Source organism: Lactuca sativa, chromosome 8 (genome assembly GCF_002870075.4).
Source record: "Lactuca sativa cultivar Salinas chromosome 8, Lsat_Salinas_v11, whole genome shotgun sequence".
In the NCBI taxonomy this organism is placed as follows: domain Eukaryota; kingdom Viridiplantae; phylum Streptophyta; class Magnoliopsida; order Asterales; family Asteraceae; genus Lactuca; species Lactuca sativa.
The window spans coordinates 213681419-213825597 of record NC_056630.2 but is presented as its reverse complement, the minus strand read 5'-3'; the positions used below and the strand labels follow the sequence as shown (position 1 = coordinate 213825597).

The window sequence follows — 144179 nt, the reverse complement described above, 5'->3', positions numbered from 1 at the left end:
GCGATCATTGGAGATGTGGAACCAGTTGGATTCATGGAGCCTGAAGCCTTGGATTGCTTCTTTGATGCACCTGATTTCGCCATTGAGAGATGAGAAATTGGAGCTCTTGAGAGCTTAAGGGAGTTTGGGAGATTTGAGAGTATAATCAACTAAACAGAGAGCGTAAACGATTTTAGAGAAGAAGATGGGTTTATAAAGGAGGTAAAAGGATTTTAACCCTAGGTAAAAGATAGAAGGGGTAAGAAGTTAAATGGGGTTTTTTTTTTGAGGGAATCAATGATTCTGGGATTGAGTCTCAGCCACACGAAGATGAAATGGGTTTTGTAGAGATTTTGAAAGATCTTAAAAGGGGTTTGCATTTAGTGGCGGATTAGACGCATGGTAAAACATCAGATAAACGTGGGGTGATGAGAGAGAAAGTTGTAACTGATGGTACGTGGTTGGGAGAGGAAAGGACAAGTTGAGGATGGATTTATTTGGGAATCGTTCTTTTTGTCATCATCCCTAAAATAGGTCTGATACGAGGTTTACTCAGAATGGGAATGTGACAGTTTCTAAAGGGAATGTTTGTATTTTATTTAATGAAGGATCATTAAATAGCACACAAAGATTCGAGAGTTAATGAATATGTTGGAATTTATTTAAGATGATTGCGGATGAAATCATCATTGCGGTTGAGAAACTTCATCGCGGATGAACAAAGAAGGATTTCAGAGAGAATCTTGTGAGAAAACACTTGTACAAAGGTTAGAAATAAAATATCATTAAAACGCATGAGATATACGTATGACATATGGTTGCGGTACCTAGATTGCGGTACCCAAACCATCTATCATATGTAATTCTCAGTTAGACCGCAATGGAGACCGATGATGGTCTGCGGTAGCTAACACTTCATAAAGAATTGCGGGTCCGGATTCATCATTCCCAACATTTGTAAGAATGCATTGAGTTTTGTAGAGTCAAGAGCTTTTGTGAAAACATCAGCAATCTCTTCATGAGTAGGAACAAAGATGAGTTCAATATTACCTTTCAGAATATGATCTTTGATGAAATGATACCGTAACTCAATATGTTTTGTCTTGGAGTGCTGAATAGGATTTTGAGAGATCGCTATAGCACTTTTAGAGTCACAGTAAATTGGTATCCGCAGCATTCTATACCCGTAGTCTAGCAATTATGTCTTCATCCAAAGAAATTGGGAACAGCAGCTGGCTGCGGCCACATATTCTGCTTCTGCAGTAGATAGGGATACACACGTTTTTTTTTCTTGAAGACCAGCTTACAAGTCTTCCTCCTAGGAATTGGTATCCACCTAATGTACTTTTTCTATCGAGTTTGCAACCTGCATGATCCGCATCGGTGAAGGCTTGAAGACTGAAGTCGTTGCCTGCGGGATACCATAAACCCATTGATTTTATTCCTTTAAGATACCGAAGAATTTGTTTGGCTGCGGTCATGTGGGACACTTTTGGATCAGCCTGGTATCTTGCACATACACCAGTTGTGAAGACAATGTCCGGTCTGCTTGCGGTGAGGTACATTAGTGAACCAATGATACCTTTATAAGTCTTGTGATCCATAGATTCTTTGGAGGGATCAGCAAAGATCTTATAACCGAAGGCCATAGGGACCTTAGCAGAAGAGCAGTTGTCCATTGAATATTTCTTCAGAAGTTCGGTGGTGTATTTTTCTTGATGAATGAAAATTCCTTGCTGAATTTGTTTGATTTGAAGACCAAGAAAGAAATTAATCTCTCTATTCATGCTCATTTTGAATTTGTTGGTCATGAGCTTAGCAACTTCATCTACCATGCCTTGATCAGTAGACCTGAAAATGATATCATCTACATATGTTTGTACCAACATAAGGTGGTCACCATTTGCTTTTCTGAATAATGTGGGATCAATCACTCCTCTTTTGTACCCGGATGAGACAAAAAATTCAGAGAGTGTCTCATACCAAGCTCTTGGGGCTTGTTTCAGGCCATAGACTGCTTTTTCAAGCTTGTAGCAGTGGTCTAGAAATTCACTATTTTCAAATCCTGGAGGTTGCTAAATATAAACCTCTTCTTTTAGTTCACCATTTAGAAAAAGCACTATTAACATCCATTTGGTGTACCTTGACATTTTTGTGGGCTGCATATGCTAGAAAGATCCGGATGGCTTCCATGCGTGCTACCGGAGCATACGTTTCATCGTAGTCAATGTCTTCTAGTTGACTGTAGCCCTTGGCAACAAGTCTTGCCTTGTTTCTGATGAATGAACCAGATTCGTCTTGCTTATTCTTGAAAAACCATCTTGTACCAACAATAGTATGACCTTGTGGAAGAGGAACAAGTTGCCATACTTTGTTTCTTTCAAATTCTTCCAGTTCTTCTTGCATTGCGGCTATCCAATCTGGTTCAAGCAAAGCTTCTTTGATCGTTCTAGGTTCAACCGTAGACATAAATGCTGCATAATGGCAGTGATCAGATGTCACACCCCAAAACCGATAACGGCGGAATACGTTTCGGGGTGGAGGACGTCATGTACAGTATCATCACAATTGCATAATAGTAAAACACAAGAAACATACAACCATTGCATTACATAGTGAGTTTAATTCCAAGTGTGTTTTATAATGTTTAACAATCACCAAAAGTATTACAAAAATAAGAGATGGATCTTGTATGCTCCACCTTCTCCAAAATGCCGCGCCTGTACCTGTCTATCTTTGACCTGAGGATACAAGTTGTTTTGAAAACGAATATCAGCATAAAGCTGGTGAGTTTATAAGAGTTTAGTGTGAGTTTTTCTATAAAAAGCATTAGAACCGATAGTATGAAAAGCTGTAATTTACATTCATAAGTAGTAGAAAAACCTAGAAAATCCTATATTTTCCAGAAATACTTTGTAAGTGAAAACCTTTAAGAAACATGTAATTTTCATCATTGAAGAAAACATTCATTGTAACAGTATAATAGTGGGTTCCCAATAAGTAATGCAATATGGTAGGTTATGCCTGAAATCAATAATAGTGGTGCAAACTTTCTATAGTGTTAGACACTTGATTACTTCGGGATTTTTACTTAACTCTTAGTTAGTATTTTAGTGTGGTGATAGTGTATTTCTTGTATGTTACCGATAGTGTGAGTAATAGAGGACCCCATGACCTTCCCGGTCATGCACAGTGTAGTGAAGTAGTGGCATCCCTGGACCTGTACGGCTCGGACTGAGGTTAACAGTCGGGATGTAATAGCGTCTGCCCCGTATAGATCTATACATATAGCGTCGTCTTCTTGCCAAAAGACTCTGGGCGTAGTGCGTAGCGAATAGAGTATCTCGTAGTGGGTTAGTGTGTTATCTCTTGATTAGTGCTTTCTCTTGTATTATAGCGTAGTAGTCTTTTGTATACTCGTAGTATGTTCTCGTATTAGTATATAGTATCATTATAGAGTGTATTATAGTGTGTAGAGTAGTAGCTTTAGCGAGTAATAGTGGCCTTAACTATACCTATTATAGTTAACTTAGTGCATATGATTCTTGTCAATTTAGTGGTTTAAACATCGAATGAATTGAAAATACTCGTATCCAACACTAATATATATGATATATAACTAAGAAATCAACGACAGTCGGACGGATAACAACTACCCTAAGCCCACAATCAAACAAGAACAGGAAATAAGGCGAGCTATCGGTCCTAAGTCCTTCAAGCCTTATTTATATAAATATATTGGTGTGGTTACATTTTATAAGGAATTTATTTAATAAAAATCTTGTCAAAAGGGAATATTTAGAAAATTGATCTTTTATCCGAAATGGTTTTGAAAACGAAAATCCTTTTTATAAAGCATAGTGGTAAATCACATGTGATTTGAACTACGGATAGTGAATCACATGTGATTAATTTCCGTAACATGAATAAACGAGTTGTATGAATTTCCATAAACATGTATAATTGACTTGTATCCCCCCTAAAACATATAAAACATTTGAAAGGTTAATTAAAGGGGTATGAACTCACCTGAAATCGCGTAAATCGGGTGAATCGGGTAAATCGGGTGAAAGTGTCGGTTGAGTGTTTTGTACCAATTAACAACTTGTGCACCTTTTAGGATCCTAATGTCATATGAAATATGTATTTTTCAAGAAATTAGTCATTTTATGCTTTTCATTAAAGTATTTAGGCATTCAAGCATTGATTCGGGGTTTTAGGGCCTAGAAAGGGGTTCCCGGGAGTGGTACAAGGCCAAGAGGGGTTTGCGGGGGAGTCCATGAGTTCACTCCCTTGGATTTTACGGCCCACAGGCCACTCCTTGGGAGTTTACGGCCGTAAGCCCCCTAGGCTTGGCCGTGAACTCATGTATTCCTCAAAAATTGCAAGTTAAGGCCTTATTTCACTTCCCTAATTTACTAGCAAGTGTCTTGGACTAATTTGGAGGGTTAAAACCCTCATTTTGTGACATTTTGGGGAGTTTACGGTCCAAAATTGTGCTTGGGCCGTAAACTCCATTTAGTCCCTCAAAGTGGATGTTTAAATGGTCCAAATCACTTCCTTAAGTCTTAGTTAAATTGTAGAAGGCCTTAGGTGGGTTTATGGGACATTTTGGCATAGAATTTGGGGATTTTATGGCCCAAGTATATCCTTGGCCGTAAACTCTTCTTTTGGCTTCAACATGAGATGCTTAATGGCCTTAAACATTTCCTAGGGTCATAGCTAAATTCCTACATGCCCTAGATGAGTTTTTGGGACTTTTATCAAGGGTTTTTGGGTGTTTACGGCCTAAGCATAAGCTTGGGCCGTAAACTCCTTTTTAGGCTTCAAAATCTTAAGTTTTCATGTCCAAACTCACCTAAGTAAATCCCTTAATTAGTACACAAGCTTAAAGGAAGGAAAAATGGGGTTTTTGGCAAGGTTTTAGGTGTTTACGGCCTAAGGGGCTTCCTAGGCCGTAAACTCCCTTTAATCCTCTAAATCCTATGATTTTTGGCCTCTAAATGCTATGGACTATGATTAGAACAAGATAGGGAAGAAACCCTTACGTTTGGGAGCCGGAATTCGCGGTTTTGGAGTCGGGTTCGGGTCTAGAGAGAGAAAGTAGTGAGAGAGAGTGAATGAGTGGTAAAAGAGTGTTCAAATGGTGTTCACTCTCATTTTATATGCCTCGGGTATTGCACCCGATACACGGCTACCCGATGCTAAAGTTTAACGGGGTTAAAACTTTTTACCCGGGTGAAGTGGTTGAGAAGTAATATAACTCTATTTAGTTAAACGGGGTTAACAGTTACAAGTTATAATTACTTATGATAATGTCAGGACATATAAATAACTAGATATTTGTTGATTGATGACTCCAAACATCACGGGAAAACAATAAATATAACGACGAATTCCGTTAGTGCAGACGGGATTTGTAACAGCAATAAATTTGGGTTGTCACATCAGATAAGTCCTTGGAAGACCGAGTCTGGATACCTACGGATGGGTTGCCAATAATTTGTCCTGGTGGGTGGTCTTTTGTCCATACATGAAGACGTGGCATCAGAAGATCAGCAGCTGTGGTAGAAGGTATATCTTGGATGTCAGAGGAATCTTCGGTTGGAGATGGCAGTTCCCCCTGGACTTGAGAACATCCTGTTGAATCATCTTGATCTATTGGAGCAGAATTTACTTGAGGAATCAGCAGAGGTTGAGGTTCCCCCTGGAATGTGGATGGGAGTTCCTCTGGAACCTGAGAAGGTTCCCCCTGGAATGCAGATGGGAGAGTGACAATTCTAGGATCAGATCTAGTGTCAATATTCTCTATGAATTCGTCATCTGAGTCCTCTGAAGGTTCGTTTGATGGTGAAGCTTCACTTCGGGCAGGAATGTAACCAACATCAGGTACTGGAACCTCAACGGTTGCTACAAGATCCGGAGTAGAGCTTTCCCCCTCAACCGGAGATGTGGAAGTATTGAGCGATACTACTTCAGATAGAGATGGTCCATATATGTCGTCATGTTGTTGTTGAGCTGCAGGTGACACTAGAACTTCAGATAGTTTCGCCGTGTCAATGGGATCAAAAAGATCATGATAGTTGATTTCAACTAGATTCAGAGGTCCGGAAGCGGCTGGAATGTCACTTTCCATGATTGCAGTGGTTTCGGTGGACGGAGGTGCAATGCGGATGTGAGAGTCATCAAATTTCACATCAAAGCTTTCAATGATCAACCTTGTTCTTCTAATGAGCACTCGATATGCAACCTTGTTAGTAGAATAACCAAGGAAGATACCTTCGTCAGACTTTGGTGCAAACTTGTTGAGTTGGTCTTTATTGTTGCTCACGAAGCATCTACATCCAAAGATATGAAAGAAATGAACATTGGGTTTGCGATTGTTGAGACCTTCATATGGTGTTTTATTGAGACGCTTTCACACGATACTTCAGTTTTGAACAAAGCATGCGGTTGCTACTGCTTCGGCCTAGAAGTAGAGAGGAAGTTGGGCGAAGTTAAGCATGGATCTGGCTGCTTCAACGAGTGTGCGGTTCCTGCTTCCTACTATATCATTTTGTTGCGGTGTATAGGGTGCTGAAAAGTTGTGAGAGATGCCTTTGGAAACTAGGAAACTGTTCAGAAGATGATTAGTGAACTCAATTCCATTTTCACTACGGATGCGTCTGACTGGAATCTTGATCTGAAGTTCGATTTCTTTGATGAAGTTAATGAAGATTTGTGGTGTCTCTGATTCGAGTCTGAGAAAGAAGACCCATGTGAAGCGTGTGTAGTCATCAACAATAACCAGTATATACTTTTTGTGGTGAAGACTGGCTACGGTTGAGGGACCGCAGACATCAATGTGTAATAGCTCCAATGGTTCAGAGATAGAAGAATCCATTATCAGAGGATGACTTGCTTTTGATTGTTTACCGCATTCACATGCTGGACAAAGGGTATCGTTGCTGAATTTGAGAATAGGGAGACCACATAGTAGTTCTCCTGTGACGAGGTTGTGGATGTACCGAAAGTTGAGATGAGGTAGCTTGCGATGCCATAGCCAGTAAACTTCGGATACAGCTTTGGACAGAAAACACATCTGCGGTTTACCAATGATGAGAGAAACATCCAGAGGATACATCGTGCCTTCGGAGCGAGATTTGATTAAGCAAATGTTGCGATCACTCGTCATTATGTAACAAAATTGATCGTCGAATTCAATGCAATGTCCTGCTTTACATAGTTGGCCAACAGTGATAAGATTGTGTTTAAGGCTTTCTACATAAGCAACCTTCTGAATGGAAAAGTTCCACGTAGTGAGAACACCGTAACCTCAGATGACACCGTTTGCATTGTTGCCAAACGTGACATTTCCACCATTGAATATAGTCCAGAAATCCCGAAGGTACTCTAACCTTCTGGTCATGTGCAAGGAGCAGGCACTGTCAATTAACCATTCTTCTTCTTGTTCCTCCTTGCACAAAGCCTGAGAATTACACGGTTAGTTTAGGCATCCAAACAAGTTTGGAGCCAGGGACCATTGATATATTCCTAAATGATGCACGGTACGAGGTTGCATGGACAGGTCTTTTGTCAACTTTTAGACCTAATCCTGGGTGTTTGTTCATATTTGGATTAATACAAGGTTTCTGAAAAGTACGAGATTTCTGACTTTGATTTGACTTGACATGAGATAAAAACTTTTGACAGCTGCACTGATATTTACAAAAAGAGGGTTTGTCATTGAATCTGACATTGTGCTTGGTCAGCGGTTTATAGGATGAATTGGACTTAGTATTGGTCTGAGGTGGGTAACTTCTGAAAGATTTGACATTTGATTTCTGAAAAGTTTGTTTTGAATGAGGTTTAGCACGTGTAAATCTTTGAGTCCCTTTAGGTGGCTTTGGCAAAATTCCTTTCCACTTGTTTTGATGTGATTTTAAAATTGTTGGAGTGGGTAAAATTCCTTTCCGATTAGGATCATTTTGGGAATAGACCTGAAAAACGTAGTTTCTTACAAGTTTGATACCTTTTTGGGTTGTGTCAAAAGTAGCAGGAATAACTTTTGAAACTGAACTTCCCTTTTTGTTTGTTTTCATGAAAGAAGAGTTTTTTGAAATGTAATTTGTGAAAACAAATTTTTCTGGACTCCTGGATTTTGGAATTCTCACATGTTTCTTATTTTTTGAAAAACTTTGTCTGCTTTTGTTTCGAGATCTAATTTCTTCTTTGAAAGCTCTTTTTTCCAAAGATTTTGGTGAACCGCAGTCATTGTTATTCAACTGCGGTTTCCTGAGATTTTTTGAACGATTTTGAAAACGTGGACTAGAATCATCAGAACTTGAGGATTCTAGAATGTGAGAGCATTAGCCTACTTCAAAATTTTCTATAGATAACACATGAAAAATTGGCTGAAGTGTTGTAGTTCCATGAAATGACGGTTTTTGCAAAGATGATTTGACTACTGCAGAGTAGGTTTTAGATGAGACTGTGGTGGGACACTTCTTGGACAATTGACTATAGTGTGGAACATTGTTGTCACACCCCAAAACCAAGAACGACGGAAACGTTCTGTGGCGGAGGACGTCATGTAAAGTATCACAACACAGTATAACAGTAAATAAGCAAACAACATCATCCATTGAATTAAATATATAATTTTAATACAAGCGTTCTGTTCATTTATAGACACCAAAAGTAAATCAAAATAATAAGATGAGTCTTGGATGCGCTCCATCTTCTCAAAAGCTTGCCTCGGTACCTGTCTATGGTCGACCTGAGAATACAAGTTATTTTGAAAGAGTTTATCAGCATTAAGCTGGTCGAGGGTTGTTGTTCGGGGCTTGACCTACTGGCGGCAGGTTGTTGACTTCAGGCTCAGAGTCAGATCCATCAGAAAAGCCTTCTGCGAGGTGATCATCCAAAGGGATTGGATGCTCATCTTCGGGCTCTTCTTCGATCCACCCAACGTTGCCTTCATTTGGAACACTGTTGTCACACCCCAAAACCAAGAACGGCGGAAACGTTCTGGGGCGGAGGACGTCATGTAAAGTATCACAACACAGTATAACAGTAAATAAGCAAACAACATCATCCATTGCATTAAATATATAATTTTAATACAAGCGTTATGTACAGTTATAGACACCAAAAGTAAATCAAAATAATAAGATGAGTCTTGGATGCGCTCCATCTTCTCACAAGCTGGCCTTGGTACTTGTCTACGGTCGACCTGAGAATACAAGTTATTTTGAAAGAGTTTATCAGCATTTAGCTGGTGAGTTTATAAGTATTTTAGTGTCGTTGTTTGTATCAAAACGTTTGAACGTGGTTTAAAGTATGAATATGTAAACATTGGTGATAAAAATATGTGAATGTTTGTAAGTGTTCGTAAAAGTTTGAATCTCTCAGAAAAACCTATATTTTCTATTAAAAGTAGCCAAGGCGTAACTGTTTTGTACGATCGTTTATTGTAAAAGTGTGTAATTTTCCCAAGTGTAACTATCATTAACAAAATTTAGTTTGTACATTAATGTTTAAGTGAAATAATCACTAAATATATGTAAAGGGTAAAATTACTGTACTACTGTAGTGTTGTATTATAGGAACTACTACTGTACTAACTACCTTAAACCAGATTTATATTAAGGTATCATGTGATTAATTGTACCATACTATCGACTGGTAACAACGACAAAGGTATGGTCGTAAAAAGAAATGTCGTTTGGCACCCGCAGACCTGCAAGTCCGGCTGTAGCTAGCAGCAAGGTGTAGGATAGTCAATCCAGTATAGATCTATACGCAAACTCATTCTCTCCCTCCAAGAGACTCTGGCTACAACTCGGGCCATGACATTTAAGGCATGCTCCGATACAGTGGATCACAATTCTGTCAATGTATATATGTATATGTAATGTATTGTTACTCGTTCTAGTATCGTTGTATATGTTCTCTTTCTAGTATAGTTGTATATGTACTCATAGTAATGTAATGTATATGTTCTCATATTAATAAGTATTGACTCATGAATGAATTGACTCATTGATCTAGCAATAGTATAAGTATGATCATGTGCTACCCCGACGGTAGCTTACTAATGATGTAACTAGTACGCATGAATATGGAAGCACTTTTATGTCTATACATGTACACATGATATATAATCAATATTCAAACGACCTTCGGACGACTACCCGATATCCCACCAGACCACATCCAAATCGAGGAAAAGGAAACAGGGCGGACGGCCTTCCTAAGCCTTTTAAACATTGCTTATATAGCTATACATATACGAGCATGCAATTTATTATAAGTATAACAAAGTTTAAGTAAAATTATTTGATAAGTAAAAGATTTTGTAAAGCAGTTTGAAGTAAAACAGTTTGATAAACAATTTGAACGGAGATAAAGTCATTGGTTTTGTAGTTATTAATCACATGTGATTGATGTAATAACTATAATTATTCAAATTGTGTTCCACTCCCCCCATAAAAGCATTTAAGACATTTTAAAGTATTTCACAGGTTAATTAAAGGGGTATGAACTCACTTGTGGTGAGTGGATTGGATTGAAGTGTCGGATACCGTGCTGGGTGGCAAACGGAGACTTATACACACGCACGAGCCTAGTTATCATATAATGAACATATATATAACTAATTAGCCAAATAATAACTAATAAATTAAGTTGGGACACTCTAGAACATGAAAACACTTTGTATAAGTGTTATAAGTCCTTAGGGTTGCATCTAAGTTGTTGTGGGACAAGGCTAAAGGGGTTTAGGGTTCCAAAAGGCCTTATACATATGTTTACTCTTCATTAAACCCAACACAAGGAGTTTACAGTCGTAAACCCTTGAGTTTATGGTCGTAAGCTCCTAAACTTAATGATATTATGTGTTTTGAAGTGTTACTTGTTTCGTAGAAGCAATTCTACTTGGTGGTTTAATCCTTGGACTAGTTTAGGGCATTAAGACACTCCTTTTAGGATTTTTCAGCCCTAAGGCCATTTCATTTTGAGTTTACTGCCATAAAATCATATGGAAATGGGTATTTTCTTGTTTTCAAGTCCCATACTCATCTAGGATAGGTTCTAGACAATTATCTAAGGCTAATGAAGGCATTAGGCACACTTTGGTACCCTTCCTTGATGTTCACGGTCCAAGAACCATTTCCCTTAGAGTTTACGGCCGTAATATCTCATGGGGATGGGTTTTTGATGTTTTAAGGTCCACAAATTAACTAGGAATAATTAGAGGCTATTGTCCAAGGCTTTAGGAGTGATTAAGGCACTCTTTGGCCTTTGAATTTGGAGTTCACGGTCCAAGAACTTCTTGAGCCGTGAACACCTAAATCTTGGTGTTCTTGGATGAATTCTAGTCTTAAATACACCTATATACAAGCCTAAGGTAGTTACATAACACGGGGAAAGGACTAGGCACCATTTAAGCCTTATATAAGAGTTTACTCCCCAAGAATGTTCTTGGGCGGTAAACTCTCGAATCTTGCAGTTTTGCTATGAAATTGATGTTATTAAGCACATTACTAGCTATATAATACAACTAGAGAAAGGTACTCACGATTTGGGATGAAAACCCGAAGATCCGAGAGAGAGAAAATGGCTTTTCTCTAGTCGGAAATGTAACTAATGAAATAATTTGGTTAAGAATCATATATATAGTCCTGAGATTTTTGGCAGAAAATATTTTTATTCAAGAAATGAACTCTAATATCATAAGGTTTTGAAATACTCGAGTTGCACAAACCCATGTGCATCCACTCTCCTGATATCTCCTTAAATGTAAACTCTGAAATACTCAAACTTATTCGGAAAAGTCTGAAATTCACTGCAACTGATCTAACTTCTATTGACTTGATAATGTTTGTACAGAATGGAAATTTTGGGTTGTCACATCATCCCCTCCTTAGAAGGAATTTCGTCCGGAGATTAGAATTTAAGCAAATAATTAGTTACAAATAACTAAGTAAAAAGACGAGGATATTTCAGTTTCATCTGATCCTCGCGCTCCCAAGTGAATACCGGTCCTCGCTTGGCGTTCCAATGAACCTTCATTATCGGGATACGACTTTGTGTCATCTGCTTGACCTCACGGTCCATGATATCTACCGGTTCTTCCACGAAGTTGAGGCTCTCGTTGATCTTGATCTCGTCTAGTGGGATTACAAAAGTCTCGTCGGACAGACACTTTTTCAAGTTAGATACGTGGAATGTAGAATGTATGTTACGAAGTTCGTCGGGCAGATTGAGTTTGTAAGCTACAGTTCCGATTGTTGCAAGAATCTGGAAAGGCCCTATGTACCTCGGATTAAGCTTCCCACGCTTACCGAAGCATATCAAGCCCTTCCAGGGTGAGACTTTGAGAAGGACTCGGTCTCCCACTTGGAATTCCAAAGGTTTTCTTCGTTTATCAGCGTAGCTCTTATCTCGGTCTCTAGAGGCTTTCAATCATTCACGGATCTGAACGATCTTCTCTGTCGTTTCCTGAATGATTTCCGGGCCTGTGAGAGTACTGTCGCAAAATTGCCCCCTAGCTAATTGGGTATCACCCACTTCTGCCCAACACAGAGGGGATCTGCACTTTCGGCCATAGAGGGCTTCAAATGGAGCAACCTTGATGCTCGTGTGATAACTGTTATTGTAGGAAAATTCGACAAGGGGTAAATGAGTATCCCATGCCTTTCCAAAGTCAATCACACAGGCCCTCAACATATCTTCCAGTGTTTGGATGGTCCTCTCACTTTGTCCGTCGGTCTGTGGATGGTAGGTCGTGCTCATGTCCATCCTTGTTCCCAGGGAATGTTGTAGCGATTGCCAGAATCTTGAGGTCAACCTACTATCTCTATCGGAGATAATGGATATAGGTACACCATGTAGCCGTACAACTTCCCTAATGTATGTTCTCGTAAGTTTCACCATCTTGTCAGTTTCTTTGATAGGCAGGCAGTGTGTAGACTTGGTCAATCTATCGACGATGACCCATATGGTATCAAGTCCACCCGTTGTCTTGGGCAACTTGGTTATGAAATCCATAGTGATCCGCTCCCACTTCCATTCTGGAATTTCTGGTTGTTGTAGTAAACCAGAGGGCTTCTAGTACTCGACCTTAACCTTTGCGCAAGTAAGGCATTTACTTACGAAGGTAGCAATCTCTGCTTTCATATTAGACCACCAGTATAGCTTTTTAAGATCCAGATACATTTTATCTGAACCTGCATGGACGGAATACCGAGTGTTGTGCGCCTCGGTCATGACCAAGTCTCGGAAACCACCGTGCTTCGGTGTCCAAATCCGGTTCATGAAATATAACGCTCCGCCACCCTTGGCTTCTAAATTTTTATCCATTCTTCTAAGGGATTCACTCGTCACATTTTCAGGTTTCATGGCTTCATGCTGGGCCGCCTGAATTTGCTTAGACAAGTGTGAATGGATGGTCATTGTCAACGACTTGAACCTCCGACCATAATATTCCTTCCGACTTAGGGCGTCTGCTACTACGTTGGCTTTACTCGGATGATAACGAATTTCACATTCGTAGTCACTGAGTAGCTCGACCCACTGCCGTTGTCTCATGTTGAGCTCCTTCTGATCGAATATGTGTTGTAAACTCTTGTGGTCGGTAAAGATAGTGCTTTTCGTTCCGTACAAGTAATGTCTCCAGATCTTCAGAGCAAACACCACTGCTCCTAGCTCTAGATCGTGGGTCGTGTAGTTAACTTCGTGTGTCTTCAACTGTCTCGAGGCATAGGCGATGACCTTACCTCGCTGCATCAGAACACACCCGAGCCCCTGATTCGATGCATCGCAATAGACTACGAAGTCTTCTATTCCTTCGGGGAGGGATAGTATTGGTGCGGTGCATAAGGCTCTCTTGAGCGTTTGGAACCCTATCTCCTGTTTCTCTTCCCAGTTGAAGGCCACGCCTTTCTGGGTCAGTGGTTTAAGAGGTTTCGCTATTCGGGAGAAGTTCTGTATGAACCAGCGGTAGTAGCCAGCGAGACCTAGAAATTGATGAATTTCTGTAGGCGTCTTCGGTGCTGACCAGTTCTCAATGGCCTTAATTTTGGATGGGTCCACGTAGATTCCCTCTTCGCTTACCACGTGCCCTAAGAATTCGACTCTTCGGATCCAAAATTCACATTTAGAGAACTTCGCATAGAGCTTCTCCGTTCTTAAAAATCCTAGAAATTGTCGCAGGTGATCGCCATGCTCTTCCTTACTTCGGGAGTAGATCAGGATGTCATCAATGAATACAATGATGAACTGATCCAAGTAAGGTCGGCATACTCTATTCATCAGATCCATGAAGACTGAGGGCACATTGGTCAATCCGAATGGCATCACCACGAACTCGTAGTGTCCGTAACGAGTTCGGAACGCTGTATTCGGAACATCCTCCTCTAGCACTCTTAATTGGTGATATCCGGATCTTAGATCAATTTTGGAAAAGTAGTTCGCCCCTTGCAGTTGGTCAAATAAATGGTCTATGCGAGGCAGAGGGTAACGACTCTAGACCGTTAGTTTGTTGAGTTCTCTGTAGTCAATACACATACGGGATGATCCGTCTTTCTTCTTAACGAACAAGACTGGTGCTCCCCAAGGTGAGAAACTTGGTCTTATAAAGCCCTTGCTAAGCAGTTCGTTAAGTTGACCATATGGTTCCTGCATCTCTGCTGGTGCTAATCGGTAGGGCGACTTGGCTACTGGGGTAGCTCTTGGGACTAAGTCGATTCTGAACTCGACCTGTCGTTGCGGAGGTAATCCTGGTAGCTCTTCTGGGAAGATGTCGAGAAAGTCGCTCACTACTGGAATGTTCTTTAGTTCCTTCATTTCGAGGCTCGTATCGACGACGTGAGCAAGGAATGCATGGTATTCTTTATGTAGATACTTATGTGCTTGAATACTTGATATAATACGAAGACTCGCACTAGGTTTGTGGCCGTAGACGATAAGAGTTTCGTTAGACGGGAGGTTTAGATGGACTGGTTTCTCATAGCACATGATGTCGGCGCGATGAAGGCTTAACCAATCCATGCCGATGATAACTTCGAAGCTTTTAATCGAGACCGGCATAAGGTCGATTGGGAATGAATGGTCATCTAGAGTTAGGGTACAACCTAAGTATATGCTATTCGTGCTTTCTGTTTTTCCATTAGCCATTTCTACTGTGAATTGTTCTTTAAGTGTTTGAGGTTGTTGTTTAAGCATGCGAGCAAATTTATGATTTACGAAGCTTCGCTCTGCGCCACTATCGAACAGAATTCATGCATAGGAGTTATCGAGGAGGAACGTACCAGTCACCACCATCGGGCCAATAACTGCTTCCCCGTGGCCTATTGCTAGTACCCTCCCTGCTCCGCCAGAATTCTTCGCTTTGGCGCAGTCCCTCTTATAGTGGCCTACTTCACCACATCCATAGCAGGTCGGGCTCGCGCCAGAGCCGGGGATTTGAGTGATCGGCCTCGCCGGGGATTTATATAACCAGATGGTGTGTCCATTCCTGTTTCAGTTAGAGCACTACATTTCACGGTAGGGGCCGTTGTGGTGGAAGTTTCATTTGTTGCACTTAGGCAAACTTCCAGCATACTGCCTTACAGGAGCAGTAGTAGTAGCAGGAGTTGGCATGCACAACCACAACTTGTTGCTTTTTGGCAGCTCGTTGTTTCTTCTTCTCTTCCCCGAACTTCCGCTTAGTGTCAGCAGGTTTGGAGGGTTCTGAGATGGCTAGAGTTGTTGTTGCTGCTGGGGTTTTAACTTCATGGTCAATGAGTCGTTGTGTCAGTCGCTTGGCACTGTCGAAGGTAGAAGGGTTTGATGATAGGACATTCCCCTAATACGGAGGCACTAGCCCCCATATGTACCTCTCGATATTTTTCCCTTCAGTGGGAACCATATTGGGGTAGAGGGCCACCAGTTCGTTGAACCTCTGCTGGCATCAATAGAGTGATACTGAGCCATGGCAGTTGCCACTGCTGCAGCTACGGCAACATTCAGAGCTGCAGTATCGATGACCGAAGGAGGAAGAGGTGGTGGAGGTGCAGGGTTATTCCTGGGAGATTTGCGAGGAGGCATCTTTCAGCTATAAGTTTATAAAAATAAACAAAGTTGTAAGAATCAATTGTATGTGGGGTGAGAGTGACACATGTACTAACTAACCATAGCCCAACAGTTGAATGAGTGTTTAAGATCAAAACAAAGAATATTAGTAGGAAAACACAAGTGTACAGATTTTTCCCAAAAATTAGGTAGTTTTCATTAATACTGGTATTACTGATGCAATAAGTTCACGCAAAATAGACTTAACGGTAGGTCTTACATGATACCATACGAAAAAGTTTGACAGTTCCTAGATTCCTAGTTAGAGTACTGAAAGTTAGGAATATTTTACAGACAAGTGCTACTTAGAGCACAGATATTAAAGGCTATTCCTTAATCAAAAGACAAAGATGTACTAGGCATCTTCTAATGGTGATGGGAATTCCTCGGGCGAACCCTGAGGTCTGCCACTTGACGAAACATTTCCTGAAGGTGTCGCTCATGAGCTCTCTGACGGGCTCGAAATTCCATGACTTCAGCTCGGGAGGCAGCCAGTTGTTGCTGCAGGGTCTCATTGGTTCTCCTGGTCCATTCCATGCCTTCTTCAAGATGGCGGATGCGGACTGTGTTGACACCAGAGTTGGCATCAATCTCCATGACCCGGTCGATGGCTGCTCGACCTTGCTCAACATTACGAGATATTCTACGGATAATGACGGGTAGAGCTCGGTTAGCAGAACCACCTTCATTGACGTTGTAAAAGCTTCGGTCCCCAAAGTACGGTAAGGCTTGACCCTGTTCATCTCTCCAGCGATTCAAGTTGGTTGCCCACAAGGGAGTGGGACCTGGGAAAGCTGGTCGAGGGCTGTTGTTCGGGGCTTGACCTACTGGCGGCAGGTTGTTGACTTCAGGCTCAGAGTCAGATCCATCAGAAAAGCCTTCTGCGAGGTGATCATCCAAAGGGATTGGATGCTCATCTTCGGGCTCTTCTTCGATCCACCCAACGTTGCCTTCATTTGGAACACTGTTGTCACACCCCAAAACCAAGAACGGCGGAAACGTTCTGGGGCGGAGGACGTCATGTAAAGTATCACAACACAGTATAACAGTAAATAAGCAAACAACATCATCCATTGCATTAAATATATAATTTTAATACAAGCGTTATGTACAGTTATAGACACCAAAAGTAAATCAAAATAATAAGATGAGTCTTGGATGCGCTCCATCTTCTCACAAGCTGGCCTTGGTACTTGTCTACGGTCGACCTGAGAATACAAGTTATTTTGAAAGAGTTTATCAGCATTTAGCTGGTGAGTTTATAAGTATTTTAGTGTCGTTGTTTGTATCAAAACGTTTGAACATGGTTTAAAGTATGAATATGTAAACATTGGTGATAAAAATATGTGAATGTTTGTAAGTGTTCGTAAAAGTTTGAATCTCTCAGAAAAACCTATATTTTCTATTAAAAGTAGCCCTCTACCAAGGCGTAACTATTTTGTACGTTCGTTTATCGTGAAAGTGTGTAATTTTCCCAAGTGTAACTATCATTAACAAAATATAGTTTGTACATTAATGTTTAAGTGAAATAATCACTAAATATATGTAAAGGGTAAAATTACTGTACTACTGTAGTGTTGTATTATAGGAACTACTACTGTACTAACTACCTTAAACCAGATTAATATTAAGGTATCATGTGATTAATTGTACCATACTATCGACTGGTAACAACGACAAAGGTATGGTCGTAAAAAGAAATGACGTTTGGCACCCGCAGACCTGCAGGTCCGGCTGTAGCTAGAATCAAGGTGTAGGATAGTCAATCCAGTATAGATCTATACGCAAACTCATGCTCTCCCTCCAAGAGACTCTGGCTACAACTCGGGCCATGACATTTAAGGCATGCTCCGATACAATGCATCACAATTCTGTCAATGTATATATGTATATGTACTGTATTGTTACTCGTTCTAGTATCGTTGTATATGTTCTCTTTCTAGTATAGTTGTATATGTTCTCTTTCTAGGATAGTTGTATATGTACTCATAGTAATGTAATGTATATGTTCTCATAGTAATAAGTATTGACTCATGAATGAACTGACTCATTGATCTAGCAATAGTATAAGTATGATCCTGTGCTACCCCGATGGTAGCTTACTAATGATGTAACTAGTACGCATGAATATGGAAGCACTTTTATGTCTATATATGTACACATGATATATGATCAATATTCAAACGACCTTCGGACGACTACCCGATATCCCACCAGACCACATCCAAATCGAGGAAAAGGAAACAGGGCGGACGGCCTTCCTAAGCCTTTTAAACATTGCTTATATAACTATACATATACGGGCATGCAATTTATTATAAGTATAACAAAGTTTAAGTAAAAGTATTTGATAAGTAAAAGAGTTTGTAAAGCAGTTTGAAGTAAAACAGTTTGATAAACAATTTGAACGGAGATAAAATCATTGGTTTTGTAGTTATTAATCACATGTGATTGATGTAATAACTATAATTATTCAACTTGTATTCCCCCCATAAAAGCATTTAAAACATTTAAAAGTATTTCAAAGGTTAATTAAAGGGGTATGAACTCACTTGTAGTGTGTGGATTGTATTGAAGTGTCGGATACCGTGCCTGGTGGCAAACGGAGACTTGTACACACGCACGAGCCTAGTTATCATATAATGAACATATATATAACTAATTAGCCAAATAATAACTAATAAATTAAGTTGGGACACTCTAGAACATGAAAACACTTTGTATAAGTGTTATAAGTCCTAAGGGTTGCATCTAAGTTGTTGTGGGACAAGGCTAAAGGGGTTTAGGGTTCCAAAAGACCTTATACATGTGTTTACTCTTCATTAAACCCCACACAAGGAGTTTACGGCCATAAACCCTTGAGTTTACGGCCGTAAGCTCCTAAACTTAATGATATTATGTGTTTTGAAGTGTTAGTTGATTCCTAGAAGCAATTCTACTTGGTGGTTTAATCCTTGGACTAGTTTAGGGCATTAAGACACTCCTTTTACGAGTTTTTGGCCCTAAGGCCATTTTCTTTTGAGTTTACTGCAGTAAACTCATTTGGAAATGGGTATTTTCATGTTTTCAACTCCCATACTCATCTAGGATAGGTTCTAGACAATTATCTAAGGCTAATGAAGACATTAGGCACACTTTGGTACCCTTTCTTGATGTTCACGGTCCAAGAACCATTTCCCTTAGAGATTACGACGGTAATCTCTCATGGGGATGGGTTTTTGATGTTTTAAGGTCCACAAATTAACTAGGAATAATTAGAGGCTATTGTCCAAGGCTTTAGGAGTGATTAAGGCACTCTTTGGCCTTTGAATTTGGAGTTCACGGTCTAAGAACTTCTTGGGCCGTGAACACCTAAATATTGGTGTTCTTGGATGAATTCTAGTCTTAAATACACCTATATACAAGCCTAAGGTAGTTACATAACACGAGGAAAGGACTAGGCACCACTTAAGCCTTATATAAGAGTTTACTCCCCAAGAATGTTCTTGGGCGGTAAACTCTTGAATCTTGCAGTTTTGCTATGAAATTGATGTTATTAAGCACCTTACTAGCTATATAATACAACTAGAGAAAGGTACTCACGATTTGGGATGAAAACCCAAAGATCCGAAAGAGAGGAAATGACTTTTCTCTAGTTGGAAATGTAACTAATGAAATAATTTGGTTAAGAATCATATATATAGTCCTGAGATTTTTGGCAGAAAATATTTTTATTCAAGAAATGAACTCTAGTATCATAAGGTTTTGAAATACTCGAGTTACACAAACCCATGTGCATCCACTCTCCTGATATCTCCTTAAATGTAAACCCTGAAATACTCAAACTTGTTCGGAAAAGTCTGAAATTCACTGCAACTGATCTAACTTCTATTGACTTGATAATGTTCGTACAGAATGGAAATTTTGGGTAGTCACAACTGTGGTCTGAGGACAAAGATGGAAAGTCCTTTGAGACTTTTGGGTCTTCAACAACAATTTCTTCATCAACTACGGATGAAGTTTGAGAATTTGAAAGAGTGGTGCCACTGATGGGAGTTTGATCACATGTGTGACTCGAATCCTCGGGCACAATTTCCTCAATGACACAATTATTGCTCAAATTGTGTAATCTACCGAAGTTAGTTTTGATATCTTCGGGAAAAGTCTTGTCATTAACAGGGAAATGAAATTCTCTATTAGGAGGAACATACATTCTGTCTTTGTTGAACCGGGGTGAGGAATCCATTGCGGTAGGATACCCATTTGACCAACCCCAATTATATGTATTGTCCATGGTTCCATTGTTTATCAAATTTTCAATAGCCTCACTTTCATTAAACAATTTTTCAATTAAGAGATTTAAGCGTACAATTTCTCTCTGAGCTAAATCTCTTTGGTTCAAGGTTATCTCTAATTGGGTTTCACTTAACATTCTAGCATCTTTCTCTAACTCTAGATCCCTCTCTAACATTGCCATCTTAAGTCTCTTGTTATCCAGTCTTCCTCTTATATGGAAAATTTCATGGGATGCAATGTTCTTCTCATCTAGGGCTTTGTTGTAGTCTGTAAGGACGGCAACACAAGTGTCATTAAGATCATCTATGTAGGGTTGACAGTCATGCATGCTATAATTTAAAGTTTGGATCATGAGTTTTACCTGATCAAAGATGCTTAGAGTCCCATCCTTTGCCATGTAGCAGTAGTTTTTGTTCAACATTGCTGACCCATCATCATACGTAGTGGCCAGCATGCAGATTTTCCCTTTTCCCTTAACACTGCTGATGGTCTCTTCTTCATCTCCTGATGATCAAACTTGATGGTCTCTTTTAACTTGAGCCATATGCCCTTACCTTTTCTTTTTCTTCCAACTCTTGAGCCATTCTAAGATAGAATGCTCTGTCCTGGACTACACTGGCCTTATAGTCTTTTGCGAAGTGGTTTTCTTTATTGCATTTTTGACAAATCACAAGATCTTTCTTGTCTTCTGATTGAGTACCAGAGTCATTATTCTGAGGAGACTGCGGTACCTCCTTTGTTTGATTTTTTTGAGAGCCTTTAGAATATCGAGAATGGTTGTTCTGAGGACTAAAGTTACGGTTGAATGGAGGTTTGTTGAATTGTTGATTCTTGCGGAAAGAAGAAGGTGGTATGCGGTTGAATGGAGGTTTGTTGAACTGTTGGCTAACCAGAGCAATAGCCTTCTGAAATTCTTCTTCATCATCATACTCAGAATCCGCTTCGTATGACTATGGTGGGGTATCATACGATGAAGAGTAGGGTGACTGCGGTGGAGATTGTGCTATGAGAGCAGTGGTCCTCCGAAGTCAACACAGTCTTTGAGTACATTGGATTCTTGTGCTTGGAGTTCTCCATAGAGTTTGTAGAGTGATAAAGAGTGAATCTTCCTGTCACCTTGGACTATCATTTTGGCCATAGTTTAATGTCGTCCTAAGCCATTTAGGAACTGGAGATTGGTTTCATGGTTGCTGCGGATGGTACCAGCGTTTGATAACTTTGTGACTATCAGGTTGAATCTCTTGATGGAGTCTTCCAAACTTTCACCCGCACGAGCTTTGAAGTTGTTGAAGTCGTTGAGTGCGGTAGTGAGCTTCTTATCTTGTGCTTGTTCTGAGCCTTCGTATAGGTTTTTGAGTACATCCCAGATCTCTTTTGCTGACTTGCAGTTTATGATAATGTCATAGTTGTCAGGAGCAACACCACAAGAAATTTCATAAAAAGCAACAACATCATTTTCCATTTTATCGAGATCATCCTTGGTAGGACGGCTCATGGTTGGTTGACCTCCTCCTAGCCTGGTTGCCGCGCCGTCAGTTTGAACTGGTGTGAGGACTGAAACGTGTGGTCCTTCTTCCACGGATCGCCAACATCTCTACCCAGTCTTCTTAAGTACCTCTCCATTCTTTGTGACCATTGATGATATTCATTTGCTACCAGTATTGGAGATCGGTTAGAACCACCAACACTATTGGAGACATTTAAAGATAACGATTGTGCCATTTTGTTTTTTGTTTTGTTTTTTTTTTTTGAGAAATGAGCTTTAGTGTTATAGAAGGCTTAATGAGAAAACCAGAGTTCCGATATTCAAAAAGCAACCACTTTGGCTCTGATACCAATTGTTGAGAGAAAAACTTGGAGACACACTTGAACAAACGTTAGAACAAGTATATTGCAGAATAGTTAATCTCAAAGGATCTAAAAGCTCAACAATAATATAGTTAGATTGTTAGATAGTTAGTTGCGGAAAGTAAAGAAATATAAATGACAACAATTGTTATATCAAGAATACACTTAAACTGATTCTTAACAAGGAATGCATTCACTCCGAGTTAGTAAGGAAGATCAAGTTTAGTGATTAAGTCTAGAAGACTTGCTCCGAAGAGAGGTTATGTTTCAGTAGCAGTTTAGAGTGTGAAGAGTAGTAATATAGAGAGGTGAAGAAGATAACTTGGAGAAATATATTCAGAATAATTCACAAGTGATCGAGAGAAATAGTTGAGGAAGAAATTTTGTGTATTAAGAAGTTAAGAGTTGTAGTAGTGTTTTGAATACATTAGAAGGAGTCTCTATTTATAGTCTCAGAAATAAACTACTCTATAAGCAGTCATGCAAGGCATGCTGGATAATAGAGTAAACTTCATAAAGATAAGTAATGGAAATAACAAAGACTGCGGATGCTGAAGACTTGTAGACTCCGGATGCTGAGATGATTGCTGATGGTGAACGGTTGCGGTTGAAAGATGATTGCGGTACCTTAGCTCAAGAGGGTCACTTTTATGCTTCAACAGTTTTCCATCTACTGCATGGGTTAGCAAGGCATGGTACCCCTCGTGTGGGTACTTCTGGGTTTTGAAGCGAGAGATGATTTGGAGGTTTGTGTCGCATTTGTCGTTATAGATTGAAAGGGTTTTGTTAGTTCATCGGTTAAGAGAAGGTTTTTTCGTAGGACATGAAATTGGTATCGTGAGGACCAAGCCAATCCATGTTAATAAAGACATTAGAACTTCTTATTGTAATAGGTGTTAAGTCGATTTAGAAAGGGTGATTGTTTAGAATGATAATGTATTTTATGTATATGTCATTAATGCTTCCACTTTTATCCTTGTTATTACTACTGCGAATAATTTGTACCGTAATTAGTGGAGTACTAGCAGAACGAGTGCTTCGGTAAATACTGATGAAATTTCGTAGTATGATCCCTACTAGGTCCCTCTATAATCGTATGGTGTAAACTAGTCATATATAATTAAGATTGAAAAGACAGTCGAATGAGTGACTCTACCCTAAGCCCACAACCAAACAAGGAATAAGAAGTAAGGCATAGTCACACATTCTAAGTCTGTAGAATCTTAATTATATATAACCCTAATGTTTACACCAGCCACCATAGATCACCTGTAAGAATCCTTAGTTTTTATATGAATGATGTGATTTATTAGTGTGAGGGGCCAATTTATGACTATGAATTGTCACGTTTCGAGATCTATGGTTTATAAACTTTAATTGGCACTAGTTTTAGTAAAAATTTAAGGCCAAAACATTGTTGTTAGGAAATGTACTGATATTCACAGGTGGTTCCGGGAGAGTCTCTCCTGCAGTGATCTAAGTACCCTTCCATCACCACCAACATTCCTTGCTCTTGGAAAATCTCTCTTGAAGTGTCTAGTTTCTCCACACTCGTAACAAGCCCGAATTACTCCAATGTTGGGGACCTGGGTGATGGGTTGTGCTGGTGCGTTATAGAAACGGGCAGTGTGCCCCTTCCTGTTGCAATTTTTGTTGTGCATCTCCTGGAAAACTACAGTATAATGGAAGTTACACTTGTTACATTTTGGAAGGGTTTCAGCATATCGATTGGCAGGTGCTGGAGTGGTAGGGGTTGTGGCAACATGAACAACAACAATTTGTTGTTTCTTCGAGGTCTCATGCGTTAGCTGTCCCTTTTTCTTGCTCCACAACATTCACTTATAGTTGCCCCCTTTTGCTTATTCAGGAACGGGGGCCATCACGCCTTGGCGTACTCCATGATGGATGAGTCACTGGGCCAAGCGTTTAGCGATATCGAAAGTAATAGGGTTCGAAGCTAATACAATCTCTTGAATTGGAGGGGATAGTCCCAAGATGTATCTCTCTACTTTCTTACTCTAAGGGGTAACCATCCTGGGATACAGTGCTGCTAGATCACTGAATCTAGTAGTGAAGGTTGTTATGTTAGAGCCTGTCATGGTAAGGTTCCAAAGCTCTTGCTCTAGCTTTTATACTTCGCCCCTCGGGTAGTACTCTTCCATCATCATTGATTTTAAGTTCTCCCAGCCCATTGAGTTAGCCACTGTGAGGGTCACTGACTTGACATGGCCATTCCACCAAGTAAGGGCCCTATCAGTGAAGGTGCACACAACAAACTTTACTTTGGTCCCTTTTGGGCTTGCGTAAATCTCGAAAACTGATTCCGTTTTCTCGAACCATTGGATTAGAGCAATGACTCCCTGCTTCGTTTAAAGGATATGGGTTTGCAATTTGTGAAATCTTTGTAGGAACACACCCTTGGGTGTACGTGTCTTTCTTCGTGGTTAGAACGGTTGGCACCACTACCCGCCCCACTAGCACCACTTGCATTGATTTTTGTCAAGGCAGATGTGATGGAGGCTGTTACTGCTACATGGAAACCAGCAGGGCCACACTGTGGAGGTGGTGGCGATGGTGGAGTTGGTGATGTGTTGTTGAAACGCCTGTTTGATTTACGCTGTGGCATCTTTCTCTATAAGGTTTAGAGAGGAAGTGATGATAAGTCCTCTATAGTGGTCATGAGTCACGTGATATTGAATAAGATATATCTTAGTTCTAAACACATCATATCTTGACTTTTTTAGTGTTTTGTTAAGCGATCTACAATAGAAGTCTACTAGCATAAGTAAACAATCGCGATTTCAATTTATGAAATTTATAGCAACACTTGTAATGAATTTGTGTAGTGTGACCCATATCGGATCCTCCTATAATCACATAGTGTATACAAATTATATTTAACCAAGATCAAATAGACCTTCGAATAAGTCATCTTATTCTAAGTCCACAACCAAACAAGGAACAGGAAGTAAAGTGAAATCACAAATTCTAAGTCTATAAAATCTTAATTATATATAACTCTAACGTATACACTTAATTAGCAATTATAGATCTACCAACAAGGGTCCTTTGTTTTCACATGATTGATTATGTTAAGAAGGCCCTTCTCGACTATTTGTTTATATAACTATCGAGGCCTAAATATTGTTGTTATAGTGCTATAGTGTTATAAAATACTCCTATAGTATTTTAATTTCATGTTTGGTTCTAGAGTTTCCTTTTGTATATAGAGTTGGTAAGTTTTAGACTTGTTGCAACACCACGATCATTCCTAAACACGTGTTGGTTGTATCTTAAATAAATATAGTTAATCAGGCTATATTTATCCCTGATATGATTACATATCCAGGCTTAACCGCAACGTCCACCTCATCTAAATAGTTTTATGTAGTTCTTACAATGATACTATTTCGGCTATGTATGCATGTCCGTATACTTCTCATAAAATACTTATATATTAAAAGTATACTTTTAGTCAAAGCGTTTCAGCACCACTGTATTTATAGTTGGATATCTTGTGTGGTTTGATATACATAGTTCACTATAAACAATGCTCTGATACCAATCTATCACACCCCCAAATCGGAACGGCGAAAACGTTCGAGGGTGGATGACGTCATGTACAGTATCATGACACTTGAATAATAGTAATAAAAGCAACAACCCTCATATTGATAAAATATTGTTTACATTGTGTTCAAATCATTGTCTGTTTGACTCCAAAAGTATATAGCAACAACTAAGACGTGATGCTACTATGCTCCATCTTCTAGAAACCGGTGTCTGTACCTGTGTACTGGTTCCCTGAGAATACAAGTGTTTTTGAAAGTGTATCAGCATTTAAGTTTGTGAGTTCATAAGCATTTTATAAGAAAAGGTATGTTCTTTGTTCATTGAAAATGTTAGTGTGTTCCTCTAGAAAATCCATTATTTTCTTTTGTAAATGAAATGTAGTCTTAGACCTTAAGACCAAAAATGTACAAGTTTTCTTATGCTTAAATTTGTAATATGAAGTATGAATTTATGTAAGTAGTGTAACCCTTATTGGTTCCTTCTATGATCACTTAGTGTATACAAGTTATACATAATTAAGATCGAACGGATAGTAGAATGAGTGGTTCTGTCCTAAGCCCACAACCAAACAAGGAACAGGAAGTAAAGTTGAAATCACACATTTGACTGCCTATTGGATCTTCATTTTATATAACCCTAATGTATACACTAAGAAATCATAGATTGAATAACAATGGTCTTATCAAAAATGTTGGTTGCACTGTACTAGAAAATAGTATATTGTACTGTATTCGGATGTAATCCTTTTAATGTCTATCCCTAGATTCGCCAGTTGTACTGTAAAATATTGTATTGTAGTTTTATTTTTAAATAAAACTATTTGAAGTTATTTATGTATTCATACACTAATTGTATTGTTAATACCAAATTATGATTTTTTATAACCATGCTTCATGACCTAAGATGGTCTGATATGACGTTCTTCAAGTGTCGGAATTGCTACGACAATTGTCACCCCAAAACTTTCGTTCCAACTGTAGCTAACAGTCAGGACGCGGGATGGTCAGCCCTATATAGATCTATACAAAAGTGTCACGCTCTCCATCTAGGAGACTCTGGTTATAAATCCAGGACTTTCGTTGGCACTTAAATAAGTACTTAAAGTTTGTCTCACAAAGCTATATTGACGGTTACGTGTAAAATAATGAAAAGCCATTTTGTAATGAATAAACTATACATATAAACTATACCTATTATAGTTTATATGTTTGTTTTCGTATTGTACTCTAAACTTGGTAAAATAGTGCATATGTTCCATAAACTATACGTATTATAGTTTAACGTGTATGTTCCGTTGAAATGAAAACCTTTGTATTTTTAACAACTTTGAATGTGTATATTCGAAATTCTGAGATAAAGATATTTCATGAAATTTAACATTTTTGTATAAATTGTAATAAAATAAGTTGCGAAAATATTCTTTTTGTTTAACATGTTGAAATAATTTTTATACTTATATATATATATATATATATATATATATATATATATATATATATATATATATATATATATATACAAGGCGTATATAATTCGGTAAAAAACTATAGTTGAAATAATTTAAACTAATTTAGATATTAACACAAGATTTCTTTTGTTTTACTTGTATTCCCCCTCCCACCCCCCAAAAAAAACAATGAAAAATTGTGAAAACATAGGGGTATGAACTCACATCGAGTGCGTGTTCTTGGTTCGATAGTGAAATAATAGCGATGATCCTCGTGTTAGAACACATGTAAATATTTGTATCCTAATAATATTTATACATGATATCGTATGTAAATTAGTGAGATAATCAATTAAAGTGTTAGACAACAAGAGATTATGTATGAAATACTTACAATAATTCTTAAGAATGTTTGTAGGTGTTCTTGGTGTTATTATGAAGATTTGAAGATTGTTATGAATGTTCATGATAAATATATGAAGATTGATGATGATCTGGGAAAAAATTTGAAGATATGAAGGTTTGATTTCGGTTTTTGGAGAGCAAAATGGGAAGTTTTCTAAGTTAGAAATCAGAGATGAGGTTGAGATTTCGGTTGTATATATGGTATAAGTTGATGTGATATATGCATTGGTAAGTGTATTTTATCACCTAGGGAAAAGTATCAACCAATCGAAATCAACACAACTTGTCCAAATGGGTGATTTCGGCCAAGGTATGACCGAAATCACCTTGATTTCGGTTTTAGAATCACCCATGAAAGGGTGTTTTCGGTCCTATCTTCCATAAAGGAAGTGATTTTGGTCTTGGCATTTCTTCCATGAAGAGATTTTGGTCTTGGCCTTCACAAAAATGATTTCAGTTTTGGTATGAGATTTGATTCCCAAAACTGAAAACCATATATGTAATATGAAATATCATGATTTAATTTAATTATTTTCTTTTGTTTGAACATAATTGACTTCGAGTTTGACTTTTATTGACCCGAAATAACTGGTTGTTATAGTTGCCTCGGGGCAAGAGCTCATGCGATGGGCGTTCTCCATGTCTGCCACCCAGCATCGACTAACGATGAGGTCCCTAACCCCATAGAACTCAGGCACTCCACACGCCTTGAACTCCCAGAACAAGGGAGTTCTAGCCCCAACCTAGACCACAACAATCTCGGCTCAGAAAGACCTGAGCCACTCTTCCATGATCTCCATCATCCCCTCCTTGATGGTCCCGAAAATTATTGGGGTTGCGTCAAGAATGCCCCTCGTAACCTCGACTGCGATAAGCTCGCGCAACCTCTCGTCAATGGGCTCTGTAGTGTAGTCCGACCCAGATCCGGATCCTGATCCAGATCCGGATCCCTTTTCTCTATGACGTGTCACCACCATTTTGATCTTAAATACCATAAGACAGAATGATCAAGATATTCAAAAAGGGGGATCCTCCCACATTGTTCTCCTTAGAGCTTCCAGATCTAACACTAGTTCGAGTACAGGTCCTGTGCTTTCAGTAGTACAAGCCCAATACTACCTTCCACACCTACCTGTACCTTCCCCAAGGCTCTACCTGATAACTCTAATTCGTACCAGAACAAAACATATCTCACAAACTGACACATAACTCAAATCCTATGATACCCTAAGATTTTCTCCATTCCCATCAAACCCGAACTCAAATCAATCATAACAGGTTGCCTTATGCATGCAAATTATCCACACAACAGGATCAAATAGACTGTCGAATAACAGAGTCTACCTTAGGACCACAAACAAACAAGGAATAGGAAATAAGGCCTAATCAATTATTCTAAGGCTATAAGATCCTAATCGTATTCAATGTTTAAAGCATACACATAGCAAAAATCCATCCGGTTATCACATTCCAAATATCAATATAGCATGGCTAACATATTGAGGAAAATACTTACTTGATCTTGGCCGATTACGCGCATTGCACTATCCCTTTTCTTACAAGAAATCAGTTTTAAGAAGTTTTTAACTTTGATTTTGAAAAACAATTTTTACCATTTCCTCAGTTTGAGGTTTGACACACTCGAGAGTATGCCCGAATCCCTCAAACCAAGGCTATGATACCAACTTGTAACAGTCTAAATCTCCAATAAACTTTCTCATTTTTAAGAAATGAAATCATTTCCATATAATATAAAATTCCAATCATGTTTGTTTTCAAATCCATAGCATCAGACAATTTATTAATAATATCATAGTGTCCCCAATAAAATGTTAGAGAGTGCATGTTGCACCATCACGCTGGGCTCTTGCCTTTAGATCCTGAAGTACCTCAAACAACCAACAAATTGTAAGCTAACGCTTAGTGAGTTCCCCATAACATACCCCACACAATACACATAATCACATAAACTATATCAACCATATAAGCTACATAAGACACATCTCATAGGTTTTGAGCATTCTAACACTTCCTAAGTGTACACGCAACCCTATTAAACCTTGGATCTATGTTTGTGTAAGATTCATGCAAAATTGATTTCCAAGTTTCATGATCCTATCTAGCATACATGGGGAACATTTTAACTTAAATGAAAGATAGAATAACATACCTTGTTGTTGATTTTGATTCCTAGAAACCTTGTGAGCCTAGCACCCCAAATATGATGCCTCAAATGCTTCACACAACACCAAATGCTATGGAGTAAACTTGGAGAGAACGTATAACACTCTAAAATCGGCTCTAGCCCTCAAGTATGCATGTGTAGCCGATTTTGGGAGAAACATGAGCTTTATATAGTGTGTTGCATTAGGGTTACATCATCTATACCCTAATGTAACATGACTCTTCATTTCCATGATCCATGGATTAACTCCATGGAGCTTCCTATGGGTTCCACCCAACTTGATAATCCATGGAGCATCTTAGCCCACTATATAAGTTATGGATGATTTACATAATCAACCCATATATTTAATTAGTTATCTTTTGCTCACTTAATTAATTCTAGATTAATTCTTGATCAAACTAATTAAATAATATTATTAATATATTAGAACTTATAATATATTAATAAAGCATAAGTGTTATTTCTCTCATTTAGTTTATCCAATGCATGGTGCCATGCAACCCAAATGGACCATGTCGAGTCGGGTCAAGTACATACCATAAATAGTTATAGACTTAGACACCTTATCTAACAGTCTCCCACTTGGATAAGTCTAATAACTATATCTGCAAGTATGACTTCAGGAACCGATCGACAATCGTAGCTCTTTCAAGGTGTCTCGGAAATGAAAAGATGATGATACGTCATTTCAGATAGGTGACCATATAATCCTCTGCTCTAGATATCAACAGGACAAATACATGGAACAATGTCTTTCTTATTGTCCAGCAGTTTGTTTCACGATTTCCGATTTGTTTGACTAAGAACTTAATTGAACACATCAACTTAGTTCTGACCGGGCCCGGTACATAGGTCAGAACAAAATCATCGAGGGGCACAGATATCATCTTCTAATCCAAGAAGGAACAAATAAACTTCGACTCATATGTTTGCTTTACTACTTGTTCAATTATACACAAAAGCAAGTTTTATAACATCGAGTTACCAATGCGTTTTCGTACAATCAATGGATAACCAACTCATAGGCAACAATTCATATCTCTAGATTTGAAGACTTATCTGATGTTACCGTCTCACGATCACTCGAGATAAATTCCATGAAGTGATACCAGTGAGCGTGGGTTGATTCTAATACTCAGAACTTATGAGTACTCATGAAGTGTTGTCCTAAAACTTGACACCTACAACCAACTTCATGACAGTCTTAGTTTATATCTACTTCCAACATATGACCAACTGTGAAAATTTGAATAATATGTAAAACAAAACATAATATTCTGGAAGTCAAAACATGCAAAAGAAATTCTAGTAAATGATTGATAGAAGATAGCAACACTTTACTCATAAATAAACACAACTTTTATTCATCATCAAATGTCAATTACACTTTACAAATTTCCAAAATTATCTAACTACTAAAACTAATATCATCCTTTAGCCCTATGCTCCAAGCATGTTGAAGAAGCTTAACCCGTCTCAGTCCCTTCGTGAGGGGATCTGCTGGGTTCTCATATTATGATACCCTCTTTGCCACGAGGATTCCTCTTCTATGTGATGTCTGATACAGTGATATTTTATGTCGATGTGTCTGGATCTCCCATGATCCCTTGGTTCTTTAGCTAAGGCAACATCACTTTCACTATCATAAAAAATTTCCATAGGCTCCTTTATAGCTGGTACAACCCCAAGGTCTCCAATGAAATTCTTCAGCCATATTGCCTCTTTTGCTGCCTCACTAGCTGCTATATACTCTGATTCACAAGTGTAATTAGCCACTGTCTCCTGCTTGGAAATCTTCCAAGTGATTGATCCTCCGTTTAAGGTAAAGATCCAGCCTGACTGAGAGCGGAAATTATCCCTATCAGTCTAGAAGCCAGCATCACTATACCCAACAACTCTCAAGTCATCACTCCTACCGAGGGTAAGGACCCAGTCCTTAGTCCTCCATAGGTACTTGTGGATATTCTTTACCGCAGTCCAGTATGCCTTGCCAGGGTCCCCCTGATACCTGCTAACCATGCTCAAAGTAAAGGCTACATCAGGTCGAGTACAAGTCATAGAATACATGATCGATCCTACAGCTGAAGCATAAGGTACTCGACTCATTTCTGCTATCTCAGCCTCAGAACTCGGACTTTGAGTCTTACTCAATCTGGCATTACACTGAATATGTAACTGTCCTTTCTTGGAGTCCTGCATGCTGAATCTCTTTAGCACCTTATCCAAGTAGGTACTCTGACTAAGTCTAATTAGTCTTTTACTCCGGTCTCTCAAGATCCTTATCCCTAGAATATAGGCAGCTTCTCCTAGGTCCTTCATAGAGAAACACTTCCCAAGCCAGGACTTAACTTCCTGCAGAGTTGGGATGTCATTTCCTATGAGTAGTATGTCATCCACATACAATACCAAAAAGCTAACTATAGTCCCACTAGCCTTGACATATACACAAGATTCATCTTCACTCCTATAAAAGCCAAACTCTTTGACTTTCTCATCAAAGCAAAGATTCCATCTGCGAGGTGCTTTCTTTAATCCATAAATGGATTTCTCAAGCTTACACACTCTATTAGGGTACTCTGTATTGACAAAACCCTCTGGCTGACTCATGTAAACATCCTCAGCCAACTTTCCCTTAAGGAAAGCGGTTTTTACATCCCTTTTCCATATTTCATAGTCATGAAATGCAGCTATGGCTAACATAACCCTAATAGACTTAATCTTGGCTATTAGAGAAAAGGTCTCATCAAAATCAACTCCAGGAGTTTGAGAGAAGCCCTTTGCAACCAATCGTGCCTTATAAGTTTGTACATTACCATGCATGTCGGTCTTCTTCTTGAAAATCCATTTGCACCCTATAGTCTTACGACCTGGTACATTCTCAACCAAGTTCCAAACATGATTGTCATACATGGACTGTATCTTGTTGTCCATTGCCTCTTTCCACTTGGCTGACTCAGGGCCTGATATGGCTTCCGCGTAACTGTTAGGTTCATCCACCCCTACTAGTGTCTCATCACTAATAAGTGTATCACCTTCCGTAGTAATATGGAATCCATAGTAATGCTCAGGTGCCTTCCTAACTCTCGTGGAACACCTCGGAGGTACAGACTCATCAATTGGCCCAACAGGAGTTTCCTCCTCATGTTGAGTGCTAGGGTTTGAAGTTCCTTCACCACTTGACTCTTGAATTTCTTCAAGGTCAACTTGCCTCCTACTGTTTCCTTGGCTTAGGAACACTCTTTTTCGAAAGAAAGCCCTCTTAGCTACAAAGACCACATTCTCACTAGGTCAGTAGAAGAGGTAACCAAAGGATTTATGTGGGTAGCCGATGAAAATACACCTCTCACTTCGAGGTTCGAGCTTATCATGAGTCTCGCGTCTCACGAAAGCCTTGCCACCCCAAATCTTGACGTGGTCTAGTTTGGGTACTATACCAGTCCACATCTCATGAGGAGTTTTGGCAACTTTATTTGTAGGGAATAAACTAAGGATATGGGCGGCAGTCTCTAAGGCATACTCCCAAAATGAGATTGGTAGCGAAGCTTGACTCATCATGGAACGAACCATATCTGACAAGGTTCGATTACGCCTCTCAGCAACACCATTCAACTGCGGTGTCCTGGGAGGCGTCAATTGTGAGACAATCACACATTCCCTAAGATAGTCGAGGAACTCTGAACTAAGATACTCACTACCTTGATCGGATCGAAGCATCTTAATGTTCCTGCCCAATTGATTCTTGACTTCCTGATTAAATTCTTTAAACCTTTCAAAAGTCTCTGACTTATGCTTGATTAAGTAGACATATCCATATCTACTGTAATCATCAGTAAAAGTCAAATAATAATGATTAACATCCCTTGTGGCATTTTGAAGGGTTCACACACATCCGTGTGTACGAGATCCAACAAACCTTCACCCCTATCACAAGTACATGTGAAGGGAGACTTTCTCATTTTTCCAATTTAGCATGATTCGCAACTATCATCTGACTTTAGGTCAAATGATTTCAAGACTCCATCCTTTTGGAGTTGGCCTATGCATTTCTTGCTTATATGTCCAAGACGACAATTCCATAATGAAGCTTTATCCAAGTTATTATCATTAACAGAATCAATACACAATACACTATTTCCTAAGTTATCTACAACAGATACAGTTTCATACACACTATCACAAGGTAATGCTTTAAAATAAAGAATATTATTAAAGAAAGCATTAATCGAACCATCTTAAATATCAAATGAAAAGGTAAAACCTTGTTTATACAATGCATGAAAGGAAATAATATTTCTTGCCATTTCTGGCGAGTAACAACATTTATTCAAATCTGAACTAAACCCGTTACTTAGCGGTAAAGTATAAACTCCAATCTTGGTGACAGGTAAAGCTTTCCTATTCCCATGATCAAGTTTATTCTTCCATGTTCCACATTCTCAGTTCTTCTTAGTCCCTGCAAATCAGAACAAATATGAATAGCGCAACCGATATCAAGGACCCAAGAGTTAGAATAGGGTGAGTTATTAGATAAGATAGTGTAAATACCTGCATGGTTGGGTTTAACTTTCCCATCCTTTACATCTTGCTGGTACTTTGGGCAGTTCCGCTTCCAATGAGACTTTTCATGGCAATAGAAACATTCAGCCTCTTTCGGGTCAGCAGAAGGAGTGACGAAACCTTTCTTGGTTCCATTTGAAGAGGAGCCTTCAAGGGTCTTACCCTTGGTACCCTTCGAGGGGATCTTCCTCTTCTTACCCTTCCCTTTCCCGATTGCTAAGACAGGGGTGGAGTTGAAAGGAGTAGGAGTAACAACCGACTTACTCTTAAGACCACTTTCCGCGGTCTTTAGGAGTCCTTGAATTCTTCTGAGTGTCACCTCTTCCTTATTCATGTGATATGTCATGCGGAATTGATCATAGCACGAGGGGTAAGGAGTGAAAAATAATATCTATTGCAAGCTCCTCGGGGAAGTTCACATTAAGCTTCAGCAGATGGTCCACAAATCTTTGCATTTTCTGCGTGTGGTCGTGATGGGTTAACCATCCTTCATTCGGGTTGTTATCATGGAGGAGATGATTTCATACCTCTCTTTTCGGGAACTTTGATGGTATCTTTCCATCAAGTCTTGGTGCATTTCAAAAGGGTAGAAGTCCTCATAGGACTTTTGGAGTTTTGCTGTCATGGTGGCCATCATGATGCATGCCACTTTCGTGGCATCCCTTTCATGTGCCTGGAAGTTAGCGATCTCCTAGGGAGTTGCAGTGGTCTCATCAATCTCTTTAAGCTCCTTATCGAGGACATGTTCCTTGTCCTCGTAGTGGGTAATCATCCTGATGTTTCCGATCCATTCATTGAAGTTGGATCCATCAAAACTCACATTGTAGTTAGAAGCAACATTGTTTGAAGAGGTATTTAGTCCTTAATAAAACACCCAAATGTATTACTAAGGCTAGTACCCAATCACAATATATTATACTTAGAAGAGGTATGCCATAATCTAAGTAATAACATATTTGAAAGGTAGGTGAATGACGATTCACCAATTTCCACCAAAAACGAAATATTAATATATTAAGTTTTAATTTGTTTTTTTTATAAATTCCTATATTCTTTTGAGATTCAATGAACTTTTCAAAGGCATTTTTCTATCTCGAGTGTGCCCTCCAAGTTTTGCGACTGGGATACCGTGGATCATAAAACGAGGTGTGAAGTAACCATGCAAATCACTTGGTACCCTCAATGTTTATTACTCAATTGATGTGCCGGTTAACCACATGCGCTCCATCGACCTATAATAAACTTTAAGTCACCCTTTACCTACCTTGTTAAGTTCAAGTTAGTGTGCCGGTTAACCACACACGCTCCACTAACGACTTAAACAAAGTGTAATGTGTAATTTCATGGATTAGCACCTTATTCACATTTTCCTAGAGTAACTAAGATTGGGAATTTAATTAAAGCATTTAGTTACTTTATAATTATCATTATACTTTAATGAGAATTTATAATTCCTTGTCCTACCCGTTCGGCTAACGACCCTCCACCGATCAATGAAGCGGTGGGTGACAGTGGACACCCATTAAGTTGCCATTTTATAGGCAACATCCTTATACCCCCCTTATAGACCGACTTCGTGAATGAGGCGTACTAGCGCTACGACGACTTGATCTTATACATATATATATATATATATATATATATATATATATATATATTATTAACTTATAATATTATAAAGTATAAGGGTTGAATTTAAACTTTTAAAATTCTAAGGGTTGGAACTAAAGTTTTAATCATGACTTTACTTGTTCCAAAACTTGAGGGCAAGTTTTGTAAACTTCCAAAACTTTTTATTTCTTAGAACTTATGAATTAATTGAGTATTAAAAATGAAGAGTTTTCATTTTTATAACCCTTGTGTTCTTTTAATGGCTTTTCATAAAGTGTGACCTTTGGTTTTCCATAACTTGAGGACATGTTATGGACTCCATTAAAACACATAATGATCATGAATTAAACTACCAAGTAGGTTACAAACAATTCCTATGATCATCTAATCTTCATAAGTTCAAGACCATGAATATGAACATTTCAAGAATCGTAAATTACTCATCAAACTTGTAATTTTGATGATTGCCATTGTAAATGGAATAGCATAAACACGTTTTAAAACACCATCTAAAACACGTTTTAAAACACCAAAACAGTTTAGGGTAATGTTTCTAGTCCATTTCCAGCAACAAAAGTCGAAAATCTGTTGTTAGGGCTGCTACTCATCGAGTGCATGATCCTACTCGACAAGTAGGATGAATTTTCACTTGGACTCGTCGAGTCCCCCCATTGACTCGGCGAGTCCACTGTCCAGACAGCAAGCTGTTTCGATTTTTAACACATTTTGCACAAATAACAAACAAACAAGCCTAGGCTCTGATACCACTAATAGGTTTTGAGCATTCTAACACTTCCTAAGTGTACATGCAACCCTAATAAACCTTGGATCTATGTTTGTCTAGGATTTATGCAAAATTGATTTGCAAGGTTGATGATCCTATCTAGCATACATGGGGAATATTTTAACTTAAATGAAAGATAGAATAACATACCTTGTTGTTGATTTTGATTCCTCGAAACCTTGTGAGCCTAGCACCCCAAATGTGATGCCTCAAATGCTTCACACAACACCAAATGCATGTGTAGCCGATTTCGGGAGAAACATTAGCTTTATATATTGTGTTGCATTAGGGTTACATCATGTAAACCCTAATGTAACATGACACTTCATTTCCATGATCCATGGATTAACTCCATGGAGCATCCTATGGGTGGAACCCAACTTGATAATCCATGTAGCCTCTTAGCCCACTATATAAGTTATGGATGATTTACATAGTCAACCCATATATTTAATTAGTTATCTTTTGATCACTTAATTAACTCTAGATTAAATATTGATCAAACTAATTAAATAATATTATTAATATAGTAGAACTTACAATATATTAAAAAACCATAAGTGGACCATGTCGGGTCGGGTCAAGTACATACCAGAAATAGTTATGGAGTTAGACACCTTATCCAACAACATCAACCACATAAGCCATACATATAAAAATATAAGGATGTCATGGAAACCCTCCATGGTCTTACATCGGGTGCCACTTGAACCCCCACATGGTTTTAACCTACTTCCATGGGAACCCCCACATGGTCGTCCCTAACTTCCATGCGAACCCCACATGGTCATAGCTATCCACAGAAATATCATATAAGCTAAACATGCAAACATACTAGGATGCCATGGAAACCCTTCAAGGTGTTACACCAAATGCCGTGGGAACCCCCACATGGTCTTAGTCCACTTCCACGAGAACCCCTTGGGGTCTTCCATGCGAGTATCACAAGGACAACTAGCATATCACATATCACGTAATCAACTAGCATTCCACAGAACATATAATGGGCCGGCTTTGGTGCCTACGACCCATTGGTATGGTGAGGAGACTCACCTCAAATGCAAATTGTAGCTGAATGGATCCAAGTTCCGATTATCAGCTCTGCCACCTCCCTGATTATAAAAACTCGTTAGATACAACTCAACCCTTCAAACCCTCAATAGTCAACCCTGGTCAAGGGTAACCCTAGCCCAACTCGCCGAGTTCCCCTATGAACTCATCAATTTTTCCAGTCTGTCAACCCACTTAATGCATTAAGCCCTTTTTCTTGAATCAAAGGTTCCAAACCTCAAATCCCCATCCACAGAGATGCCTAGAAGGGTAAATTTTCCAAATTTACCCCCAATGATCATCTAATCAGCTCTAAACCCAAACCCTATTTCCCAAAACACAGATCTGATGTCCATAGGTGGACAAATTATGTAAAGTTTATATCATTACGTCCATGCATACTTGTAACACTCTCTAGGGTCCATATTAGGCTATATAATGAACATATTGCATGAATGGGACATGGAGGTCGTTAAAGTATGCTACTTTAAGACTTACGATACCATGGAGGGGTCACTTCTAGCTTGACAACCCCTTGAATCTATTTCTTTTGGGCAAATCAACCCAAGTTCCTAAAATCATGCTTAAACTTCAACATATGAGATCTAATAAGCTACATGTCAAGGTTATGACTTTATACCTCAAAGATGTAGTCATTGATGTAGAGTTTCTGGATCCAAGTTCACTCTTCCAAGCTTGATTCTTCTCTCTTCAAAACCTCCTTCAATTATCTTAAACAATCACTCAACTGTCACACCCCAAAACCGAAAACGGCGGAATACATTATGGGGTGGAGGACGTCATCTACAGTATCATAACAATTACATAATAGTAAAAACAAGCGACAACAACCATTGCATTTATATAGTAATTTTAATTACAACGTGTTCTGTAAAGTTTAATAGACACCAAAAGCATAACAAAAATAAAAGATGGGTCTTGTATTTGCTCCATCTTCTCCAAAAGTTGCACCTGTACCTTTCTGTCTTTGACCTGAGAATACAAGTTATTTTGAAAACGAGTATCAGCATAAAGCTGGTGAGTTCATACGAATTTAGTGTCGTTATTGTATAAAATTGTTTACAAACTTATAGTATAAAAACTAAAATTTATGTTTATGAGTAGTAGAAATCCCTAGAAAATCCTATATTTTCCAGAAAAGTACATTGTAAGTTAAATCCTTTGAGTTGTGTGTAAGTATTATCATTGAAAACCTTCAGTTGTAAAAGTACGATAATAAATCTCATGTGAGTAACATAGATGAAGAAAAATTATGCGTGTTGACAGTAGTAGTGGTGCAAACTTCCATTAGTAATAGATACTTACTTACTTCGGGATGTTAGCTTAGAGTTAAGTCTTAGTGTATTAATTTGGATAAAGGTGTAACCCCTCATGTAACCAGACTGAATGATAATAGAGAACCCGATGACCCTCCCGGTCATGCGTAGTGTAGTGATGTAGTGCCACCCCTGTTCCTAGTCGACTCGGACTGTAGTTAACAGTCGGGATGTAATAGTGTCTGCCACGTATAGATCTATACATGTAGTGTTGCCTTCCTTCCGGAAGGCCCTGGTCACATGGTGTAAGCGCGGTAGAGTGTCTTATAGAGGGATAGTGTGTTATACTCTGGATTAATGTATTCTCTTGTATTATAGTATAGTAGTCTTTTTGTACAATTCATAGATTGTTCTCTTATACGAGTATTAACTAGTAGTAATAACAGTTGTAGTGAGTATAGTAGTAGTAGAAGTAATGAACAGTAGTCTTAACTATACCTATTATAGTTAGCTAGAGTGTATGATTTCCTGCCCTTGAATAACAAAGGTATTGTATGAACTAAGACTTTCATATCTAATACAAATATATACGATATATAACTAATAAATCAACGACAGTCGGACGGATAACAGATACCCTAAGACCACATAAAAAAGAACAGGAAGTAAGACGAGCTATCGGTCCTAAGTCCTTCAAGTCTTACTTATATAAATATATTGGTGTAGATATATTTTTAGAAAGAAAAATGATTTAAATACAGTTTTGAAAATAGTTTAACAACAATAAAATCTTAAAAATGCATTTGATAAACAACTAAAACAGTTTTATTGGTAAACAACTAAAAGTGTAGAAAAATCCCTTTTTGATGATAATTTGTGAATCACATAAGATTTGATAATAAAACTTGTATATTTATACTTGTATCCCCCCCCCCCCCTAAAACATGTAAAATCATTTAAAAAGGTTCATTAATGGGTACGAACTCACCTGCAATGAGTAGATCGGGTAGAAGTGTCTGATGAGCGTTTGGTGTCAAGTAAAGACTTATACACCCTTTATGACCCTAGTAACATATGAAGACATATGTTTACAAGTAGTTAGTGATTTAAACTCTATTTAAACACATATCGACATCCTAATGTGAATAAAAGTTCTATGGTTGAGTGCTAGAAGGCTAATGGGTTGCAAGGAAAGAGTATAAGACCTCACCATGGAGTTTACTCTTCAAAAACTCACCTTAAGTGAGTTTAAGGTTGGGAGACCACATCCCCCATGAGTTTACGGCCGTAAACTCATGGGAGGAGTGTAATTGAGTGTTTTGAAGCCACTTGTGGCTCTAGCAATGATTCTAAGGCAATATACAAGGCTATAGGGGTATTTATGGTTAAAGGAGGGTACTCCCTTCGAGTTTACGGTCCAAGGACCACTCCTTGGGAATTTACGGCCATAAACCCCATGGTTTACGGTAGTAAACTCTTGTGCACTCTCCAATCTTCGATTTTGTGGTCCTTGGCTCATTCCTAACAAGTTCTAGTGAGGGTATAAGGCTTCTTAGGGGATTAAAACTTCATTTTGCATGTTTAAGGGGAGTTTACGGTCTAAGCATATGCTTGGGCCATAAATTCTAGTTTGCTCTTGAAATGACAAGATTTAGGTGCTCTAAGTCCGAAATAGCAAGTCCCTAAGACCTATCTTAAGCCTAATTGTGGTTTGGAAGTGTTTTGGGTTTGATTTGCAAGCTTAGAGGGTGTTTACGGTCTAAGCATGTGCTTGGACCGTAAACCCTCTTTCAAGCCCTAAAACTTGATGATTCAAGGTTCAAACACTTCTAGGTTAGGTCCAAAACTAGTTTCTAAGCTTAAAGGGGAGAAATTTGGCAGTTTTGACATCTTTTTAGGGGTTTACGGCCTAAGGAGGTTCTTAGGCCGTAAAATCCTCTTTTTTCAGCCTTTGTGAACGATTTTTGGGATAAAACACAAATCAATGATGTCTAGAACAAGTTAGGGTAAGAGAACTTACGTTTTGGAGGCGGAAACTTGCGGTTTTTGGATGAAATCGGACTTAAGGAGAGAAAGTAGAGAGAGAAAGTGGGTCTAGTGTCGTAAAAGGTTTCTACGGAGTGTCCACCCTCCTTTATATAAGGCTTGGGTGTTGTACCCGGTATACGATTACCCGATACTTATGTTTAACGAGGTTCAAACTTTTTACCCGGTTAAATGGTCGTAATTAAAAATAAACTTTTTCCAATAAAATGGAAAGACAATTTACGTGTTTTTATTTATTTTATTACGACGATATTAACATAAAATACAAATAAATAAAACATTTATTTATTTGTCGACCCCAATTTAACGGAACATTTATAAAATAGAATATTCTATTAACGGAAACGGGTTATAATGACGGAATAAATTTTGGGTTGTCACATCATCCCCCCGTTAAGGAAATTTCGTCCCGAAATTTAGAATTCAAATAGTTAAGTTATTACAGTACTACTAAGCAAAGAGATGGGGATATTTGAGTTTCATTTGATCCTCGCGCTCCCAAGTGAACTCCGGTCCTTGTTTTGCGTTCCATCGAACATTCACAATAGGGATGCGACTTTGTTTCGTTCGTTTTACTTCTCGGACCATAATCTTCGCAGGCTCTTCCACGAAGTTGAGGCTCTCGTTGACTTCAATCTCGTCGAGCGGGATTACGAGAGTCTCGTCGGACAGGCATTTCTTCAAGTTTGAGAAATGGAAGGTTGGATGTATGTTACTTAGCTCGTGGAGTAGGTTGAGTTTGTAAGCTATGGGGCCGATTCTAGCGAGAATCTCGAAAGGCCCTATATACCTTGGGTTCAACTTTCCATGCTTTCCTAAGTGTATCGTGCCCTTCCAGGGTGAGACCTTCAAAAGGACTCGGTCTCCCACCTGGAATTCCAAAGGTTTTTTTCGTTTGTCTGCGTAGCTTTTTTGTCGGTCCCTGGCGGCTTTTAATCGTTCGCGAATCTGTACAATCTTCTCGGTTGTTTCTCGAATGATTTTCGGACCCATGAGAGTGCTGTCAGGAACTCGTCCTTTAGCCAACTGAGTGTCACCCACCTCAGCCCAACACAGAGGGGATTTGCACTTCCGGCCGTAGAGGGCTTCAAATGGAGCTGCCTTGATGCTCGTATGATAACTATTGTTGTAGGAAAACTCTACAAGGGGTAAGTGTGTATCCCACGCTTTACCAAAGTCAATCACACAGGCTCGCAGCATATCCTCTAAGGTTTGGATCGTCCTCTCACATTATCCGTCAGTCTGCGGGTGGTAGGCTGTACTCATATCCAGCCTTGTCCCTAATGCTTTTTGCATTGATTGCCAAAATCTCGAAGTAAACCTACTATCTCTATCAGAGATAATAGATACAAGGATACCATGCAGTCGTACTATCTCCTTAATGTATGTTCTTGTGAGTTTCTCCATCTTGTCTGTTTCTTTGATGGGTAGGAAGTGCGCGGACTTGGTCAATCTGTCGACGATGACCCATATGGTATCCAACCCACCCGTTGTCTTGGGTAGCTTAGTTATGAAATCCATGGTGATCCGCTCCCACTTCCACTCTGGTATCTCCGGTTGTTGGAGAAGACCTGATGGCTTCTGGTATCCGACCTTGACCTTTGCGCAAGTAAGGCACTTACTCACGAAGGTAGCAATCTCTGATTTCATGTTATGCCACCAGTATAGCTTTTTGAGATCCAGATACATCTTATCTGAACCTGGGTGAACGGAGTATCAACTGTTGTATGCTTCCTTCACGACCAAATCTCTGAAATCACCGTGGCGTGGAGTCCAGATTCGGTCCATGAGATAATAGGCTCCGTCACCCTTGACCTCCAAGTTCTTATCCATTCCATGCAGGGATTCTCCCGTCACATTCTCAGGCTTTAAGGCTTCGATCTGAGCCTCCTTAATCTATGCGGATAGATGAGAATGGATAGTCATTGTTAATGACTTGACTCTTCCCCCAGAATACTCTTTTCTACTTAGGGCGTTTGCTACTACATTGGCTTTCCCCGGGTGATAATGAATCTCGCAGTCATAATCATTGAGTAGTTCGACCCACCGTCGCTGCCTCATATTGAGCTCCTTCTGGTTCAGTATGTGTTGAAGGCTTTTCTGATCAGTGTATATTACACTCTTCGTTCCATACAGGTAATGTCTCCAGATCTTTAAAGCGAATACAACCACCCCTAACTCGAGGTTGTGGGTGGTATAGTTGACCTCATGTGTCTTCAGCTGCCTTGAGGCATAGGCAATGACCTTACCTCGTTGCATCAAGACACAACCGAGCCCTTGATTCGATGCATCGCAGTATACCACAAAATCTTCGGTCCCTTCGGGAAGGGATAATACCGGTGCGGTGCATAGAGCTCGCTTCAGGGTCTGGAATTCCTTCTCCTGTTTCTCTTCCCAGTCAAATGTCACGCCCTTCTGTGTCAACATGGTAAGAGGTTTCGCAATCCGAGAGAAGTTCTGAATGAATATGCGGTAGTAGCCAGCGAGGCCTAGAAATTGATGAATTTCTGTAGGCATCTTCGGTGCTAACCAGTTCTCGATAGCTTTAATCTTGGATGGGTCCACGCGGATTCCTTCCTCACTAACTACGTGTCCTAAGAATTCAACTCTTCGGATCCAAAATTCTCACTTAGAGAACTTTGCGTATAACTTCTCTGATCGTAGGGTTTCTAAGACTCATCGTAGATGATTCCTGTGTTCTTCCTCACTCCGAGAGTAGACGAGTATATCATCAATAAAGATGATGACAAACTGATCTATGTATGGACGACACACCCTATTCATCAAGTCCATGAACACTGCAGGTGCGTTAGTCAGTCCAAAGGGCATCACTACGAACTCATAGTGCCTATAACGAGTTCAGAAGGTTGTCTTCAGAACATCCTCCTCAAGAACTCGTAACTGGTGATACCCGGACCTAAGATCAATCTTGGAAAAGTAACTCGCCCCTTGTAGCTAGTCGAATAAGTCGTCTAACGAGGAAGAGGGTAGCGATTTTTGACCGTGAGTCCCTATAATCGATGCACATACAGAACGATCTGTCTTTCTTCTTCACGGACAAGACCGAAGCTCCCCAGGGTGAGAAGCTTGGTCTTATAAAGCCCTTGCTGAGTAGCTCGTTAAGTTGACCGGATAGTTCTTGCATCTCGGCAGGCGCTAAACGATAGGGCAACTTAGCTACGAGGGTAGCTCCTGGGACTAGGTCGATTCTGAACTCAACCTGACGTTTGGGAGGTAAACCTGGGAGCTCCTCTGGAAAGACATTAGGGAAATCACATACAACAGGGATGTCTTTTGGATCTCTCGCTTTCTGGCTTGTGTCGACGACGTGTGCAAGGAAGGTGCGATATTCCTTACGCAAGTATTTCTGGGCTTGAATACTTGAGATGATACGAAGGCTTGTACCGGGTTTGTCTCCGTAGATTAACAGAGTTTCGTGATTCGGTGGATTTAGGCGGATGGCTTTGTCGAAGCATAGAATATCAGTGCCATGAAGATTCAACCAGGCCATGCCAACAATGACATCGAAACTCTTGATCGAGACTGGTATGAGATTGATTGGGAATGAATGATCATCTAACGTGAGGGTACAACCTATGTAAATTTTGTTAGAGCTTTCGGTCTTTCTGTTAGCCATTTCTACGACGAATGTTTCTTTTAGTGGTTGTGGGGATTGCTTAAGTAAGTGTTTAAAGTTTTGGTTTATGAAGCTTCTTTCCGCACCACTATCGAATAAGACACAGGCATAAGAGTTGTTGAGAAGGAACGTACTCGTGACTTCTTCGGGATCCGCTACTGCTTTGTTGTGGCCAATAGCAAGTAGTCTTCCTGTTCCTCCCGCATTCCCAGCCTTCAGACAGTTTTTCGTGAAATGGCCAGCTTCACTGCAGCCATAACAGGTCTGGGTCACTCCCAAACTGGGGACTTGCGAGATAGGTTTTGGTTGGGATCTGCAAAACCAGACGGTATGGCCCTTCCGGACGCAGTTGGTGCATTGCAATTCACGGCAAGGGCCGTTGTGATGGAAGGGGCACTTGGGCAGGTTCCCAACATAAGTTTTGGCTGGTGTAGGGGTAGTAGGAGTGGTGGCAGCATGGATAGCCACAATTTGTTGCTCTTTGGGGGAGGGTTGAGTTTTCTTGCCCTTCTTCTGACCCCAATGCTTCCTCTTTTTGTCGTTTGATTTGGGGGGTGCTGTAGCGGTTGTGGTTGTTGTTGCTGGAGTGGAAGGAGTTTCATGATCAATCAACCTGTGGGCCAACTCCATGGCGCTGTCAAAGGTTGCAGGATGGGAAGATAGAACATTTCCTTGATACGGGGGTACTAAACCCCACATGTATCGCTCGATTTTCTTGCTCTCAAAAAGGATCATGTTAGGTCACATAGCCACCAGGTCGCAAAACCTGGCCGTATAAGCCACTTTGTCTGTCCCCTTAATTTTGAGGTTCCAGAGTTCCTCTTCAAGCTTCTGAACCTCACCTCTAGGGCAGTACTCCTTTCTCAGTAGGTCCTTTAGTGTATCCCAGCCCATGGCATTGGCTGTTACTAGAGAGAGTGAACTGACGTGGCCATTCCACCAAGTCAGGGCCCTTTCAGTGAAGGTGGCAGCAACGAACTTGATTTTGCTTTCTTCGGGGCATGAGCACATTTTGAAAACAGCTTCAGCTCTTTCGATCCATTGGGACAGAGCAAGGATTCCTCCGGTCCCATTGAAAAATGTGGGCGTACAGTTCATGAAGTCTTTATAAGTACACCCATGTGCACGAGAGGGGATTTCACCATGTCTGGAGTTGGTGCCCATTCCGGCTCCACTAGCATCGCCAGAATTCATTTGGGCCATGACTTCCGTCACAGTTGCGGTCACAGCTATTTGAAACAACACTGGATCGAACTGCGGAGGAGGAGGTGGTGGAGGTGGAGTTTGAGTCGCTGGCCTGCCTTTGTTTGGGTGCTTGCGAGGAGGCATCTTTCACTGAAAGTTAATAGGGATGATGACAATAGTAAGAGTCTATTGCAAGTATGGTAAGGGTGTTTCATGGACTAAATCAATATAGTCCAAAAATCAGATAGAGAGTCACAGCAATAGAGTAGTTAACTGCCAATTACTGGTATAAATGATGTAATACAAATTCGGGAAAAGTGACCTAACAGTAGGTCTTACATCAAACCAAAAGGAAAATGTTGGCAGTCTAGAGCCCTAATTAGAGTACTTTCAAAGTTAGGAATGTTTACAGACAAGTGCTCTACTGAGCATAGAAAAGAAAAGGCTAGTCCTGAAACAAAAGAGTGAGATGTTTCGACATCTTCTACTGGCGACGGGTCCCCATTGGGAGAACCCTCAGATCAGCAAGTTGGCGCATAACTTCCTGAAGTTGTCGTTCATGAGTCCTCTGACGTGCTCGGAGTTCCCTAACTTCGGCTCGGGATGCAGCTAGCTGTTGCTGCAGAGCCTCGTTGGTCTTCCATGTCATATCCATAGCTTCTTCAAGTTGGCGGATGCGAGCAGTGTTGAGATTTGAGTTGGCATCCACTTCTACAACTCGGCCGATGGCTGCTTGACCTTGCTCGACGTTCCTGCCAATCCTTCGGACCATGATGGGCAGAACTTGGTCCGCTGATCCTCCCTCGCTTATGTTGTAGAAGCTTCGGTCTCCATTGTAATGAAAGGGCTGACCTTGCTCCTCACTCCATCGGTTCAAGGTTATTGCCCACATGGGAGTGGGACCTTGAAATGACGGACGGGGGTTGGGGTTTGCAGCTACAGGGGGTAGGTTGTTAACTTCTTGCTCGCAGCTGGAGCTATCCGAAAAGCCTTCTACATGATGATTATCCAATGGGATCGGGTGATCGTCTTCTAGCTCCTCATCGAGCCATCCTCCATTGCCCTGGTTTTGATAATACGTATCGCCGGTATGGTGGAAGCCAACCATGCTATCTACACGATAATGGGGAGAGAAAGGTTAATAGACGTACTTATCTAAGATACTTATGAGATGGATCATTATTGGTCGGCCCAATACTTGCGTAGTGCACACCAATTACATGTAATCGAAGCAAGATAGTCCTTCGAATAAGTAACCCTAACTTCAAATCCCCAATCAAACAAGAACATGAAATGAAGCAAAGGCCACAGATTCTGAGTCTATAGCGCCCTAGTCACATGTAATCGTCGTGTATCCACTTAGCAACTATTGTCCTACCATTAACGATCCTTTTAGTTATCACATACGTAGTTAGTAGAATGCAGAATACTCCTATAGTATTCTTGTTCTAACGTTCTTGTGGTAGTGTTGGTAAGTTTTTAGACTTGTTGCAACACCACAATCACTCTTAGGCACATGCTAGTCGCTCCTGGAAAAATGTAGTTGATCAAGCTACATCCACCCAGATGTGACTATATGTCTCTAAGCTTAATTGTGCTATTCAATAATCTTAATACTTTTGTTCTGTTCTAGTATGATACTGACCCTTTTGTAGTGGTTAGTGTATATATATATATATATATATATATATATATACTTAATTAAATATTTTAGCATTTAGAAGTATACATTCTTGATCAGAGTGTTTTAGTCCCGAAGTGTTTATAGTTCATATATCTTTTATAGGTTGATATACTTGATTCACTATGAACAATGCTCTGATACCAATCTGTCACACCCCAAAACCGATAACGGCGGAATACATTCTGGGGTGGAGGACGTCATGTACAGTATCATAACAATTGCATAATAGTAAAAACAAGCGACAACAACCATTGCATTTATATACCAATCTGTCACACCCCAAAACCGATAACGGCGGAATACATTCTGGGGTGGAGGACGTCATGTACAGTATCATAACAATTGCATAATAGTAAAAACAAGCGACAACAACCATTGCATTTATATAGTAATTTTAATTACAACGTGTTCTGTAAAGTTTAATAGACACCAAAAGCATAACAAAAATAAAAGATGGGTCTTGTATTTGCTCCATCTTCTCCAAAAGTTGCACCTGTACCTTTCTGTCTTTGACCTGAGAATACAAGTTATTTTGAAAACGAGTATCAGCATAAAGCTGGTGAGTTCATACGAATTTAGTGTCGTTATTGTATAAAATTGTTTACAAATTTATAGTATAAAAACTAAAATTTATGTTTATGAGTAGTAGAAATCCCTAGAAAATCCTAAATTTTCCAGAAAAGTACATTGTAAGTTAAATCCTTTGAGTTGTGTGTAAGTATTATCATTGAAAACCTTCAGTTGTAAAAGTACGATAATAAATCTCATGTGAGTAACATAGATGAAGAAAAATTATGCGTGTTGACAGTAGTAGTGGTGCAAACTTCCATTAGTAATAGATACTTACTTACTTCGGGATGTTAGCTTAGAGTTAAGTCTTAGTGTATTAATTTGGATAAAGGTGTAACCCCTCATGTAACCAGACTGAATGATAATAGATAACCCGATGACCCTCCCGGTCATGCGTAGTGTAGTGATGTAGTGCCACCCCTGTTCCTAGTCGGCTCGGACTGTAGTTAACAGTCGGGATGTAATAGTGTCTACCCCGTATAGATCTATACATGTAGTGTTGCCTTCCTTCCGGAAGGCCCTGGTCACATGGTGTAAGCGCGGTAGAGTGTCTTATAGAGGGATAGTGTGTTATACTCTGGATTAGTGTATTCTCTTATATTATAGTATAGTAGTCTTTTTGTACAGTTCATAGAGTGTTCTCTTATATGAGTATTAACTTGTAGTAATAACAGTTGTAGTGAGTATAGTAGTAGTAGAGGTATTGTATGAATGAAGACTTTCATATCTAACACAAATATATACGATATATAACTAAGAAATCAATGACGGTCGGACGGATAACAGATACCCTAATACCACATCAAACAAGAACATGAAGTAAGGCGAGCTATCGGTCCTAAGTCCTTCAAGTCTTACTTATATAAATATATTAGTGTAGAAATATTTTTAAAAAGAAAAATGATTTAAACACAGTTTTGAAAATAGTTTAACAACAATAAAATCTTAAAAATGCATTTGATACACAACTAAAACAGTTTTATTGGTAAACAGCTAAAAGTGTAGAAAAATCCTTTTTTGATGATAATTTGTGAATCACATAAGATTTGATAATAAAACTTGTAGAGTTATACTTGTATCCCCCCTAAAACATGTAAAATCATTTAAAAAGGTTCATTAAGAGGTATAAACTCACCTGCAATGAGTAGATCGGGTGTAAGTGTCTGATGAGCGTTTGGTGTCAAGTAAAGACTTCTACACTCTTTAGGACCCTAGTAACATATGAAGAAATATGTTTACAAGTAATTAGTGATTTAAACTCTATTTAAACACATATCGACATCCTAATGTTAATAAAAGCTCTATGGTTGAGTGCTAGAATGCTAATGGGTTGCAAGGAAAGAGTATAAGACCTCACCATGGGGTTTACTCTTCTAAAACTCGCATTAAGTGAGTTTACGGTTGGGAGACCACATCCCCCATGAGTTTACGGCCGTAAATTCATGGGAGGAGTGTAATTGAGTGTTTTCAAGCCTCTTGTGGTTCTAGCAATGATTCTAAGGCAATATACAAGGCTATATGGGTGTTTATGGTTAAAGGAGGGTACTCCCTTGGAGTTTATGGTCCAAGGACCACTCCTTGGGAGTTTACGACCGTAAACCCCATGGTTTACGGTAGTAAACTCTTGTGCACTCTCCAATCTTCGATTTTGTGGTCCTTGGCTCATTCCTAACAAGTTCTAGTGAGGGTATAAGGCTTCTTAGGGGATTAAAACTTCATTTGGCATGTTTAAGGGAGTTTACGGTGCTCCAAGTCCGAAATAGCAAGTCCCTAAGACCTATCTTAAGCCTAAGTGTGGTTTGGAAGTATTTTGGGCTTAATTTGCAAGCTTAGAGGGTGTTTACGGTCTAAGCATGTGCTTGGACCGTAAACCCTCTTTCAAGCCCTAAAACTTGATGGTTCAAGGTTCAAACACTTCTAGGTTAGGTCCAAAACTAGTTTCTAAGCTTAAAGGGGAGAAATTTGGCACTTTTGACATCTTTTTAGGGGTTTACGACCTAAGGAGCTCCTTAGGCCGTAGACTCCTCTTTTTCAGCCTTCATGAACGATTTTTGGGTTAAAACACAAATCAATGATGTCTAGAACAAGTTAGGGTAAGAGAACTTACGTTTTGGAGGCGGAAACTTGCAGTTTTTGGATGAAATCGGACTTGAGGAGAGAGACTAGAGAGAGAAAGTGGGTCTAGTGTGGTAAAAGGTTTCTATGGAGTGTCCACCCTCCTTTATATAAGGCTTGGGTGTTGTACCCGGTATACAACTACCCGATACTTATGTTTAACGAGGTTCAAACTTTTTACCCGGTTAAATGGTCGTAATTAAAAATAAATTTTTTCCAATAAAATGGAAAGATAATTTACGTGTTTTTATTTATTTTATTACGACGATATTAACATAAAAACAAATAAATAAAACATTTATTTATTTGTCAACCCCAATTTAACGGTCTTTTTATAAAATAGAATATTCTATTAACGGAAACGGGTTATAATGACGGAATAAATTTTGGATTGTCACATCAACACTCACAAAAAACTCAATGAACAAGAGGGGGAGGCGATTCTACGGTTTTCTCTGGGCAAGGAGGTTGGTAAGGAGGTCAACCGTTGAGGTTAAGTCCTTTAATATGGTACAATGCCCGAAAAATTAGGGTTTTCATCCCCAACGTTAGTTCATCGAGTTGAGGTTCCCCAACTCGTCGATTTGAATGCTTAATCTGCATGTCCAAATAGATCCCCACACGACGAGTTGCAGCTCCCCAACTCATCGAGTTCCAGCGCAGAACCCAAAAATGTTGAGAAATAAATAAAACCTGGACCAAGCGTTACATTCCAACTCCGTTTTCGACGTTCTTTATATCCACAAAAGGTATTAAATAGCTCTACAATATTATATAAATATCTTGGAATATAAACTTCTCGAATAAAAATCCATATTTCACGCAAGAACCCGACCTATGACTTTTCCATTTCTACCCTTCGGCCCAAAACACAATTCAAGGGTAAAATCTCTTAACTAACATTACCTCCTTCCACAAGGACTAAAATTTTCCTCCTTAAGGCGCAATTGACTTCCGGCCCACGGCCCAAAAATGGCAGGAAACAAGATGTTACAATTCTCTCCCTCTTAAATTAGATTTCGTCCTCGAAATCTTTATCAGTTATGATTTCTAAAACAACACCAACATATTCTTTAAACTCCATTTAATCAATTCGAAATCAAGGCATCTTATAAATATAACTTGAGAGACCATGCGGAAACCCCCAATTGCCAACAAGCAACCCAATAACTTGAAAATGCTTAGATGCAACACTTTTCTTCCTCTCCCTAACTGCATGACCTAACTTCCAGAGAAAACCACAAAAACCGGGTATTCTCAATACTATAATCACAAAACATCCTTGTCACTATACTTCCCGAAAATAGGAACACATCAGTTTGTTCCTAGAAACCTTACCCTAAGACTGCTAATCATATATTCGTTGAGCCTACCCCAAGTCCGTGACTGGGGACACCACCAAAACATGCTGAAAAGATACTCAAAATATTCTGATCGTGAATTCCGCCCAAAAACTTTAAATATACTCTTGACTTCCTGAAAAATTATCACCAACCTGCTGCCCCCATAGGCATAAGAATAGTTAATCCAAGAATTTTGCACATTACATTGAAATCCCTCATCAAATTTAGTGTACCTCCACCTGACAAATCACTTGAGATATTAGAACCAACTCCTCATACTAGAAACCAACTCCTACTAGACAACCCATAAGAAGATGGATTCCACCATACTAAGCATTCATTAAGACACTCCCGGTGCACAAATAATATCCCATTCTAATTAAATTTCCTGACCACATGATCCAAACCAACTAGTCACCGAGTCTCCCGACTCCCAAGAACAATGTGTTGGATTAGGTGTCTAAGTTCATAACTATTTCTGGTATGTACTTGACCTGGTTGGCATGGTCCATTTGGGTTGCATGGCATCATGACACTTGGATAGACAAAATGAGAAAAGAAAACTTATGGTTTATTAATATATTTTAAGTTCTAATATATTAATAATATTATTTAATTAATATTGATCAAGAATTAATTTGGAATTAATTTTTTGATAAAAAATAGACTAATTAAATATATTGGGTTGATTGTGTAAATTATCCATTCTTATATAGTGGGCTAATGATCCATGGTTTATTGAATTTGGCTAAAACCCATAGGGTGCTCCATGGATAGTTCGTGGAGGTTAAAACCCATGGATCATGGAGGAAATGAAAAGCCATGTCAATTAGGCTTTACATGGTGTAACCCTACTTGTGACAAACTATATAAAGACCCAATGGGCTACCAAAATCGGCACTAATTGAAGAACAAGAGGGCTACCCGATTTTGAGTGTTTGTGTACTTCTCTCAGAGTTATTCCAAGAGCTGTGGTGTTGTGTGAAACACTTGAGGCATCACATTTGGGATGCTAGGCTCACAAAGTTCTTAAGGAATCCAAACAACAAGAAAGGTATGTTCTTCTACTAGCTTTTATGTTTCAAGTTCCGCATGCCATGCTAGTTAGGTTAAGAACCTTTGAAAAATCAAATTTGCATGTATCTTAGTAAAACATAGATCCAAGGTTTCTAGGGTTGCATGTACACCTTAGGAATGTTAGAATGCTCAAAACCCTTCAGTGGTATCAGGGCCTAGGCTTGTTTTCTTGATACGTTATGCAAATTGTTGAAGAAACTCGAAATTTCTGCATTATGCTTAGTGAACTCGTTGAGTCCATGGGGGGACTCAACGAGTGCATGCATATATTCATCCAACTCGTCGAGTAGGTTCGTGCACTAGACGAGTAGGAGGCCCAGAGTGCAGTTTTTCGAGTTTTGCTGTTGGAAATGGACTAGAATCATTACCCTAAACTGTTTTGGACTTATAAAAACTATTTTTGATGTGGTAATGATTATGCTAATCCATTTACAATGGTTATTATCAAAATTTCAAGTTTTATATGTGTTTAACTGATTCTTGAAATTGTTGATATGAATGTTCATACACTTATGAGTTTGGTAGATCATAGGAATTATTTGCAAAATTGTTTGTTAGTTTAATTCTTGATCAAAATGTTTTTAATGGAATCCATAATTTATCCTCAAGTTATGGATTACCAAAAGTCTTTGTTTTAAAGTCCATTAAAGAACACATAAGTTACATAAAATCAAGAGTCTTCATTTTAATAAACCATTAACTCATAAGTTATGAAGTTTAAAAGTTTTGAATAGTTACAAAACTTTCCCTCAAGTTTTGGAACATGTAAAGTCACCTTAGAAAACTTCAGTTCCAACCCCTAGAATTTTAAAAGTTAAAATTCAACCCTTATACTTTATAATATTATAAGTTAATATATATATATATATATATATATATATATATATATATATATATATATATATATATATATATATATATATATGTATGTATGTATGTATAAGAACTAGTCGTTTTACCATTAGTAGGCCTCATTCATGAAGCCGATCTCTAAGGGGGGGGGTATAAGGTTGTTTCCAATTAAATGGCAGCTTAATGGGTGTCCAATCTTACCCACCGCTTCCTTGACTGGTAGAGGGTCGTTAGCCGAACGGGTAGGACAATGACTTTAATTCTCATTAAAAGCGTAATGATTATTATAAAGTAACTAAATGTTTTATAAATTCTCAATCTTAGTTACTTTGGAAAAATGTGAATTTGGTGCTAACCCATAAAATTACACTTTGCACCTTGGTTAAGTCGTTACTGGAGCACGTGTGGTTAACCGACACACTAAGTTGGATTTAACAAGTTTGGCAAAGGTTGGCTTAAGGTTTATCATAGATCGGTGGAGCATTGTGGTTAACCAACGCATCGATTAGGTGATAAACATTAAGAGTACCAAGTAATTTGCATTGTTATTCATACCTTGTTTTGTGATCCTCGGCATCCCGGTCAACAAACTTGAAGGGCCCAATCGAGATTAAGACATGCCATTGAAAAGTTCAATGAATCTCAAAAGAATCGAGGAGTTTCAAAAACAAATTAAAACCTAATAATTCATTTCGTTTTTCATGGAGGAAACTGGTGAATCGTCATTCGCCTACCTTCAAATATTTTATAACTTGGATTACGGCATCCCTCTTCTAAGTTAAAAAATATTGTGTTGGGTCCTAGCCTTAATATTACATTTGGGTGTCTTATTGAGGACTATATTTATATCTAATCTAAACTTGTCTTTCTTCCTTTTCAGATTTCTTCTAACAATGCTGCTTCTGGCTCAAACCCTACCGGCTCCTTCTCTCTCATGAACCTTTGTGGGAGAGTCATCTTTGATGGGACTAATTTCAATGATTGGATTAGGGACATAAGGATGGTCACTCGCTATGAGGACAATGAATATGTCCTCGATAAGGAGCTGAAGGATCTTAATGAGTCTACTGCTACTCCCAAGGAGATGGCTGACTTTAGGGCACATGAGAGAGATACTACCAACGTGGCATGTATCATGTTGGCCACGATGATAGCCGAGCTCCAAAAGTCCTATGAGGACTTTTATCCTTTTGAGGTGCACCAGGATTTGATGGACAAATACCATCAGAGTGCTCGTCAAGAGCGATATGAAATAATCTCCTCCATGATAACAACCCGAATGAAAGATGGTGAACCCATCACGAGCCACATGCAGAAAATGCAAAGGTTTGTGGATCGTCTGCTGAATTTGAATGTGAACTTCCCCGAGGAATTGCCTATTGATATCATACTGCACTTGTTACCTTCTTGTTATGATCAATTCCGAATGACCTATCACATGAACAAGGAGGAGTTCACACTCAGAAAACTTCAAGGACTTTTGAAGACCGCCGAAAGTGGTCTTAAAAGTAAATCGATTGTTACCACTCCTACTCCTACCGTCGCTCCTATTCTGGCTATCGGGCAAGGTAAAGGGAAAAAGAGGAAGAGCCCTTCGTAGGGTACCAAGGGAAAGTATCTTGATGGCTCCTCTTCAAGTAGAACCGAAGGTGGTTCTGTCACTCATTCTGCCAACCCAAAAGAGGCTGAATGCTTCTATTGCCATGAAAAGGCGCACTGGAAGCGAAACTACCAAAAGTACTTGCAAGATGTTAAGGATGGGAAAGTAAAACCCGACCATCTAGGTATTTACACTATATTGTCTAATAACTCACCCTAATCTAATTATTGGGTCCTTGATAGAGGTTGTGGTATTCACATATGTTCTGATTTGCAGGGACTAAGAAGAAGTGAGAATGTGGAGCATGGGAAGATAAACTTAATCATGGGGAATAGGAAAGCTTCATCTGTCACCCAGATTGGAGTTTATTCTTTGTTGCTAAGTAGTGGGTTAACATTAGATTTGAATAAATGTTGTTACTCGTATGAAATGGCGTGAAATATTATTTCTATAATAATGTTCTTTATTTTAGAGCATTACCTTGTGATGGTGTATATGAAACTGTGTCGGTTGTAGATAACCAAGGAAATAATGTGTTTTGTGTCAATTCTTCCACTAGCTTGGATAAAGCATCATTATGGCATTGTCGTCTTGGACATGTGAGCAAGAAACGCATAGGCCAACTCCAAAAGGAGGGAGTCTTGGAGTCATTTGACCTAAAGTCAGATGATAGTTGTGAATGTTGTTTACTTGTAAAAATGAAAAAGTCGCCCTTCACTAGTATCTGTGCTAGGGGTGAAGGTTTGTTCGATCTTGTACACACAGATGTGTGTGGACCCTTCAGAACCGCCACAAGGGATGCTAACCACTTCTATGTGAATTTTACTGATGATTATAGTAGATATGGATATGTATACTTAATCAAGCATAAGTCAGAAACCTTTGAAAACTTCAAAGAGTTTTAACAGGAAGTGGAGAATCAGCTGATCAGGAACATTAAGATGCTCCGATCTGATCGAGGTGGTGAGTATCTTAGTACAAAGTTCCTTGACTATCTTAAGGAATGTGGGATTGTCTCACAATTGACACCTCCCAGAACACCACAACTTAATGGTGTGGCTGAGAGGCATAATCGAACCTCGTTGGACATGGTTTGTTCCATGATGAGTCGAGCTTCGCTACCAATCTCATTTTGGGGGTATACCTTAGAGACTGTCACCCGTATTCTTAATCTAGTCCCTACCAAAAAGGTTTCCAAAACACCTCATGAGATGTGGACTAGGAAAGTTCCCAATTTGGACCACATCAAGATTTGACGTTATGAGGATTTCGTGAGGCGCGAGAATCGCGAAAAGCTCGAACCTCGAAGTGAGAGGTGTATTTTCATTGGCTACCCACATAAATCCTTTGGTTACCTCTTCTACAGAACCATTGATAATGTGGTGTTTGTAGCAAGGAGGGAGTCGAGAGAGAGAGAGAGAGAGAGAGAGAGAGAGAGAGAGAGTTCACAAGCCAAGGAAACAGTGGGAGGCAAATTGACCTTGAAGAAACTCAATAGTCAAGTGGTGAAGCAACCTCAAATCCTAGCAGTCAACCTGAGGAGGAAACTCCTGTTGATCCAACTGACGAGTCTGTACCTCTGAGGCGTTCCACGAGAGTTAGGAATGCACCTAAGCATTACTGTGGTTTCCATATTAATGCAGAATGTGATACACTTATCAGGGATAGTACACTGGTAAGTCTGGATGAACCTAACAGCTGCACAAAATCCATGGCAGGCCCCGACTCTACTAAACGGAAAGAGGCTATGGACAACAAGATACAGTCCATGTATGAAAATCAAGTTTGGAACTTGGTTGACAAGGTACCAGGTCGTAAGACAGTCGGGTGCAAATGGATCTTCAAGATGAAAGACCGACATGGATGGTAAAGTACACACTTATAAGGCATGACTGGTTGCAAAGGGTTTTTCTAAAACTCCGGGAGTTGATTATGATGACACCTTATCACCAGTAGCGAAGATTAAGTTTATTAGGGTTATACTAGCCATTACTACATTTCATGACTATGAAATATGGAAAATGGATGTCGAAACCGCTTTCCTTATTGGAAGGTTGGATGAGGATGTTTACATGAGTCAGCTAGAGGGTTTTTTCAATACAGAGTACCCTAATAGAGTGTGTAAGCTTAAGAAATCCTTCTATGGATTGAAACAAGCACCTCGCAGATGGAATCTTTGTTTTGATGGGAAAGTCAAAGAGTTTGGCTTTTCGAGGAGCGAAGATGAATCTTGTGTATATGTCAAGGCTAGTGGGAGTATAGTTAGTTTTTTGGTATTGTATGTGGATGACATACTACTCATAGGAAATGACATCCCAACTCTGCAGGAAGTGAAGTCCTGGCTTGGGAAGTGTTTCACTACAAAGGACCTTGGAGAAGCTGCCTATATCCTAAGGATAAGGATTTTCGAGAGATGGGATTAAGAGACTAATTGGAGTTAGTCAAAGTACCTACTTAGATAAGGTGCTGAATAGGTTCAGCATGCAGGATTCCAAGAAAGGAGAGTTACCGATCCAGAGTAACGATAGATTAAGTAAGACTCAGAGCTCGAGTACAGAGGCTGAGATAGTTGAGATGAGTCGAGTACCGTATGCTTCCGTTGTAGGCTTGATCATGTATGCTATGACTTCTACTCGTCCTGATGTGTCCTTTGCTTTAAGCATGGTTAGCAAATATCAGGGAAACCCTGACAAGGCTCACTGGATTGCGTTAAAGAACATTCTCAAGTACCTGCGGAGAACTAAGGACTGGGTCCTTACCCTCGGTGGGAGTGATGACTTGAGAGTAGTAGGTTATAGTGATGTTAGCTTCCAGATTGATAGGGATAATTTCCGCTCTCAGTCAGGCTGCGTCTTTACGTTAAACGGAGGAGCAATTAATTGAAAAGTTCCAAGCAGGAGGCAGTGGCTGATTCAACTTGCGAATCAGAGTACATAACAGAAAACGAGGCAGCAAAGGAGGCAATATGGTTGAAGAACTTCATTGGAGACCTTGGAGTAGTACCAGCTATAAAGGAGCCTGTGGAGATTTTCTGTGATAGTGAAAGTGCAGTTGCCTTAGCCAAGGAACCAAGGGATCACGGAAGATCCAGAAAAATTAAAAGAAAATACCATTTCATTAGACATCGAATAGAACAAGGACTCTTGGTGGCAAAGAGGGTATCATCGGATGAGAACCCAACAAATCCCCTCAGGAAGGGAATGGGTAGGGTTAAGCATCTTCAGCATGTGAGGCGCTTTGGGCTAAAGGATGATATTAGTTTTAGAAATTAGATAGCTTTTGAAATTTGTAAATTGTAATTGACATTTGATGATAAATAAAAGTTGTTGTTTATTTATAAGTAAAGTGTTGCTATCTTCTGTCAATCATTTACTATCATTTCATTTTTTGCATGTTTTGACTTCCAGAATAATCATGTTATGGTATATCATATTATTCAAACCATCCACAGTCAATCATACTTTGGAAGCAGGTAATGATCCAAGACTGTCATGAAGGATCTGCAGTTTGTCTGGGACAAAGGGGCTACAGTGTTCATGAGTACTCCTAGAATAGCGATTCGAGTATTGGATTCAACCCACGCTCACTTGTATCAGTTCATGGAATTTATATTGAGTGATCGTGAGACTGTAATATCATATAAGTCTTCAAACCTAGAGATATGAGTTTTTTACTATGAGTTGGTTATAGATTGATTGTATGAAAATGAATTGGTAACTCGATGTTATAAAACGTACCTTTGTGTATGATTCAACAAGTAGTAGAACAAGCATATGAGTCGAAATTTATCTGTTCCATTTAGTCCTTGGAGGATTGAAAGCGATATTCGGGCCCCTCGATGATTTTGTTTTGACCTATGTACCGGGCCCGGTCAGAACTAAATTGATGTGTTCGATTAAGTTCTATGTCAAAAAAATCTGAAATCGGGAAACAAATTGTTGGACAATAAGTACGACATTGTTCCATGTATTTTTTCGGCTGATATCTTGAGAGCAGAGGATTATATGATCACTAATCTTAAATGGCACGTCATCTTAGTTCTGTGAAACTTTGAAAGAGCTACGATTGCTGATCAGTTCCTGAAGTCATACTTGTAGTTATAGTTATTAGACTTATCCAAGTGGGAGATTGTCGGATTAGGTGTCTAAATTCATAACTATTTTTGGTATGTACTTGACCCAGTTGGCATGGTCCATTTGGGTTGCATGGCATCATGACACTTGGATAGACAAAATGAGAAAAGAACACTTAAGGTTTACTAATATATTATAAGTTCTAATATATTAATAATATTATTTAATTAGTATTGATGAAGAATTAATTTGGAACTAATTTTGTGATCAAAAAGGGACTAATTAAATATATGCGGTTGATTGTGTAAATCATCCATTCTTATATAGTGGGCTAATGATCCATGGTTTATTGAATTGGGCTAAAACCCATAAGGTGCTCCATGGATAGTCCATGGAGGTTAAACCCCATGGATCATGGAGGAAATGAAAAGCCATGTCAATTAGGGTTTACATGGTGTAACCCTACTTGTGACACGCTATATAAGGACCCCATGGGCTACCAAAATCGACACTAAGTGAAGAACAAGAGGGTTAGCCGATTTTATGTGTTTGTGTACTTCTCTCAAAGTTATTCCAAGAGTCGTGGTACTGTGTGAAACACATGAGGCATCACATTTGGGGTGCTAGGCTCACAAAGTTCTTAAGGAATCCAAACAACAAGAAAGGTATGTTCTTCTACTAGCTTTTGTGTTTCAAGTTCCCCATGCCATGCTAGTTACGCTAAGAACCTTGGAAAAATCAAATTTGCATGTATCTTAGTAAAACATAGATCCAAGGTTTCTAGGGTTGCATGTACACCTTAGGAGTGTTAGAATGCTCAAAACCCTTCACAACACACTACATCTAACCATGCCAATAAGAATAACGATCCAATACCTACGAGTCTCAACCAAATGCTATCGGCTTTAAAGATACTCCATCATCAATCCACTATCTTACAGAAAAGCCATTCAACATTCACTTCAACTCTAACCAAACACAGCCCAACCAATGAATGGGATAAAAGGTTGTATTCTTGCTCCGAATCAAGGGATACAAACCAAATATGAACCATCCCAATAAGTTTAAACAAGGTGTTCTCATGCTATCTTACTCAGTTTATATACACCTCTTCATGACCATATTTGATGAGCTACCACAATATACATCCCCAAAGGGAAGCACATAACCATATCTAGATCTACTGCATTCCTTCTTCCTCACGAACTTACCCAAAGGGTGAAGTGTTAGTAGATTTAATGAAATGATGATCCTTAACCATTATCAGAAACATCCTTATGAACGACCGAAACCAGACCCCACACCTTGATTGAAACTTAGTAGATTCCACCAATACGTAACTAGCTCGAGAAGACTCCCAAGGTGATCTAGAAATGTTGCCAAAACTTTAGCCGGATCAACCACAATACAAATCATTTCGACACAACATGCCAAAATTAGATTATTTGTAGATCAAAGTCACACCTGAAAAACCAAACAATGCTGCCCCAACATCTAAACTTTCAGTAGCCAAGGACAACTACCAAAACCGAGCCTGCTATAAACCAAAATTCCACACCATAATGGAGGATAAACATACCAGAGACCAAATAAAATATAAAGCACATAGGACTAGACGATTGGTTGATGCATCCATTGAACTTCAACTAACACAACTCGAACTTTCAAAGAACCTTCGTGTTATAGATGATGAACGAAATAACCAATGATCAAGGATGCATAGGAGATGAAGCTCATGAGACAATATACTACAAAATAAACCCATGTGGAACTAAATATACTAAACTCAAAAACTAATAGACCGATAAACAATTTCCCATACTAGACTATAGATATCAAGCTAACAAATCTCTCAATAAACGATACTCAACTCGAGCGACCCAAATGACTCTTCATTAATTCCTCGATGATTCTGCAAGGAGCCATTAGCTACAACGAGCCCCTTGTCCAATAAGTCCTTGCCACGAAGATGAATCTTGGTTTCTTCTCTACATATATATGATGGCAACTTGCTCTGCACTTGATGGGTTTTGATACAAAATATAAGTTTGATTTTCACAAAAACCAACAACAGAAGACTTTAAAAATAACAAGTTTATTTTTAGTTCATAACAAAACCAAACCATCATCGATCCATTTATAGAGGTTAGAATGAAATAAAAGCAACCAAAGAGTGATTAGAATGATAAGTTGTGAAGCCTTTGAACCCACTTGGTTTTGGGGTGTTGATGAAGACAGAAAAAATCAAAGAATATGATTTCTCTACAAGTATCCACCATAAAGAGTAAGGTACTTGGAATGCTAGTTTCTTCTTGTATTCTTGAGTATCTTAAGCCTTTAAGTGCTTAACTCAAATAAGCACTAAAGGAGACAACTCAAGAGGAGCTTTAAACCACCAAACTAACTTCAAAAGAGAGAGGATGAGAGAGGAAAACCCAAAGTTTTGGAGGGCAAAAGAGAAGAAGAAGAAGTGCTAGTTTCTCATGCATAAGGCACTCTTTATATACTCCATGCAAGGTAAGGTCTAACCATTAAAATACTCTAAAGTAATGGTAGCCTTTAGAAGCATGGGAGACAAAGCATTGAGGTTGAAAAGGGAACCTCAATATTATTTTAATATTTTGGGCCATACTTCTCAAAAGAGGATGAATTCTTTAATTTTTATAAACTCTAAGTTTATAAAGTATAAAATTTGTCTTTAGGTAAAAGACAAAAGAATCCAACTAGTCCAAAATGTTGTGCATGACTTATTAATTCATATCATATGAAATAATAACCAGTTATACTCTCTTATAATTATTATTTTCATAAAAAAAATTGTACCTTAATTAAAATACAAGAATCGATATTATTTATTAAGAATCACATTAATAATAAATATACAAAATGTGCCAAATTCATAAAGGTGTGACCCTATAGGATCATATATTATTATCAATATCACTCCATAATGATTCTTGGGCATATAGTTCAAAAATCTCCTACTTGCACAAGATTCATTATAGACTGACATAGAAAGTAGCTGACGTCTAGCAACAACCTACTTCCCCTAGCAACATATGAAGGGTGTCATCTCATCAACATCCAATTCCAGGAGCTCTAAGCTATAATTGTTACTAAATGTATGGTATCAGTTATTCGTTTGTCTCAGACATTATGTCAAACATGAGATGTGGATCACCATCAATCTCAGTTAGTGTTCAACTTTTTATCTCATTTAGTGTTCAACTTTTAGTAATGCCTTATATGTCTAACTCTCAACGAATAAGAGGGACAAATCCCATCTCGATTACATACGCCATTCAATGTAGTTCATGTCATACCTAGCGATGGCCCTTATGACTTCCTTTTACATAATAACATTAAACCATGTCAAAGCACAAAAATTCCCATAATTCAAGTCCCAATTATGCATCTCAAGTCTAAGAATAAAAAGATATAACCTTGATCAAAACATCACTCTTGAGTACGGTCCTTAAAGTGATTTTGATGAGGATCAAGTCCAATACTTATTATCCTAATCAAGTAGCTATGAAGTTGGTATCAGCTCTTTCTATTCTCATCTCCATGAGAATATACCAATCCACACATATTAGTCTTACCTCATAGATGCTCCCACAACTATGAACGACTATGGATATTTAGAATAACCTAGTTATTCAAGGATTTAAACATGCTAATATAGAACACAACACTTATTTAACAAATGACTCATATCCAATATATCAGCTAATTACAGTATATATGTTGTCTTTATTGTTCCAATATCCAAATACCAAATTTCAATCAAAAACATATACTTATATCAACAAAGCCATACAGCACCAGCTTGACTTTTATGCTTTAGCTAATGAAGTAGCTTTGTTAAGTAGATTTGTATAAACTTTGCAAATACAAACATTTTCAGTTTTATATATGACTCATATATAAAGAAAAGTATTGTGAATGAATTAGATGCTTAAATCTGAATTAGATACCAATACTTGCGTAATGGGATTACTCATAGTCATAATGGACTATACATTAAGCATCTTTGTATGTGGTTCTCCAAACCACAAGGTACTTTACCTATGATGTGTAACTGTAATTAAAATCTTCATGGAAATACTATCGATATAACTTTCTCTTCATTCATAATGAGGGCATGCCCGATTGTGACTGCGAGTCATCCTAATCAATTTGAAAATTTAGCACATGTGTAACAACTTTAAACATAGCTTTCTTTCAAATACTTTGTGGATTATGAATACTTATCTAGTTCTCGCAAGTACTTTATAATGTTCCTACAAGTCACACAATGACTTGTTCTCGACTTATACCGGTATCATTCAACATGCTCTAAGCATATGACTTATTTGTCCTTTATGCATAATCATGACATATATGATTAATCCAATTGCAGCAACATATGGAATACAATCATATAATCTAGTTTTAAAAAAAATCACTAGAATTTTTCTCAAAATCATATCATGTGGTATTTGAAAAGATGACTCTCTCATAATCCTTTATCTTAAGCTCTTTAAGATCCTTGAAGATTAATGCAATTTTACTCAACCATTTAAGTTTCCATGATCTATCTGTATAGATCCTTATTCCATGAATAAGTATGTCAAATACATATAACACTAGGAATGTTACTGCGCTCCCACTAGCTTTGTAGAAAATACTAGAGTCATCTTAATTTATAATCAAATCACACTATGTAATTATCTTATAAGAAAGAAGATTCTTACTCTGAGATGTTAGCTTAAATTTGGGAAGATTTTCATTCATGTATGTTTTCTTCTTTGAAAACTCACTTACTCTTTATAGTCAAACTATATAGAGGATGATTAATCAAGCCCATACTTGATAATCATACATGAATGCATCTCTATGTGTTTTATTAGTTTCTGGTTAACTATTGCATAGATTTCACAACAGTTGAAAACTTGCTAGTTCCAAACTATGATGCGAGTAGTTTATGGTTCTTTAGCTCTTAAAGTTCCATATAGCTCCCACTTAGAAAAAGAACTTTCTAAGTAGTTATCTTATGGAATGAAAATTACTAGGGTTAGTAGAGACGTCATCCTAAACAATCATTTAGGATAGTCTACATGAATGCAATTTATAGATCCTAGAGTAGTTACGCTTGTTGTCTAACATAAGCTCTATAACTCCATACCTTTTAGATAAGGATAAAACATTACATCCTTAGCCTAATGTAAGCATTTAATCCACTTGTTTGGTTGGAATATATATATATATATATATATATATATATATATATATATATATATATATATATATATATATATATATATGTATATATATATATATAGACAAAATTGCAAAAATGGTCCCTGTGGTATGCAAATTTTTTGGGTTTTAGTCCAAACCCCGAGTTTTTTGGATCCATGGTCCTTTTGGAGTGGTTTGTATGTGATTTTGGTCCCTGGACTTAACTCCCGTTAAATAGGATTTGTTAAGCCCCCTCATGTGCCTCACACATGAGGGTAAATTCGTCATTTCATATGTAAGGGATCATTTTTGCATAAACCGTTTTTTGGCCCCACTATCTGCGCTCTTTTTCCCCAACGTTCCCCAACGTCTCTTTTTTCTACCCTTCTTCTTCTTAAGCTCTACTACAACAACAATGGTTTATACTTTATAGAACCATTGATTTGAAAATATGTAGTAGTTTTTACCTCTTCAATGGAGGTATTGTGATCCATTATGGGCTGGCAGATGTTTAGGGTTGGATATGTAGTGGCTAAATCGGCATTGACCTCCAGATCATACTATGTTTCCTCTTTAATTCTCTCTAGATCTTGTCTCCAGAGATCTGGATCTGGTTTTTGAGCTAAAACTGCTCTACTATCTCTTACATTAATCATGTAAACATCTTCTTCTTTCATTAACATAACCAGTGTAGTGTCCGTTAGGTGTTGCATCTTGGGCTCGGTCCATAGTCCAAATTTTGTATCCGGATTGGGCCTGTCCATCCGTGATTTTATTATTAGGGTTTAGTATTTATAGATGCTTGCATGCATCTTGGTACGTAAGTTTTCAGAGTCGATTATTCACAGAATATATTTTTTTATCGATTGTAACCCTAGAAATCCTCTACAGCGGAAGTTCTTTATCGAGCTTTGCTGAGGTGTGAATCTATTGAATCATTCAGCATATTTTGATTCATTCTCTTGTTTGATATTTATGTTTGAATTATTGTGATTAACCTATTTAATATCTAATCGATCAAAGAGTTTTTCAACTCATCAACTGGTATCAGAGCAGGAGACTGTGTAATTCATACACATCTCTTCTGTGAAAGAAGTGAATAGGGTTTATTCCGCATTCATTGATATTTATTGAGCCGTCACTCCATAATTGACGTATCTCATTAATTATTCATCTTGCCCTAATATTACGTATTACAAAGTCTGATCTTATAACAGGTTAAATGATCAAGCATGGACGATTCTCAATCCAATCCCATCAACATCTCTAACAGCATCGGATCAACCACCAAGATTCCAATCCTCTACACTCAAGACTATGAAGTGTGGACACACCACTTTGAAGATTACATTATTGGATCTGAAGATAATGGGTATTTGATATAGGAAGCTATCACATCTGGCCCTTTCGCTCATTCAAGCACTTCTAGAATCATTAAAACTCAAAAGGAGTATAATGATCTATTAAAAGATGTGAAAGACGTCGCTCAGGACGAAAAGGAGAAGTTCCAATGCAACATTAAGGCATTGAGATTAATTCGATTCGCTCTTCAATCTGACATGTTTCATTTAGTAAGTTCTTGTGGTACAACAAAGGAAATCTGGGATCGGCTGCGATAGCTGTACTCCACAGATGAAGATCTGGAGCAAGATGATTAAACATGACATTGAACAAAAGCTCATCGAACAGAAAGTCACTTTCTTAAATGGCCTAAGACCCGAATGGAGGGAAGTTGTGTCAACGGTTAAAGCGCATGAGCAGTTCAAATCGTATTCCTTGGCAAAACTGGTGGGGATTCTGAAATCCCAGGAAAAGATTGTGCTACAAGAGAAGAGCGTGGTTTCAAACTTGGGGTCTTTGGCTCTTCTGTCTAAAGGTAAGAATGCAGCAGAAGAAGAAGATTTGAATCTAGGAGACTATGATTTAACATCTAAAGACTACGCAATGATGGTGTCAAATCCCAGAAGGTTCATCAAGAAGAAGTTCCCTACCAACAGGAACCGAAACTGGAAGGGAAGCTACAGCTCTGAAAAGGTGAAAGAGGAGTCGAAGGCGGAAGAATCAAAGAAAGAAGCGAAGGGTGAAGCTGACTCTGGTTTAGTTGTTTTTACTGTGGTGGGAAAAATCACTACGCAAAAGATTGCGTGTTGAAAAAGATGACAGAGAAAGATGAGGAGAAGGATGAAGAAGCGAGTCTCCTGAAAAGACTAGAGGAGATTAAAAAGAAGAAGGCTAATACTAATCCCTCTATGAATGCTCTTGTTGTGCAGGATTTGGTAGATGACGATGAGTTCGGTGGCGTACAGGTATGGTCAACCGACTCAGAAGATGATGAGGTGAGAAAGCCTTCTCATGGAAAGGCTTATGTGGCGAAGAGTAGTGATGCTGGTGGAAGATGTCTGATGGTGATGGATGTATCCCAGATGAGAGGATACAACACTGATGGAGGAAACTAAGTGGATAAGGAGCGAGAGGACGTGTGCTTTACAGCGAAGCCTCTCAGTGTGCAGATCAGTGAACTAGATGAACTGATCAAGAAGGTACAATCCATTTTTGTTTCATTTAAGATTCCACAAACATCATATGAAAAGGAATTAAATAACCTGAATTCAAGAATTTCAAATGTAGATAGTTGTTTAACTCAAACACGTGTCACGAATTCTAATCTAACTAACAAAATAAGCAGGGTATCATCCATGAGTGAAGAGCGAAGGATATGGATAGAGCAGAAGGAGTTGGAGTTGGTTAAGTCTAGGGATGAGAATATCTATTTGCAAAGAGACAATCTTAAGTTGTTGAAACAGAGAAATGTTTTTTGTTTGACTACAAAAAGACTTTATACTAACATCACTCAGCTGCATTTAAACTGTGAAATAGGCCAGAAGATACATCGCATGATTTTGCCCTTCCTTGAGTTAAAGGAGGATGAAATGGATGCCGAAGCATACAACTGTGAAAGTGTTGTATCTTTAGATGATGTAAATCCTACTTAAATGTATGGTTTGGACAAAATTGAATCTTTTATAAAGTCCAAAGACCATAAGGACATGCTTATGAATCTTTTGGATGAAAATGATAAGTTGAAACTCAAGGCTGAAACTATACAAAAATTTGACTCATTGAGTACCAAATTAAGTTCAGAAAATAAAATTGATTGTGAAAATGCATCTGAACTTAATGAGGACGATGACATGAGTGAAATCTATATAGAGGATGAGGTTGACTGTTCTGAGTTTATTAGGAGCGAACCCGAAAACCACAAAAATTTAATTTCTGAAAATTCTATCGAGTTCGCTCATCTGTCCAAAAACATGTCCCCAATCCTTAAAGAAAAGGCCGTTGTATATCAAAAGGTTAGAACCACTCCAAATCAGGTTTATAAGGTCACAAGAGTAACCGAACATCAGACAGCCGAACTCACTGCCATAGTGAATGAATATAATGCAGATGACTGTGATGAATTTTTCTGGTCTGCACCGATAGACAACGCAGATGAAACAGTTGGTTTGTCGGAGCGAACATCATGGAAGGCCAAAGGTAGATATGTGGCAGAACCACTGAATAAACCTACCAACTTTGACGTGCCCAGTTCCAGCGGAACAAAAGAGGTTCCAGTGGAATATGTCTCCTCAACTAGCGAAACCTCTTCCATGAAAAGTGAACCTGTTGCTAAGAAGCCGAAACAGAAGGCAAATATTCACAGACAACTGAAACAGGTGAAAAATTAAAAGCAGCAGAGAAATCTGAGATACAAGAAAAATCTCTCGGAGCGAAAGCAATTTTGGCGCTCCCAAAATCCCCACTATACTCACTTTGACAGAAATTCCAAGCCAAAAGGAGAAGAAAATAAGAGTTAAAGGAGCTTCGGTCCATCAGCTCAAAAGAACCAGAAGAAGACTTTCGGGCCACAGGAAGAACAAAACCGGAAGGATAGGTTCGTGTCACACCCCCAAACCAAGGATGGCGGAAACGTCCGGGGGTGGAGGACTTCATGTAGAGTATCACAACAACGAGTATAATAGTGCTCAAAGTAAATACAACCATCATAAATATAATTGAAAAAGTTACACCAAAGTATATGTTTACATGATTCAAATCAATTACATTATGAAACAAAATGAACTGTTCGACGATTTATCGTCCCATCCTCAAAACGTGGTTGATTTCCTGTTTCACTGAATTCCTGAGAATACAAGTAGTTTTGAAAAGTGTCAACACAAAGGTTGGTGAGTTCATAAGCTTTTGACAGTAAGAGTTTGAAAATCGATCTTTGTAAAGAGATGTATGATACCAAGAAAAATCCAATATTTTCCTTACAAAAGTTATGTAGTCCTAAATACCAGGACCGAAAATGAACAACTATTTGTCATACTTAAAGATATAAAAGTGATTTTAAATCGGCATAAAACCCTTTCTGATGTGAGAAAAATCCCGTAATGAATGATGTGTAGTCTTAAATACCAAGACCGAAAGTATACAATAAAGTATGTAATTGTGGATGTAAAAAGTGATTTTAAATCGACATAAAACCCTTTTTGATATGAAGGCGTATAAGTATTTTTCCATACTTAAAGTAATTTCAGTGAGCTAAATAGACATAACTCGCTAATTTAAAGTTAGAACCCGTAAATCTTATGATTGTTAATACCACATGTGAGCTATCATAACCATACTTGACATAGACGGCCTCGTAATACGACGTTCTTCAGGCGTCGCCGTTAAATGACACTTGTCACCACAGACCTGCCGGTCTAGCTGTAGCGAGCAGCTCTGGTGTGGGTTTGTTAAACCCAATATAGATCTATACACAACTATCACGTTCTCCCTACAAGAGACTCTGGTTACAATTTACAAGACTTTTTGAATTTGTTACTTTGGAAGTAACCCGAAGGGAATGACTCACAAATTTATTCATTAACAGATTTACGTGAACTAAACAGAAAACCTTTGGTAAATAAGTTTGAGAAGTAAATGATACATAAACTATACCTATTATAGTTTATCCAAAACGTTTGTAATGTATAAGAATTCTTTTATGAATGCTTTAATGCTATGAATCCATAAACTATGCTCATTATGGCTTAATATACGTGTTCTAAATGAATGAATAATCTTATCATGAATGACTATATTTCAGTTTATGATGATGAACTAACATGGAAACACATTCAATATTTGGAACTTATTGTTATACACTTTGCTCAACATAATACAAAGTGTTATGAAAGTTATAAGCTGTTAACAAATTTTCAACCTGTCTACACTGTTTTTGAAAATTCATAGAAAAATCATACGAAGCTGAAAACTAAATCCGTCAATTCTGAGAGTTCCCAAAATGTGTCTAGTTTACTCATAATTTTTATCATGATTTTTAATGACCTCCAACTTGGGTGAAAAAGTCCATAATCACAGACTGGTCCGGATTGGTGTTTGAAATGATAGGCAGTTTTGTAAAAATCACCATAAATTGTAGAAAAATCGTATGGAGATGTGCAAGTAGTCATTTTAAAGCTAAGAACTGGAACTACGTACACCTAAAACAGTTTTGAAAACTAAATTGTTTAAGTTGTCCAAAACAGTCCGTGAATGGAGTTGACTTTTCTGATGAAGGCTGTTAGAAAAGTGTAGTTATGTTCTTGGTGTTTTAACTTGTATTCCCCCCCAAAAAACTTGAGAAAACATGAAAATATGGGGGTATGAACTCACCTTGTGTGATTTCAGTAGATAAGTGTTGAAGAAGAGAAGTGTTCAACCCAAGAACACTTGAAGAATCCCTTGAAGATTCGAAGCTCTAACACAAATATAATGGAGTTTGTGTAAGATATCCATGATTTGAGTGGAAATAATAGAGATAATCATAAAGGAAATGGATTATGCTTACCAAATGTGGAGGAAAAACTCAAGATCAGCCCTTGAATCTCGAATTTCTAGAGAGAGAAAGTGAGAGAGAAAGGAGTTTGATCTTCTTGTGAAATGAGAGCAAATGAGAGAAATGAGGAGAGAGGATGAATATCCAGCTCTCAAAAACGTGGGAAGGAGTGATGATTGAGTGGAAAGGACATTGATGTGACCTAGGTAAGGTGGGGAGGAGTGGCTGGTCATAGAGTGGGTGTGGGAGTGGTTGCTTGTGTCATAAAATAAGGTAAAGTCAACACTCTACCTTTGTACTTTACCTACTCTCTTTTGGATAAGGTTTTATCCTTAAAATATGATTAAATCATTAATTTAGGGGCCTTATATTTTAAAATAAAGTTTTGGGTGAAAATCATATGTTAAAACAATTAAAAACGGGCTTAAAACGCAAAATTACGCGAAACCGGGTGAAAAATGAGCTTTCCAGCGAGACCCTTCGGACCTAGGCCGAGGTTCGGTCCCTAGGCCGAAGTTCGGTCAGGTGTGTGCACGGTTCGGAGGCGAGAGACGCGAGCCAGAAGGAAGAAGCGAAGCGAGGATTGGTCCGAGGCTCGGTCCGAAGAGAAGCGAAGTCAGGCGGTTCGGTCCGAAGGGAAGCCAGAACCGAAGGAACTGTTGTGAACAGTAATGAACAGTACCTTTGGGTTCGGTTCTTCCTCTTGTGCGATGTTCGGCTCGGATGAACAGTAGTCTCGGTTCGGCTCATGAACAGTACTCTCGGTTCGGACCTTCATGAATAGTACTTTCGGTTCGGTTCATGAATAGTACTTTCGGTTCGGAGGGTTCGTTTCCTTAAGTCCGTTTTTCGCGTAGACTTCAGTTTTTGGGCTATTTTCGCCAAATTCGGGGGTCGGAATGCCCCGAGTGATTATAGAAAGTTGGGGAGAGATTTCGAGAGAGATTTGAGAGAGATTCCACATACTCAGAGAGATTTGGGAGAGATTTGACATACTTGGGGAGATTTCTCATACAAAGAGAGATTTGGGAGAGATTTCACATACTTAGGGAGATTTGGGAGAGATTTGACATACTTGGAGAGATTTCACATACAGAGAGATATTTGGGAGAGATTTCACATACTTAGAGAGATTTGGGAGAGATTTGACATACTTGGAGAGATTTCACATACAAAGAGAGATTTGGGAGAGATTTCACATACTTAGAGAGATTTGGGAGAGATTTGACATACTTGGAGATGGAGTGAAAACGATAGAGAGAGGTTTCATTAGTGACCTTTTTGAGTGTCCGGCTACGCACTGCAAGGTCCGTAAACCCCGTTAAGCCTTGTTTAAGGATCTTGCATACTCTCGATGAGTATGTAACATTGTTTTATTGGTTTGGCTCTCCATGTACCACAGTTTTAGGTTAAGGAGATCTAGATGTACGCACTTTTTGATTTATGATCTCTCGTTAGAATAGAGAGTTGTTTAGGAGTTACTTAACGTAAGCTCTAGTACTCACGGCAAAACGAGTGGACCGGTTTGACTTGTTGACTTTCGTTGACTTTGACTTGACTGAAAATTGACGGTTGTCACATCATCCCCCCGTTAGAGGGAATTTCGTCCCGAAATTTGAAATCAGGCAAGGAGTTTGTGAATGACTAAGATCGGCTCTACATTATTTTGATTCTGACTAAGAGATGAGTTATTATACATGAAAACTTAGCTTATACACATTATGATATAAACAATACTAGGCGGATAGCAAAATGTGTGATTCTACTTCAGTTTCACATCCCAACGAGGAAAAGAAACTAAGTCAGAATTCTCACATTCTATTATCTACCAGGTATTCGTTATATATAACCGGGGAATGTGTAAGTGAGGAAATCATAACAAATAACTTAGTAATCTTTCTTACTACGAGGGTAGATAAGCAAGTCACTTACAACGACAACGCTGAACTGATCCTAGTAAGAATGGCACATCCTATGAATACTGCGAACGGGTTGGTCCTATCCGAGGGGTATCACTACGGACTTGCAGCGTCCGCATCGAATTTGGAGGGTTGTCCTCGGACATCCTTTTTCCAATACTCGCGACTGGTGATATTCAGATCTCAGGTCCGTTTCCAAAAGGGCACCTCGTTCCTTGTGGTTGGTCGGCCTATTCGTTTATGTGAGGCAGATAGTAAAGGCTTCTAGTGGAGATATTGTCAAGGCCTCTGAAGTTAATGGAACTATGAGCAATTTGCCTTTCTATTTGAAGAATAACAACAGAGCTTTCCAGGGTGAAAAGCTTGGTTCCTCAATTTTATTGTTGAGTAGTTCGACAGGTTTGACCTAAGAGTTCTTGTAGCTCGGTAGGAAGCATGTGGGTTTGGTTTACACGATTAGGCCTTCTAGATGGTAGGACATTTACTCGCCCTCCTGGGCAACCTTGGCCCGAAGTTCATGGCAGAACTTATACCATATCTTTCCCAAGCTTCTGTGCTTGGACCTTGTTTGCTACATGCGTGACATTCCCAAAGGTCTCCTGTAAGCACTTGTGATAAGGTTTCGGGAAGTATAACACTCCTCTGGTGCATGTCTTGGGGTTCCACAGCGAGAGATGATCCGTAGGTTCGTGCTGGATATTTATGAGAGATGAAAGTTTCGATGTTCGGGGGGGGGGGGGGGGGGGGGGGTTAGGTGAAAGGTCCTTTTGTAGATGTTAAATTGGGAAGATGAGGGCTATATCAATGAAAATTGGATGACGACAGCAATATCTTTTTAGATAAAACTAGCTAAGCTGTATTCGCAAGAAGAGATCACTAGAGTGATAGAGTATCTTGTGTTTCTTTTTAGGGTGATAAACTTTGTTTGATGTTATCATTATTGTAGATGATTTATACCACAGTGTCTAGCACTGGCAGTGGGTGTGTTTCGATAATCAGTAATGATACTTGACACCGTGATCCCTGACAGGTCTCCCTATGATCAAATGGTATATGAACGTCGTATGTGATCTGATGTTGGTGAAATCGTCGAGTGGGTGGCCCCACTCAATTCTTACTACTAGACACGGATTAGGAGTCGGGATGAAATTATTTGTTTCAAGACTTCAGTATTTTGATTATAATTAACCCCGATGTATGTACAAAGTCATCACATCTTACAGGTAATGATCCTAAGATCATATATGAATGTATTTGGTTCGATTTAAACGAGAGAGTATTTTAACTACTTTTAGAAAGACGGTGATTTTAGCAAGCATAACAATTTCCCTACAAACATATGGTACTTAAACGTTTTTGTCATTGGGAAACATTACAAAAGTCCTAATATGGTTCCCTATTACCCTTGCTGGTTCGTTTGTTATGCTCCTCCGCTTTCCCCGTCATTCCTCTCAGTTGGACAGTTTCTCTTGAAGTGTCCCGCTTCGCCACATAGGAAGCACACTGGAATTACCTTGGTACTGGGTGTTGAAGTGATGTACTGAGTCGGGGTCCTACAGAAACGGGCGGTGTGCCCTTTCCTGTTGCAGTTTTCACATTGTAAAATTCGGCAAGCTCCTGTGTGATGATAATTACACTTGTTACACTTCGGGAGTGACCCCTTATATGGTATGGCCGATGTTTGGGCGGCAGACCCCATGGCTAGTGTCGAGGCATGTGTCGTGACTGCTGTTGTAATGGTGGGGGTGGCCATAGGTTGTTGTCTTTTAGTGAATCTTTGAGATTGGTGGCGCTCTTTCATGTTCCAAAACTTTCTCTTCTTGTTCGTAGGTTTGTGACCTGAGGTATTTTCGCTGGCGGACATCCGTTGGTGTTCCTGAATATTACCACTATCTGTATTGTCAGTACCGCTTCCATTTCTGCTGGCGTTGTTAGCATTGAACTGTGCCATGACGGCTGCCACGGCTGCCGTGACTACAGCCTGAAAAGTAGCAGCGTCTATCTGCAGAGTTGGCGCCTTGCTAGTTGGTTGGTTGCCTCTTGGTGAAAACATAGCTTTGTTTCACGATGAAAAACATCTTCGTTAGTGGAAATGATTATCTTAAGTGCATCCTTACGATTTATATTAACGCATATAAATTTTTGCACATTACTGTACTATTCCTAGTATTTCCGCTAACATTCTTGAAATGGAGTTACAGCAGTGGGTAGGGGTAGGTTTCATACGGGCGTCAAGCTTTACCCATCTTAGAATCATGTGTGTCCAAACACGCTTGGCTGGGGAGTTTTGATGGGACCCGGTGTATTAGTGCTGGTATGGTCGCACCCCTAAGTCTATGATGAAGTAACTTCTCAACAAAATGTTTAAGGGTGAGATGATAATGAGTTTTTAGAATGGCTATACGTCGTGAGTTTCTAACCAAGTTTTATCTTATATCGATTTGTAACATAATTTGGTCGTTAAGGGCGTTCTGAAAATAATTCATAACGGGAGTCTTTATATGGTAACCCATGAATTTTTAGTATTTCTGCATCCAAGTGGAGCCTTATAGTTGACCCAGGCTAGGTCCTTATTATGACCAATTGGAGCATGTTCTCGAAGATTTGACCTGCATCCCTATGACGCAGTCCTAATACAGAGTAGAAGTAAGTTTAGGTAGTGATCTTTTGATGTTGGTTGTTTGAAACCGAGTTCGATTGGTTGGTGAATAACATGATCCAACCTTGGAGAGAAGATCAGGAACGATTCCGGAGCTAGATTACTCTAGTCTTACATCTTGAATAGAGTGGGTTTTAGGCAGGCTCCTATGGCAGCATGATGGGAGTGTTTGAGCAAAAAGGTGTCACAGAATTCGGCTGATTGATACATCATTGATGTTTAAGATGTAACAAATTAAGGAAAATTGACCTTGTAGAGGGTCTTATATCATATCGAAGCAGGAGTGTCTTGGCCGCCTAAAGGCCTCACTAAGCTCTAGTACTCACGGTAAAATGAGTGGACCGGTTTGACTTGTTGACTTTCGTTGACTTTGACTTGACTGAAAATTGACGGTTGTCACAGTTCGGTCTCGAAAGTAACAACAACCAAAAGGCTGGTTTCGGTCCACCAAACAACAACAGAAAAAGACTAGAGTTCAACCCATCAAGCTTTTATAGTAAAAGACACAGCTTCGGTCCAGCAACTCACAACAACCGGAAAAAGAGTTTCGGTCCATCATCAAACAGTAACCGAAGGTCCAGGTTCGGTCCATCATCAAACAAAAACCGAAAGGGTCATTTCGAACCTCAAGTCAGGAAAGATTCTCATTCTAGTTTCTTTTCCTCTAATTCTTCTCGTTCTCATTCTTCTCGACCTATACCAAACTCACAATCGTCGAAGGATTTGAAAGGAAAAAGGAAGATTTCCTCAGCAAATGAAGACCGAAAGCAAGTTAAAGTCCAAACGCCCGAACCTGAATCCAAAATACCTGCATCTAACTCCAATAAAATCAAAGTGTTTACCATTAAAAGGAAAGATGAAACAACCTTAATAAAACGAACATATCTTGTTAATCTTTCTCTTACTATTCCTGTTTCTGTACAAGGCTCACGAGGACCCAAGAAACTTTGGGTTCCGAAATCTGCTTAATTTTTGCAGGTTATAAGTGACGAGCAGTTCGACAAAGAATGGTACATAGATAGCGGCTGCTCACATCACATGACAGGAAGGAAGGAAGAGCTAAGGGAGTTTCGGTCACTTCAAAATGGTGGCAATGTCAAGTTTGGTAACAACTCTTATGGAACGATAAAGGGTTATGGGATGATAACCAATGGAGATTTTACAATCAGGAAGGTGGCGTATGTAGAGGGGTTGCAGCATAACCTCATCAGTGTGTCTCAACTGGTGGGAGGTACAGGTCTCAAAGTCTCATTCGATGACGAAGGTTCAGAGATAATAGAGAAGAAATCCAACAAAGTCATTCTCAAGTCTGAACGAAAAGGTCAAATGTTCCCTCTGAATCGTAGACCAATCAAAGGGAATCCAGCAATATGTCTTTTGTCCAAAGCTCATTAAGATGAAAGTTGGTTGTGGCACCGAAGGCTCTCACATCTCAACTTCAAAGACATCAACAAGCTAGTCACCGGTGGTCATGTTCGGGGACTTCCACTGCTCAAGTTCGATCGTGAACACTTATGTGTTGCATGTGAAATGGGGAAACAAAGTCGCCAAAGTCACCCAACAATCATAAACACCAAAGTTGTTGAACCACTTGAGTTGCTTCACAACGACTTATGTGGTCCATCATCAATAGAAAGCATTGGCGGTAACAAGTACATCCTTGTGCTTGTTGATGACTTCTCTCGTTTTACTTGGGTTTTCTTTGTAAAGCACAAATCTGAGGCGACTCCCAAACTGAAGATCTTTATCAAGCAAGTCGAAGTGCAACTGAGAAAAGTCGTTTGAAACATCAGGAGCGACAATGGATTGGAATTCAAGAACAAAGAATTCGAAGATTTTTTAGCAGAAAAAGGCACCAGTCACAACTTCTCAACTCCGTATACACCTCAACAGAACGGAATTGTCGAAAGGCAAAACCGATCACTGTGTGAGGCATCCCAAACCATGCTGAGTTTTGCTTCTCTTCCTCTATATTTCTGGGCTGACGCCATTGCTGCAGCATGTTTTACTCAAAACAGATCTTATCTCAACAAGCATTTCTCACTCACGCCTTATGAGATTATTAACAACAGGAAGCCGAATGTCAAGTTCTTTCACGTATTCGGTTCAAGGTGCTTCATCTTCAACTCCAAAGAACATCGCAACAAGTTTGATGTCAAAGCTAATGAAGGTATCTTTCTGGGATATTCTCTTACTTCAAAGGCATACATGGTTTTGAATAAGCGTTCTAAAAGAATTGAAGAAACCTATTATGTGACGTTCGATGACAATTACGTCAAAAAGATGAAGTCTACTGAAGAAACAATTGGAGAGATTTTCTCTCAAACAGGTCAAGTCACAGCATCAATCGCCAACTTCTTTGACCAGTTCATGGATTTGTTTGATGAACCTGAGAAAGCTGCTCACTCTGAGGCCACGACAGCAGACAACAAGATTGATCACCTTAAGAAGATTGTCGAAAATGCAGCCAAACAAATGGGAGAAGAAGAACCAATTCATAAAGAACCTCCCCAGAGCGGTACTTCGGTCGAGGGGGAGAATCAATTTTCTTTAAATCATCAAGACTCACATATCTAGGGGAGAATCCTATCTTTGACGCACCCGAAAGTCCGATAGCACCCGAAAGTCCGATAGCACCCGAAAGCCCTAACGCACCCGAAAGTCTGGTAGCACCCGAAAGCCCTGCTGCACCCAAAAGCCCGGTTGCACCCGAAAGTCCAGTGACAACCGAAAGTCTAGATCAACCCGAAAGCTCAGTCGAAGAAAGACTTCTTGGTTCATCATCTGTCGAGGGGGAGAACTCAGATATGCTCTATGATGATGACATTCAATTAGAGTTGGAAGAAATGGTAAATGCTGAATTGGATCCATCCTATGATCCAAATTAAGCTCCTCTCACCAAATGGACCAGAGATCATCCTGTATCTCAAATAGTGGGTGATGCATCTGAAAAGGTTATGACTTGATCTCAACTAAAGGCGAAGCAAACTGCTTTATTCTCCAAAGTAGAATTCTGCATGTTTAATTCTTGCATCTCCAAAATAGAGCCAAAGACCGTCAATACTGCTCTCGATCATTCTGATTGGGTTCAGGCAATGCAAGACGAACTCAATGAGTTCGAAAGAAATAAGGTCTAGAGACTCATTCCAACACCAAAAGATGCCTCGGTTGTCGGTCTCAAATGGGTGTTCAGAAACAAAATGGACAAGGAGGGAAATTTGATTCGAAATAAGGCTCGGCTAGTGGTGAAAGGTTATTTCCAGGAAGAAGGAATCGATTACGAAGAAACATTTGCTCCGGTAGCAAGGCTGGAATCCGTTCGAATATTTCTTGCCTATGTTGCACACAAAAATTTCGAGGTCTACCAGACGGATGTGAAGTGCGCCTTTCTGAATGGGGAACTTGAAGAAACTGTGTACGTGGAGCAACCTCCTGGTTTTGTAAATGAAAAGCATCCTGATTACTGCTACATCTTGGATAAGGCTGTTTATGGTCTGAAACAAGCACCTAGGGCATGGTATGAAGCATTAACTAAGTTTTTAAAGATGTCTAAATTCAAACAAGGTTTGGTTGACCCAGCCTTCTTTCGTAAAAAGGAAGGTAACCACCTTATGATCGTTCAAATTTATGTCGATGATATCATCTTTGGCTCAACGAATCCTAGCCTAAAAGCTAAATTCAGAAAGTTGATGGAGACTAAATTTGAAATGAGCTCAATGGGTCCAATTAACTTTTTCCTTGGTTTAAATATTAGAGAGGGACCCGAAGGCATCTTTATCAACCAGGAAGTATATACGAAGAATCTCCTTGCCAAATTTGGCATGATGGGAGACTCAAAGGTCAAAATTCCTATGGCATTTGGTACCAAGCTCACACCATCCTTGGAAAAACCAGCAGTCGACATAACTCTATATCGCCAAATGATTGGTTCCCTGATGTACCTCACCGCTAGCAGCCAGATATAATGTTTTCAGTGTGTTATTGTGCCGGGTTCCAAGCAAATCCTCGTGAACCACATATGTTGGTAGTGAAAAATATATTCCGGTATTTGAATCGAACCACCTCTCTCGGTCTCTGGTATCCCTCAAACTCAGGTTTCTTCTTTCAAGCCTACTCAGATGCAGACCTAGGAGGATGTGGTCTAGACCGGAAAAGCACTACAGGAGGCTGTCAATTCCTCAACGGGAAATTGGTGAGCTGGCAATCTAAGAAACAAACATGTGTTTCTCTGTCTACAGCCGAAGCAGAGTACATTGCCGCTGCCTCCTGCACATCTCAAGTGATTTGGATCCAAAGCCAACTCCGGGATTATGGACTCAATATGAAAAAGATCCCACTATATTGCGACTCAGAAAGTGCAATTAGGATATGTCATAACCCAGTGCAACATTCTAAGACAAAGCATATAGCACTGAGGTATCACTTTATTAAGGATCATGTGGAAGAAGGAAACGTAGAAATTGACTTTGTTTGAACCAATGATCAACTGGCCGACATCTTCACCAAAGCCCTTCCTGAAGCAAGTTTCAATAAAATCCTACAAGGCCTAGGTATGATGGAATCAGAGTCAGTACCAAAAACACCTTCTCAAAACTAAAAGTTGGAAGTGAAATGAACCGAACGCTCGGTCTATTTCGGGCTCGGTTCACATGGGAACCGAAATGAACCGAACACTCAGTCTATTTCGGGTTCGGTCCCACTATACTTATTTTCGCTTATGTCAAAAAGGTAATATCTTTGGTTGTATACTTTTGTATAATTGTTTTCCAAAAATTCCAAAAATATTTTTTTTAAAAACCGAAATGAACCAAGCGTTCGGTCTATTTCGGGTTCGGTTCAAATTTTTTTTCAGTTTGGTTTGTTTTGTTTTTCTCTTTACAAAAAGTATCAAAAATTCCAAAAATATAATTTTTTTTGTCTCTACTTCTGTTTATGTTAACAGTTTATGGAATATCGATGGGCCAGATATCATTCTCACACTTTTTACTAGCTAAGTGTCCCTAGAAGCATGCTGTTGCATGTTGTCCAAAGCCACAACTGATTTTGAATAAAGCCTTATTGACTCGGTATATACAAACCTTGTCTTCCCAATTAGGCTGCAACATTTACTCTAATCATGAGCTACCATACTCTTTCCTCACATGAGTTAAGAGTTTTCTGCTTGGTCACTATTTTTATAGTAGAGGTATTTTAGTTTTCTTACACCACCTCAAATATTTTTTTATCCATCATATTCACTTCATACAAGTAACCCTTGAGACTCTCATAAATTACCACTGAGGTTTATGGTTACACAATCTGTGTTTGTGATCTTAGCTTCGTGTCACTACGTGCTAAATGAAACCCACAATTCAATACCCACTATGCATTGACGGTGAACAATTAAATTTGCTCTAGCTTTCACTTATGAATTAACGAATCCACTCAAGTGGTTGTACCATGAAATCTCTATTTTCCCTTTGCGTGATTCTTACGAAATTGTTACATACCATAACATTTCTTCACATAGAATCTAGTTTTAAATTTTCTTGAGATTTCACACCAAGCATTTTCAACAAGTCACTAAAATATTGTCCAAACCTACTTGTTCAATAGATCACAAAGACGTTTTTCTACCATTGTTCATCTCCTTCATCGAAGCACTCAACAATGGCGGATTCCTCCTATGTTCATGAAACCTCCCACATTCTCCCTATCCGACCCCAGCAAAGCTTGGTCATTGATCTCAACCCATCTTCGTACGATGCCTTCATGTACCCTATACTGGAGTTTCTTAGACACTCTCCACTAGTTCTCGCACTGACCAAGGTCGAAATCGTACCTATGGAGTGTTTATCCCAGATTTTCTCTACTGCCCACTACGACAAGTCTGTTGATCGCATTTTCTTCGACATTCTTGATACCAAAACCTCCATCTCAAAACAGCGATTCTGCTCGCTTCTAGGGTTTGAACCTGATGAGTCGAGGGTTAACCCTGAGTCGATTTCTGTGGGACAGTTGTTCTCCATGTTTTACAACATGGGTTACACTGAAATCTTGACCACCGTCACGAAGTTCAAGAAATCGTGTCTTCCTCCTCAGTGGAATGGCTTTTTCACAATCTTGTTCAAGGGTCTATCGGAGAGGAGCGCAGGTTCTGATGGGGCTAGTCGTCTGTTCGTGACGATTCTCTATGGGTTGTACACTGGTGTTAACCTCGACTATGGCTCAGTTTTATGGCAGCAGTTAATCCAAAGTCTTGCCTCTACTTCTCGCCATTCTGAAACTTCATATGCAAGGTTCTGGACGCTCGTCACCAAATGGGCAATGGACAAGTATCATGTCCCGATTGTGGCTACATCTCCACTCTCATCTATCGGCATCTTCCACACTACGAAGATCATTGTGACGGATCCTTCCAAGTTTCAGGTTGTTGGTTCTATTCTAGAATCAACGTATGCGAGTGTATCAGGGGAGAGTCGCATCATCAAGACCTACAAGGAGTTTCTTCCTTCGGGTCCCAGAGAGCTCACTCCAGAGATGATTCAGTCAATCCATGACACTGACAAGCCTTCTCCCAGGGGAAAGAAACCAGAAAAGGGGAAAGACAAGAAGGTGGTCAAAGGGGCGAAAGGCCCTTCTCCTAAAAAGAGAAAACCCACGAAGGCAGCCAAATCACCTCCACCAAAGAAGAGGAAAACCCAGCCCAAGAGAAAACTCATTCTTGTCTCTTCCTCCAGTGAATCAGAGGATGAGGGTTCGGACTCAGAGGAGTCGTTTCGTGGTGACACTCATCCTCACTCGCCTTCACCTGAGGTACCAATTTCAACCAAATCTGTTTCTCCTCCCCCAATCTCTATCTCTATTTCCATTCCCCCCATAACCTCCACTACTCATATTCCACCCACTTCTATTCTTGTACCACCTCCCATTTTCTCAGACGCTACAACAACAACAACCACTGGAGTTCGAACCAACGTATCTGATACGGGGGCTCACACTTCAGCACCTAAACACACACCTGCAACCAAACCTACTTCCAAACCCGAACCTACTACCTCAACCGAACCTCCACCTTCGCCTTCATCTCCAAATCACTCAGCAGATACCGAGACTTTTCTTGGAGGGGATGACATGACCTTCGATTCTGTCTACTATAGTCCCTACCAGGTTCAAAGTGATGATGACGATGATGCTCCTGTCACGAAAAAGCACATCAAGGAACTTCATGAGAAAATTGATAGTCTCATCGCTTCCTTCTCCTCCTCTCGGTCCAATATCTCAGAGGCTTCCATTTAGGGCCTAGTTGATTCTTTCACCAAGGCACATGAAGCTTCTATCAACTCTGCCACTGCTGTTATAGAAGCATCTACAAAGGCCTGTGCTGATGCGACCGAAAAAGTCGAAAAACTATTTCACGATGCTAACAGTCTTTTACAGTCTTTACAGGGAGCAAGTGACTCTAGTGCAGCGAAGGTCGATTCCGTTGTCGAGAAGCTGGCTACTTCATTCGCATCAGAACAGCAATTCTTTGCCGGTATTCGTCAGTCCCTTGTATCTGACCATAAATCTTTCCAGGCGACTGTTGAGGAGCGATTGACCAAGCTCCAAGAAGATCTCGCTTTGGAGAACTCAATGATGGATGCGCTTGCTCATAAAACCACTGCTCTAAAGGTCAAGAGTCTTCAGCTTTCCCAATAAGAAAAGGAGGTTGCGTCTCTTCGATCTGAGCGAGCGGTCATTTCAACTTGTGTGTCGGATGTTCACGGCGCCCTCTCCAACATTATTGAAGCACACGACCCTATCCTCAACTATTCAGTAAGGAAAACTCTTGCTGAGAAGCTTGCTCCTGCCCTTTCCCTGCTCAGCAAAATTGATGGGCTTCCTGAGTTCGTGGCCCATCCAAAACAAGGGGGAGAAGGAGTTTCAAAGGGCGAAAATCAATCTCAACCGCCTCTTACTTCTACATCAGCTGCAACTAAAGCAACCGAACCTCCAACAATTGGTCAGGCTTCGGGTTCGGGTGCTCAAGATAAAGGGAAAAAGGCTATGGTTGACAGTGATGGTGATGATGACAAAGAGACCATTGTTGATCTCTTGAAGAAACAGTCCAGGGATAAAGATTCAGACATGAGTGCTCGAATGGATAGAGAGGCAGAAGCAAACGAAAGGAAGATGAAGGAGGCTCATGATCTCCTTGAAAGTCGTAAAACCCTATTCCCTCCATGGACTCTCGAGACGGTTATCAAAGAAGCTATCGATACTCCCAGTATCCTCTGGCTTGAACCGGTGATTTCCTTGGACAGGATTAATTCTGTTGACTCTCAGTTCGACATGCCTTTGACCCGAAAGGCCTTCATATTTCATGCATTTTCCCACGTTGCTGATGTACCTCATCCTCACCCGAAGGTCGATAGGGAGCTTGTTGAATTCTATCTGAGGTCTGCTCAGCCTCAGTATCAGACGTGGAGTGCGCAAAAGATCATCAATGTTCGGGTCCTCAAACCCTTTCGGGAAGGTAACTTTACAAATGTCAGATTCAAAGTTTTGAGGGGGTCAGCTAAAACCGAACATGCCATTTCACTCGGTGATCTTCCTAACCTGAATCCACATGATTGGATCATTTTGCATAACATCCTCCTCATCAATGAAGCTGAATATGGGCCGATCATAGATCACTTCAAGAGGATGTTGGTTTGCTACATCATGGAGGTTGCCAAGATGGATCAGGAGATTGCAAGTGTCTTCAAGAAGAAGCCCACCATCTCTCCAGTTGGTTCTGCAAGTGATTTGAATATGATGCAGATGTCGAGAATCGATCCAAAGCGGAACTCAGTCATGTTCACCAGGAATGAAGGCCAAAAATGCTTGTTCGCCTTGGCAGACAAGCATCTTTATACCACTTCGTGCTTGGAGCATGTTCTGGGGATCATTAATCGGTGCAAGCAGAATTCTGAAGATGACAAGAAGTATTTTGATGATATGATCCAGTGGTACATTCGTTTCAGACAGACCATTCTTGCCATCATTCCTCATCTGTTCAATACCACGAAGAAATTTCCTGCAGCAGGACCCAGCAAGCCTAAGTAGAGTCTCGCTCCAATTGACGCAAAGGGGGAGATTGTAGGGTCCGTTAGGTGTTGTGTCTTGGGCTCGGTCCATAGTCAAAATTTTGTATCCGGATTGGGCCTGTCCATCCGTGATTTTATTATTAGGGTTTAGTATTTATAGATGCTTGCATGCATCTTGGTACGTAAGTTTTCAGAGTCGATTATTCACAGAATTTTTTTTTTTATCGATTGTAACCCTAGAAAGCCTCTACAGCGGGAGTTCATTATCGAGCTCTGCTGAGGCGTGAATCTATTGAATCATTCAGCATATTTTGATTCATTCTCTTGTTTGATATTTTTGTTTGAATTATTGTGATCAACCTGTTTAAGATCTAATCGATCAAAGAGTTTTTCAACTCATCAACCAGAAGACATGAACCCACTAGAGCTAGTTCAAGATTTTCAGCGAGCATTTGGTCTGCAATATGAAAATATGTGTCTTCTGTGTTCTTTAATCCCTGAGATAGAGCTTTTATCTGAATGGTTAATTTGAATTTGACCCATTGGAATTCAGTTGCTCTTTTAGTCTTCGATCCAATTCTAATCTCTACCTGTCGAATTCACACTTCCATCTCCGGTGGTTATCTTCCCATTTCTTTGAAGCCCCTCGGCTCCTAACTCTTGAACTCTTGTTTCTTCTTTTCTCAAAATCCTCGGTTGCATTGGGGTAACTCTCTTGCTGATCGACATATCTTTGATGGTTATTTTGTTGAGGTTGATTTTTGACCTAGGATTTGGTATCATCTAATGGTTGTTGCCCTGAGGAGTTACATTCATGGAATCAAGTTCATAGTCCCACAACAAACCTTTCAATTCCTTATGAACAACTGGGTACATATTTGATAACAGATAATTAGGTGCATCAGGACCATTAAATCCATCATAAATCCCAACAAAAACCCACCTGTATTCCTCCGAAATGACGACGTGTACTCGATCTTCCCTAGATTTCCCTTGCGCCCATTGAAGATTCTGGCTCTGATTTATGAACTCGTAATCTTCAAGAAAACTACCTTCACTGCTCAAATTAACATTGATAATATTCAATTCATTGGTTTTCTCCGAAGCCCCAACAATCCAATCTAGAACCTTTAGAAAACCCACGTTTTTATTAATCGGGGCAACAATCGAGTTTTGCCCACGGGTTACAAAGGTCTTTGAAATCACTCTCTAGATGACACGAATCAACGTCCTTTTTCTTGATCTACATTTATAGGCAAGCCCTCCCTGAGAATAGCTTCTTTGGAACTGCTCGTGACTACCCTTTTCGAGAGGACCCGAAAAAAGAGGACCCGATAAGAAGGCATGCTCAATTGGCCCCGAAAGGAAGCCTATTTTTGGCTTATAGAACCATTGTTGTTGTAGCAGAGTTCAAGAAGAAGAAGGGTAGAAAAAAGAGACGTTGGGGAACATTGGGGAAGAAGAGCGTAGACAGTGGGGACAAAAAACGATTTATGCAAAAATGGTCCCTTACATATGAAATGACGAATTTACCCTCACGTGTGAGGCACATGAGGGGGCGTAACAGATCCTATTTAACGGGAGTTAAGTCCAGGGACAAAAACACATACAAACCACTCCAAAAGGACCATCGATCCAAAAAACTCCGGGTTTGGACTACAACCCCAAAAATTTGCATACCACAGGGACCATTTTTGCAATTTTGTCATATATATATATATATATATATATATATATATATATATATATATATATATATATATATATATATATATATTTGTTGGAGTAAGCATAATTCCAAAAAATCTATAAAGTAAATAGTTCTTTAAAACATCGTATAAAAGGCCTATGTTTTATACTCCTCAAAAACTTGTACTATCGACATTCAACTAGTGGTCAAGTGCCCTATCCCACTAGATAATACGATGGCGGCCTCAAACATCAAAAGATAGATCCAAGTGACCAGGTGATCCTGTGCCACAAGAGCCATAGTAATGACGAGTGAGTGTTTTTGTCGGAATGACTTGTAAATCGATTCCACAACTCTTAAGATGTTCCAAGAAGACTCATTTGAAAAAGCTCATTTTCTTTATCACAATGAAATTTTAATCATGATCTCATTAAGTTATATTTCAATCTTCACTATGAAACAATTTGAGCAAATCAAAATTTTCAACCATAACGAATAAAAGTCGTCAGTGAAATTGAATAAACTTCTATGACCATTTCTGTTCATGGATTGAAAAAGGATTAAATACATCACTTATGTATAATTCTTTGTCAAGCATTTTATTCTTTAACTACTAATAGATAAAGACATTTGTGAATCATTTTCCCATATAAATAGGATTCACATATATCAAATGTATCAAGCTCATTTGCCTTCAAAAACTCCATCCTTATAAAGGTTGTATATTGTGACAACCCGAAATTTCTATCTTGTACAATCATTCAATTCAATCAAAGTCAGAATCGTTTCTACTATCTTTTAGCATTGTTTAGGGTCTGTTTGAGTCTTCTAAGCCTAGTGCCTTCAAGGAAGGAGTGTTAGGAAGTATCTTGTAGAGTTCAATGTGCCACATACAAGCTGGAAAACTCCAAGTATTGGAGTTTACGACCGTAAACACCTCCTTGGCCGTGAACTCTTCCCTTCATATAAGATATTCCTTCATTTTTCACATTTTTCTCACACTCCCACCTCAAGAACTTGATTTCCTCTTAAGTATCATCAAAAACTTTCTCCTTGATCTTCAATGTTGTAAGTAATCTTTCCATTTTCAAGTTGATATTCTTATTTATCTAGTGAAGATTCATGTTTTCATCCATGAAATATCTCTTTTTGGGTAGATCTTCAAGTTTTCATCACTTTCACTAAGAACACCAAGAACACCTAGTTGTTCTTGGGTCGTGAACTCATTAAAGGCCTTCAAAAGTGCGAGTTTTTCTTCTGTCTTCTAGTTAGGCTTGCTAAGCACATGATTCCTAACCTTAAAACATCATATATTGCATGAACACCAAGAGTTTACGGCCGTAAACCCTTGCATGGCCGTAAACCCTTGTGTTGGTGCATGTTTTGGCCTCAAACTCATTTTAAGTCCAAACATAAGATCATGAACTCATAAGGAATGCTTGTTAGTGCCATAAAACACCTCGTTTGCAAGTTCTCCCATAAGTATACGGCCGTAAACTCCTAGAACGTACACTCCATGGCCGTATACACAAAGGTCGTACACACCTTGGCCGTACATACCATTGTGTGGCCGTAAACCCCTTAGATGCAATCATATATGATTAAAACACTTCAATCCAAGTGTTTCCTAGTCCCTAAAGTGGTTTCTTTGCATGATTAGTTGTATATACACTAATTATATACATATATGTATCATTATATGCTTAATAGGATCCGTTTGTTCTCAAGGCTTCACTTGACACTTAGCATCCTATATCGATCTTACATTCGTATCACTCACTACAGGTGAGTTCATACCCCTTAATCTACCTTTTAAATGATTTTAAATGCTTTTATGGGGGGGGATACGAGTTTATAACATTATAATTGTTATATCAATCACATGTGATTAATAACTATCAAACAAATGGATTTTCTTATACTTCAAACTATTTTATCAAACAAACTCTTCAAAACATTTTATAAACTAACATCAAGTCATCTGTTACCATTCAAATGGTTAAAACTCTATGTTAAACTTTCTATTAAACTCTTTTAAACTTATACATTGTCAAAATCATGTCTATATAGATATAGTTATATATGTGAGGTTGAAAGGACTTAGGACTGATAACTCACTTTATTTCTTGTTCCTTGTTTTGTTTTGGACTTAGGGTATCCAGTTATTTGTCCGAGTGTCGTTTGAATCTTAGTTATATATTATGTTTATGTGTATAGATATGAAAGTTCTTACATTAGTTCAGCACCTTTGGGTAACAAGGGTGTATAAACATACACAGTCATTCAAACAACATTACTAGTAAACTATAATAGGTATAGTTTAGAGGTTCACTACTCCCTATTTCTAGTACAATGAAACATACAAGAGTCAGTTCATTCATGAGTCAATACAAACTTACTATTATGAGAAACAGAAAGAACATTCTATTATGAGAAACAGAAAGAACATTCTATTATGAGAAACTAAGAGAACATACACTACACTATACAAAGAGAACATACTATACACTAGAACAGAGAGAACATACAACAAACTAGAGCATATTATACAAACACTAGAATACTATAACATTAATGTGAGCCACTACTTTCTGACATGGCAATCTACTATTGTGTCACATTTTGTAACCAAAGTCTCCTGGAGGAGAGCGTGAGTTTGTGTATAGATATGTACGGGACTGACCGTCCTACACCTTGTTGCTAGCTACATTGGGACCTGCATGTCTAAGGGTGACGAATGTCATACCATTTTGACGTCTTTGATCGTCGTGTTTTACTAGTCAATCAAGTATTGTTACAACCTCATCACATTTTACCTTAATTAACAAACTTGTTTAAGGTAGTTAGTACATTGGTAGTTACTTATATACAATACTACAGTACATCGTTATTTTACCATTGCATCCACATTGTGATCTTCTTACATAAACGGTAATGTAAACTCTATTTTGGTATTGATAGTCATACTTGGGAAAGATACACACTTTTACAAACAAACAACATACAGAACATTCAGGCCTTGGTAGAAGGCTACTTTTTAGTAGAAAATATAGGATTTTCCAATAGATACAAACATTTACTACAAACACTTACAAACATTTACTTCAAACATTTTCAAACACTTTCACACAAACAATGACACTAAAATACTTATGAACTCACCAGCTTTAATGTTGATCTACTCTTTCAAAATAACTTGTATTCTCAGGTCACCAGTAGACAGGTACCGATGACCAGGTTTTTGAGAAGACAGAGCTTTCAAAACTCGTCTTTATTTTGATTATTCATATTTGGTGTCTTATAAACTATACACATAACACAATTGTATTAAATTATATTATTAATGCAATGGATGATGTTGTTACCTATTTACTATTATGCATTGTTGTGATACTGTACATGACGTCCTCTGCCCCAGAACGTTTCCGCCGTTCCAGTTTTGGGGTGTGACATATATGTGTTTCATATTTATATAGTCATTATGATAATGACATAGATAATTTTCAATCAAAAATAATTTTATTATTTAGGTGTTATGATCAGAACTATCAATTTAATGAATGATTATAAATTTACTTCATAATTAACATTATGAGAAAATATTCTTTAACACAAAATACATTGTTTTAGATCATGAATGTGAACATCCATTAAACGATAAGTAAATCTAGATTTATTCATAAATTAACAACTATTACATGTCCCTATAAAATAGGCACAAAACATATATTGTTTAAATAAAGACTATAACATCACTTGTTATATATTCAACACGAAATATCATTCGTGTGTAATCAGTTGATTATTTCTTCCAATCATCAGCACATAATATCAATTATTAGTGTCACCTGAACTATAACATACTCAAGTGGATGATGGAAATATAAATAGTTTTATCATATAGATATCTGAAGTCTTGTCCGAGTCAGACTTCTTCAGCTCAATGAGATTAGAGGAGAAATTAGTGTCCAATTTCCTCCATAATAGAAACAAAACTAATTATTTGATCCTTTTTTGATTTATGGGTTTATGTTGTATTTCCCTAAACTTAACTATAAGTCTACTTGAGTACATAATCTCTCAGACTTCCTTTCATTTAATGCTTGAACAAACTTGAAGCACTTTCTAGTGTTCTGATTGAATATTTGCTTTACTTGATGAGACATCTGATATGTTTCATAACTATCCAAGACTTTCTGCAAGTCAAGGATAATTACTCTAATATGATGTGAGACACATCAATGTCATCACAATAATACTTCCATCAAAGTATCATGATCGGACTAAATGGTTAGCAGAGATTGCTCAGGTATGGGATCTTTCAGTATATATAATTTCTATTTATCCTTATGGTAAGACCTCAAGATATTATACCAGTTATAGAAATTGTAACCATCAAATGTTACTATCTCTTGAAACTCAACAAGAGAGAGGTTTTTACAGGGTGTAAAGTTATTACAAATTATCAAAAGAATTTAACAAAGTTTCATTTAGTATTTTTCAATATTTAGTCTTTAAAAATTAATACATTTTATTGTATCATTAAAACATTAATTTATTAAAGTCAAGGATCCAAGTAACAAAACAAGTAAATGGTTTGATGACCTTTATCCCACAAACTTAATCAAACGCGGTAGGTAGCGATTACTAATTGCATACGATATGTAACTCATAGATTATGGGATCCTAAATAGATATTGCTTAACTTGACATGTTTATCCCATCTATGCCTCAGACCTCTCACGCTTAGGTGACCTTTATCACACAAGATTATAATCATGTCATCCTACTTGAAACAACTTGTAGCATTGTAACTAATTAGTGACAAGGTGACCCTTTAGAAACAAGAAACTACAAACAACCCGAACATCATAATCCAATCCTAATGACCAGGTGAACATGTGACACTAAGATCATACAAATGATAACGAGTGTTCTTCAAAAGGACGACAATGACTTGCATTTTTAGAGAAGGTTTTATATATGTTTTACAGTTATAGTTTATATAACCATCAAATGTTACTATCTCTTGAAACTCAACAAGAGAAAGGTGTTTACAAGGTGTAAAGTTATTAACAATTATAACCAGAATTTAACAAACTTTCATTTAGTATTTTTCAATATTTAGTCTTTAAAAATTAATACATTTTATTGTATCATTAAAAAATTAATTTATTAAAGTCAAGGATCCAAGTAACAAAACAAATAATGGTTTCGTGACCTTTATCCCACAAACTTAATCAAACGTAGTAGGTAGCGATTACTAATTGCATACGATATGTAACTCATAGATTATGGGATCCTAAACAAATATTGCTTAACTTGACATTTTTATCCCATCTATGCCTCAGACCTCTCATGCTGAGGTGACCTTTATCACACAAGATTATAATCAAGTCATCCTACTTGAAACAACTTGTAGCATTGTAACTAATTAGTGACAAGGTGACCCTTTAGAAACAAGAAACTACAAAACAACCCCGAACATCATAAGCCAATCCTAATGACCAGGTGAACATGTGACACTAAGATCATACAAATGATAACGAGTGTTCTTCAAAAGGACATCAATGACTTGCATTTTTAGAAAAGGTTTTATATATGTTTTACAACTATAGTTTATCAAAACATGGTCTCATGAATATTGCATGCATCCAACAATTCATATAACTTGTTATGAGATTCTTTAGGTTCCAAATAAAACTTCATTTTATTTTCCATTAGCCACGATCAATTATAAACTAAAATCCGGTATTTTAAAGTTTAGTCGTAGATCGGTTCTAAAAACCGGTAATAGTCTGATAAAATTTCATTTTATACTTAATACTTGGAGTTTTGGATGAGTTATAAAATCACTATTTTAAATCTCCTTTCAATAATCAAAAACTTATGACTTCATGGATTTATAGAATAAACTTATTTCATTTTATAAACTCAATTTTATGCATCTTATGATAAAAGTCATATTTTGATAAACAAAAACTTGGGTGATGATAATTATGTTTTAAATCTCATTTGGCATCCAAAAAACATAATATCAATATGTTGCGTTATGTTTAAAACACCAATATCGTATATTAAGTTTCGACGTAAAAAATAATCTCTAGTTTTATTATTTGTCGTTATAACACTATAAACCGATTTTAGTTTTTTAATAAAAACTCATTTTTTATTATAAAAACGTGGAGTTTATATATTGTTTAAACAACTTTTAAACCATGTCAAATATTTTAAAGTTGAGCATTTATAAGTTTTACATTAAAACAATTTTCAACAAAAAATCAATTTTTAACCGGTTAACCGGTAAAAGCGTTTTATAAATATCCATTTATAAACATCTTATGTTATATTATAAATACTTTTTACTCAAACTCCAAATCATATAATCTTATGTTAAAATGTTGTTTGATATGTAAAACTCATTTTCATACACAAAATATAACATACAATAACTCAAAATTAAACATTACATGCATGCATTACAATGTGTATAAACCAAGTCATGTCTAGTTATAGTTTTTTGAGCCATCACAAGAATTATTAAGTGTTTCCTAAAGGACTTAAAGGACTCTTCAAAAGGTCTTCAAGCTCCCACTTGCCAAGGCAAATCTTGCTTGCATAAGGACTTCAAATCTTCATGTTGTGAAAGTTGCAACACTTAAACCAGTAAGAGTATAATCAAGCCCAAAACCAAAAGTAAAAGCTTATGGTTGGGATTATGGTCTTAAATGGTTAAGTCATCTTCAAGGAGGTAATTTCTTCATCTTGTTACATTTAAAAAGAAATACAACTAGTCTAACTAATTTATTACAACAAATTAACAAATGTAAAAATTACCTATTTATCTATTACATCTTATGAATAAATAAATATCAACCAAACACAACACAAAGGTCCAAATGGATTGTTTATACACAACAACATATCAAATATTATAACAAACAACCCTTTGTTTTTTCTAAGGCAACTTTTATACAACCAAAATGCATGAAAAATGGTTATATATAAAAATAAACAATTTTAACCAAGAAGTTGCCAAAGAAGACAAATATGATTTTTTCTTAACAAAAAGAAATCCTTGATTGTTTTCCAAAAACCAAATATTATCAAACATAAAAACTCATTCTAACATATAAAGGATGTCTTTGATACCACTTATGGGTTTTGATACAAAAAATAAGTTTGTTTTTCACAAAAACCGGCAACGAAATATTTTAAAAATAACAAGTTTATCTCTAGTTCATAACAAAACCAAACTATCATCGATCCATTTATAGAGGTTAGAATGAAATAAAAACAACCAAAAAGTGTTTACAATGATAACCATTGAAGCCTTTGAACCCACTTAGTTTTGGGGTGTTCATGAAGATAGCAAATATCAAAGAATATGATTTTTTTACAAGTATCCACCATCAAGAGTAAGGCATTTGGAATGCTAGTTCCTTCTTGTATTCTTGAGTGTCTTAAGCCTTTAAGTTCTTAACTCAAATAAGCACTAAAGGAGACAACTCAAGAGGAGCTTTAAACCACCAAACTAACTTCCAGAGAGAGAGAGAGTGAGAGAGAGAAAAAGAGGAGGAGGAGGAGGAGGAGGAGGAGGGAGGGAGGAAAAACCCATGGTTTTAGAGAGCAAAAGAGAAGAAGAAGAAGTACTGGTTTCTAATGCGTAAGGCACTCTTTATATACTCCATGCAAGGTAAGGCCTAACCATTAAAATACTCTAAAGTAATGGTAGCCTTTAGAAGCATGGGAGACAAAGCATGGAGGTTGAAAAGGCAACCTCCATCTTATCTTAATATTTTGGGCCATACTTCTCAAAAGATGATGAATTCTTTAATTTTATAAACTCTAGGTTTATAAAATATAAACTTTGTCTTTAGGTAAAAGACAAACGAATCCAACTAGTCCAAAATGTTGTGCATGGCTTATTAATTCATACCATATGAAATAATAACTAGTTATACTCTCTTATAATTATTATTTTCATAAAAAAAATATTCCTTAATTTAAATACAAGAATTGATATTATTTATTAATAATCACATTAATAATAAATATACAAAATGCGTCAACTTGATAAAGGTGTGACCTTGTAGGATCATATTGATGGGTTTTGGACATAAGATCTTTCCTATGTGCACATACAACTCTATAGCTTGGATCTAGGTTTCTCTAACTGAATATGCAATATATCCAAGACTTTCATGGCTAGATCTAGTGTAAACTAACAATCAAAAGATATGAAAAACAGATCTATAATAATACCTTGTGTTACTTGCTTGAAACCTTCTTCTTCTTGGAGCTTAGAGTCATAATTGTCACTCCTCTAAGGGCTTACAAACACCAAATAGAAAGAAGATGATTTGAGAGAGGTAAGGAAGAGGGAAATCGGCTCTAGGGTTACTCTAATAACAAGGGTGTCGATTTCCACAACCCTAAGGGTCTATTTATACTGTGAGCTCCTAGGGTTTCACCCTAAAACCCAAATTGGATAACTTAGCCTCAAAGCAATCTAATATCCCTTCTAGATAAGGCCTTGGACGATTTCTAGGTGATCCACATCCCTAAAATCGTCCACCCCATATCCATAAGGATTCTTAGCTCAAAATACAACTATCACACATTTGACAGTTCATACCCCTTTCTTCAATTAATCTCTTTAAGTCACCAAATTAATTCCTAATTAATTTATGACTTATATTAATCAAATAATATTATTATTCCTATAACATATTATTCTTATAATATATTAATAATAATATATCTTCTCTCTATATAAATCACCCCGTCAAGTTGCTATGGTGAAGGCAACCCAAAAGGACCATGCACAATCGGGTCAAGTACATACCAAATATAGTTACAGCCTTAGACACTAATCCAACAGTCTCCCACTTGGATAAGTCTAGTAACTATAAACGCAAACACAATCTGATTAGCAATCGTAGCTCTCAAAGACGTTGTCAACTATGATCTTATCAGTATCTTGTCCTTTAGAAAAGGGATCGTACAGTCCTCTGGTTTGATATCGTGCAGACGATTTCATGAAACATTGTTATACTTATTGTCCAGCAACTATTTTCTTGATCTCAGATTTATTTGACATAGAACTTAATTGAACACATCAATTAAGTCCTGACCAGGCCCGACACATAAGTCAAATCAATCATCAAGCGGCCGTGATATCGCTTTTACCCTCTTAGGATAAAAGTAACAGATAAACTTCGACTTATATGCATTTACTTATCGACTAATCAACTATACACAACAATGCGTTTTATGACATCAAATTACTGATGCTGTTTCGCATTATCAATGTACAACCAACTAGTAAATAATAAACCATATATCTAGGTTTTAAGACCATATGATATTATCGTCTTGCGATCACCCCAAAGTGATTCCAGCAAGCGCGGGTTTATTCCAATGCTCAAAACTTGTTCATAAGCACTCATGAACGTTGCAGCAAACCTTTGCTATGTCTAATACCATTTAGACAATCTACACACCAATTCATGACAATCTTCATTCGCTCCACTAACTGGAATTGGCAAAAGACCAAGACTCCGCTTTTTGCTCCGTCCGTGGAGCGTATGAATTTCCTGGAATGTAGATAGATTCCTTCCCTTTCTCTTCCTTCTTTCCCACCATGATCCCTCGGTTCCTTGGTCAAGGAAACCGCTCCTTCATTATCACAGAAAATTTCCATGGGCTCCTTTATAGCAGGCACAACTCCAAGATCGCCAATGAAGTTCTTCAACCATATTGCCTCCTTTGACGCTTTGCTCGATGCAATGTACTCTGATTCGCATGTTGAATCAGCTACAGTTTCCTGTTTGGAACTTTTCCAAGTTACCGCTCCTCCATTAAGGGTAAATACCCATCCCAACTGCGAACAGTAGATGTCCCTGTCGGTCTGGAAACTGGCGTCACTATACCCTCGCACCTTTAAGTCCTCATTCCCTCAGAGTACTAGAAACCATTCCTTGGTCCTCCGAAGGTACTTAAGGATGTTCTTGACCGCAATCCAATGCGCTCTTCCAGGATTCCCTTGATATCTACTGACCATGCTCAAAGCAAAGGCCACATCAGGACGAGTACAAGTCATAGCATACATGATTGAGCCAACTGCGGAAGCGTAAGGTACTCGGCTCATCTTAGCTATCTCGGCTTCGGTACTCAGACTTTGAGTCTTACTCAACTTTGTATTAATTTGTATCGGTAGTTCTCCCTTCTTCGAGTTCTCCATACTAAAACGTTTTAGTAACTTATCTAAGTAAGTATTCTGACTAAGTCCTATTAGTCTCTTACTTCTTTCTCTCACTATCCTTATTCCCAAAATATAGGAAGCCTCTCTGAGGTCCTTCATAGCGAAGCACTTCCCGAGCCAGGACTTTACCTCCTGCAGAGTTGGGATGTCGTTTCCTATGAGCAGTATGTCATCGACATACAAAACGAGAAAGCTAACTATGCTCCCACTGGCTTTGACATATACACATGATTCATCTTCGCTTCGTACAAATCCAAACTCTCTGACTTTCTCATCAAAGCAAAGATTCCATCTGCGAGATGCTTGCTTAAGTCCATAAATGGACTTCTCAAGCTTGCACACTCTATTTGGATGCTTCGGATCGACAAAACCCTCTGGCTGAGCCATGTAAACATCCTCAGCCAACTTCCCATTAAGGAAAGCGGTCTTAACATCTATTTGCCATATCTCATAATCATGAAATGCAGCAATGGCTAGCATCACCCTAATAGATTTTATCTTAGCAACTGGTGAGAAGGTCTCATCATAGTTAACTCCAGGAGTTTGAGTAAAGCCCTTCGCCACCAGTTGTTCCTTGTACGTGTGCACATTCACATCCATGTCGGTCTTCTTCTTGAAGATCCATTTGCACCCAACTGTCTTACGTACGGGCACATTGTCAACCAAATTCCAAACTTGGTTGTCATACATGGATTGAATCTCGCTCCATCGCCTCTTTCCATTTTGCTGACTCCGGGCCTTCCATGGCTTCTTTATAGCAATTAGGTTCATCTAGATTTATTAGTGTACTATCACTAATATACGTATCCCCTTCGGTAGTAATATGAAAACCATACAAGTGGGGTTGAACTCTAACTCTTTCGGAATGTCTAAGATGTAAGGACTCATCAATTGGTTCAACCGGAGTTTCCTCCTCGGGTTGAGCGCTAGCAGTAGAGGTTCCTTCATCACTCGACTCTTGAATATCTTCAAAATCGATCTGCCTCTCACTGTCTCCTTGGTTTATGAGTTCTCATTCTCGGAAAACCCCTCTCCTCGCAACGAAGACGCGTTGTCACTCGGTCTATAGAAGAGATATCCAAAGTATTTCTGCGGGTAGCCGATGAAAATACATCGCTCACTACGAGGTTCGAGCTTGTCATGAGTTTCTCGTCTTACGAAAACTTCACAGCCCCAAACCTTGATATGTGCCAACGAGGGAGATTTCCATGTCCACATCTCGTGAGGTGTTTTGGCAACCTTCTTTGTAGGGACTCAGTTAAGGATATGGGCGGCAGTCTCTAAGGCATACCCCCAAAATGAGATAGGTAGTGAAGCACGACTCATCATAGAACGAACGATGTCTAACAAGGTTCGATTGCGCCTTTCTGCCACACCATTTAACTGTGGTGTCCTAGGTGGCGTCAATTGCGAAACTATTCCGCATTCCTTGAGATAGTCGTGGAATTCAAGACTTAGGTACTTTCCTGCTCGATCAGATCGAAGCATCTTGATTTTCCTGCCCAATTGATTCTCCACTTCAATCTTAAATTCTTTGAACTTTTCAAACATTTCTGACTTGTTCTTGATTAAGTAAATATACCCATATCTACTATAATCATCGGTGAAAGTCACATAGAAGCGGTTTCCATACTTTGTGGCGGATCTAAAGCGTCCACATACAACGGTATGTATGAGATCGAATAAACCCTCACCCCTCTCACACGTACCAGTGAAGGGTGACTTGGTCATCTTTCCAAGCAAACAAGATTCACACGTGTCATCTTCCCTAGGTCGAATGACTCCAACACTCCATCCTTTTGTAGTTTGGCTATGCGTTTCTTGTTGACATGTCCAAGACGACAATGCCACAAAGATTCTTATCCATACTATTGGTAGAATCCATACACAACACATCATTTCCTAGGTTATCTACAACCATAACAGTTTCATAAATTCCATTAAAAGGCATTGCTTCAAAGTATAAAACACCATTTAGATAAGCATAAATAGAACCATTCATATTATTAAATGAATATCTAAATCCTTGTCTAAACAAACCATGAAATGAAATGATGTTTCTTGCCATATCTGGCGAATAGCAACAATTATTTAAATCTAAACCTAATCCATTACTAAGCACTAAAGAATACACTCCAATCTTGGTGACAGGCGACGATCTTCTGTTTCCCATGATTAGATTTATTCTTCCTTGCTCCACATCTCTATCTCTTCTTAGTCCCTGCAAATTAGAACAAATGTGGTAACCACATCCTGTATCAAGAACCCAAGAAATAGTATGAGATGAATCATTAGATTTAATTGTGTATATACCTACAAAAGATGGCTTGATCTTTCCATCCTTGATGGCTTGCAGATATTCCAAGCAGCTTCTCTTCCAATGCCCTATTTTGTGGCAATGATGGCACTCTGCCTCCTTCGGGTTAGGGTTGGGCTTAGCAGGATCAACCTTGGTCCCACTAGAAGAGGAACCATCTTAGGACTTTCCCTTGTGGTGGCTCTTTGATGGAGCCTTCCTCTTCTTGCCCCATCCCTGCCCTATAGCCAAAACAGGAGCAGCGGTTGGTGCGGGAGTTGGTGCAATAGACTTGTCCTTTAGGTTGCTCTCAGCAGTCCTTAGGAGTCCTTGGAGTTTGCTTAGTGTGACCTCTTCCTTGTTCATGTGGTAGGTCATCCTAAATTGGTTGTAGCATGAAGGCATGGAGTGAAGAACAATGTCAATGGCCAAATCCTCCCCAAAGTTAACATTTAACTTGCGAAGACGATCAACATATCTTTGCATCTTTTGCAAGTGCACGGTTAACGATTCTCCACTTCGCATCTTGGTGGTGATCATGTTGGTGATGATCTCGTAGCTCTCTTGCCTCGCGCTTTGGTGGTACCTCTCTATCAAGTCTTGATGCATTTCATAGGGATATATGTCCTCATAGGACCTTTGGAATTCTTGGTTCATAATGGCTATCATGATGCAATGGACTTTTGTTGCATCACGTTCGTGTGTCTCAAAGACAGCCATCTCTTCGGGAGTAGCAATTTCCAGGTTGACCTTCTCGAGCTTTTCGTCGAGGACATACTCTTTGTCCTTATAGCGTGCAATGGTGCGAATGTATCTTATCCATTCGCTAAAGTTCGTACCATCGAAGGTCACCTTTTGGCAAAGACTCATTAACGTGAATGAGTTAGCAGCAACGTTGTTTGCGTTCGACATCTACAATTAGAAAGGACAATGTTTGATTAGAATTGGATCCCTAATTAAACACCCAAAATGAAAAATTAGGGCTAGGACCCAACAACATTATTTACATATTAGAAAAGGGATGTCGTAATCCAACATGCAAATAATTTGGAGGTAAGTGAATGACGATTCACTAATTCTTCACCTTGAAAACATAACCTTAAGTTTTTATTGAGAATTCCTAGATTTTCTTTGAGATTCATCGAACCTTTCAATGGCATTTTTAAATCTCAATATGCCCCGCTCAATTGTGACTGGGATGCCGAGGATCACAAAGTGGGTGTGAATAACCATGCAAATCTACATGGTGCCTTCATTGTTACAATCACCCATTCGACGTGCCGGTAAACCACACACGCTCCATCGAACTCTGATAAACAATGAATCACCCTTTGTCACCTTTGCTTAGAACTAATTAGTGTGTCGGTAAACCACACACGCTCCACTAACTTCTTATCAAGGGTGCAAAGTGCAATTTCATGGGATTGCATCAATTCACTTTTCCTAAAGTAGCTATGATTGGGAATTTTATATAATAGTTTAGTTACTTTATAGATTCATTATACTTATTAATGAGGAGAGAGTTGCCCTATCCTACCCATTCGGCTAACGACCCTCCACCGATCAAGCAAGCGGTGGGTGTGAGTGTACACCCATTAAGCGTCATTTTATAGGTAGCAACCTTATACCCACCGTATAGACCGACTTCGTGAATGAGGCCTACTAACGGTAAGACTAGCATTTTGATTTTACTTATATATTTGTTAAGCTTTTAATAATATAATAGTATATGGTTGAATTTTAAACTTGTAAAATTCTAGGGGTTGAAATTTAAATTCTTCTAAATTAAACTATTAATCACCAAATTCAAATTTCAAAACTTTCGGGATAAATATTGAACTTTTCAAAACAATAGGGATCAAATAACAAATAATTCAACTTAAACAATTAATTTCATAATTATCTATATTTGACCTAATCCAATTTTAGTCATTAGATAATTACCAAATAATCTTAAATAGTCCATATTCATCATATAAATAATTAATATTCACAAGATTTGAAATTATCTATTCTTATGTCAAGGATAATCATTAAATTAGGTTAAAATTCAGATTTATACTTAATAAAACGATTTAGGTATCAATCCAAGACAAAACAACAATAAAATCCCGAATTATCCTCTGTCTGACGCTGGAAATCGCCGAGTCAAGCTTTGGACTCGCCGAGTAGGGCCAACTCACCAATTCCAGACACTGGCTCGCCCAGTTGGGTCGGACAGAGGTGAAGAAAAACGATTTTCAGCAAGCAAAATGGTTAAGCATCATATTCAATTGAGACCAATCATGGCTCTGATACCACTGATGGGTTTTGGACATAAGATCTTTCCTATGTGCACATACAACCCTATAGCTTGGATCTAGGTTTCTCTAATTGAACATGCAATATATCCAAGACTTTCATGGCTAGATCTAGTGTAAACTAACAATCAAAACATATGAAAAACAGATCTAGAATAATACCTTGAGTTACATGCTTGAAACCTTCTTCTTCTTGGAGCTTAGAGTCACAATTGTCACTCCTCTAATAGCTTACAAACACCGACTAGCAAGAAGATGATTTGAGAGAGGTAAAGAAGAGGGAAATCGGCTCTAGGATTACTCCAATAACAAGGGAGTCGATTTCCACAACCCCAAGGATCTATTTATATTGTGGTCTCCTAGGGTTTCACCCTAAAACCCTAATTGGATAACTTAGCCTCAAAGCAATCCAATATCCCTTCTAGATAAGGCCTTGGACGATTTCTAGGTGATCCACATCCCTAAAATCGTCCACCCCATATCCATAAGGATTCTTAGCTCAAAATACAACTATCACACATTTGACAGTTCATACCCCTTTCTTCAATTAATCTCTTTAAGTCACCAAATTAATTCCTAATTAATTTATGACTTATATTAATCAAATAATATTATTATTCCTATAACATATTATTCTTATAATACATTAATAATAATATCTCTTCTCTTTATATAAATCACCCTGTCAAGTTGCTATGGTGAAGGCAACCCAAAAGGACCATGCACAATCGGGTCAAGTACTTACCAAATATAGTTACAGCCTTAGACACTAATCCAACACATATGTTATTATCAATATCACTCCATAACGATTCTTGGGCATATAGATTCAACAACACTCTTGTCTTCTCTAAATCCTGACCAAAGTTTTGCATATCCGAACCACAATTCCTTATAACTCATTCTTTTGAAACCAAAACTCGAACAGGTCGCTGCTCCTCTAAACAGAACATCCAGCTCTCCCCCACCTGGGTTTTAACTACCACTAAATGACCTAGCAGACAACCAAAAATCCTAATCGACTCAACCATATACATAACATCCTTAATTCTTGGGATATATCTTAATGCAATATAATCATGCATATATAGACCAAGCAAACTCAAAAGATTTTTAATCTCAGATGGGAACCTCATGAACTCCCCCATCATGGTTGCCTCTAACACAAGCATTCCCTACAAATGCACAAGTAAAACACCAGCTTCCTATCTAGAAACAACCGGATTACTATAATCCTCGCCTGAAACCATCAGTTAGAACCTGAGCTGCTTATATCCAAAGGAAGAAGACCCTTGATCTCATCTCAAGCAACCATACGACAAGGATCCTCTTACGCATTTCGACACTACCATACTATTTCCAAAAATCACCACCACTTCGCCCCTTGTAGGGTCTTAATTCCAACTTTGAAAACAACATGTTTGCATTATATTTCTTCCAAATCACGGAAAGCTAAAGGAACATCAACACCGTCATACACAGGACATTCCAATCCACCTTCCGGTCACTCAGCCTTTGGCAGAAATCTCTTAGTTGATCATAACAATTGCTTCTTTCTTGAGTCCTACAACTCAGCCGACACTACTTTGAGCAAGGCCCTCGGGACCTCAAAATCAACTAAGTCACCTAGGTATGTACCATTAAAAACCCAAACTGACATGGCCACTAAAGCCCAAATAATCACCAGACTTATCCTCATCCTGAACAACCATAACAAAAAGATTTACATATATAACAACAACAACAACACAGCCATGAATCATGGTATCAACCATGTCATCTACCCTCAATCAGCTCCTTAGAATCCTCATGACTTCTCTTGATTGGATTTTGTGCTTCCAGTAGTACGGGCCCAATACTACCTTCCACACAAATCCATACTTTCCTCACGATCCATCCCGAGTCCTCTAAGTTACCTACTCATAATAGTACTTCCAACACCAGCTAAATAGCGTAGCAACCGCACTAAAATACTTCCTAAGCTCCCCTAGGATTCCCCCCCCCCCACTTCCATGCCATCAATTGTTGAAGAACCCTACTAATGTCATCTAACCATTTCATGAATACGATTACATGCAACAAAGCTTAAATAATCTATCGACTAAAGGACTCAACCCTACAACAGTTGGAATCAAACGAGAGCTATGCAATATGGCCAAATACTTCACTCTAATATTATTTAACCTTCATACCATGTAATTTAATGTATTCATTTGATAGTTAGCTCATATCAATGTGAGTTCCAAAAAGCACAAAGCAAGCAACATTCAAGCAGTGGAGTCGACTGGCACTAAGACACGATAAAATCAGGCTGATCCTCATATGAAATTTTTGATCTCTAAATCCCAGCATCTATGATACACGGTCGACCTGCCCTCACTCTCTCAAGAGTGGCTAATCATTCCTCACGTTGACCCGCTATGAACTGCACCAACTCATGGAACTTCCACCAACCCTGCAACCACTAGTTCATGCTAATCATACATAACGATGAATCCCATAGACAGTCGAATACATGACTCAACTCTAAGACCTTAATCAGACAAGTACAGGAAGTAAAGATAAATCAAACATTCGCAGGCTATAAAATCTTTGTTTATGTACAACTATGAAGCACACACTAAGTGAACACATTAATGATGTCAATTTCATATAAGAAAGAACCCTAGGCTAACATGCATCATAAAATCATACAATTATGTCATGCAATTCCTGAAGATCCTTAGCCTATCACTAGCATGCAGTTCTAACATATCATGATGTCAAATAATAGTGTGTAATTTGGGGTCTACTTACTGGCTCTGACTGATCGTACACGTCACATCCTTTCTTGATAATTTTTGGAAAAATTTTCGAAAATCATTTGTAGTTCCTTAGTTTACGACTGGATTCACACGTGTGTTCCTCCAATTCGCTCAAACCATGCTTTGATAGCAACTTGTAACGAATCAAAAATGAAAATGAATTTAAACTTTTCAAAACAACCCATTTAGTAAAAGAAGTGTTTGCAAAACCATTGTTTCCAAAATATTATTTAACATCAGAGTCTCCCAAGATCTAGTCAGTCGTAAAACCAAGGATGTGTACGGTCATGCCTTCGCCTTGCCACAATCGTCTAAAGTACCTAAAACAATAAATTGAAGTTGTAGGCACGAAGCTTAGTGAGTTCCCCCAAAGTAACACCACACAAACAGATAACATATACAATCAAGCATGCCGGGTCCAATCAACCATCGGGTTGCCCAATCAACCTTCAGGTCCAGTCATCCTCGAGATGGAATACACCACATTGAAATGCCAATATACAACGGGTCTAGTCAACCATCTAGTTAGAATACCCCAGGCCCAGTCAACCTCTCGGTCCAATCATCCTCGGGATGGAGTACCCTAGGTTGGAATGCTAATAAACAATGGGCTAGTCAACAATCGAGTTTGAATTCCCCTGGTATGTTAGCTCATGCACATAGTAGTAAATCCTAAACCACCAACCAAAATATGTGCACATAAAACAGTTAAACATATAATCAGTCAACAGAAAATCAGGCAGATCTACGGATCACTAAGCATAGCATCATCTTATATACTAGGATACATATCTAACATATCACTACATCAAAATAACATATTATCATATAACAGGATGGTTAATCCAATGGGTTGGCCTTGGTGCCTTATACCTAAAAGTACAGTGAGGAAAACTCACCTCTCGATCTGATCAATAGCTGATGAGGCCCCGACTCTGAATCTCAGCTCTAACCGTTACATATCCATCCAAATGACCAATTCTTAAACACAATCCAAAATACCCAAAATACCCATAGGTCAAACTTTGTCAAAATCAAGTAAAAGTCCAAATTCCAAAATTCAACCGATTCAATCAAGTTGAGTATGGTCACATACATGTTTGTTGACCAGGCACGGGTCTGTTGACCATGTATGTGCAACGTACGCCTTGTACGCCCAACGTACACAACTGGATGCTAACCCAACTCATTAAGAGCTTAATCCTTATGCTCTTAAGCCCATTTTCCAAATCCATGCCCAAAGTGATGTCCTTGACCATAAAGTTTCCAACTTTATGGTCTTGCGTGGTCACTAAGTTCTTAATGTCCAAAACTCTATGCTCTTAACCAATTAAGAGCATCTAACACATGCATGTGTTACATATGTTCTTAACCCATTAAGACCATTCAACACATACATAGGTTACATACAACACTCATGATCATAATGGTTCATAATAGCTCCATAATCGATAAAGTTTCCAACTTTATCCATTAGAATGATCCCAAAAAACAAGATTTAGTCTTTAAGTCTCTAATGGACCGAAAAAGTGCATCTTTTCAACTTAATCCATTAAGTCCAAGTCTCTAATCTTCATATCTGAATCAAAATGATGTTTAGATGGATAAAGTTTCCAACTTTATCCATAACAAGGTCATAAACTTTCAAGATCTAAACTTTATGCACTTAAAGTGACTAAAAGCTCTTAACACTCAGAACTATCTAGATCTAACAATATCATCATCAAGATTCAAACTTTATACCTCTAGAAGAAAGATCAAGGTGAACAAAGTCTAGATCTACAAGCTCCAATACAACTAACACTTCTTCCATGAGTTCATTTTTGTCCAAGGTGCACAAAGAACACTCCAAAGCCCTTCAAAACACCTTCTTTTTCTCACAAGGCTTAATCTTGTGTTAGGGTTTCAAGAGAGTGTTTCAGAGAGGTAGAGGATGAGAGTGGAGTGCGCTTGCGGAAGTGAAAGAGCTTAAATATGGCTCAAACCATGAAAATAGGTTTGGGACTTGATCACATATGCCCTGCATACTAAATCTATAATATTATTTAAATGTCTTGGACTAAAAGCTTCTTGAATAAAAATCCATATTTCATGCAAGAACCCAACCTATGATTTTCCCTTTCTCCCCTTTGGCCCAAAAAACTATTCCAAAGTAAAATCTCTTAACTAACATTACCTCCTTCCACAAGGACAAAACTTTGCCTCCTTCAGGCCCAAAGCCTTACACAATTGACTTCCGGCCCACGGACCAGAAATGGAAGGTAATAGGATGTTACACGGTGATGAACAAATAGGGGGCAGTGGCAGGTGGGTCTCATGTGATGGGTTTGAGCCATAAGAACTTTCCTATGTGCACATGCAAACCCTAATGCTTGGATCTAGGTTTCTCTAATTGAACATGCAATGTATCCAAGACTTATATTGATAGATCTAGTGTAAACATTCAAATCATAACATACGAAATCAGATCTAAAGGAATACCTTGAGTTGCTTGCTTGAATCTTCTTGTCTTTGGAGCTTAGAGTCACAATTGTCACTCCTCTAATGGCTTACAAACACCAACTAGCAAGAGGATGATAATGGAGAGAGGGGAGGATGAGAAAATCGGCTCTAGGTTTTCTTGAGATGCAACAGTGCCGATTTCCTCCACCCAAAGGGCCTATATATACTATTGGCTACTAGGGTTACACCTTAAACCCTAATTGAATTACTTAGGCCCTAAGCAATCCAATAATCCCTATAGACTAGGCCTTGGACGATTTCTAGGTTTCTCCAAACACTAAAATCGTCCACCCTCATATCCATAAAGATTCATAGCCCAAAATACAACTATCACACATTTGACAGTTTATGCCCCTTTATTCAATTAACCTCTTTAAGTCACCAAATTAATTCCTAATTAATTAATGACTTATATTAATCAAATAACAATATTATTATTCCTTATATTATTCTCATAATATATTAATAATATTTCTTCTCTCATTACAAATCATCCTGTCAATTTGCTATGGTGAAGGCAACCCAAAAGGACCATGCACAACCGGGTCAAATACTTGCCAAATATAGTTACAGCCTTAGACACTATTCCATCAGTCTCCCACTTGGATAATTCCGGTAACTATATACACAAGCACAATCCGATTAGCAATCGTAGCTCTCAAAGATGCTGTCAAACTTTGATCTTATCAGTCATGTCCTTTAGATAAGGGATCGTACAGTCCTCTATTTAGATATCATGCAGACACAATCATAGTCCAGCGTTTAGTTTCTCGATCTCAGATTTAATAGACATAGAACTTAATCGAAACATCAATTCAGTTCTGACCGGGCCCGACACATAAGTCAAATCAAATCATCGAGCGGCCGAGATATCGCTTTTACCCTCTTAGGATAAAAGTAACAAATAAACTTCGACTTATATGCATTTACTTATTTGTCAATCAATCATACACAATAATGCGTTTTATAACATCAATTTGCTGATGCGGTTTCGCATCATCAATGTACAACCAATTAACAAATAACAAACCATATATCTAGGTTTTAAGACCATATGATATTATCTTCTTGCGATCACTTACAATATATATATATATATATATATATATATATATATATATATATATATATATATATATATATATATACCTTAAAGTGATTCCAGCAAACGCGGGTTTGTTCCAATGCTCAAAACTAGTTCATAAGCACTCATGAACGTTGTAGCAACCTTTTGCTATGTCTAATACCATTCAGACAATCTACATACCAATTCATGACAATCTTCTTTCATATCTACTTCCAACATATGAACGATTGTGGACCATTCGAATAATTCGATTATTCTTAATAACTTAATTATTCTGGAAGTCAAAACATGCAAAGTGAAACAATAGTTAAACAATTAACATGAGACGGTAACTTTACTTATAAATAATACTCTTTTATTTAATCATCAAATGTCAATTACATTTATCTATTACAAGTTTCTAAAACTATCTAATCTAAACTAATATCATCCTTCAGCCCAATACTCCTAGCATGCTGCAAATGCTTAACCCTAGTCAGTCCCTTCGTAAGCGAATTTGTTGGGTTATCTTCTGATGATATCCTCTTAACCACGAGGTGTCCTTCTTCTACTCGATGTCTAATAAACTAATATTTTATGTCGATATGTCAAGATCTACCATGATCCCTCGGTTCCTTGGTCAAGGCAACCGCTCCTTCATTATCACAGAAAATTTCCATAGGCTCCTTTATGGCAGGTACAACTCCAAGATCACCGATGAAGTTCTTCAACCATATTGCCTCCTTCGACGCTTCGCTTGCTGCAATGTACTCTGATTCGCACGTTGAATCAGCTACGGTTTCCTGCTTGGAACTTTTCCAAGTTACTACTCCTCTATTAAGGGTAAAGACCCAACCCGACTGCGAACGGTAGTTGTCCTTGTCGGTCTGGAAGCTCTCATCACTATACCCTCTCACCTTTAAGTCATCACTCCCTCCGAGGACTAAAAACCATTCCTTGGTCCTCCGAAAGTACTTAAGGATATTCTTGACCGCAATCCAATGGGCTCTGCCAGGGTTCCCTTGATATCTACTGACAATGCTCAAAGCAAAGGCTACATCAGGGCGAATACAAGTCATAGCATACATGATTGAGCCAACTGCGGAAGCGTAAGGTACTCGGCTCATCTCTGCTATCTCGGCTTCGGTACTGGGACTTTGAGTCTTACTCAATTTGGCATTACTTTGTATCGGTAATTCTCCCTTCTTCGAATTCTCCATACTAAAACGTTTCAGTACTTTATCTAAGTAAGTGTTCTGACTAAGTCCTATTAGCCTCTTACTTCGTTTTCTCACTATCCTTATTCCCAATATATAGGAAGCCTCTCCGAGGTCCTTCATAGCGAAGCACTTCCCGAGCCAGGACTTAACCTCCTACAGTGTCGGGACGTCATTTCCTATGAGTAGTATGTCATCGACATACAAAACGAGGAAGCTAACTATACTCCCACTGGCTTTGACATATACACATGATTCATCTTCGCTTCGTACAAATCCAAACTCTTTAACTTTCTCATCGAAGCAAAGATTCCATCTGTGAGACGCTTGCTTAAGCCCATAAATGGACTTCTCAAGCATGCACACTCTATTTGGATGCTTCATATCGACAAAACCCTCTGGCTAAGCCATGTAAACATCCTCAGCCAACTTTCCATTAAGAAAAGCGGTCTTGACATCCATCTGCCATATCTCATAATCATGAAATGCAACAATGGCTAGCATCACCCTAATTGACTTTATTTTCGCAACTGGTGAGAAGGTCTCATCATAGTCAACTCCGGGATTTTGAGTAAAGCCCTTCGCAACCAATCGTGCCTTATATGTGTGTACATTCCCATCCACGTCGGTCTTCTTCTTGAAGATCCATTTGCACCCAACGGTCTTACGTCCGGGCACATTATCAACCAAATTCCAAACTTGGTTGTCATACATGGATTGAATCTCACTGCCCATTGCCTCTTTCCATTTTGCAAACTCCAGACCTGCCATGGCTTCCTTATAGCTATTAGGTTCATCTAGATTTATTAGTGTACCATCACTAATATACATGTCCCCATCGGTAGTAATATGAAAACCATAAAACTGGGGTTGAACTCTAACTCTTTCGGAATGTCTAAGAGGTAAGGACTCGTCAATTGGTTCAACCGGAGTTTCCTCCTCGGGTTGAGTGCCAGCAGTAGAGGTTCCTTCATCACTCGATTCTTGAATCTCTTCAAGTTCGATCTACCTCCCATTGTCTCCTTGGCTTATGAGTTCTCGCTCTCAGAAAACCCCTCTCCTCGCAACGAAGACAACATTGTCATTCGGTCTATAGAAGAGATATCCAAAGGATTTATGCGGGTAGCCGATGAAAATACATCGCTCACTACGCAGTTCGAGCTTGTCGTGAGTATCTCGTCTTACGAAAGCCTCGCAACCCCAAACCTTGATATGTGCCAACGAGGGAGCTTTCCTTGTCCACATCTCGTGAGGTGTTTTGGCAACCTTCTTTGTAGGGACTCAGTTAAGGATATGGGCGGCAGTCTCTAAGGTATACCCCCAAAATGAGATAGGTAGTGAAGCACGACTCATCATAGAACGAACCATGTCTAACAAGGTTCGATTACGCCTTTCTGCCACACCATTTAACTGCGGTGTCCTAGGTGGCGTCAATTGCGAAACTATTTCGCATTCCTTGAGATAGTCGTGGAATTCAAGACTTAGGTACTCTCCTCCTCGATCGGATCGAAGCATCTTGATTTTCCTGCCGAATTGATTCTCCACTTCATGTTTGAATTCTTTGAACTTTTCAAACGTTTCTGACTTATGTTTGATTAAGTAAATATACCCATATCTAATATAATCATCGGTGAAAGTCACATAGAAGTGGTTCGCATCCTTTGTGGTGGATCTAAAGGGTCCACATATATCGGTATGTATGAGATCCATCAAACCCTCACCCCTCTCACAAGTACCAGTGAAGGGTGACTTAGTCATCTTTCCAAGCAAACAAGACTCACATGTGTCATCTTCCCTAAGGTCGAATGACTCCAACACTCCATCCTTTTGGAGTTGGGCTATGCGCCTCTTGTTGACATGTCCAAGACGACAATGCCACAAACATGCTTTATCCATACTATTGGAAGAATCCATGCATAAAACATCATTTCCTAGGTTATCTACAATCATAAAAGTTTCATAAATTCCATTACAAGGCATTGCTTCAAAATATAAAACACCATTTAGATAAGCATAAATCGAACCATGCTCATTATTAAACGAATATCTAAATCCTTGTCTAAACAAACCATGAAACGAAATGATGTTTCTTACCATATCTGGCGAGTAGCAACAATTATTCAAATCTAAACTTAATCCATTACTAAGCACTAAAGAATACACTCATATCTTGGTGACAGGCGACGATCTTCTGTTTCCCATGATTAGATTAATTCTTCCATGCTCCACATCCCTATTTCTTCTTAGTCCCTGCAATTCAGAACAAATGTGGTGACCACACTCGGTATCAAGGACCCAAGAAATAGCATGAGATGAATCATTAGATTTAATTGTGTAAATACCTGCAAAAGACAGCTTGATCTTCCCTTCCCTGATGGCTTGCAGATATTCTTGGCAAGTCTTCCCCAAAGTTGACTTTCAACTTGCGAAGACGATCGACATACCTTTTCATCTTTTGCAAGTGAACGGTTAGAGATTCTCCATTACCCATTTTATTAGTGATCATGTTAGTGAAAATCTCGTAACGTTCTTGCCTCGCATTTTGATGGTATCTCTCCAACAAGTCTTGATGCATTTCGTACGGATACATGTCCTTATAGGACTTTTGGAATTCGGCGTTCATTGTGGCTATCATGATGCAATGAACTTTCGTTGCATCACACTCATGAATCTCAAAAGCAGTCATTTCAGCCGGAGTAGCGATTTCTGGATTAATCTTTTTGAGCTTCTCGTCAAGGACATACTCCTTGTCCTCGTAGCGAGCAATCGTGCGAATGTATCTTATCCATTCGCTAAAGTTCATTCCATCGAAAGTCACCTTTTGGCAAAGGCTCATTAACGTGAACGAGCTAGCGGCAGCGTTGTTTGCGTTCGACATCTACAAGAAAAAAGGACAAAGTTTGATTAGAATTGAATCCCTAATTATCACCCAATATGAAAAATTAGGGCTAGGATCCAACAACATTATTTACATATTAGAAAAGGGATGTTGTAATCCAACATGCAAACAATTTGAAGGTAAATGAATGACGATTCACTAATTCTCCACCACAAAACATAACCTTAAGTTTTAAATGCATTTAGAATTCCTAGATATCGATGAGATTCATTGAACTTTTCAATGGCATGTTTAAATCTCGATATGCCCCTCTCGTTTGTGACTGGGATGCCAAGGATCATAAAGTGGGTGTGAATAACCATGCAAATCTACATGGTGCCTTCATTGTTACAATCACCTATTCGATGTGCCGGTAAACCACACACGCTCCACCGAACTATGATAAACAATGAATCACCCTTTGCCACCTTTGCTTAGAACCAATTAGTGTGCCGGTAAACCACACACGCTCCACTAACTTCTTAGCAAGGGTGCAAAGTGTAATTTCATGGGTTTGCATCAATTCACTTTTCCTAAAGTAACTAGGATTGGGAATTTGAAAAACATGTAGTTACTTTGTATTTTAATATTATACTTTTAATGAGGAGATAGGGTTGCCCTATCCTACCCGTTCGGCTAACGACCCTCCACCGATCAAGCAAGCGGTGGGTGTGAGTGTACACCCATTAAGCGCCATTTTATAGGCAACAACCTTATACCCACCTTATAGACCGGCTTCGTGAATGAGGCCTACTAACGGTAAGACTAGCATTTTAATTATACACATATATATTAAGTTTGTAATCATATAGTAGTATAGGGTTGAATTTTAAACTTGTAAAATTCTAGGGTTTGAAATTTAAATTGTCCAAATTAAACTTTTAATCACAAAACTTGATGACAAGTTTTAAACTTTTCAATCATAAGGGATCAAATAACAAATAATTTAAATTGACTATTTAATCTCATAATTATCTATATTTTATTTATTTAAATGTTTCTTGCAAAACAATTCACCAATTTAATTAAAATAATCAATTAATATCATATAAGGAAATTATTATTCAACTAATTGGTAGATATCTTTTGTTAGGTCAAGAATATACTCACATATATGTTAAAATTCAAATTTTATTGACCCATAAAGATTAAGGCAAGTTTCCATAAGAAAAACAGCAAGAAATCCCGAAACTAACTCCATCTAACGCTCGAACTCGCCGAGTACCACAATGGACTTGCCGAGTTGAGGCCTACTCGCCGAGTCCACTATGGAACTCGCCGAGTTCATCAGGCAGATGGGCAAAATCGAATTTTGCAATCAACAAGCAATCAACCAATGCATCAATTCAATAGAAACCAATCAAGTCTCTGATACCACTGATGGGTTTGAGCCATAAGAACTTTCCTATGTGCACATGCAAACCCTAATGCTTGGATCTAGGTTTCTTTAATTGAACATGCAATGTATCCAAGACTAATATTGATAGATCTAGTGTAAACATTCAAATCATAACATATGAAATCAGATCTAAAGGAATACCTTGAGTTGCTTGCTTGAATCTTCTTGTCTTTGGAGCTTAGAGTCACAATTGTCACTCCTCTAATGGCTTACAAACACCAACTAGCAAGAGGATGATAATAGAGAGAGAGAGGAGGATGAGAAAATCGGCTCTAGGGTTTCTTGAGATGCAAGAGTGCCGATTTCCTCCACCCAAAGGGTCTATATATACTATTGGCTACTAGGGTTACACCTTAAACCCTAATTGAATTACTTAGGCCCTAAGCAATCCAATAATCCCTATATACTAGGCCTTGGACGATTTCTAGGTTTCTCCAAACCCTAAAATCGTCCACCCTCATATCCATAAAGATTCATAGCCCAAAATACAAGTATCACACATTTGATAGTTTATGCCCCTTTATTCAATTAACCTCTTTAAGTCACCAAATTAATTCCTAATTAATTTATGACTTATATTAATCAAATAAAAATATTATTATTCCTTATATTATTCTCATAATATATTAATAATATTTCTTCTCTCATTACAAATCATCCTGTCAAGTTGCTATGGTGAAAGCAACCCAAAAGGACCATGCACAACCGGGTCAAATACTTGCCAAATATAGTTACAGCCTTAGACACTATTCCAACATCATGGCCATGACCGGGGGAATAAGGGGTGGGTGGGGGTCTGTGGAAGAAGGGCTCGATTCAGAAGAAAAGTAGAAGAAGCACAATAAATCACCATCACAAACTTGCCCCTCTTTCTCTTGGATACTTGCAACTCAAGAAAATAAATGTAATCACTAGAGACTAGTTTTTTTTATCTTGACCTATAACCGTTCCTCGTCTTTATTTATTTTAATTGACATTTGCATCGAGTGAAGGAGAAGAACAAACAAAACCAGGGGCGTGAATGATTTTGAGTTTGTGTATGTGTTTTGAGTGTATGTTTGGACGTCTTTATTTCTTCTTAGTCTTGGAATAGAAAGAGGTAGATGATGTGCAAGTTGGAGGTGTGTAGGATGTGATTTGGGAGAGGTTGGGTGGACGAGATTTCCTTTTTGGTATTTTAAAAATAAAATAAAAAGATTATAATTAAAATATTTAAAAAAAAATAATTAGAAGGGTATATTTGTCATTTCAGGTAGGATATGGACCAAAACCACAAAAAATGACAACCATAGGAACCAAAACCACATAAGTCTCCAACATTTGACTGTTGATGCATCATCAAACTTTTGAACCAAAACCGCTTTATTTTGACAAACAGAGAAACCATTTTTTCAATTTGTCCCTTGAAAATAAACAAAGAATTCTACAAATTCTGTTTTTTTTACCATCTTCAAGTTTCTTCATTTCATCGAATGATGAAAAATTACCTTTCTTCGTAAAAAATACTCAAGTAAGTTGTGTAATTTTGTAATTTGTAATATTTTATTAGTTACTTTACATCAATTATTATATTCATGTAATTTAAGTAATTCAGTAAGTATTATAATTTAATCGTATTTTTTTATATTTAGATGGATGATATATTTTTCTAAACTAGACATCGATAATAATTAATTTACATTAAATGTATAAACAGATAATATAAATATAAGGTTTATATAGAAATATTTTTATTTAAAACTAGTAATTTTTTATTACATAATAGCAAATAATAAAATCTAATAATTATTTCTTCATAAGAAAATTATTTATCAAAAAATCTATTTATCACCAATGTTTTGTCTGGACACACACACACAACACACACACACACACATATATATATATATATATATATATATATATATATATATATATATATATATATATATATATATATATATATATATATATATATATATATATATATATATATATATATATATATATATATATATATATATATATATATATATATATATATATAAGTAATTTGTAGTCAAATAACGGTGGTTGGCTCGAGGTTAGATTCGAAAACTTTAAATCATTATTTTTATATGTACTAATTTCAATTGAAATAAGAAAAATAAACGTTTAGTTTACAACTTTGGTCATAAAATTTGATATATTTGTAAGTTTAGTCCCCATTATTTTTTCGTTTTATATTTTCACCATCTAACAATTTTTGATTTTATATTTTCACAATATAACAATTTTGGTATATTGATAGGATTGGTTTCTAAAATTTTTGGGTTTAAAATTTTGGATAGAAGATTTTCGGATGTTGGCAATTTCTTTTGCTATTTAGCAAATAAATTACAAAACGGTCCTTATAATGTATAAAACCGGTCAATGTGTAATTTTTTTTTATAAAAACGGTTCTTATGTTGATGTTTTTCTTTTATTAGAAGGTTTGATCTCTGTATAAAAAAAATATATTAAAAACATTATTTCTATAATTTACAAAAAATGTCATAAGCATTTTTTTAAGTGAAACAGGTCATGTTTTAAAAATTACAAAAATAGTCTTTTCTAATAACAATTTACATTTTGCAGCCAGGACAAAATGAATCATTGATTTTATATGTTTTTGAATAGTGTCACTTATCATTAGGATATTTCCAACTTTTGTCCTTTATTTATGTTCTGATTAATGCCACGTGGCTTTAGAATTTTGCACCTTTGGTCATTGTTTGTGTGAAATGTTCATTTTGGTCACATAAGATATTCGTGTCTTTGTAGTTTTGATTCTTATGTAAAAAATAAATTATAGAATTTTATATATAATTTACAGAAAAGGAACCTACGTAATTTCTTTACAGACATTATATATATGTTCAGATATTTACAAAAATTATCCCTAACTAATAGAAAATTTTACAGATTATATTCCATAAAACGAAAATAATATCACCACCCTAGTTTAATCAATTTCATTAATAATCCACGGTAAAAAAGCTCTTGCACATATCATATCGACTTATGTCGTTGTGCATAAACCCATGATAATATATTTAAGCATTTTTAATAAGATCTTAGTTGTTATTTAATTAATCATTTTTCATTTTTCATCATCAATGAATTAGATAATTTTTTGTTGACTATAATATTGAAATGTTAATTTCTTTTTAGACATTATGAATATAACATTTCTCATTTAATAAGATATAATTTTATTGTGGTTTTATTTTTACTTTAAAATATTTATTCTTGTTTACTAAATAATTTGTTTTATAATATGAACATAATATTTAGAGTAAATTACACGAATAGTTGTTGTGGTTTTTGGTAATTTATATAGTTGGTCTTTATCTTAATATTTTCACTTGGAAGATACCTATAATTTAGTTTTGTTTCGTATTTGGTTCTTGATAGACTTAAAATGACTACAATCAATCATTATGAAAAAAATGAGTTGTAGTTTTATTGTTGGTGACTAGGAGAACCTAATCAAGGTGGGTTACTAAAATACCATCATCATCTCTAGGTCCTAGATATCGTCTTCAACCCATAATTGTAGAATAATGGTGAAAAAGTTCTAGTGCAAAAAACTTTAACAACTTAATTCATCGTTTTTGTTGTTGATTGGAATCTGAATACACAACTTAATCCATTGTTTTTAATGAAACTTGGTTCAAGATTGGAGATGAGAGTGGGGTTTATAACATGGGGATAAGAGGTTCAGTTCATTAGGATACAATTAAGGCATAATGTCTCGCTGAAATGTGGTGTTAGTGTCCTTCCAGTAAGATTCACCTTCTCCGATGACTTCCTGAGTTTTCCTACGAAGGTTGTTATGAGATGTGATGTCGGAGAGGGTGTGTTGCTAGAAATAGGAGAATGGGTCGGGGGAACTTTTCATAGACAATTGTTATGGCTAACATTGTCTATTTTAGTATGTTAAGTCAGAACATCTACAACATATATGAGGGAAAACTCATCTTTTGCAACTATAGAGACCGTTCATGAAGTTTATTCTTTTACAAACTATGGGGACAATTTATGAAGATTTGTGTTTTTTCATCGCCTACATGTTCGACCCTAACCCTAAGACCAATTTTTTCTCTCAAGAAACCTAAAGTATGTACCTCTCTGATGAGTTAAATAACTCTTTGATCGTTTAGACCTGTAAACAAGTTAATCACGAAAACGTAAAACAGAAATATCAAGCACAAGAGTGAATCAAAATATGTCGAATGATTCAATAGATTCAAGCCTCAGCAGAGCTCGACAAAGAAATCCTGCTGTAGAGGCTATTAGGGTTACAAACGATAAAGATAATATCTATGAATGAATGACTTCAAATCTTACGTACTAAGATGCATGCAAGCATCTATATATACTAAACCCTAGAACATAAAATCACGGATGGACAGGCCCAATCCGGATACAAAATTGGACTAAAGAACGAGCCCAAGACGCAACACCTAACGGACCCTACAATCTCCCCCTTTGCGTCAATTGGAGCGAGACTCTACTTCGGCTTGCTGGGTCCAGTTGCAGGAACTTTCTTTGTGGTGTCAAACAGACGAGGAATAAGAGGGAGAATGGTTTGTCTGAATCGAATGTACCACTGGATCATATCATCAAAATATTTCTTGTCATCTGCAGAGTTCTGCTTGCATCGATTGATGATACTCAGAACATGTTCCAAGCATGTAGTGGTATACAGATGCTTATCTGCCAAGGCGAACATGCATTTTTGGCCTTCGTTCCTTGTGAACATGACAGAGTTCCGCTTCGGGTCGATCCTTCCCATCTGCATCATATTTAAATCACTTGCAGAACCAACAGGAGAAATGGTAGGCTTTTTCTTGAATATACTTGCGATCTCCTGATCCATCTTGACAACCTCCATGATGTAGCAAACTAGCATCCTTTTGAAGTGATTTATGATTGGCCCATACTTAGCTTCGTTGGTGAGGAGGATGTTGTGCAGAATGACCTAATCATGTGGATTCAGGTTAGGAAGATCGGCAAGTGAAATAGCATGTTCTGTTTTGGCAGACCCCCTCAACACTTTGAACCGAACATTCGTGAAGTTACCCTCCCGAAAGGGTTTTAGGACACGAACGTTTATAATCTTCTGAGCACTCCATGTTTGATACTAAGGCTGAGCAGACCTCAGATAGAATTCAACAAGCTCCCTATCAACCTTCGGGTGAGGATGAGGAACATCAGCAATATGAGAGAAAACATGAAAAATGAAGGCCTTTCGGGTCAAGGGCATATCAAACTGAGAGTCGACAGAATTGACCCTGTCCAAGGAAATCACCGGTTCGAGCCATAAGATGCTGGGAGTATCAATGGATTCTTTGATAAGCTTCTCGAGAGTCCACTGAGGAAATAGAGTTTTTTTGACTCTCAAGAAGGTCATGAGCCTCCTTCATTTTTCTTTCGTTCGCCTCGGCCTCTCTGGCAACGCGAGCACTCATGTCTGCATCTTTTTCTCGACCTTGTTTCTTCAAGAGATCAGCGATGGTCTCTTTATCATCATCATTATCACTGTCTTCAATAATCTTCTTCCCTTTATCTTTAGCACCCGAACCTGAAGGTTGACCCATTGGAGGAGGTTCAGTTGCTTTAGTTGATGTAGAAGTAGGAGGCGGTTGAGACACATCTTCTCCCCCTTGTTTTGGATGGGCCACGAACTTAGGAAGCCCTTCAATTTTGCTGAGTAGGTCAAGGGCAGGAGCAAACTTCTCAGCTAGAGTGCGCCTTACAGAATAGTTCAGGATGGGATCATGTGCTTCAATGATGTTGGAGAGGGCGGCGTGGACATCCGAAACACATGTGGAAATGACCGCTCGCTCAGATCGGAGAGACGCAACCTCCTTTTCTGATTGTAAAAGTTGAACACTCTTGACCTTTAGAGCAGTGGTTTTGCGAGCAAGAGCATCCATTACGGAGTTTTCTGAAGCGAGATCTTCTTGCAGCTTTGTCAAGCGCTCCTCAACAGTCGCCTAGAAGGTTTTATTGTCATCATCAATAGACTGACGAAGACTGGCAAAGGACTGCAGTTCGGATGCGAATGAAGTGGACAGCTTCTCGAAAATGAAATCGATCATCGTTGCATTGGATGCAGCAACCCCTTGTAAAGACTGTAAAATATTGTTAGCATCAAGAAATAGTTTTTCGAATTTTTCAGTCGCAGCAGCACACGCCTTGGTAGATGCATCGATAGCAGCAGTGGCAGAGTTGATTGAGTCTTCATGTGCCTTGGTGAACGAATCAACTAGCCCCTGAATGACATCTTCGGAGATATTGGACCGAGAAGATGAGGAGGAGGAAGCGATGAGATTGTCGATTTTCTCATGAAGTTCCTTGAGATGCTTTTTAGTGACAGGAGCATCATCTTCATCATCACTCTGAACCTGGTACGGACTATAGTAGACAGAGTCAAAAGTCATGTCTTCTCCTCCAAGAAAAGGTTCGTCATCGGCTGAGTGGTTGGGAGATGAAGGCGAGGGTGGAGGTTTGGTTGTGGTAGTAGGTTCGGGTATGGAAGTTTGTTCTGTAGCGGGTGTGGGTTCGGGTGCTGAAGTATGAACCCCCCGTATCAGATACATTGGTTCGAACTCCAGTGGTGGTTGTTGTCGTAGCTTCTGAAAAAATAGGAGGTGGTACAGGGATAGAGGTGGGTGGTATATGAGTAGTGGAGGTTATGGGGGGAATGGAAATAGAGATAGAGATTGGGGGAGGAGAGACAGGTTTAGATGAAACTGGTACCTCAGGCGAAGGCGAACGGGGAGGAGTATTACCTCTAAGTGACTCCTCTAAGTCTGAACCCTCATCCTCTATTTCACTGGAGGAAGAGGCAAGAATGAGTTTGCGCATGGGCTGGGTTTTCCTCTTCTTTGGTGGAGGTGATTGAGCTGCCTTCGAAGGTTTTCGCTTCTTTGGAGAAGGACCTTTCTCTCCTTTGACAACTTTCTTGTCTTTCCCCTTTTCTGGTTTCTTGCCCCTGGGAGCAGGCTTGTCAGCGTCGTGGTTAGATTGAATCATTTCTGGAGTGAGCTCTCTGGGGCCTGAACGAAGAAACTCCTTATAAGTCTTGATGATGCGACTATCCCTTGGAACACACACATACATTGACTCAGGGATTGAGCCAACGAACTGAAACTTGGAAGCATTAGTTACGATAATCTTCGTTGTGTGGAAAACTGCGATCGAGGAGAGTGGAGAATCAGCAACAACAGGGACATGATACTTGTCCATTGCCCACTTTGTGACCAGTGTCCAGAATCTGGCATGAGAAATCTCAGAATGGCGAGAAGTCGAGGCAAGACTTTGGATCAACTGTTGCCATAACACAGAGCCATAGTCAAGATTAAGGCCGTGGTATAACCCGTAGATAATCGACATAAACAGATGGCTAGCCCCGTTAGAACCTGCACTTCTTTCTGACAAACCCTTGAACAGAACCGTGAAGAAGCCATTCCACTATGGAGGAAGACAGGATTTCTTGAACTTGGTGACTGTAGTAAGAATCTCAGTGTATCCCATGTGGTAAAACACGGAAAACAACTATACCACAGGAATAGACTCAGGGTTAACCCTTGACTCATCAGGTTCGAACCCTAGAAGCAAACAGAATCGTTGTTTGGAGATGGAGGATTTGGTATCAAGAATGTCGAAGAAAATGAGATCGACAGACTTGTCATAGTGGGCTGTTGAGAAGATCTGCGATAAACACTCCATTGGAACGAGTTCAACCTTGGTTAGTGCTGGAACCAGTGGAGAGTGTTTGAGACACTCCACTATCGGGAACATGAATGCGTCGTAGACATGGGGGGTGAGATCAATAATCAGGCTTTGCTGAGGTCGGATAGGCAAAATGTGGGAGGTTGCGTGAACAGAAGAAGAATCCGCCATGGAAGAGTGTTTTGGAGAAGAAGATGAACAGTGGGAGAAAATAATTGTTTCTTGCTCTCTGAATTGTAGGTGCAGTAAAGAGGTAAAAGACTTTAGGGTTTACCCTTTATACCGTGGGTTAGAGGAGAGAGAAGAATCTGCCCCCAAATATTCTTGAAAATCGAAGCGTTTCATGAGTTGATTGATGCGTGACAGAGTAGCAACCCCTATGATTACGCATGAGAGAGAAAAACTCTTCCGTTTTGCACGCCTTCCCATCAAGCGCCGTTTTGAATGCCAAAACATTTAGACTTTCGGCTGAGTCAGCAACTTATCCTTTTAAAATGAGCTGTCTTCATAGATAAAAGTAAACACGTGTAGTATTAGTCATATCATCCCTTTGAGAATATTGCATTAAAACCAGAGCCATAAAATTAGCTTATAATGAACGAAACCAGATTTTTGGAAAATCAAAAAGATTTTCGTGCATAGAGTGTCAAAGATAAAGAAATAAAGCAACACATATGTGGGAATTTGTGATGTCAATAAAGACATGAAACAGTGGATCCCGGGCACGAATCTCTTCCTTCAAAGTCAAGAGAGACTTTAAAGTGTTAGTGAGGTTTCCCGTTGAATTACGATCAATCACTTGTTAAGAAGTGTTGAAAGGCATCTTTTAATAAGGCTGATAAGGGTGGCTTTCGCTTCAGTTCAGAGTTCCTAATCTTGACATAAGAGAGAAACCGAATGAAGTACTTGTGAGACCAATGTGGTCTATTGAACAAGTAGGTTTGGATAATATTTAAGTGACATGTTGGGAATACTTGGTGTGAAATCTCAAGAAAAATTAAAGTTGGATTCTAAGGGAAGAAATGTTATGGTATGTAACAATTTCATAAGAATCACACAAAAAGAAAAATTAGAGATTTCATGGTACAACCACTTGGGTGAATTCGTTAATTCATGAGTGAGAACTAGAGCAAATATAATTGTTCACCGTCAATGCATAGTAGGTATTGAATTGTGGGTTTCACTTAGCACGTAGTGACACGAAGCTAAGATCACAAACACAGAGATTGTGTAACCATAAACCTCAGTGGTAATTTCTGAGAGTCTCAAGGGTTACTTGTATGAAGTGAATATGATGGAGAAAATATTTGAGGTGGTATAAAGAAACCAAAGTACCTCTGCTATAAAAATAGTGACCAAGCAGAAAACTCTTAACTCATATGAGAAAAGAGTAAGATAGCTCATGATTAGAATAAATATAGCAGCCTGATTGGGAAGACAAGGTTTGTATATACCAAGTCAGTAAGGCTTTATTCAGAATCAGGTGAGGCTTTGGACGACATGCAGCAGCATGCTTCTAGGGACACTTAATTAGTAGAAAGTGTGAGAATGATACCTGCCCCATCTAATATAAACAAATGAAGAGACAAAAAGAAAAAGAAAATATTTTTGGAACTTTTTATATTTTTTTAAAGAGAAAAACAAAATAAACCAAACAAATAAAATTTGAACCGAACCCGAAATAGACCGAACGCTCGGTTCATTTCGGTTTAAAAAAATGTTTTTGGAATTTTTGGAAAAACATATTGTACAAAAGGGTACAACTAAAAATATCACCTTGTTTAGATAAGCGAGAAAAGTGCAATGGGACTGAACGCGAAATAGACCGAGCGCTCGGTTCATTTCGGTTCCCATGTGAACCGAACCCGAAATAGACCGAACGTTCGGTTCATTTTGCTTCTAACTTTTAGTTTTGAGAAGGTGTTTTTGGTACTGACTCCGATTCCATCATACCTAGTCCTTGTAGAATTTTATTAAAACTTGCTTCAGGAAGGGCTTTGGTGAAGATGTCAGCTAGTTGATCAGTGGTTCGAACAAAGTGAATCTCTACATTTCCGTCTTCCACATGATCCTTAATAAAGTGATACCGCAATGCAATATGTTTGGTTTTGGAGTGTTGCACCAGGTTATGATAGATCCTTATTGCACTTTCAGAGTCGCAATATAGAGGGATCTTTTTCATATTGAGTCCATAGTCCCAGAGTTGACTTTGGATTCAAATCACTTGAGATGTGTAGGAGGCAGCTGCAATGTACTCTGCTTCGGCTGTAGACAGAGAAACACACGTTTGTTTCTTAGATTGCCAGCTCACCAACTTCACGTCGAGGAATTGACAGCCTCCTGTAGTGCTTTTCCGATCATGACCACATCCTCCAAGGTTTGCATCTGAACAGGCTTGAACAAAGAAACCTGAGTTTGGGGGATACCAGAGACCGAGAGAGGTGGTTCGCTTCAAATACCGGAGTATATTCTTCACTGCTAACATGTGTGGTTCACGCGGATTTGCTTGAAACCTGGCACAATAGCAAACTGAAAACATTATATCAGGCTTGCTAGCTGTGAGGTACATCAGGGAACCAATCATTTGGCGATATAGCGTTATGTCAACTGCCGGTTTTTCCAAAGATGGTGTGAGCTTGGTACCGAACGCCATAGGGACTTTAACCTTTGAATCTCCCATCATGCCGAATTTAGCAAGAAGAGTCTTGCTATATGCTTCCTGGTTTATAAAGATGCCTTCGGGTCCCTGTCTAATATTTAAACCAAGGAAAAAGTTAATCGGACCCATTGAGCTCATTTCAAATTTTTCTCCATCAACTTTCTGAATTCAACTGTTAGGCTAGGATTCGTTGAGCCAAAGATGATATCATCGACATAGATCTGAACTATCATAAGATGGTTACCTTCCTTTTTACGAAAGAAGGTTGGGTCAACCGAACCTTGTTTGAATTTAGACATCTTTAAAAACTTAGTTAGTGTTTCATACCATGCCCTAGGTGCTTGTTTCAGACCATAAAAAACTTTATCCAAGATGTAGTAGTGATCTGGATGCTTTTCATTCACGAAGCTAGGAGGTTGCTCCACATACACAGTTTCTTCAAGTTCCCCATTCAGAAAAGCGCACTTTACATCCATCTGGTAGACCTCGAAATTCTTGTGTACAGCATAGGCGAGAAATATTCGAACGGATTCCAGCCTTGCTACCGGAGTGAATGTCTCTTCGTAATCGATTCCTTCTTCCTGGCAGTAACCTTTTACCACTAGCTGAGCCTTATTTCGAATCACATTACCCTCCTTGTCCATTTTGTTTCTGAACACCCATTTGACACCGACGACCGAGGCATATTTCGGTGTTGGAATGAGACGCCAGGCCTTATTTCTTTCAAACTCATTGAGTTCGTCTTGCATTGCCTGGACCCAATCTGAATGATCAAGGGCAATATTGACGGTCTTCGGCTCAATTTTGGACACGAAAGAATCAAACATGCAGAACTCTACTTTGGAGAATAAAGCAGTTTGTTTCGCCTTCAGTTGTGAACGAGTTAGAACTTTCTCTGATGCGTTACCCACTATTTGAGATATAGGATGATCTCTGGTCCATTTGGTGAGAGGAGGAAAGTTTGGATCATAGGATGGATCCAATTCAGCATTTACCATTTCTTCCAACTCTGATTGAATGTCATCGTCATAGAGCATATCGGAATTCTCCCCCTCGACAGATGATGAGCCAAGAAATCTTTCTTCAACAGGGCTTTCGGGTTGATCCGGACTTTTGGTTGTTACTGGACTTTCGGGTGTTACTGGACTTTCAGGTGCACAGGGGCTTTCGGGTGCGTCAAAAATTGGATTCTCCCCCTGAATATGTGAGTCCTGCTCATTTGAAGAGGATAGATTCTCCCCCTCGACCGAAGTACCGCTCTGGGGAGGTTCTTTTCGAACTGGTTCTTCCGCTCCCATTCGTTTGGCTGCATCTTCGACGATCTTCTTAAGGCGATCAATCTTGTTGTCTACTGCCGTGGCTTCAGAGTGAGCTGCTTTCTCAGGTTCATCAAATAGATCCATGAACTGGTCAAAGAGATTGGCGATAGAGGCTGTGACTTGACCTGTTTGAGAGAAAATCTCTCCTATTTCTTCTTCAGTGGACTTCAACTTCTTGACGTAATTGTCATCGAACGTCACATAATAGGTTTCTTCAATTATTTTAGAACACTTATTCAAAACTCTGTAAGACTTTGAAGTAATAGAATATCCCAGAAAGATACCTTCATCAGCTTTGACATCAAACTTGTTGCGATGTTCTTTGGAGTTGAAGATGAAGCACCTGGAACCAAACACGTGGAAGAATTTGACATTTGGCTTCCTGTTGTTGATTATCTCATAAGGAGTGAGAGAGAAACGCTTGTTGAGATAAGACCTGTTCTGAGTAAAACACGCTACAGCAATGGCATCAACCCAGAAATATAAAGGAAGAGAAGAAAAGCTTAGCATGGTCCGGGCCGCCTCACACAAGGATCGGTTTCGCCTTTCGACAATTACATTCTGAGAAGTTGTGACTGGTCCCTTTTTCTGCCAAGAAGTCTTCGAATTCTTTGTTCTTGAATTCCAGTCCATTGTCGCTTCTAATATTTCGAACGACTTTCCTCATTTGCACTTCCACCTGCTTGATAAAGATCTTCAGTTTGGGAGTCGCCTCAGATTTGTGCTTTAGAAAAAATACCCAAGTAAATCGTGAGAAGTCATCAACAATAACAAGAATGTACTTGTTACCACCAATGCTCTCAATTGATGATGGGCCACATAAGTCGATGTGAAGCAACTCAAGTGGTTCAACAACTTTCGTGTTTATGATCGATGGGTGACTTTGGCGACTTTGTTTCCCCATTTCGCATGCAGTGCACAAGTGTTCACGGTCGAACTTGAGAAATGGAAGACCCCGAACATGACCGTCGGTGACAAGCTTGTTGATGTCTTTGAAGTTGAGATGTGAAAGCCTTCGGTGCCACAACCAACTTTCGTCTGAGTGAGCTTTGGATAAAAGACATATTGCTGGATTCCCTTTGATTGGTCTGAGATTCAGAGGAAACATTTCACCTTTTTGATCTGATTTGAGAATGACTTTGTTAGATTTCTTCTCTATAATTTCTGAACCTTCGTCATCAAACGAGACTTTGAGACCGGTTCCTCCCACTAGTTGAAACACATTGATGAGGTTATGCTGCAACCCCTCTACATACGCCACCTTTCTGATTGTAAAATCTCAATTTGTTATCATCCCATAACCCTTTATCGTTCCATAAGAGTTATTACCGAACTTGACATTGCCTCTATTTTGAAGAGACCGAAACTCCCTTAGCTCTTCATTCCTTCCTGTCATGTGACGCGAGCAGCCACTGTCTATGTACCATTCTTCGTCAAACTGCTCGTCACTTATAACCTGCAAAAATTAAGCAAATTTAGGAACCCAAAGTTTCTTGGGTCCACGTGAGCCTTTTACAGAAACTGGCATAGTAAGAGAAACATCAACGAGATATGTTCGTTTAATTAAGGTTGTTTCATCTTTTCTTTTAATAGTAAACACTTTGATTTTATTAGAATTAGATGCATGTGTATTGGATTTAGGTTCTGGTGTCTGGACTTTAGCCTGCTTTCGGTCTTCATCAGCTGAGGAAATTTTCCTTTTTCCTTTCAAATCCTTTGATGATCTTGACTTTGGTATAGGACCATAATTAGGCTTAGAGGAAGATTGAGAACGAGAAGAATTAGAGGAAAAGAAATTAAAATGAGAATCTTTCCTGACTTGAGGTTTGGAATGACCCTTTCGGTTGTGGTCATTTGAGGGACCGAACCTGGACTTTCAGTTGTTGATTGATGATGAACCGAAGCTTGATTTTCGGGTGTTGTAGGTTGGTGGCCCGAAACTGCGGTTTTTATTTTAAAAGCTTGACGGGCTGAAATCTGGTCTTTGCCTGTTGTTGTTTGGTGGACCGAAACTAGCTCTTCGGTTGTTGTTGCTTTTGGGACCGAACCCATCCTTTCGGTTTTGTTCTTCCTATGGCCCAAAAGTCTTCCTCTGGTTCTTTTGAATCGGTGATTCGAAGTTCCTTTTACTCCTGTTTTCTTCTCCTTTTGACATAGAATATTTGTCAAAGAGAGCGTAGTGAGGATTTTGGGAGCGCCAAAACTGCTTTCGCTCTGAGAGATTTTTCTTGTATCTCAAGTTTCTCTGCTGCTTTTGATTTTTCACCTGTTTCGGTTGTCTGTGGATATTTTCCTTTTGTTTCGGCTTCTTAGCAACGGGTTCACTCTTCATGGAAGAGGTTTCGCTAGTTGAGGTGACTTCCTCCACTGGAATCTCTTTTGTGCCACTGGAACTTGGTACGTCAAAATTGGTAGGCTTATTCAGAGGTTCGGGCACATATCTTCCTTTGGCCTTCCATGATGTTCGCTCCGACAAACCAACTGTTTCATCTGCGTTGTCTATTGGTGCAGACCAGAAAAACTCATCACACCCATATGCATTATCTTCATTCACTATGGCAGTGAGTTCGACTGTCTGATGTTCGGTTACTCCTGTGACCTTATAAACCTGATTGGGAGTTGTTCTAACCTTTTGAAACACAACACCCTTTTCTTTAAGGATTGGGGACTTAGTTTTGGACAAACGAGTGAATTCCACAGAATTTTCAGAAATCAGATTTTTGTGGTTTTCAGGTTCGCTCCTAATGAACTCGGAACAGTCAACAACATCCTCTACAGAAATTTCACTCATGTCATTGTCCTCATTAAGTTCAGATGCATTTTCAACATCAATTTTATTTTCTGAACTCAATTTGGTACTCAATGAGTCAAATTTTTGTATGGTTTTGGCCCTGAGTTTCAACTTATCATTTTCATCCAAAAGATTTTTAAGCATATCCTTATGGTATTTGGACTTTATAAAAGATTCAATTTTGTCCAGACCATACATATAAGTAGGATTGACATCGTCAGAAGATACAACACTTTCACAGTTGTATGCTTCGGCATCGATTTCATCCTCCTTAAACTCAAGGAAGGGTAAAATCATGCGATGTATCTTCTGTCCTATTTCACAGTTTAAATGCAGCTGAGTAATGTTAGCATAAAACCTTTTGGCTAGGGGTGCAAACGAGCCGAGCCGAGCCCGAGCCTGACCAGGCTCGGCTCGGGCTCGTTTAAGTTATATGAGGCTCGAGCTCGAGCTCGGCTCGATTCGAGCTTTCTTGTACTGAGCTCGGCTCGAGCTCGTAAAGAATTATACAAGCTCGGTTCGGGCTTGGACTCAACTCATTTTTTATCTGACGTGCCTAAATAAGCTTAAGCTCGGCTCGAGCTCGTTAAGAAGCTCGTTTACTAATACCCTAAATCCATAATTCCCCTAATATTTTTTTAGTTTAATATATATAAATAATAATAAATTATATTATATAAAGGGCTGTTTAGGCTCGTGAGCCTAATCGAGCTTAATGACATAAGCTCGAGCTCGAGCTCGTTTAATAAACGAGATTAATATTAAGCTCGAGCTCGGCTCAGGCTCGTTTAAAATCGATTTCGAGTCGAGCTTTTAACAATCCGATCTCGAGTAGCTTGCGAGTAGCTTGGCTCGTTTGCACCCCTACTTTTGGCAATTAAACAACAAACATTCCTCTGTTTTAATAATTTGAGATTGTCTCTTTGCAAATAAATGTTCTCATCCCTAGACTTAACCAGCTCCAACTCTTTCTGCTCTATCCAAATCCTTCGCTCCTCACTCTTGGAAGACACCCTGCTTATTTGGTCAGTTAGATTAGAATTCGTGACCCGTGTTTGAGTTAAACAACTATCTAGATTCGAAATTCTTGTATTCAAGTTATTTAATTCCTTTTCATATGATTTTTGTGGAATTTTAAATGAAACAAAAATAGGTTATACCCTCTTGATCAGTTCATCTAGCTCATTGATCTGTACAGTGAGAGGTTTTGCTGTAAAGCACAAGTCTTCTCGCTCCTTAGCCTCTTCGTTTCCACCATCAGTGTTGTATCCCCTTATCTGAGATACATCTGTCACCATCAGACATCTTCCATCAGCTTCACCACTCTTCGCTACATAAGCCTTTCCATGAGAAGGCTTTCTCACTTCATCATCTTCCGAGTCAGTCAACCACACCTGCACGCCACCGAACTCATCATCATCCACCGAACCCTGCACAATAAGAGCATTCATAAAGGGATTAGTGGTAGCTTTCTTCCACTTTATTTCTTCCAGTCTTTTCATAAGACTTGCTTCTTCATCTTTCTCCTCATCTTTCTCCTCATCTTTCTCTTCCATCTTCTTCGGCACGCAATCTTTTGCGTAGTGATTTTTCCCACCACAGTAAAAGCAACTGACACCAGAGTCAGCTTCACCCTTCGCTTCCTTCTTCGATTCTTCAACTTTCGGCTCCTCTTTCACTTTCTTAGAACTGTATCTTCCCTGCCAATTTCGGTTCTTGTTGGTAGGGAACTTCTTCTTAATGAACCTTCTGGGATTTGATACCATCATAGCATAGTCTTCAGCCGTTAAATCGTAATCTCCCAGATTCAAATCTTCTTCTTCTTCTACATTCTTACCTTTGGACAAGAGCGCCAAAGACCCCAAGCTTGAAACCACGCTTTTCTCTTGCAACACAATCTTTTCTTGGGATTTCAAAATCCCCACCAGTTTTGCCAAGGAATATGATTTAAACTACTCATGTGCTTTAACCGTTGACACAACAGCCCTCCATTCGGGTCTCAAACCATTTAAGAATGTGACCTTCTGTTTGATAAGCTTTCTTTCGATGTCATGATTGATCATCTTGCTGAGAAGATGATTGAACCGATCAAATGTTTGTGTAACAACCTCATCCGGCATCTGCTTGAATTCTCCAAATTCAGAGAGAAGTAGGGTCTGAATCGAAGGCTCTAGATCTTCATCTGTGGAGTACAGCTCTCGCAGCCGATCCCAGATTTCTTTTGCGGTAATGCAAGAAATAACTAATCGAAATGTGTCGGACTGAAGAGCGAATCGAATTAGTCTCAATGCCTTAATGTTGCATTGGAACATCTCCTTTTCATCCTGAGTGACGTCTTTCACATCTTTTAATAGATCATTATACTCCTTTTGAGTTTTAATGATCCTGGACGTGCTTGAATGAGCGAAAGGGCCAGAAGTGATAGCTTCCCATACCAGATACTCGTTATCTTCATATCCAATAACATAATCTTCAAAGTGGTGCGTCCATACTTCATAGTCTTGAGTACAGAGAATTGGAATCTTGGTGCTTGATCCGATGTTGTTTGAGATGTTGATGGGATTGGATTGAGAATCGTCCATGATTGATCGTGTAACCTGTTATAAGATCAGACTTTGTAATACGTAATATTAGGGCAAGATGAATAATTAATGAGATACGTCAATTATGGAGTGACGGCTCAATAAATATCAATGAATGCAGAATAAACCCTAATCGCTTCTTTCACAGAAGAGATGTGTATGAATTACACAGTCTCCTGCTCTGATACCAATTGATGAGTTAAATAACTCTTTGATCATTTAGATCTTTAAACAAGTTAATCACGAAAACGTAAAACAGAAATATCAAGCACAAGAGTGAATCAAAATATGTCGAATGATTCAATAGATTCAAGCCTCAGCAGAGCTCGACAAAGAACTTCCGCTGTAGAGGCTATTAGGGTTACAAACGATAAAGATAATATCTATGAATGAATGACTCAAATCTTACGTACTAAGATGCATGCAAGAATCTATATATACTAAACCCTAGAACATAAAATCACGGATGGAAAGGCCCAATCCGGATACAAAATTGGACTAAAGAACGAGCCCAAGACGCAACACCTAACGGACCCTACACTCTCACATCTTGATCTCGTATCTTTGTTCCTGATCCACCGTCACTACGTGAATGGAGCATATGTTACTGCCGCTAGCATTACTCACCACCGCCCACCACCATGTAACACCTTGCTCCCTTATTTACTCTCTTTTATCAATTGTCACTAACTACCCTTATTATATGTCCTTATTCTTACCATTTAACCCCATACTGATGTTGCTCACTTCACCCCATTCTCTTAATTGGTTGTCACTGCTAGTCACCGACATCAGTGACCATGGCTATGGCAATAGTAGTCGTAATCCTCTCTCTCTCTCTCTAATTCCCTCATTCTCTCTTACTTATGGCTACAAATCAAAATTTCACCCTCCTATAGATAAGTTCATGTTTAATGTCCTAGAAAGAAGAAACCATCACACCATCTAATTGTTGTTTTAAGGATTTAATTATTATTATATACTAATAAAATTTCTAAGTATGCTAACATGGTTGAATACTCATCAAGAAGATTGTTAGATATATTATTGGAAAAAGTTTCCGAGGTCATAACTATTATTGATATTTCTAATAATAACAAGGTCCTTTTTGGTTGCCCTTAAGACCCATTTGTGCAAATAAAATACAAAATGATTCAGGAAAAATTAGTTTATTTACTTTTCATGTGATGTTAAATTAATTAGAAACTATTTTAGAATTAATTAAGATTTCTTTTATTAAATGGACTAAATGTTAATTAATTAAAAGGTTTAATTAATTAGAATAATTCAGAAAGATCGGGATAAGGATGATTTTAGGATAAACCTTATTAGGGTTTTGGAGTTGCTTTAAGATGAAGCAACTGGAAGCCTATAAAAAGGATCTACAAATCAAACCCTAGATGCTACTTCTTACTCCTAACTTTCTTCCCCTTCCTTGCCTCCCTCATAGGTGACTCAAAACAACCCTTTCATGGTTTTGGTTTTGATGATTTTTCCTCCCCCCCCCCCCCCCCATCCTAGGGTTTTTTCGTTTGCTCTTTTGGTGTTCTTAGGAGTGATACCATTGTAGGGATTCCACTTTAGGTCCTTACATTCATTTAAAAATGGCAAGAACTCAATCTTAAGCAAGGAGATCTCTAGCTACTAAAAAAGTATGTAATCATTATTACTTTTATAGTTGCAATAATATACTGAAATTAGATCCTTATTGGCTATATGAACACATATGAATTGTTATATGCTTCTGTTGATTGTAAACATTTGTTATTATGTAACATTCCTCTCTGGTAAGTATCATAATATTGTCCACTTTGGGATCCCAGCACGAAAACTTCCTAGGGGGTTACCTATCTTGGAATTGCACTCATCCGGGCATTCTTAACTGTATAGTTCTTATAGGATTTTTTACCCTCGCACCCTTTAAAACACATTGCGACTGGGAATATATCCACACCCTGTATAAGGAGATTCTTACTTTTCTTTCCGATCCAATGTGGGATCAAGTGCATGGGTGTGGATACCTTCTTTGTTACATTGTATTTTGGGGCATCAGATCCCACAAAAACTCTACAGTTAAGCGTGCCCAAATGAGAGTAATTCTAGGATGGGTGACACTTTGAGAAGTTTTCGTGTTAGTAGCCCAAAGTGGACAATATTATGATATGTTCCAAAAGCAGATGTTATAAATGGTATCAGGACTAGGGAGTACAACGATGTGTTCGGCAGGGACATCAAACCCTATAAAGGTAGGTGGCTACCTGCACCTGATCCCATATCGGTCGGAAAAGATAAGTATTCATTATAAGGGGTGTGGATACCTTTCCTATCAAAACACATTTTAAACCTGTGTGGGCAGTAATTTCCATAAGATATATGCAGTTAAGCATTCCCGGACTAGAACAACTACAGTTTGGGTGACCCATTGGGAAGTTTTCGTGCTGGAAGCCCAAAGAGAACAATATTATGATACGTTTTAGAGAGGGATGTTATATAAAGTGGGTGTGGATACATTCCCTATCCCAATGCGTTTTAAATTTTTTAGGGCAACAATTCCCATAAGAACTTTGTAGTTAAACGCGTTAGGCGAGAGCAATTCTAGGATGGGGTATCACCCTTGGAAGTTGTCATAGTAGGAGCCTAAAGTTAAAAATAATGTGAAATGCTTCGGAGGAGGATGTTACATAGTATGCCTAAAACCTTACATTCGTATCAAAGCCTTAGTTCATGCTTATTTGAACTGTTTGATCTAAATTTATTTGAGTTAAATCTTATTTGCTATTAGGGTTTTTCAAAATTAGGTTTTAGGGTGCAAAAGTCTGATTTTTGTTTTGTATGGTTGTTTCTGTTTTCTTGTTCCCTAAGCTAGGGTTTAATAACCATGACCCTAAAACTAAATTGAAATAGAAACCTAGAGCATCTAAAAGAGAAACACGCCTCCTCTACAGATTAGTTTGCTCATTGTGACTTGGTCAACAAGTTTCCTAACTTTCTTGCAAGAAACATAACCAGAATATATATATTGGAATTTTGGATATACCTCATTTATTTAATTATTTTCTACAATATAAATTATAAATTTACTTATTAAATTAATATTAATTATTAATATTTCGCCCACATATGTTTAATTTGAATTAATAAATAACACTTCAATTTAAATTATATTAATTTACCTATACATGTTAGAAGAATATATATATATATATATATATATATATATATATATATATATATATATATATATATATATATATATATATATATATATATATATATAAAAGAAATATACAACATTGCGTCCTGACATATTTTATAAAACATTGTCATTCTTACCATGACTAGAGTCACCGATTTTAATGTTATAAGAAAGGTTTAAGTAGGTTTCTTTAATTCATAATGAGATCAGTTTTTAAAAGTTCATTGCATACTAGCCTTATCGCCTTTTGTTTTTTGAGTGGAGTTACCAAAAGGATTTGATAGGATAATGTCTAGATTAAATTTATAACCAAAAGTATTAAAAGAAAATCCCGTTTTATATAAATAAAATCGTGAATCATCTGCTGCCCATGAAAAAAAATCACATTTTCTTTATAATTTGTTGATGCGGTATGTGAGGTTTTCCCACACATCAATATAAGGGTATAGAAGAAAAAGATGTAGTGCTCATTATTTTGAAGCGTATTTTAAGCCAGAAATCACATGGTTTTTGCATGGTTGATCCACCATCTAACGCATGATCCATGTCATCCTTATCATGGACTAAGATGAGCATAAATGAGATTAACATGACATTAACCCTAGTTTATGAATCTCCAAGATCTCAGCCTTTGGGAGTTGGCATATGCGCTTTTTGTTGACATGTCCAAGACGACAATGCCACAAGCATGCCTTGTCCAAATTATTGGACGAATCAATATGCAATACATTATTTCCTAAGTTGTCTACAACCATCACAGTTTCATATACACCATTACAAGGCAATGATTTAAAATAAAATGCACCATTATAAAAAGCATTAATAGAACCAATTTCATTATCAAATGAAAAATCTAAAACCTTGTTTGTACAAACCATGAAAGGAAATAATGTTTCTTGTCGTATCGGACGAGTAGCAACACTTATTCAAATCTAATTGTAACCCATTACTAAGCAATAAAGAATAAACTCCAATATTGGTGACAGACGATATTTTCCTATTCCCCATGATCTAGTTCATCTTCTTGTGCTCCACATCCCTACTTCTTTTTAGTCCCTGCATATCAGAACAAATGTGAAAACCACAAACTATGTCAAGGACCCAAGAATTAGCATGTGATGAGTTATTAGAAAGAATGGTGTAAATACCTGCACGAGTGGGCTTTATCTTCCCATCATTGACGTCTTGCAAGTATTTGGGGTGGCTTTCCTTCCGGTGCCCTTTGTCATGACAGTGGAAACACTCTTCTTCCTTTTGGTTGGTAGAAGGAGTAGCAGAACCACCTTTGGTTCCACTAGAAGAGGATCCATCATTGGACTTTCCCTTGTGGCTCTTAGCAGGAGCCTTCCTCTTCTTCCCCTTCCCATGTCCAATTTCCAGAATAGAGGTAGCAGTAGTAGGAGTAGGAGTAGATACAACAGATTTTCCTTTAAGACTACTTTCATCAGTTCTCAAAAGGCCTTGAAGCTTTCTAATAGTGACATCCTCCTTGTTCATATGATAAGTCATACGAAACTGAACATAACAAGGAGGCAAAGAGTGTAGGATAATATCAATGACTAACTCTTCATCGAAGTTAACATTCAACTTCAGCAAGCGGTCCACAAACCTTTGCTTTTTCTGCAAGTGGGTCGTGATGGACTCTCCGTCCTTCATTTTTGTTGTTATCATGGAGGCGATGATTTCATACCTTTCCTAACGAGCACTTTGATGGTATCTTTCCATCAATTATTGGTGCATCTCGAAAGGGTAGTAGTCCTCATAGGATTTTTGATGTTCGGTTGTCATAGTGGCAACCATGATGCATGACACCTTTGTGGCGTCCTTCTCATGTGCCCTATATTCAGCAACCTCTTCAAGAGTAGCAGTGGCTTCATGAATCTCCTTAAGCTCTTTATCGAGTACATATTCCTTGTCCTCGTAACGAGTGACCATCTTAATGTTCTAAATCCAATCATTGAAATTTGAACCATCAAAGATGGCCCTCTCACACAAGTTCATGAGGGAGAAAGAGCCAGAAGGGTTTGAGCCAGAAGCGGTGTTGGAAGACATCTGAAAAAGAAAGACAAAGTTTAGGTTAGATAAGAATCCCTAATATAACAACCAAATGAAATATTAAGGCTAGGACCCAACACAATTTTTATAATTCGGAAGACAGATGCCATAATCCAATTGCAAAATATTTGAAGGTAGGTAAATGACGATTTACCAATTTCCACCATGAAAAACGAAATTGATTATTAAGTTTTAAATGAATTGAAATTCCTAGATTCTTTTGAGATTCATTAAACTTTTCAATGGCATGTTTAAATCTCGATTATGCCCTTCAAGTTTGTGACTAGGATACCGAGGATCACAAACAAGGTGTGAATAACCATGAAAATGTGTTTGGTACACTAGATGTCATTTATCACCTAATCAATGTGTCGGTTAACCACACAACCTCTATTGATTTATGAAAAACATCAAGCTACCCTTTGCCACCCTTGTTAGCCCAAGTTAGTGTGCCGGTTAACCACACACGCTCCACTAACGACTTGGCAAGGTGCAACGTGCAATTTCATGGAATAGCATCATTTTCACATTTTTCCTAAAATAACTAAGATTGGAAATTTTATAAAACATTTAGTTACTTTGTAATTATCATTATACTTTTAATGAGATTTAATGTCCTATCCTACCCGTTCGGCTACCGACCCTCCACTAGTCAAGGAAGCGGTTGGTGAGAGTGGACACCCATTCAATCGCCATTTATATACAATTTCCTTATACCCCCTTATAGACCGGCTTCGTGAATGAGACCTACTAACGGTAAGACTGACTTGTCTTATACATATATATAATTATTAAACTTTTAATATTATAATAGTATAAGGGTTGAATTTTAAACTTTTAAAACTCTAAGGTTTGGAATTAAATGTTTCATGAATGAGACTTTATAAATTCCAAAACTTGAGGACAAGTTTTAAAATTCTTTAAAACTCTTGGTTTCCATAACTTATGAGTTAATGCATTTTTATGAATGAGCCTTTTCATTTTCCATAACTTGAGGAAAAGTTATGGAATTCTTTAAAAGCATTTAGGTCAATTTTAACCAATAAAATTATCCTGTAATCCGTCATTGATCTAATCTAACTCATAAGGCAAGATAATATCAAATCAACAATTTACAAGTAACTAGCATATCATCCAATTATCTTTTAATTGGATGAGGATAATCACTAACATATCAGAAGAAAATGAATTTTGTGATATAAAAAAATTTGTGGTAATGATCCTAATCCAATTTAGGCCAAAAAACCAAAAAAAAAAAAGCCCACTGAATAGTCACCATGTCGTGGTCATCAGTTAGATTCCAAAGAAAACGATTTTCTTGCTTTGAACAATTACCAATGCATCAATATTAGAGAAAAAAACCCAGGCTCTGATACCACTGATGGGTTTTGAACACTATAACACTCATACGGTGCACATACAACCCTAGATGCTTTGGATCTACGGTTTCTCTAATTATACATGAAATATTGTTTTTATAAAGCTTGGAGCCTAACTAGCACACAAATGTGATATATGAATCATAGAAACTAGTTAGAAGAATACCTCTTGTTGTAGCTTGTTGTATTTGGCCTTTAAGAGCTTAGTACCTCAAGTGTGATGCCTCAAATGGTTCACAAAACACCACCAACAATTGGAGAACTTGAGAGAAGCCTTGAAGGCACTCAAAATCGGCTATACTTTCTCTAAGAAGACTAGTGTATCCGATTTTAGGCCAATGGGTTACATATAGATAGTGTAGAATTCCAAGGGTTATGTGTAAACCCTAATTCTTACACTTGGGGTTGTAATGGACTAACACTTTATGGATCCTTACATAAGCTTAGCCCATCACTAATCAATCATGGATTATTAGCCCAACCTATATGTATCATTAATTTACACAATCAGCCCCTGTATATTTAATTAGTCTCTTTTGATCACTAAATTAATTTCAAATTAATTCTTGATCAATACTAATTAAATAATATGATTCCTCTTTCTCAAATATCCATCCTATCAGATTGTTCTGGTGAATACAACCCAAAATGTTCCATGCTACTCTCGGGTTAAGTACATACCAATTATAGTTATGGGCTTAGATACCTAATCCAACACATATAACGTATGAGACATAAACACACCACCTTTTTAACTTTATCAGATGTTTTATTTCATTTCAGGTTTCTTGCTGTCATCTTTTAAAAAAATCAAAAAAGAAGGCAATGCATATTGATGATATCAAAAAGGAGGAGAAATGTTTAGTTTTTTTATGTTGTCACTTGATTATTCATAGAATAGCATACACTCTTGAAGAAGAAAGTTATAAGGGGAGCAAACCTTAGATGTTGTTTATCTGAAGGGGAACAAAAATCTAAAAAGGAACTGAAATTTGCATATTACTTCAGTTATATATTTATTTATTATTTCATTATTTATTAGTTTGGTTTTAAAATCATCAAATGGGGGGGGGGGGGGGGGGGATTGTTGGGATACATTTTTGTATAAATTCGATGATGCAAAATATATTCATTATAGTTGTATTTTATCTACTCATTGTAGAGAGTCAGTCTTGTCTTAGTAAGTGTAAATAATATAATGTAGACAAGCTGATCTGTCAAAGTTTGCTTATATAGTTTATCTAAAGATATGTTGATGGAAGTTCATATGTCGAAGACTAAAGATCATCCTCTGATAAGAAAAAGAAACGGAAGGCACTATCAGCACCAAAGGCACTAAAGGTATTATCAACCCAAAGAGTATTCACTGAAGACCTGATCAGTGTGACCATACGTTGAAGTCCTTATACTAATGACAAACTGATCATGTGATACACTGAAGATATGTTGATGACATATTTCGCCTGATGAAATTATCGGCATGTAAACCAACTGTCAGCATGGAGATTACCATTCACTAAAAACTTAATCAGTTGGTATTGATGACTGGTTAGTGTGTCCATATACTAAAGTGATAACACTGATGCCACACTAATCATTTGATACACTAATACACTAAAGACAAACGCTGATGGTTATACACTGCTGAAGCTGAAGCTAGTCAAAGAATGTCTTTTCGATGCTGACGCCGATGCCCTAATCAGTGTGACTCCTTGACGTTGATACCTCGATGAACATATGATGTGTTGATGCTGAAGTCCGAATCTGGAGCAGATCAGAAGTACTTAGTGAATAAGCATTATGAAGATATGATCTGATATGTTCCTTAAATACTAGATCTACATTTATCATTGAAGATTCAATCCCCTCAAATCAGGGATTTGATTTATAGGAAGATTTGGTGTATCTACAGAATTCTTATCTCCTACGTTTATACTAGTATTTATACTAGCCTCTCTCATTGGTTGAGAGTTGATGAATAGTATTGTTTCTAAGAGATATAGTTTATGTAGAGATATATTTAGAGTTCATGGTGAGTTTTGAATCATTGTACTCGTTCTCTTTATAATAACATTTTCCTTAGTGAAAATCCTGATAAATAATATTGGTTATTATTCCTCAAATACTTGTGTTATTATTTTGTGTTTCTAGTAGCTTCATACACAAGTGTTAGGTTTTTGGGACCATTAACGTCCTTAAACCCCTACATTAGAGTGGGTGAGGATAGTCATGGTAAGACTAACAATGTCAATATTTAAACATGCAAGGACACATGTTGTAATTTTCTTACACATACAATAAGTATTGTTCTAAAACACACACACACACACATACACATACACACACATATATATATATATACACACACACACACACACATATATATATATATATATATATATACACACACACACACACACACACATATATATATATATATATATATACACACAAACGATAAATTTAGTTGTCTGTTATTAATTCTAATTAATTACGATGACACAATGTAATAATTAACAATTCATGTGGGTTAATATTCAAATTTAGAAATCTCTATTATAAATAATATTAAATATTTAAATAATAAATATTCAAAATCAAATAATCATACTTAAATAATATTTATAGTTTTCCAAATTTTAAACAATTTAAATATGGTAATTATCCATATTAGAAATCTTAAGATTTGAAATTAAAAATAAAAAAAGGAAACATTTATCCGACGGGGCGCATCGTGGCTGCGATTAGAAGGTTTCTTTTAGTTTCGATTTTTACTTCCTTTTTCAAACTTAAAATAAGAATTTATAGAAAATATGGATTAAGGATGCTAGTAACTATGAACCAATGACTTTGATACCACTGTTACGTTTTCTGTGCATCAAATATACATTAAACTAGGTAGCAAAAAACTCAAACTATGATATATCTAAGTGTACATGAAACCTATGGATCTATGGCTTCATACTAATTACAATTGTCCTAGGAAAACATAAATACAAAAGAAGAATCGCACACCTCTCTTACAGCCAAAGACCATCACGATTGAGCTCTCGTGTCTGCCACCTTGTTTAGATGAATAGGACCCAAACCAGAATCCCTATCTTGGTTCACGCCAAATGAAATCAAAAGAGTCAATATCAAAATATAATTGGGAAGGGTCAAACTCTAAAAGAGTTCATCCAGAAGAAAGGAGAAAGAGGAGGCAAAACTTCAAGCCAAGAATGAGCAAGGAAGAATGAATCCCTAATGTCTTATTTATAGCCTTGGATATCTTCTAGGGTTTTATCCTTCCACCCATGTGGGATGGGGTAGTTCGAAATCCTCCCTATGGGATAAGGAGATTTCTTCCTCCTCGTTATTCCACAAGTTTTGGAATATTCCTGATTAGTCAACAATAGTTTAATTAATATCCAACCCTTTAATTAATTAAACTGTTAATATATTCGCAAAAAATATTTTCTAAATTGTTTCTAATTAATCATTAAACCATAGTAATTAATAAACTAAATCCTCATATATCAATTCTAATTAATTTGAGTCTTAAGGGCAACCTAAGAGGACCCTATTATTATTAGAGATAACACTAATGGTTAATGACCTTCAACACCTTTTCAAACAAAATGACAAAGGGATTTATGAGAAATTGGTTTATTAATTTGTCATGTGATGATAAATTAATTAGAAACTATTTTGGATTTAATCAGACAAACTAATTGTTAATGAATTAAAAGGTTTAACTATTTGGAACATTCCAGAAAGATAAGGATATGGGACTTGTTCAGGATAAGCCATGTTAGGGTTTCGGAGTTACTTTGGCAATAAGCAACTGGAAGCCTATAAATAAGGAGATGAGGATCAAACCTTAGATTCTCATTCTTATTCCTAAATTCTACCCCTCCCTCCAAGGTGACACAAAACAACGCTTCTAGGGTTTTGGTTATTTTACTTCCCATCTCCTAGGGTATTATTGGTTTTCTCTTTTGGTTTTCTTGGGTATGATACCATTAGAGGGATTTTACTTTGGGTCCTTACATCCAAGAAAAGGTGGCAAGAACTCGATCTCAAGTAAAGAGACCTATAGCTACAATGATGTTATGCAATTCTTATTACTTTTGTATTTACAATTAGAGAATGAACTTATATCCTCACTTGTTGCATGAACACATATGAATTGTAATATTCATTCGCTGCTTATGAACATGTGTTAGTATGCCTAAAAGCTTACATGTATCGATTTGACCCCAACTTTATTGGTCAAAGACGATCAAAGGTGATCTTTCAAGGCATGTTGACACCCAAATGATTTATATAGATAAGGAAAAGGATAGAAGTTTTTGAGGATTCTGCTGAAGAAGAATATCAACATAGGAAGAGGAAGATGGTGAGTGAAATTGTTATGGTGGGCTCTATTATTTTTGTGCTCAAAATACGAAGAATAAAGAATCCACCTCTTCCGAATGACTTAGTTTTAGGAAGTTAAGTTAGATTAAGCAGTAAAAGAAATGGAATATTGTTGCAGAGGTATTATTATGCATCCCTTTAATCGGATGGTATTATCATATGATTAAATTATTGGTGGAATTTCAATGAAACCAATGCTTTAGTGTTGAATTTTTCCTATGGGAAAGAAATAGGTTTTAGCAAAGTAGAAATGTTGTTTAGTTATATAAACAAGAAGGGTTATCCACTAAGTGTTATATATCATATTACTCTTATGGAAGCATATGGAAAAGGAGCTCTATGCAAAAATTCATAAGGAATACTTATAAGGATGAAATCGTTAGGACTTGAACCTTCTATTGTAACATATAAAATAATTCTCAAGATATTTGTCAAGGTATGGTATTCTTCTATTTTTCTCTTCTTATTTGCGTCTTTGTATTTTGAATTGCATCTGTGGATTTATGGATGTTGTAGGCAAAGAAGTTTGAAGAACTGGAAGAAAATTTTGAAACCATTTTGATAGGCGAAGTTTTATCTTTGAAACTAGACAAACTATTTTTTCACGTCATGGTTTATATGTACAAAAAGGCATGGATCAATGATAAGGATCGAAGGCTATTTTCAATGATAAATGAAAAATGACTCCTTTAAACCAACCCCCGATGATTATAATAGCTTGATATCATATTAATAAAAGTATAAAGAGGTTGAATGGTGAGAGTCTTTGTGGAAAAGACGAAGGTAGTCTTATCGGAAGATGAAGATGGCGGGGAAATGAATCACAAGGGCGGGTAGAAGTGGGGTTGTGGGCCAATATTATTTTAAGACAAAACATCATGAATGGTATATGTAGTTTGTAAAAGAGGATTTTGCCTTTAAATGTCTTGGGCATGTTTGGAATTAAAGGAGCAATATACACAATGTTATAAAGACTGTCTACGAAAAGTTTTAAAACATAAGGACCTTCTAAGAGACAAAAAAGAATAAGGGACTAAACATGATATATTGAGAAACTATATAGATCATTCATGATGATTTGTCTATAAATAATTAACAAACATATAAAAATAATGTTAAATGAAAGTAATAAAGATATATTAGTCTTTTTAACTGAATCAGGGACCAAGACCGGACCAAGACTAATTCATAGGACCATCAGAGTTAAAAATTAAAATTTGAGACCAAACACACTTAATTTTGATAATAATTTTTTTTTACATATTTCTAAATCCTATATAGTAATATTTAATAGTTAATGTCCTATTAATTTTTTATTAAAATATTTTACACTAAAATTTGATGTGTATTTAAAACGTCTCAAAATAAATGAAGAAGTTTATGAAATATTTGAAAAATATTAAGATTATTTAGTTAAATTTGTATAAAAATAATTAAATATCTAGTATCTTTTGTTAACGAAATCTCCACTAAAATCTCATTATTTTACCATAATTTATAAATAAGTCTCAAACTAAAATTTATTTAGAAAAAACATAAATTACCGATAAAAATGATGATTTAACCATTTTTCATTGTTTACCAATTGCATTGTTTACCTAGATGAATTAAAGTATCATTATTTTACCATATTTACAAATAAGTCCCAAAATATAATTTGTTATGAAAAAACATTAATTATCGGTTACATTGTTCTCCCGGACGATTAGTCATTAAATGAACTCCTGAGATAAATATGATGGGTTATATAATGTTATGTTTACCATAAAACTTGATATCTGTCTCACCAGCTCATTTAATGATTAAGCGTCCAACTCAACAATGAAACAGGTAAAATGTGTGTTTTCAGGAAAAAAAATGAAATGAGCGGATGAGATTGATATGTTGGATTACATAATAAATAGTTAGACAATTTGAAATTTCTCATGAACTTCAAAAATGATGAAGTTGTTGCTAGTTTATATAGTTATTGTAGTCTTTGTTGGATGCATGTCATATTCTAAAAAATATACAATGTAATATGATATCAAGTTTTGCAGTAGACATTACATTATATAACCCAACATAACTATCTCATCAACTCATTTAATGACTAAGTGTCCATGTCAGCAATTAAACCGATAAAATGTATGTTATAGAGAGAAAATGTACAAATCATCACCTTTACCGGTAATTCATTATTTTTCGTAAACAAAATTTTCTTTGAGATTTATTCGTAAATTAAGGTAAATAATGAGACTTTAATAAATTTAGGTCTACAATGAAACTGATAAACGAAGAAAAAAATAGTCAAATCATTATTTTTAGTGATAATTTATGTTTTTTTATAAATAAATTTTAGTTTGAGATGTATTCACAAATTCAAGTAAAATAATAATAAGACTTTGATAATGATTTTCTTTTTGGTTAACAAAATACTTTGCAGTAAAATTTGATGTTTAGAAAACCACAAATTAAATGAAGAGGTTTGTAAAACATTTTAAATATAAGATGAATTATTTAAATTTGTTAAAAGAAAATTAAAAACGTTTAACCGTTGGATAGAATATTTAATTATAATTAAAACTAATAAATATATGTTGTGACAAAAAGTTTAAGTCATAGCATAAATATTAGATTTTAGATACACTTACAAATATTTTGTGTTTTCATTTCAGAGTTAGAAAAACACCTTTGCTCACTGAAACTGATCGTCTTAAAGTTCCACTTTACAAATTATTCAATATAACAAGACCATTAATAAAATGAGATTCATTAAAAAATAATGAGCCATATATCTTACTTTATAATAAACTTATCTCAAATGATTTGTCAAGTTGGAACGATATTTTGTGGCTTAGTAAAGTTAGCCAAGAAATCACAAACCGGAAAGAATCCTTTTTGTTTGGTTGTGAGACGACCAGGGAGGTAGAATATTAGAATCTTTGGAGTTTTGGTTTTCTTATGGTCCCTATAATGTTTGGTTGATATATATATATATATATATATATATATATATATATATATATATATATATATATATATATATATATATATATATATATATATATATATATATATATATATATATATATATATATATATAGGGTTAGGTTCAATGGAAAATGAACAATTAGGACAACATATGCTGGAACCAATGATCAAGTGACACGTGTCCATTTCTTTATTCATAAGCAATCTACTATGAAAGTTATTTATGTAGTTATTCCAAAATGATGTGTTGTCATGCTTTTATTGGTTTCAACATGTGTTGCCCTAATTGTTTATTTTCCATATAACCCTTCCTTATATATATATATATATATATATATATATATATATATATATATATATATATATATATATATATATATATATATATATATATATATATATTAATTACCTTATAAAGCATTTTTGGTCAAATACTAAATTTTAAGTCGTACAAACATACAATGTATTTGTACAATCAATTTATGCATTACAAAAAGAGTAGAGTATATATAGTCAACAGTTGAAAATGTCAAATCTCTTATCTCTATTCTTAGGCTATTTTGACCCCGGTTCATTCCTTATCTCCGTATTTCCCCAAATCTCGCAATTTTTGTTCACAAATCCTGGATATATATCGCTGATTTTTCCATTTCTAGGGTTTAATTCATCTT

At 37.9% G+C, this 144179-nt stretch overlaps 2 pseudogenes; one reads left to right on the top strand and one right to left on the bottom strand.

The window, feature by feature from the left end:
- Positions 1–28386: 28386 nt before the first annotated feature.
- On the bottom strand, positions 28387–124215 carry LOC111903796 (probable protein phosphatase 2C 23; annotated as a pseudogene).
- Positions 124216–140359: 16144 nt separating this feature from the next.
- LOC111903797 (pentatricopeptide repeat-containing protein At3g59040-like) lies at positions 140360–141268 on the top strand (annotated as a pseudogene).
- The last annotated feature ends 2911 nt before the right edge of the window (positions 141269–144179 follow it).